This window comes from Marmota monax, unplaced genomic scaffold, assembly GCF_021218885.2.
Source record: "Marmota monax isolate L192 unplaced genomic scaffold, Marmota_monax_Labrador192_F-V1.1 WCK01_AAM20220418_F8-fsc00052, whole genome shotgun sequence".
NCBI lineage: Eukaryota > Metazoa > Chordata > Mammalia > Rodentia > Sciuridae > Marmota > Marmota monax.
Window position 1 is genome coordinate 1,835,305 of NW_026693473.1, and position 136,012 is coordinate 1,971,316.

The window sequence follows — 136,012 nt, forward strand, 5'->3', positions numbered from 1 at the left end:
AAGTGAACAGAGAACCGTTAATAAAGAGCAGGGGTGCCAACCAGAAAGGGAGATAGATGTGTCATTTCCTAACAGAGGTCTGGTCAGGCATAGACAGGCTTATCTTCCCCTGTGCCACCTAAAATGGGAAAAAGAGTTGGGAAAAGGGAAAGCATTAGTCAAGTCGAGGACAGTCGACTGTTGAAAGAGTGGAGAGGATCCTGCAGGTGCTCTGGGCTGGATTTACTTGCACTATTTATTCAAGAAGGTCACCCATGTGTGCAGCAACAGTTGTCAAGTGGCCCCTAGTGGTCCAGTGGGGGAAAAGATAGGGTAGAAGGGACTGAGCTGGAGCCAGATCAGGTGACTATGCAATACAGAGTAGCCCTAACCAGACCCTTCCAAAGAATTCAAAATCTTGGTGCCTGCCACACAAATCACTTCATCACCTCTTTGCGTTGGCCTGAGAAGCAGCATAGCCAACAAAAGGTATTTAAGTTCAAGAGGTATTTGCCTCCCCTCCACCTCCATTCCCTGTTTTTGTCATCTCTAAGGGAAGGGAATAGCTTTAAGGCTGCTTTGAAGTTTTTAATGCACTCGAAAGTTATGGAATTTGCTCAAGATTCCTTTAAGAGCCTGAAGGGTGTTCACTATAACATAGTTGAAAGCAATGATTACAAAACAAAACCACATCACATTTATGCTCCACCAAGAAGAGAGTCTTTAAAATAAACCAGTTATGTGCACATACCCTTTAATTCTGCAGTTCCGCAGTTAGGAATTGAGACTACAGGTAGAGTAGCTAATGTGTGACAAATTAGATGGAAAAGAATGGTATTTGAAATAGCAAAAGCCTAAGTAAAAACAGTAAGAAATTAAAAAAAAAAAACTGGAAAAAATGTAATTCCATCAGGAGGATACTGGTTAAATAAATTGTTTCATAATCACATATTTAAAAACAATAAAGATAATGAGGTAGAACTGTGTGTGTTGACAGCTCCAAGATTTTTTATTAAAAAAATTTTTTATTGAAAAAAGGTACGGGGTAACACAATGCACACAAATCTTTAAAAATAGAAACTGCTCATACAACAGAAATATTCAAGAGTACACATATATATTAATATATAAATTTAGAACATTGCTGGAAGGATCCCTAAGAAACTTGAGAGTAGTTTTCATTAGAAAGCATGACAGTAAAATTTTTCACTTTGCACTTACACCTTAGGTGCTGTTTAAATTTGTTACTAAGGGAAGGTGTTTTTTTTAATATTTATTTTTTTAGGTGTAGTTGGACACAATGCCTTTATTTTATTTACTTATTTTTATGTGGTGCTGAGGATCCAACCCAGGGCTTCGCATGTGGTAGGTGAGCCCTCTACTGCTGAGCTATAACCCCAGCCCCGGAAAGTGGGGTTTTATAAAAATAAAAAGAAAGTAAATAGGTTGCATACATCAATTGATGTTACTGAATCCTGTGTTTAAAAATGATTAAAATGGTAAGTGTTATGTGTGCCTATTCATAATAAGAAAGTAAATAAATGCACACATATTTTATTTTTTTAAAGTTTTTTTTTAGGAGCTGGGATTGTGGCTCAGAGGTACAGCATTCTCCTGGCATGTGTGAGGCACTGGGTTTGATCCTCAACACCACATAAACATAAAATAAAGACATTGTGTCCACCTAAAACTAAAAAATAAATATTAAAAAAAACAATTTTTTTTTTTAGTTGTAGATGGACCTTTATTTTATTTATTTATTTTTATGTGGTGCTGAGGATCCAATCCAGTGCCTCACGCATGCTAGGCAAATGCTCTATTACTGAGCTACAGCCCAGGTCCTGTACATGTATTTTAAATAGAAGAAATGTCAAAAGGAGAAGGAATTGCAGGAAGAGTGAGTGGCTCAGAGTGGGAGCAGCTCCTGGATGGCAGTAAAAACATGCTCAACACCTTGTCCTGTGACTCTCACCAAAGGCTACTGCGGAGGAGGACTACCTAGGCTTTTATGGGGGATCCAGAAAGGAGCCAGGACATGCATATTTGTCTGGAATAAGTTGGGAAGGGAAACCTGGCAATTATTTATTTCCATCTGAGTTGGGATTAGACTCTGTACTGTTGTGTGAAATTAAAGAGCAGGAAGATTTATTGGGCAGTGTGACCAGTTTTCTTCCTGAGTAACCAAGGATTTGATTTGTACAAGATCCTAGGTAAAACCTGGGCTGGATTATTGGTGGTTGAGAAACTGTCCCAGACTCATGAACTTCTAGAATACCAGCGCTGAAAATGACCTGGAGTATGTCCTTCTTTTACTTGGAAATACTAGAACCAGGGAATTTCTTGGATTGATCCACATCACATGAATGCTAAGTGACTAAACCAGGATTATAATTGAGGTATCCAGGCCCCTGGAAAAAAACACTGTTTTTCTTTTGAAAACAGATGTTGAGCACTCATAACTTAACTATCTTCATGCATTTTTTTCCTCTATGTTAGTGGCCCACCTGTTCTTCAGAAGTGAGGGTCTGGTTATAGGTCAGTATTCTTTATACATTGTACAATTTTAATTGGTGATATGGTATCTAGAATATTCATGCCTGTATTGCATTTGTGAGATTAACCTAAATAAGGTTTAGTACTACCATATTTCACCAACTCCATGACACATATTTTTTCATGTTTCAACATCTCTAAACACAGGGTGTAGCTGACAGTTGCTGCTGGCCTGGCTGAGGTCACAGCACACTCGTCATTGCCTGTACCTATGTAAACCCATCTGAAACTGTCCATTGACACCTGCTGGCAACAGCAAGAAAGTACGGTATCAAAACTTGCCAAGGCAATATCAGCAGTTTTGGAAAAAAAAAAATCTCAGAGACAATAATGAAACTTTCTTTTAGAAAAGGTCATATTACCAGTGCTTTTGATGATACAGAGAGCAATATTGTATGGAAAAATACTGACATTACCAGCTTTGACCCGAAAAGTGATTCAGGAGAGCTTGTCTCTGAGTATAAAGATATTTTCTTTCATTATTTTAAAAAAAGGAATGCATGAGAATGATAGATGATTGGAACAAATTTTTAAAAATAAGCCCAAAACAGTGCCTTCAATAAATTTAGAATAAAAATAAAATCTAACTGCTAGCTGGGTGCGGTGGCGCACACCTGTAATCCCAGCAGTTTGGGAGGCTGAGGCAAAGGGATTGTGAGTTCCAAGCCAGCATCAGCAATTCAGCAAGGCCCTAAGCAACTTGGCAAGACCCTGTCTGTAAATAACATATAAAAAGGGTCAAGGATATGGCTTAGTGATCAAGCGCCCTTGGATTCAATACCCAATACCTAAAAAAAAAAAAAAAAAAAAAAAAATCTAACTGCTAGAAAGTTACTTTAGTAATAGTACATTTTAAAAAATAAAATAAAGTTTTCATGTTAAATCAAGGGAGATTACAGAGAGTCCCACTTTTTTTCTTGTCCTTGACCATTTGAAATAACATTAAGAGTTTATTAAAGGTCCGCCTAACATTCATCTGTGAACCCATGTAGTTCTGGGATCTTTTCCAATGCAAGATTTTAAAGAACCATTCCACATTTTTCTATGGCAATAGGTTTATTTTTATTTTCTTTACTCCAGGGTCCATTTTAATAGTTTTTATTTTTACTAGGAAATTACCACTTTTCTTTAGGATTCCAGTTTGTTGACAGGTTTCTCTTTAATCACTCCTCTGTTGTGGTCTTCTAAAAAATTCTTCGTTTTGTCTATTTTTTCTTATTTTTTTTTTCCTTCATCCTGCCAGATCTCATACTCTTTTGCAAAGGGCTTTTGTATTTACTCGCGCTTTTTTCCCTTAGAGTTTCAGAATCTTATCAGGATATTGCTAGGGGTCTGAGTGTTCATTGATCTGGCCTCACAACTTGGAAAGCCCTTTTCAGTGTAGACTCACGTATTTCTTCGTACAAGAAAATTTCTCCTTTTACATGTTTAATTTTTGCCTTTCCTTCATATATGCTTTTTCTCCGCCCAAATGTCTTAATATAGTATGCTAAGCCTATTGCATCTACCCTTGAGTCTTCTGTCTTTTCTCTTATTATCTTTGCTTCTGTGCTTTGAAATATTTTCTCCATTTGATCTTTTAGCCCACTGATATGGGTCTCAACAGTGATTATCCTCTTCTTTCATTCATATACAAAATTAAGTGGCAAAATCTTTTCCTTTCCTTTTCTCTTGCTCTCCCTTAAGAAATATTGTTATTTCCTTTGTCGGCTTGGAAGGGCTGGGGGCTTGTTGTGGATCCCAGAACTCATAAATGTGGAGGATGGCAGCATAATCTCCGCTCCTCAGTCCATTGTGTGGAGATAAGCTGCCCACAAGTCTTCTGAAGCAGCGAGGAAGCCACCTGCTCACTGGTCTTTTTGATTTCTCAGCTTCAGAGGAAGGGAGGACATTTTGCCCCATTCAGTTCCTTCTTGTCCTTTTGTGACCCACAGAGAAGCCACATATTCATGTGAGGGGACTGAAATTGACTTTTATCCTTAGGATTCACAAGATCTCTGAGAGCCCAGTTTTTCCTGGTTTAGTGGCTTGTTCTTGCTTTGTAGGGGTGTGTGTAGGGGGGAGGGTGCAGGGGATATCCTGTTATCCTTTCTCTCCTCTGTGACTCATAGAGCCCACAGACTCATTTGCTTTCACTCATCCATAGGCCTGAGCTACCATTTGACTACAGATTGGAGTCACTATTTGTAGGGAAACCAATTTTACTCAAATTGTCATCTTGGTATTTAAGTTCTCAACTACTTGCTAACCATTGGAAGACAGGACTACCTCTGTGCCCTCCATATCCAATTCTGTGACCCCATACATCATTATCATAACAAAGAAGGAAGGAAAGAAGTGGAAGAGGTGGGAGAATAGAATGAGAAATAAAAGAAGGCAAGCAAGATAACAGTGCTAAAAATCTTCAGTGTGTTGCTGTCTTTTTTTTTTTCGTGTTTTATTCATTTTTTATTAATTGATTAGTTTTTAAATACATGACAGCAGAATGCATTACAATTCTTATTACACATATAGAGCACAATTTTTCATATCTCTGGTTGTATACAAAAATATGTTCACACCAATTCATGTCTTCATAAATGTACTTGGGTAATAATGTTTATCACATTCCACCATCATTGCTAACCCCCTGCACCCTCCCTTCTCTTCCCACCCCTCTGCCCTATCTAGAGATGTTGCTGTCTTTTGACGATGGGTTTCAGTATCAAGGGATTTCCTGAAATCAGCATCTTCATCTAGCATGACCTTCTCACCTTCCTCCCTGCTCAATTTTATGAGGGTGTTTACTTATGAGGCCTGTACCTCTGGATCTGTTGGTACATGAGTGATTGCCTAATCCTGTCTCAGGAGAGAGGGAGAGAGAGAGAGGGAGGGAGAGAGAGAGAGGGAGAGGGAGAGGGAGAGGGGGAAATGCTTTTAGATGCTTGGCTACCTGGAACTAAAGGGTACATACAGGAAAATCACTCTTACCAGGGTGATAAGCTTATTAATGACAAGCAGATACCTTCAAACCTTGATATAAGAGACATCTGCTTATGTCAGATCAACGACATGGCTTTTGTTCTGAGATGGCTTTGTCCCTATATCTCTCAAAGGAGAAAAAAAGCAATCCTATAACACAGTGGGCCCAGTGTCACCATTTACTCCTTTGTGAGTCATGCCATCAGATGAAAGCGCATTCTGCTTTCTGTGTCCAATGACTGAACTTCAGTCTTAGTTGTGTATATGTGTATATTTATTTACATGCATATGTGAGACCACATAAGGGTTTTTGTTTATTTGAATGTAAGTATTGATTTGCCCCAATCAATTCCTCTCTTTAATATAACCTTAAAGATATTATATTATTTGAGAGTTCTTATATTTGAGAGGATGAGTAAGAGAGTTGAATCTTCTCTTTGGGATACATTTATAATTAATGTGTACATATATTTATATGGCAATTGACATGTCAGATGCATACAAAAACCTCACTGTGGCTCAGGTATTAATCAGCAATCTTCCTCACTGAAGCAATTAGAAAGAATTTAGCCAACAGTGTCTGAAAAGTAGTTTATCCTTCTTCCTTCCTCCTGAATATGTCAAGTTCTTTGTCTACACTAGTCTGGCTGCTTCTTAGTGTCAAGGTTTAAAGCTTCAGTCAAGAACTCTCTTTTTTCAATTTTTCACAGTTTGATGTCCAATCCTTGTATTATTGTATATGTGTCTCAATGGCATAGAGCTATGATTCTGTTTTCCCTTCCTAATAGGTGTTGCACAAACACTTACAAGGTGGGAAATGTGGGAAGTGTGACTCCTGGGCGCATTAATTTTGTAGATGTGGGAAGAGTTTTGGATTGGGAAGAAATAAGGAAAGGAAGGAAGAATAAACATTCTGGAGCCAGAAAAAGGTAGAAAAACAATATAATAGGTGGCACAAATATACATGTGTGCACATGGACATTTACATACATACTCACAGGACAATATACTTTCTCTTATTAGTTCCTTTGTGCCTCACTGCTGGCATAAGTAATTTAAAAGTTGCCAGCCTATTTTATCTGGCTGGCATAAATGACAAGAACACTGGGGAATGCTTCCTCCAGTGACAACTGTTAAACTTCAGATTTGCAAGAGAAATAAAATCTTCTCTGGAGTATTTAAATACAGATGCAAACTCTGATGGGTGGGTTTCATGAAGTGGTGTGATGATGTCTTCCCAAAATTTCACAGCTAAACCTTTGATTCTGTGATTACTTGAAACTAGAGAAATTACTATAACATCCCAGGGTCAAAAATGTAATTATAATTATGCCACATCTTTAAGCCATAGGCATCTATTAATCATCTGATTCATTCTTATCCATTGGTCAACTACTCACATGCCTTTCTTTTATGAGACGCTGCCCTCAGCAGAAATGAAAAACTAAGATTATTTGTTTCAAAGCTGTTCATTGACATCTGTCATCCATTACACCAACCCCTTGGAAGTGATATAAAGGGTAGAATTTTAATTGCGCATCAGGGGGAAAGTTCTCATTATCCTACTAACTGCCCCTGGCTGTGTGTGTATTGGTTTAGCAGGAAAGATTAAAAGACCTAAAAAGAGATGACTAAAAAGGGTGTGATGAGTGATACAAGAGTTTACAGATATTTGAGAGTTACAAAAATAGAAAGGAGATACTGAGCATAGACAATTGTAGACTAGTAAAATTTGAAAGAACCTTGGAGATCATTTTTCAAGGTTGCAAAGAGGTTAAAATTAACAATAAATCCTAACATTGCAAAAGCTATCCAACTGTAAAATAAGTTTAAGTTCCAAGAAGTTAAACTTATTTCACATACCTTTATTTATTTTAAAACTTCCAAAGCAACATTTTAAACTCAGTCTTTATTTGAAGGGAAAATATGTCCATAATCACATTTAAGAATATTTTATTTTCCATAGAGTCCCCTTGATGGCAGAACAAATTTTCTTTTCCACTTAACCTTTCACATATTTATAAATATCTCAAGATTGCATTATTATTCAGTTTTCAATAGAAAAAGAATTATAGTCTCATAGTGTTATGGATTGGATATGAGATGTCTTCCAAAAGTTCCTGTGCTAATGAAGGAAAATTCAGAAGAAATATGATTAGATTATGAGAGCTGTAACCTAATCAGGGCATCCTAGCTTGAGTGGACTAACATAGTGGTAACTGTAGGCAGGTGGGGTGAGGCTGGAGGAGGTAGGTCACTGGGGGAATTCCCTGGAAGGGTTTAACTATCCTGTAGCCCCCTCTTCTCTGTCTCTATTTCCTGGCCTTCATGAACAGGGTGGCACACCTCTATCATGTTCTTTCCCCATCATAGCCCCTGAATAATGGAGTCTTCCAACAGTGAACTAAACCTCTGAAACCATGAGCCAAATAAATTTTTCCTCCTCTAAGTTGTTCTTCTTAGATAATTTGGTCACAGTGATGAAAAGCTAACTAACACAGAAATTGGTACTGAGAGTAGGTTTGTTGCTGTGACTAATCTGACCATGTGCTTCAGAAGCCTTTGGAACTAGATTCCAAGAGGAGTTTTGTAAAAGTTTGAATTTTCAAGGTGAAGACTTAGAATGTTGTAAGCAGAGTTTAATATGTAATTCTGGTGGGAGCTCAGAGAACCAGAATGCCCACAGGAATGTGGAGAGTAAAGACTCATGAGGTTTCAGAGGGAAATGAGGACTCTATTGGGGATTGAACAGAGAACACATGTGTTACACATTGCAAAAAACACAAAACAACAACAACAAAAAAACTTGTCTACATTTGCCCATGTCCTGAGACATTGTGTGAAGCTGAATTTAAAAGTGATATACTAATTTATCTGGAGGAGGAAATTTCAAGACAACACAGCATTCAGGAGGTAGCATGGATATTGTTATCAGCATTTAGCTAGGTTTACTATGGAGCAGAAAAGAGAAGGATTTCCAATTTTAGTTTGTTTAAATTTTAATAAAACTAAAAGAAGACTTAAGGAAGGAATTAAGAGAAAAGATATAGGAAATGAAAAAACATTTCAATAAAGAGAGATTCTGAAAAAGAACCAAATAGAAACCCTACAAATGAAAGACACAATAAACTAAATTAAAAATTCAGTTGAAGTATCACTAATAGATTAGAACACATAGAAGAGATGTTTTGTTTTGGGGTCTAAAAGAGAAAGTATATAATCTTTAAAAGAAAGTTAACTTTAAAGGAAAGATGATAAGAGACCATGACCAGAATATACAAGAATTTCGGATAACAGTAAGAGACCAAATATAAGAATCATTGGCATAAAAGAAGGCATTGAAATGTTTAAAGGAATGCTCAAACTTTTTGATGAAATAAGATAGGAGAATACCTTAGGAACAAGAAAGAAATACAAATAAAAGTTGCATTTAGACTTCCAAATAGGAAAAATAAAAAAAATATCCTTACCAAAATACATCATAACTAAATCTCTAAGATACAGAATGAGGATAGAATTTTAAAAGCTGTAAGAGAAAAACAGCAGGTCACATTTACAGGTAAGCAATTAGAATTTCTCTGATCTCTCATCCCAGACTCTAAAGGCTAGGAGGACTTGGAATAATATTTATCAAGACCTGAAAGATAACAGATGCCAAACAATATTGCTATATCCAACAAAGCTATCCTTTCAAACTGAACATGAGTTGACCTTCCATGATAAGCAGAAACTAGAAGAATTTATAACCACTAAGCCAGCACTACAGAACATAAGGCATATTATATGCAGAAGAAATGAAAAACAAACATCAGAACCAGAAAATATATAAATCTCACTAGAAGAAAAGAGGAAATCAAGTCTAAGTAAACATTAGAAATAAATCAAAATGGCAGGAAACAAAGATCAACTTCCATAATAATACTGAATATAAATGATCTCAACTCTTCAATCAGAAGACAGAGATTGGCAGAGTGGATTTAAAAAGACCCAATCCTGTTGTTTACAAGAGACTCACCTTACAGGCAAAAGCATACACAGGTTGAAGGTGAAAAAGATATACCATGCAAATGGAGAGTAGCTATTCTCATGTCTGACAAAGTAGTCTTCAAGACAAAATTAACTAGAAGAGACAAGGAATGTCACTTCGTACTGGTTAAGGTAATCATCCAACAGTAAGATATAATGACTATAAATATTTATTCCCCAAATGTTGGTGCACCTATGTATATAAACAAACCCTCCTCAATAAAAAGACTCTAATAGGCCCCAATACAATAGTGGTGGGGCTCCCCAAGCCCCTTGAAAAGAACATTTTGCTGCATTGTGCCTCAGATACTGAACATGGAGTTACAGACCTGTTTGCCCAGCTGAGTTTTGGTCCCATTTCCTCCTTTTTATGTTCCTATTCCTTCCTTTTGGAATGGGACTCTATATTCTGTGCTATTGTATATTGGATACATGTAACTTGCTTTTGATTTGTATATGGGTTCACAAATGAGAGTTTGCCTTGAGTCTCAAAGGAGACTTTGAACTTGGACTTTGGGGCAATGTTGAAACTGTTAACACCATGGGGACCCTTGGAAATGAACTAAATGCAGTTTTCATTGTGAGATGGACATGAGCTTTTAGGGGCCAAAGGCAGAATATTATGGTTTGGATATGAGGTATCCCCAAAAGCTCCTGTGTTAATGCACGAATCTTCAAAAGTGAAATGATTAGGTTGGTAGTTGTAACCTAATCAGAACAAATCCTAGTTTGATGAAATTATTAAGTGTTAACTGTAGGGAGATAGGGTATGGCTGAAGCAGGTAGGCACTGGGGTTTGCCCTGGAAGAGTTTATCTGTCCTGCAGCTCCTCCCTACCCCACTTCCTGGCTGCCATGAACAGAATGGGGCTCCCCAACTATGCCCTTCCTCCATGATGTTTTGCCTCACCTTGGGCCCAGAACAATGGAATTAGTAGTCTATGGACTAAACCTCTGAAACCAAGAGTCCATACTAAACTCTTCCTCCTCTGTTTTGTTCTTCTCAAGTATTCTGTTCACAGCAATGAAAAGCTGACTAACACACATAGCTAGATCTAAAACAAAACAGAACAACAACAACCAAAAAAAAAAAAAAAACTAAGGTAGAAATTAGGCATAGTACTTCAAAAAATTTGCAGTTGAAGTTTTCTTACTGTCTCTTTTCATGGGAATTGTCATCCTCAAAGCAGATATCTATTTTTTTCCCCTGGGAATGTCAGTGTTAGTCACTTTTGCTTATGTTGGCCTGTGTTCACCTGCAGTCAAAATAACTAGTGCATGACTTGAGAAGATTTTCCTCATCCATGGCAAGTTTCCTGGCTTGTGGCTGTATCCTGAAATACTTGACCAAGATGTCTTTTCATGAATGTTTCTGGCCAGACTGATCTGTTTGCAGCTTTTGTTTTTTCACTTTGCCTTAGTTGCTGTGGCTTCAATATGGCCAACCCACTTGAAATGTACTACCTTACACCTTCAAAACATTTTGTTCATTAAAAAAGTGGCTAACAGGGAATCCCAGGATACTGGATTTGTAATAAGTGCCTGGTCTAAAGTAGGCATTAAATAAAAAAATAAAAAAAAAGATAGATGAATGGATTCTAGCCCCAGCTGTCAGTATTAATCTAAGAAAATTTTAGCAAGTCACTTCCATCATTTCTGAATATATAAGAAGTATCTTAGTCCACCAACTTCAAGTTTCTTTAAGGGGCATTTCACTAAAGCACTGATTATCACCCTCTCTGGGCAACTAAGTCACCCAGGAGAGTGCCTTCAACTAGGGATACCAAGAATTCACCGTTAGAGATGAGGTTTAAATTTGTCCAGGGATAGGACCCATGAACCTGCATATTTTGAAAGTTCCTTGGTTGATTGTAAGCAAGTTGATTGCATCAAGTTTGAGAACTGTCCAAAGGAAATCTTTTTCCTCCCTGTGGGAGAAAAGATCAATCCACCTGTCTAGGTAGCCAAAGTATGAACTGGTCCAAGGTTTCTCCACTGTGCAGCACTAGGGGTTTAAGTAGTGACCTGTTTTCCTTTGGATTGGCCTATCTAAAGTGGTATGTTCCAATCAGCCTTGGGAATATGATCTATGGGTTAGCTCAGTCTGTGCAGAAACATGTGAGTTTGGTTACATTCAGTTTAAGAGGAGGAATATGAGCTCAATTCTGATTTGATAAGTGGATACCTTGATCCCTACCTCAATGTTAATTTCTTATCTGATTTCAGATTCAGGGAGTAAGGGGAAAAAGAGAGAAAACTTTGATTAAGCACACCAACAAATGTCACCAAATCTGTTCCTACCTCAGTGTCACAGAATTAAATAATGTAAATTATTAAATATGCTTCATAAATGTAGATAACTACCCAGACGTTTACTCTTATCTGAAGCCTCCCATCAGATCTAAAACTGATTACACCGAGGAGATACACTGCTGACAACATCATTTCAAAGCTGGCAGACCAGTTATAGTGCAATACTAATACTGTTTCTGATTTCCAGTCAGGGCACATTAAATAAAAGAAGCAGCATTCTATAGTGCAAAGTATTGAAGTAGAAGTCCAGAAGCTTGGATTGAGACTTGGCCACATCTCTCAACTAATTTCAGACTTCTAAGTCTTCTTCTAGCTCTGATCTGGGAAATGCTGATGTATTGCTCATGAAACTAGAAGCAAGTGGTAGGATGGATGGATACATCCAAGTCAAACACACCTCCTGAAAAGTGTTGATTTCTATTTGGTATCTAGAAAGTTATATTAAGTCATTGAAGAATAAAATTTCCTTCTAATATTAGTTCTAAGAACTGGGTGGGTCAGATAATAGCTTTATGCTCAGGAAAGCTAAGAGATCAGAGTTCATTCTGTGTTTATTCTCATCTCTCCAATTTCTGGATCGTTTTTTGCCAAGAAGCCTTCCTATACCCTAACCAGGGACGGGCTGAGCTTTCTTCATCTCATCAAATTTGAAATATTAGTAGTTTGGTAAAGAATGTGTACTTCCTATCCACTGTTTACCCCAACTCATAATCAACCACAATATTTTCCCATATTCTAGAAAAATGTCAAATATTCTAAGGTCACCATAATAATGGTACTAAAGAACCACCAATATGAATTGTTATAATATCATTGTTACTACTGTATTACTCTGTGTGCAGATTGTGTGATTCCGGACCAATGCAAGATGTAACTGACCCTAGTAAGCAAGATGATCTTGCCAATTTCTTATTCAAGCATATATTCCTATCTACTAAGACTGTGAAGGCAGACAGAACTCTAGTAGATAGGACCTGGCCTAATTCATCTTTTATCCCTTGCATAAAGAATAAGTGCTAACAGATGTTTAATTTATGAATTCATGTATTGAATAAATTCAAAAAACAGATAAGCAATGATATAACAACAGGCAAATACAAACATTATTAGGATTTTAGATTTTTTTAAAAAGGTAAATGTTTGTTAATTATTACATTTTTTAAATACAGAACTGGATTCCAACAAAACAATTTAATAAAATAAGGCACAATGTTTAGTAAGGCAAAATTCATACAGAAGATCGAATACATACATTTTTTTATATGTCCTGGGGGGAAAGGGTAGTAGGTAATAGAGTTGAAGTAGATTAGATATTCTTTTTAGAGCATTTTCCATTATAAGGTTACATATAAATCTGATAAAATAAACTATAGCTTATGTTGAGAATAAAACTTGTTAAATCATATTGCTAAATTACACTTATTTTACCATTAAGCTTTCATTATCTATATATCTATAAAGATATTCCTAATTCACAAGATTTCAATTACAGAAAATTTAAAAATCAGATCAAAAATAGTAATTTGACAAAGTAAAAGTCAATACATTTTAGTATCCTCCATTGATACTTGAAGGACCAAACTTTTTATTTATAAAAAGTTAAAAATACTGTTTATTCTATAATTTTGTCCCATTATGTTTTTGTTTCTCATAAATTATGAAGAGGGCTCAAAATGCAACAAACCTCAACGCAAGTCCACACGATTGTTGTAAAGTGACTTTGAAGGTTAATATTCTTCCTCAACACCACCTCAATGTCAACCATTTCAATTAGTGAAAGAACTCTCTTAATATAAATAGTAAGCAGAATCAACCAATTTAGTAATGTTTTTGCAATACCAGCAATAGCACTAATTTTACATCCCGGTTTCTTCCCTTAGATGGAATTCTGAATAAAAAATGTTAACCAATTTATTCACAGCTGAAGAAAGAAGTTCTGGTAAATGCAGATGGTCTTTCTGCCACGGCTTTCTGTATGACAGTATATAAATAACCTTCATTAAACTAATAGATTTTAATATATACTAGATTGAATACTGTCCTTTACATGAATTCTTGAGATTGACAAATGCTAGCTAAAAGTCTAGTAGCACCCAAATCAGTATTACCCTGTGAGTGTTCAATGATGTGTAATGGTTGTTAATGAATTGTTATTTTTTACATTAATTCTTAGTAAATATGAACCAAAAAATAAAAAAATAAAAAGCGAATGGAGGTATTTACATGCATAATATTAAAACATACCCCCTTTAAACCTACATAACAACAACAACAAAACAGTGGCAAAATATGCTAGGCCTCACAATAACAATATTTTTATATATTGCTATAAATATGAAGTTGGTTAGAAACCACTGTTACCCTTTGGTGGTACCAGATATATTTTTAAATTAAAATAATATGTAAGAAAATACACTTTTTCACTGATTTTATTTCAGACAACCCTGATGCTTATGGCTTTGACCTCAATAACAGTATACATGATTTCAGTTCTCTCCCCTGAAGTCCTAGCACTCATACCTGGGCATTATTTTAGGTGAAGAAATCTCTCAGAATCAGTCCTTATCTCTCAAGTGAAATACAAATAATCATGAGGCTGTCATAACTTATTAAATGATTAGTTTCCCAAACTTTGGGTCTAGAGTGGAGGATTTAAGGCACATGCTTTCTGACCATAAATCAAGACACTGCTACCTATAAAATTATGATGTTTATAATGAAAATACAAAACAGCATGCTATTAAATTCATTACTATTATATTGTGTTTAGTGCTTTGAACAGAGATGCAATGAGGAATCAGAATTCTGCATTACAGGGCATGTTGCCTAAAAACCTATACAGCAGCCTTTACCACAGGGTTAAACATTCCATACAACTTAAAATCTCACTATTTTGGACTAAATGGAGAGTGATATACAGATATACATGTATATGTATATTTTTATTTTATTTTTTTCAGGGCTGAGGACTGAACTCAGGGCCTCGTATGGGGAATGGTATTTATGACATAATCATATTTACTTTTAGATAAGAAAGAGCTCATTTAGGTTAAAATTAGGTATTTCTAACTAAATGCTGCTAAACTAATTCTATATACATCTCTAACTAATATAGTTTTATCTACAGGGGTTATATGAGGTTTAGAAATAATAACCATTGTTTAAATACATAAATAGCTGCTGCTAAAATGCTTTAGAAGATCAAACTTTATTTGCACTATTTACTTAGTGTTTTTTTTTTTTTTTTAAACACATAGTGAAAAGGTAAATATCAACCAGGGCTACCTGCCGTACCACAAATTTCAGGCTAATGAGGTACTACCTTCTTCTCTTTGTGAAGAGCCAGGTTGGCTGGAAGAAAATCCTATTACTTGTGGGCCCTCAGTTATGGCGGGATGTGAACAATCTCCCAAATCCAAGACATTAAATAAATTTAGTAATAAAGGCTTTTAGATGGTAGTCAATAAGCTACTTAGTGACTTAATTTAAAAACAATTCACTATTACTCTAAAGAGCTTTCTTGGCTCAGAGATATTCCTGGGTGTCTGGTGACTTCTCTGTCCCTATACTTTGTTGCTTTTAAAGATTTCTATACCACTTCAGTAATAAACTTGATATTTACAATGTCTGGTAAAATTAGTCTGCTGTATTATGCTGCACCATTATGAGCTGCCTTTTACTCTTATTGACATAAACACAAAACTTTCTCACATTTGAGGTACAATTTACAATGCAAATCTTTAGAATTCTGTTAACTTAAAATTCTAGTATCAAGAATTTTAGGACAAGAGATTCCTTCGGCACACATTTAGAAATAAAATATGAACAGTCACCTCTAGATCTATCTCTACTACTCATATACAGGGAATATTGAGAATTCTGACCACAGGTCCTTATGTCAGTCAATCCCTGGCATCATGGAATCAATATCATATTAGTGAATCTTCCTATTTCCTAAAGTCCTAGTCTGCCTCAGTTTGGTGAGGCTGATACACTGGATTCTAGGAATAAGTTGAGAATGTATAATGTACCCAATTCCAATTTTGAATATTAGCACTGAAGAATTCCACTCAACATATATTAATGTTCTGCTTAAGTAGTTTTGTTTACTAAAATCATCCAAGTGGAGCAATATCTAAACCTAATTTGATTACGAAAACTACTTTGTTGTTTTTTCACATCGTTTAAAAAAATCCTCAAAATTCATTAACAGTAGTTAAACAGAAACATGGATCTTAGCAACTAACAAGTTAAGACTACCATTTTAAATATATGACTTGGGAGCTGTTTATATTGTTTTAGATGATCAACTCCCTGTATCTCATCTTCTGGTTAATTTCTATAGTCACCAGTTATTTAAAAAGGAAAGGAAAAATAGTGAAAAAGAAGAAAATCTTAGAAACTATCAGCAGCTCTTATAAAGGCTAAGGTCAAAGATTTGGGAGAAAAAAAAAAAAACAACAACAAAAGGAAAACTAATGCTAAAATGTAGATTTACTTAAAAGTTACCAAAGACAGTAGCACACCGATCATAGATTTTTCAACAGTATATGTAAAGAACCCTAACAATGATTTTATTGAAAGAACACTGTGGTATACATCTCCATTATATGGCACAGGCTAGAAACTGTCTCTGGTTGGAATAGTTTATATCTGTAAAAGATCAAGCAATGTACCTTTATTCTAGGAAGCCTGGGAAGGTTAAATGCTATATTTACATGCTTATTTAATTCTTAGAAGATCAACTAAGCTGTTAACTTAGGTCAAAGCTAATAGTCAATTAAGAAGTAAACAGAGGCATTAAGCCAGAAAAATTTGGTCCTACCAATCTAAATCAGTTAGTTACAAAACATTTTAGGTTTGTCATTTAGGCACAGCCTAAGTCACTTTTACTTTTCATAATCTTGCTGTCTTCAGCTCGCTGTGGCTCATTTTAGAAGTAAGCAAAGACTTTATATTTTATAATTACTCACATACTACTTCAATAGACAGTAGAAACATTAAATCACTTCTATACACATGAAAAAATTCTGAGTTAAAAAGAAAATAAGAATCTTACTACATTTTAACAGGGTAAAGGTAAAGGGATCTCTATAGCAGCGTTTCACAACTGCAGTCATGAAACTTTCATGACATTTCATGAATAAACACACAAATAAACACACAAACCCTGAATTATCCTATACTATTCTTTCTTCTAAAGTAAAAAATAATACATATGAAAAAAAAATCTAACATACATATATATTATACAATAATCAGCTTTTAAGAAATGATGTGCCCAGTCATGAATGCTAGAAGTCAGAAAAGAGATCAGGAGGCTCTAATGTAATCTGCCTGTGTATCACTGTATATTTAATGTTTGCCAACTAGCCAACATTTTACCATAGATTGGTTAGCTAATTATGATGAAAGTGTTGTGTATTCTGTAATATCAATTTATAATATTAGTTTATAAACAGTTAATAAAAATTTGGTAATTTTGAAACTATTTTTCTCCTATACTTCAAGGATACATTTTAAATGTATCATCAACTCCCTGTATCTCATCTTCTGTCCCCCGCCCCCTCTATTCTATCAGTACTTTATTTTCAAAAAATATTCCATGGATAACTAGTTTTGGTATTCTATTGTGTATGAACACAATGACTCCTAACTTTATTTGCCTTATTGCCATGTTTTTCTAGTTTTATTCATTTTTCTTTAAAATGCAGAGAAAGTTGCAGCTTAGTACACTACACAAAGGAGTCACATTTGACTGTTAAAATTTCCCCCCTATTCATTCAAGATACCAAGAAGCTTTCTTGGCTTACATCTTTTCTAGGTTTTTATTAAAAGTATTATTCTGTCTGATAAGGAATAAACTGATCAAGATGGTAGCTTCCCATTAACTATAAAAAGTGATTTGCTTACAAGGGACCACTGCACACTGAAAAAAATTATAAATAAAAAAAAAAAAAAAAAAAAAGTTAAGGTGGCCATGAGCTCAGCTGTTAGTTATACAGTTTTTACATAGTTCTGTAAAGCATATTTTAAAGTGTCTTGCATAGTACGTTAGGTTATAGGCTGCTCTGGCATTATTTCTTGAGTAAGTTTCCATATTCTTGCTAGGATTAAGGCACTATAACAAGTCATTGAAACTATATAAAGTTAATAACAATCATACAACACAAAGAAGAAGAAATGAAAAGTTATCCCACTTACAAGTTATACCCCTTATTTTTCAGTTAGTTGGTCAGAAAAGTTTAGGTCCTATGTAACCATCTGTGAGCTTATATGAATAGGTCTGTAATCTACACAGACAGACAAAATAAGCAAAGAGCTAACCTTGTTTGTTGTATGGTGTTCAGCCTAAATCCAAGGATAACCCTGGTAATAATTATAGCTTTGAAAATTTCTTACTTTTTTTCATCTCACCTGCCACAAGTTTCACTACTCATGGCCTTATTATACCACTGCTCTTCAAAATATACCATTCTGCTATGTGATTCATGCAAAACTTGTGAAATTGCACAACAATCAGCCAAATTTGAATATGCCATTCAGATTATATTCAAATTATATTCAAAGATTCCAAACATGGTATTGAACTTATTCCTGCTGAATGGGTAGACGAACATAAAATCTTTCACATCATCTCAGATTCTTTCATGGACATTCAAGATGAAGATAGTAAGGTTTCTAGTCAACTTCTAGCTCTATTTTCTTTTCTAATCATCTTTGCTCATTTTTTTTTTTAAAGAATTTCACAACATCCTGTATTTCTGTTCAGCTCAGCCAAGAAGAACTTTCTGCATTCTGTGTGCAGCAACACTAGCTTCGTCTTCTGAGTCAGATTCACTCTGGGAAGTGGAGCTGTGAGAGGCAGAACTGCAGGGTGAAGAGCATTCTGGCGAACATAAGTAGTGCATCAGTGGGAGGCGATACTTCCCACAGAAATCCACAAATTTAATTTGTCTGACACAGCAGTCAAAGTAGACTCCTAGAGAAAAGGAATACACAGTAATCATTACAAATCAAAGAGCCACAGTTTGATATTTTTTCCCCAGAATTCTGAAGAACTGTCACATACTTTTCTCTTTTATGAACTGGTGCTGAGGATTGAACCCAGTACCTCACACATGCTAGGCAAGTACTGTACCACTGAGCTACAACCCCAGGCCTCTCTTATGAATCTTAAACAGAATTAGTAGTCACTTTTATAGCACTACATATAGAAATACTGGAGGGTCTTAGGGGTGGAAATTTGGCTGCAAGAGGCCAGGAAATTTATCTTCAGGAAGTGGGTCATTAAGGACATTTAGCATCTTTTCTGTGAGTGACTTGGTGTCAGTGGCTGATGGAGATTACAGGATACCTTAAGTGCCCTTTTTCCATCCCCCAAGCCACCCCTTTGGCTTTGTCCCACAGGCAGGAGACTAAAGCAAAACAAAAGTCCCCTTTTATAATTCTCTTAAGAATTAGATATGCACAAAATATGCAGTAAGGAGATGGTGTTTGGTACTCCTGTTCTTACAATCTGAAAAAGCGAAAGCAAAAGAAACAAAATACCATCTTACATTTACGTGGGCTCTAAATCTATAGGCTGCAAAGCTGATTGACTGATGATTTCACTTGATTCTCACACAATTACTAGCAGGCAGCTCTTCTGGTTCCTAATTTAGTGCTCCTGAACTATAGTTCTTCAATAGGCAGAAATGCGGCCAGTGCAGAAGAAAAAAGGTTTACATGCCTCTGGGTTTCAGTTGATCCTTAAAAAGATACTGCACATCTCTGACATACCAAGGCTGTCCAACAATTGCAGTAAAACCAGAATATCTAGAAATTTGGGTTCACTGCCTTTCTGGAGAGGAATTTCAACTTTTACACTCTAACTTAAGTTTCCCAGCTACTGTGTGTTTGTCACAGAAGAGATCAAAATAAAAACATGTATCCAAGAAACAACAATGATTTCTAAATACCACTCTGCTAACCTTGCATAGGTTAGCAGAGTGGTATTTAGAAACGATTTAGAAAAATAGAAACATTCAATAACTGGTTTGTCAGTAAACTAATAATAAATCCCTAAAAATGTGTTTGCAGCCCAACAAGAATAAAATAAAGCATTATTGAGTTACTATAAGCTAAAAAAATACAATACTTTGTTATTTGTCAGTCACATACAAAAGGAAAATCTCTCACAGAATATAAAAATATAAAATTATTTTTAATTCATAATTCAATAATGAGAATCTGAGGGGGGAAATATCTAATAGTTCATTTTACATATTATCTCAAATTTTAAAATGGTAATTTTTAAAGCATTCCTAAAATAAATAGCACTTCAGTGTACTAAAAAAGTTAAAAGAAACCATTTAAGAGAGAAAAGAAGTTCATTTCCAGAAAAGGATGATTCAAAGCAGACTAGATTTAGACCATGAGGCATGGAGGCCTTTTGTGAATTCTGTCCTGTGTCCTCAGCCATTGTAAAGCCAATTCATGAAAGAGAAGCCAGAGAGGTTTATGCACTTTTCACAAGACACAGAACTGCAACCTCTACTTCTAAGAGTGAATAGCCAGAAATGGCCTAACGTGTGGTCTGTCTTATCTTTTTTAAACCCAATGTATCTTTTTTTCTTTTTTATTTTATAGCAATCTTTGAGTAACTTAATAATTTTCTCATTTTTTAAAATATTATAACAGTTTTAAGACAAGAGGAGACTTTCAGGGAAAATCTCACCTGATTTTTGACCATTGTTATGCAACATTTCTCCAGTACTTATATTTACACTACAAATATTTCTATGACCCTATTAAAAAGGATTTTTTAAAAAAAGAACTTTTATAAGGAAGCCAAAATAAAATGATCCACTATCAGTCACCAATTTCTACCCACACAGTCTGGCATTTCAGGTCCTTTTCAATCTGGTCTTAATGAATCTTTTCATTCTTGTTTCTCATTACTGCCCTAACTGAACATGTGAGCCAACTGCCATTCATCTAACACTCTGCCCCATACTGTTCTGTCTCCACTTCACTTTCTCCATATGAAAATTTCCTATCCTCAATCTTACCCTATTACAATCTAACTACTGTCAGGAATTATCTTCTCATTCCCACTAATCAAATACACCCCCCCTCCTTTAATTCCTAGTGGCATTCTGAATTCTTTGAGATACCTTAGACTGCTCTGCATTTTATTATTTGTTTAATTCCCTCCAAATCCTCTATGAATTTGAAAGAATAAATTTTAAAGAATTAAAATTCATAATATAAAGTTCTATGGTACTATCTTGAAACTGACATGCATTTGGCCATTTCACACATCCTGAATCACACTCTTTTTAAGGTGATCTGATACAAAGAATGGTAAGCCTAAGAAAGTGTCCTTCAAATAACATAAATGATGTACAAACATTCTAGAAACACTTTTTAAACAATAAGGACTATTTACACTTCCTTTGTGTTTCCTTTCCTTTTACCATCATACTTTTTATTATCTTATGATAATAAAGCCTCATAAGACTGAGACTGCCTGGGTATTTTACTTATGGTAAATCCAAAAATATTATGGAAAGAATTCAGAAAAGAAAGAGCTGGACATAGTGGCACATGCCTGTAGTCCCAGAGATTTGGGAGGGAGTACAAGTTCAAGGCCAGCCTAAACAACTTGGTGAGATCCTGTTTTAAAATAAAAAAATAAAAAGGACTAGGATGTAGCTCAGTGGTAACATGCCCTGGGTTTAATGCCCAATACTAAAACAAGAAAAAAAAAAAAGGGGCAGGAGGAGAGAGAAAGAGAAAGAGAGAGAGAGAGAGAGAGAGAAAGAGAGAGAGAGAGAGAAAGAGAGATCCTCAGAAGGTGAAATGTCTTAACTTTAAAAGGATGAAAGAAAAAAAAAAACTATCTTTCTCTGAAAAAAGTCTTAGCTAATTAAAACAACATTTAGATCAAATTTTTAAAATAGCTAAATGAGTAGGAAACACTAACACTACTTTACTTACCTCCACACTTTGGGTTTGGGCAATTGCTGGCTAAACTTAAGTATCTAAGAAGATTTCCCGGAAGATCATAAGGAGTGTAGGAAATGTTCCGGATCTTAATGGTCCGTGCAGCTAATTCCAGGAGAGTTGGAGGGTCATATGTTAAATCTCTGACAAAACGAACAACCAATGGATTTCCTCGTAAACTCAACTCTTCCAAATGAATAAGGTTGAGGATCTCTCGAGGCAGGTATGTCAGCAAGTTATTGTGGAGACTGAGGGAACGAAGTGAATGCAGCCTAGAATGAATGCAGTACAAAATCAATGGCAGTGGGTAACATAAGCTGAGTTTATATATGTGTGTGATTATATGTGCATGCATGTATATATGTATTTATGTATATAGAACCTGACTTCCCGAAAAAATGAACAACTGAGGTTAATGGAAATAAAATTAAAAGATGCTGAAACTAGATGGAGTACAGCCTTATAAATGTCATGATAGACTTTTGCCCCTAGAATCTTATCTTAGAATACTTAAGAGTATTTTATGTGTAATATTATTTTTAAAGATTCCAATACCTAAAAAAGGAAAGATTTCAGATGCAATAAAAATGAAGATCCCCTACATTATAAAGCCTCATAAGAAGTGTAGGATAAGAATGTTTCATATCAAATATAAATTCACTAGAAATCCCATAAAACCTAGGGAAACCTATGTCAAATTAATATACTATTTTTTGATTACATAAAACAAGCTGAACAAATACTGTGAGGAATAAACTAGAGCATTTAAAAGTAAAATTAAAAATAACCCAACTCACAGTAAATCCCAGAGCCATAATTATCATATCAGTTGCTTTGAGAATATCTAATTCTTATCTGTCTATAAAACATGTGAGTTAATGCAAGACAACAATTTCTATGCATGGATGTATGTGTATATACATAAATTGCCTGAAACTACTCACTGTGAAAGCTGAGGAGGCACACTTTGGATTTTGTTGTCACATAATACCAAGTAAGTCAGAGAAGGCAAATTTGCTAATTCTGGTGGGATTTCTTTGATGAAGTTTCCTCCAAGATATAAACACTCTAAACTGCAAAAGAAAATGAACAAAAACAAAAAAGTAAATAAATATAACTTAGACGAAGCACTCCATTGTCTCTACTACAATGAGCCCATTTGATCTGTTCAGCAAATGTTTTACTTAGGATTTGTTACATGCTACCCATACTCTAGAGAAATAATGCAAGCTTCAGGGAGCTTATATCATAACTAAGGAGACATGACACACCAATGTTAGACAATAGTATAATCAAACACAAAACCGGTCCAAAAATAGGGATCACACAATTAAAATATCAAAATAAGGAGAACAACTCACAAATTAGAGAGGAGCTGAAAAGAGGAAGAATAAAATAAAACCACAATAGTACTAATTAGAAAAACTTCCCAAAAGTACTACAATGTAGGATGGGCTATGAATTTAGTCCATTTAGATGGGAAGAAAGAGGAAGTTTCAAGGTGAAGAAGAGAACTTTTAAAGTTCAATGAGTACACTGTTTTAGGGAAGAAGAAAATTCTTCTTAAGAAATCCACAGACAAGATCGAATCCATGGTAGTATGCTTGGGTTTAATATAGTAGCAAGCAAGAGGAAAACCATTAGCCTTTTTTTTTTTTAAATAGAAAAATATATCTGAAGCTTCTATATTTCTTCTTTGCTCTTATTATAACAAGTACATTCTCAGAGGCTGACCAAATAATATATAAAGCTGACCATTACCATGAAGTTAAAGTTCAATATAATTATCCTATTTACTAGAAAATAAATTAGTATTTTGAACAGAGCATGTATTGCACCACAATACAATACTATTCTCTAATGACTATAGAAAGCCTGCAAAATCCAAAAGATTTTCTGCAAGGGGTGGCAGAATTAGTTCTTAAAATATATATGGAAATAAACAAACATATACACATCCTTTCTATTACTGTTACTTTTGTCTTCTGTTAAATCTGTTAACTCAGAAGAACTAACATTCTTTCAAAATATCTTTAAAATGGGAGAAAATAGCTAGCTTAGCAATTACTCAAACTTCTATGTTAAGAATTACCTGGAGGGGCTGGGATTGTGGCTCAGTGGTAGAGTGCTTGCTTGGCATGCATGAGGCACTGGGTTTGATCCTCAGCACCACATAAACGTAAAATAAAGATACTGTGTCTACCTAAAACTAAAAAATAAATATTAAAAAAAAAGAATTACCTGGAATACTTTCAAAGCTACAAAATCCTGGCCCCATCCAGATGCACTGAATTTGAGTTCTAGGGGAGGGGCCTGAAAAAGGGAAGGTTTTAGAATATAAGGTATAATTTTAACAGATAAAGCCAACTTGCCTTGCCCTCTAGAGCTATCGTTCTCTACATATCCACAATCAGCATTTGAGAGTACTCCTTACTTAACCCATTACTTTGCCAACACTTAGGATCATCACTGACTTTAATTTTTAAAACAGGTATCTGACGGTGTGGAAAATGGCATCATTCTGTGCTTTTAATTTGCAGATCTGCTGTTCCCTAATTATTAGTGAAGTTTAGTATCTTTTTTATGTTTTGGGCCAAATGTGATTCTTTGGAGAATTTCCTGTTCATTTCATTTTCCCATTTTTCTCATGGGTTAGATGACTTTCACTCATTAATTTGTTGGGAGCTTTGTTGTTGTCAAATATATGTTCTACGCAACTTTGTTCCTTTATGGCCTATAGCATGGTCTATTTTTATTCATGTTTTATATGTACTAAAAGAATGTGTGCCAATCTTATACACTGAGAAACTCAAATTTCTTTTAGTTTATCTTACTACTTTGCCTTCTTACTGGTTTTCTCTCCTACCCTAACTATGGTTTTTCTTCTTTCCTTCAAAATTGTCAATTTTTGCTCTTTTCCTTCAATATAGAAGTTATATTGCAGATAAATTCAAGTTCCTGCCTTCCAAAACTTCTGTTGAAGTTCTTTAATTCACATGAAACATTTCTCTTTGTTCCTTTAAATTCACTAGGAGAAGTGGTTCGGGAGGAGCACTGTGGGAATGGAAGCAGAGGTGTGACTGGAGTCTGATGCAGCAGTTTGGAGAAGCTACATTGCCTGGAATCTTTTTCTATCCTTTGAACTGACTGGCGAATCTGTATTTTAAATGTAATTCTAAAAACAGGGCATGATTTGATTGTTCTACGTGTTTTTTTCCCCTTCACTCTGCCCTTTGCTGTGGACATGATTTCCTTTGTTCACTGCTCCCTGCTGTTTTACCCTGCAGTAGGTGCTACTTCTATTTTAATATCCCCAATTTTGTTACCCCTTCAATTTCCTTTGCATGCTCTCATTCCTAAACACATCCTTGCGCCATTCTTTGACCTTCTCTTTGTATCATTTTCTAGACTTAGTTTTACCTTGATTTTCTACCGTTTTACTGATTTTAAATAAATTTATTATGAATCAATATACAGATTTATCAACATCTTTTACCAATTTCTTTGTTCATCATTATTTTTGGTACATCTTTTAAAATTCAATTTTCCTTCAGAAATTCCTTCAGCAAAGACTCATGGTTTAGACTTTGAATATTCTGATTTATTTATTTTTGGTACCAGGAATTAAACCCAGGGACACTTAAAAATTAAGGTACATCCCAAGCCCTTTTTATTTTGAAATAGTGTCTCACTAAGTTGCTAAGTTGTTGAAGCTGGCTTTTGAACTTGAGACCCTCCTGCCTCAGCCTCCTGAGCTTCTGGGATTACAGGCATGTGCCATTGCTCCTGACTCTGATGTCTTTATTCTGCCCTTCACTCTTGAGTAATAAGTTAGTTGGACATAAAATTCTAGGTTAGCGGTTACTTCTTAGCATTTGGAAGATACTGCTCCATTATCTAATTACAGTCAATATCACTAGTGTTCCTTTGTAGGGGGTCTGCTTCACCCCTCCCTCAGTGCTCTTGAGTATTTTTTCCACTATCTTAAGTTTTATTATAAGGTGTCAAAATATCAGTTTAGAGAGTTAGCTTTATTTAATTGTGGGAAACTTCAGTCACTATTTCAACCCTCATTGTCTTTCATTCTTTTTTTTCTTCCCCCTAGAATTGCTCTTGGTAGTATGAACTTCAGGATCTATCCTTCATCCCATTTCGTTTAAGCCTTTCATTTTTTATCTTACTGTGCTGCATTTCAGAAGAATGCCTTAGCAAGCTCTTGGCTTTTGGACTCATTCTTTGGTGGAATTCACGCCATGTAGCCCATTTAGTAAGTTCATACATAGTCAAGTCCCCTTTATCCTTGAGGAATATATTCCAAGACTCTCAGTGGATGCCTGAAACCAGGGATAGTACTGAACCCTATAATTTATTGCCTTTTCCTTCTTAACTGAGCACTTATAGTGCTCTCTGGTTTGATATTTGACACAAAACTACCACGAATTTTTTTCCTTCTTTATAACTGCACAACTAGATTTGTTCTTACCACAGATTTTAGCAACTGAAGCATACAATGTTTTTCTCTTCTAAGTAAAGAACTTAAACCTTTTAATTTAAAGAAAGCACTTTATGGATTTTCTTTAACGTATTTGAATTTCCTGCATCATTATTCTTATACTTTGTGGCCATTATTAAATAAGGGCCATTGAACATATAAGCATGTGCTACTTCGACAGTTGATCTGATAACCAAGGCAGTTACTAAGTGCCTAAGAGGCAGGGTATAGAGTATATAAGTGTGACAAAGGGATAAGTCACATATAGGGTAGGACTCTACAAGATTTCATCATGCTACTCAGAATGCAGTACAATTTAAAACTTATAAAACTGTTTATTTCTGGAATTTCCCATTTAATATTTTGACTGCAGTTAACCAGGAAAGCAAAATCACAAATGGGGCGGGGGGGGGGGATTATATATTTTTTTTCATTTCTAGGAACTGGAGCTTTTGTAATTGTCAGTTTTAAAACTTCGTATTCTTTTGTTTCACTGATGAAGTTATTTTTCTTGATCTCTCTAAACTTAGAAAACTATTTTTAAATCCTTTACTGACAGCCTTATTAGATACTTTGTCAGGTATAATTCCTTCCATTCATTGAATTTCTTTTCTGTCTTTCATAATCTCAGCCTTCTGTGATGTGTGGTGATTCAGACAACCAACTTGAATCTGAAGTTTTTTTTTTCTCAAATAAATGAATCATCCCCCGCCCCCAATTTCTGATAATGTAAAACTTTTCAAGACTACATTCCTCTCTAGACTCATAATACTAAGAAAAAGTAAGCAGACAAGTAATTTTGATATGCTACTTTTTTTCTGTTTCAAAGATTACCTTGGGGGGTTGGGGATGTGGCTCAAGCGGTAGCGCGCTCACCTGGCATGCGCGGGGCACTGGGTTCGATCCTCAGCACCACATAAAAATAAATAAATAAAAGATGTTGTGTCCACCAAAAACTAAAAATAATATTAAAAAAAAAAAGATTACCTTGTAGCAAAAATCAACTATCTGGTTACAAGACTGGATTTTACCTCATATAAGTCCTAAATACTGGTGGTGGGGGGGGAGGATCTTGGGCAGAGTATTTTGATCCTGTCCCATATGGTATAAGTTAATATTCAAATACTCAGAAATCCCTATTTTTCAATGAGGAGAACTACTTAAGTAGAATAGAATATTTGGAATTCAAATAAATGAAACTACCCTAGAAAAGAAACTATTTTAATGAGAGGACTACTGGGGAAAAAGTTTGGCAAACTTGATCTAGTAGGGGGAAAAAAGTGAAGAAAAAGAAGAGTGAGTCCGAGGGCAAGTACAAACACTGTTCTATTTGCTTAGCTTAGTGTTATGTACAGAATGCCTGCATCCTCTCATAATTCACAATGAAACAAACCCTAACCCTTAATGCAATGTTATTTGAAAGTGATGTTTTCTGGAGGTAATTAGGATTAGATGAAGTCATTAAGGTACAGCCCACATGAACTGGACTAATGCCCACATAAGAGTCCTTAGAGAACATGCTTCCTTTCTCTGTCTTATGAAGACACAGCAAGAAATCTGACATTTATGAACCAGGAAGAAGGCCTTGAACAGACAATCTGCCACCAGCTCTATACTGGACTTCCTAGCCTCCAAAACTGTGAGAAATAAATTTCTGTTATTTATAAGTCACTCTGTTTATGGTATTTTATTATAGCAGCCTGAAGTTACTAAAATAGTCAATAACTAAGAGAAATTAGTCTTTAGTGGTCAGTAACTACTCAATGTCTTCTCTCAATGGGAGATATTCATTGAGAGAAGACATGTCTCACTGGGAGTGGGCAGGGCATGTACTCAGACAGAATGGATGCCAAACACTAGTAGTTACTGTGACTTTTTGGCAGGGAAAGATCTGAAGTTCTAAAATATAACCAAACCCATGATTTTGAAATGATGTACTGTAAATTCTCTTTTACAATTCATGAGTATCATTAATCAGATTACACAACCAGTATAGTAAACTTATGGGCTTCTCACTTTCAAATTCAAATAATTTCCAAAGTTCTATGGACTTGAAATCTTTCAATAATTTATAGGAACTAAATTTCTAAAGCATGTTTCCCTAATATACCTTTTCATAGTTAGAAAGTAAATTATTACTGAATTTAAAGCAAAATTATAGTGTTATGTTCATAATACTGTGCTTCTGGTTAATTAGAGTTAGCATAAATTTATTCGTTTATTGTCTGACAGAAAATAGGAAAAAATTATTCACTAAATTTATGAAATGAATTCTTCTTTTCCTTTCTGTTTAGCATTAACAGATCAATCTTAAATTTAGTTCTTGAAAAGTTTATTACCTTTCCAATCCTTAAAAACGGGTGCCTTTTCTCTTATCAAGGACCAATGACCCACTGAAAAAATAATAGGCTCCACAGCACCAATCAACTTTAACCACAAGTATAAGAAGAAAATGCTTTTTGCTTCTCCACCCCCCCAAAAAATGACGTTAAGTACAATAAAAATGTACATTAGTTCCACAGTTGGTTAAAGGAAGATGAGACAGGGATATACCAAGAGGCAAAAGACAAGTAACAGAAGTACAGAAAGGTAAGAATCATACAATTTCTTAAATACTTTTCTTGAAATAGCATCCCTATATTAAATAATTAATTTTCAAATACGATCACTTCCCACAGGATTTTAAAGTTCATTGTACATTCAAAAGTAGACACAGGCATAGAGGTATCATTTCTTAGTGCTTGCTCCAAACTAAGAAAGAAGTCAGAGGGAAACAAAGTCACAAATTCAATATGTGAGACTAAACTTTACCAGGTTCTATTTATCATCTAATCAAGTCACTTGTCTCTTTTCTTAGACATATGCCTGTTGTACACTAGCTTCAAAACATTCCATGGCATTAATTTCTAGCTTTTGTTTTGTCACAATTATCTTCTAAAACCACATCAAACAAATGGTGAAAGAAGGGTCACAAACAGAAAAATATATTACTTAAGAAAAGACTAGGGGAAAGTTCCAATGAAACTCACTTGGCTCAAACCTTCTCTCCAAATATCTAGCATCCTGGATGCCAAAAGCCCTGAAGCTTTCATTTACTTAAATGAAGTCTATTGCCCAGTAAGTGATAAATTATTAAGCCTTTCCTCTGTCAATGCCTAAGCTGAAAGGAATAAAAGGTAAGAGTTCAGAAGAAGAAATAGATTAAAACACAAATTATACCTATTTTGTCAGCATTATAAAACAAAAAAAGTTTGCCCACATAAAAGCAAACAAGTTATACTTATTTGCTGAATCTACATTTTGATAGAATCTGTATCTGTAACCTTATAGTTCACACTGATAGCCAAATTTATTCCAGGAAAATGAAGTTAATCATAAAAATCAATAAGATTTTTAATACCTACTTATGTTATACTTTGAAAGTGATCTTTCAGAAATCTTTTTTCCCCCTAAAATTTTGCCACTTGGGAAAAGGATCATCAAGGTATAAAAATACATACCTCTGAAGAGGTCAATGACACCAGCTAAACCAATAATATTTGTTACTCCTTCGTGGAATAATTAAGGGTGGGGAAAGGTAAAGTTTTGAAGGATTTTATAGTTCTATAACTTTTAAACTGTTCTTAGAGAGGACAGAATCTTCTTAATGTGCCAAAATACTAGATTTGGCTCAAAGGCAGCATGGCATAGTATACAATAATCAGGGTTACCAATGAGGCCTAGAGAATCCATACATATTCTGAAAGAAGATGGTGTTCCTGGATAACCACCTTAGTTTAAGTGACTGAACCTGTACCTCTACATTTCTGAAGCTTTAATGCATTATTTTAATAGTGGTAGTTAGTTTTTGAGGGTTGAATCATGAACTTTCACTGTCACTATCTGGCTTCAAACAAGTCACTAATGGGGGTTTTCAAGATGGCCGAATAGAGGAAATTGCTTTCCTGGATACTCTGTGGTGTGAAACCAAGAAAGCAGACACCTTCTCAGCAAAGTGGGTGAACAACAACAACAAAAAGTAGGGGCCGGCATTACTGGAATTTAAAACTGGGCATTCAAAGCAGATTGGGGACTCTGGAGGTTGGATATAATAAAATAAAGAAGAAATCCTCAGCACTACAGCTGCTACTGCAGCCTCAGCCACGAGCACCAGCCAGAGTGGTCCTTCTGGGAGCAAAGAGGAGGGATAAAGGAATTAGAGAAACAAGCATTTTTAGAGGGCCTGAGGCTGTCTGGGTACAGAGCATTTAGAGATCAAAAACACTGACGAACTAAACTGAAAGGCACACTGCACAACATCCTTCCTTGTGTGGGAAAGAAGCCGCCATCTCTCCAGGCAGTGTGCAGAGGACAAAGAAAGGAACCATTTTGTAGCTGCCGCGAGGGGTCCTGCAGTTGAGGGAGCTGATTCCTGGCAAATCCACGTCTGACGGGAAATACAGGCCCAGTAAACACACAGTGCATGAAACAGAGTATGCTAATGTGACCAGGAGAAAATGAAACATGGAGAGAGGTTTACACAGGGGACAACTGCTCCTGGAAACCCACCCTGCTCTACCCCTCCCCCTCCAATCCAGCTGCTTATAGGACCTGCTGGCAAAGACTCCTCTAGTGGGGGTTTTTGGAAGAGTGGGAGAGATTGAATTTGGAGAAAGAACCCAAGACCCAGGAAATGTGGGGCCCACAGGTAACACATAGGGGATAAGAATTGGCTCCTCCACCACACAAGTGGTCAGCAAAGAGCCTGGAGCCCACCTAAGCCTAAACCCTGCTTGTAGGACTACCTCTCTCACTGCAGCAATCCAGAGTGTGGAGTTTCACACTACACAGGACCCCTAAAAATGCTGAGAAGAGAAACAGAATCTTTTGGACTCCACCAGAAATTCTTTAACTTTTCATGGAGATATTTTTTCCTCTTTTTTTCTTTCTTTTTTCTTTTCTCTGCTTAATTGTGACCTTATTGATGCATGGATATTTATACATACTCATATTTGTTGTTTTTCCCCTCATTTCTAGCATTTTTGAAGCCAGCTATTTTTCATGGATGAGTTTCTTGAGGACTAGGATGTTCGATTTGCATGTTTTAGTTGTTTTGTGTTATTTTATTTTTATTTTAAATTTTTTAAAATTTTTACTTATTTTTCTCTTACCTGTTTCCCGATTCTTTCTCTTCTGCTAATAGCCAATCTCTATTCTCTTGTACTCTTCCTTCAATTTTTTTTACTTCTACTTCTGTCCTCCTTCCTCATAATCACCACATCTATCACTTCTGATTTCTCCCTGTCCACCATTTGAAACTGTAAACCCTTTTACAAACTTGCTGTTTTATTGCAGGCAATAACTGATCATATCATTTATTTATTGTGATAATTAACATTGTAGACATCATAACAGGAACTACTTGATTTTGTGCTGTTTATTGTTTGCATTGGTTGTTGTTATTATTTGTTTCCACCTAAACAGTAAGGTACTAAAAACCTTTGGGGACATTGTAAGTCCACAGGGTATAACCTACTGCCTCAGATCCATGCTGTTAGATGTGTAGACACACAAATAACATGAAAAAGCAAGGGAACAAATCGTCCCAAACAAACCAAGATACTCCAATAACAGAATCCATTGATACCACAGTGGAAAAAATGTCAGAGAAGGGGTTTAGAAAAAGTAGTTCAAGGACCTAGGCATTAGACCAGAGACTGTGTGCCTACTAGAAGAAAAAGCTGACCCAAATCTCCATCATGTGGGCTTAGGAACCGAAGTCCTCAACAAGTCTCCAAAAGTGCAATCAATGGGATGGTATCAAACTAAAAAGTTTCTTCACAGCAAAGGAAACAATCAAGAACATGAAGAGAGAGCCTAGAGAATGGGAGAAACTCTTTGCCACTGCACCTCAAATAGAGTATTCATCTCCAAGACATATACAGAACTCAAAAAACTTAACACCAAAAAAATAAATAACCCCCAATCAATAAGTGGGCAAAGGAACTGAACAGACACTTCACAGAAGAACTATGATCTGTCAGGTCAACAGATATATGAAAAAATGCTCAACATCTTAGCAATTAGAGAAATGCAAATTAAAACTACACTGAGATTTCATCTCACTTCAGTCAAAATGACAATTATCCAAAATACAAGTAATGAGGGCTGGGGTTGTGGCTCAGTGGTAGACCACCTGCCTAACGTGTGAGGCAGCAGGCTTGATCCTCAGCACCAGATAAAAATGAAGATATATAAAAAAAAATACAAGTAATGATAAATGTTGGTGAGGATGTGGGGAAAAGGTACACTTATACATTGCTGGTGGGAATGCAAATTAGTACAACCACTCTGGAAAGCAGTATGGAGATTCCTCAGAAAACTTGGAATAGAACCACCATTTGACCCAGTTATCCCACTCCTCAGCATATACTAAAAGGACTTAAAATTAGGACACTATAGTGACACAGCCACATCAATGCTCATAGCAGCTCTATTCACAACAGCTAAGCTATGGAACCAATCTAGGTGCCCTTCAATAGATGAATGGATAAAAAAAATGTGGTACATATACATAATAAAATATTACTCAGCCATAAAGAAGAATAAAATTATGGCATTTGCCAGTAAATGGATGGAACTTGAGGCTATCATGCTAAGTGAAATAAGCAATCCCCCCAAAATCAAAGGCCTAATGTTCTGATATGCAGATGCTGACTCATAATAGGTGGGGGTGAAGAGTTGGGGAGGTGGGGAGTGGAGGTTCACCAGATTGAACAGGGGGAATGAGAGAAAGGGAGGATGGCAAAGACAGCAGAATAAATTAGACATAACTTTCCTATGTTTATATATGAATACATGACCAGTATAACTCCACATCATGTACAACCACAAGAATGGGAACTCCATGTATGTATGCTATGTCAAAATATATTCTACTGGTGTAACTAAAAAGAATTAAGAAAAAAACAAGTAACTACTGTGAAATCTCAGTTTCCTCATCTGTAAAAAGGAAGAAGTGAATCAGATCACTGTCAAGGCTGTTTCTACCTCTAGAGTATATAATTCTACATGCTCTTTTAGCCTATATTCATCCAGAGTTCACATTTAGAACATGGCCTACACTTTTGCTGATTTCTGTCAATAAAGAGAAATAGAGCAAACATCTTAAAAATAAAAACACTGACATAAAAAATTCCACACATTTGAGCCAAAGACACAATGACCTAGAGCCACGCATGACACAGTTGTCAGCCCAGAAAATCAGGTCAACCAGGAGAACAACTTGGACCAATTCTCCTTAGTACAGATGTAACAGAACAGAAGTCCAAAGATTGAGTTTCTAGTCCTACTTCGCCATTGCAAGTTTAGAGTCAGAGCACCCAGAGGTCAAATACAGTTCTACCACTTACTGACCCTGAGTCTTAATTTTTCTGGGATTCAGTTTCTTCCTCAGTTTCTTTATAGGGGGAGTATGTCATCTCATAGAATCACTGTAAGAATTAAAAACGTATATTTAAAGCATTTATGACAGGGATTTTTTGCCTATTTCTTTTACTCTGTGATGGAAATAATGCTTGCCCTGGGTTCCTCATAGTATACTGAGAAAATTCAAATGAGAAAGTTGGAATTACCCAACACGAAAATTAAAAGGAACCACATCCTATAAATTTTAACCTTTAATTATTTTTCCTCCCCTTCTATTTCTTACCTTCTCTCCTAGCAAACCCTGGTATAGGTTACTTCTCATCCTACTACAATGATCTCCTAACCAGCCCTCTAAATCTCCTCTTACCTTTTCAGCCTCTCCCTACTCCACTCTTACACAGCAACAAGACATATGTGCACTCAGAATAAAATCCAAACTTAACATGGCCTTCGAGATAAAAAATGGCTTGAGAGACTTAAATTTATATTTGCCACTTTCTCTTTTGCTTATTTTTCATATTTGGTAGTCACCCTCCTTATTGCCTCTGGACTTTCACACGCACTGTGATCCCACCACCCTTGCCCCCTAGTTAATTCTTAACTCTTCATTTCAAAGCTCAATTAAAATATCACTTGTCCAAGGACTAAAATAAGCCAGGTCCCTCTGTTATGTTGTCTCAAGGCACTCTGTGCATCTTCATAAAACTCATAATCACTGTAGTTAAATACTGAGGTTTATAGTTAGTTGTTTAATGTCTGTCTCTTCTATTAGTATGCATATTAGTTCCATAAGGGCAGGATCATGTTCTTCACTGTAATTCACAGCCTGGGATAGTGCCTGACACATGCAAGTACTCAATAAATATCAGCTGAGGAGTAAATGAAGGGTTATCTTATCCAAATGTCACATTTTGCAGATTAGGAAACTATGATTAGTATATGTCGAGTGACTTTTGCCTAAGGCTTAAGAACCAAGAGTTCTTACTCCCAGGCAAATGTTCGTCTCACTACACTTAACTCTGAGGTTCCTTCCAGCTCTAGCATTCTGTTCTCTGAAAATCCAATAAAGGAGGTGAAAACATTTTACAGATGAAAGATAGTTCATTGCTCTATTTTCTGCTTTTGTCCAGGGCACCTTCAGGGCACTTATATTATCGTTTCTCTCCTCCCATTAAATTCAACATACATTTATTAAATAATCTAGCAGGCAAGACAGATAATTTCTGTAAACAAGGAATTACATTTAATAAGGTCAATGCAATGGTGAGATGGATGATCTACAGAGAAAGTACGATTTATCAATAATTACTCTTTTCAGGGAGTAGCAAAGAAAGGTATCACAGAAGCGATCCTTGAGATAAGTTCTGAAACCAAATAAGACTTTTCCAACTTAAGAAAACATTCCAGACAAAAGGAACAGCACATGTACAGAGGTTCTGCATCCGTAAGCACATATTTAGTGTGCGCCTACCAGTGTCGGGACCTACAAGCAACCTTCCCTACATACTGAAAGTGCATGTTTTACTGAACTCTACAAAATCATATTGTTAGGGGTTGCAACAGAAAATAAATAAATAAAAAGGAGCTGGAAATATAGTGACAAGAAGGGTCAGATTGGAGAACTTTGTATGCCACGCTAAAAGGCACGTACTCTGATCTTCAAGCATGGAAAGCCATGGAAGACTTTTGAGCAAGGAAGTGGTAACCTCAGATTTGTATTTGTTTATGAGTATCCACACAGTTGAGATCATTCCCTAGACCCAAGGAAAACATCAGCAAAACTGCCTCCAAAATCTGCACGGGCCAAACCAAACTCTTGTGACTCCTAATCTTATTAGATCCTCACAAGTCGCGGAGATGGCTAAGCAGTACTCACTATTCAACTGTTAAAGAGAGCCTGCAAGACGGTTTTTCCACAAATGCCTGGCGCTCAGGCCTGGCGCCACAGGCTCCCAGACCCCGCCCCAGGCCTCCCACCCTCCGACTGGGGCCCGCTCACCTCTGCAAATTCTCGATTTCGGCTGGGATGCTCTGCAACTGGTTGCCGCCCAGGCTGAGGGTCTGCAGCGCACGCAGCTCCAGCAGAGAGGCGGGCACCTCCTGGAAGCAGTTGCCGCTGAGATTGAGCACTTGGAGGCTGTGGCGGAGTGGCGACTCGGCCAAGCCCTTGGGTAGCGCGCCTGACCCGCCAAGCCTGTTGTTTCTTGCCAGCAGCGTGCGCAGGCCGGTCAGCGCAAGCAGTTCTGATCCCAGCGCGGTCAACGCGTTACCACTCACGTCCAGCAGCTGGAGGTGCTGGAAGCCACTGCCCAGAGCCCGTGGCAGTGACACCAGACGGTTATGGGGCAGCAGCAGCCGCAGCAACGCCTCTCGAGAGCCGCGCCGCTCCTCGCCGCGCGCCTCCAGCTCCGACTCCAGCGTCTCAGCGGACACACTGAGGCGGGACCAGTTCAGTTCCGCTTCTCCGGTAGTGGCCACCACTGCTCCGGCCTCCTCCATCCGGGCCGCCGGACGGCGCCTGTCTGGCGCCGGCTTCCGCAGAGCGCCGCTCGCGACCCACAGGCCAAGAGCTCGGCGGCGCCCCGGAACCTGAACCCAGCGCTGAGTCGGAAGTGGCGCGGCAGGCGCTAACCCTGCGCGCCCCGGAGGAGTCACGCGACGCGAGGCGTCGGGTGCGCGCGCTGCTCGGGGGCGGGCTAAGCCTCACGTGGCGCGCGGCGTGGACCGTCTACGTCCAGCTGCGGGAGGCCTTGGGCCACCTGGGTGTTTTCTGAGCCTGGCGGATTTCGGCAGCCGCGATTTATAACCCCTGGAGTCCAATGACCTATCCAGGACTGCCTCCGTAAACAACCCAAGAACTGCGTATCTGGGCTTGAAGGTTCGCGCGTCACGGTGCGACACCCACTCATTTGTGGGTTTAGAAGTTGGGCACCTAGTCTAGTATTCTGTGAGAATACGGCCTTGACCGCAAACCCCGGGAATTTAAAGTCTGGAGAACAGTAAAGCCCTCTTCAAAGGGTGGAGGCAGCTGGATTAGAATCAGAACCTCTGGATTCTTACTTAGTTTCCATCCTTGGAAAGGAATTTTATTTGATTTCAGTTGTCCCGTCCTTCAAGTATGGAATACTTGCTTGCTCTTCAGTATTTTGTTGCTTGTGATGGTGTTTTCTGTTTTTTGAAAAAGGTATAACAAAAGTATCGTGCACCAAGTAAGGACTTTTGCCCATCGTAATTGGAGAAGCACGTCTGTGGTTTTTGGTCTAAGTTATGGTGACTAGGAATGCATTTAGGAAGTCAATAGAGGAAGTTCCTTGATTTGAGATAGCTCAAAATAATTAGTCGAGAATTCAGAAAGTATTAAGATTTTACTGCAAGTTGAAATTACAGTTTAACTGGGAAAATCCTAACTCTGGCATTAATTTAGTAATTCCAACTAACATATTTTCATCCTTGTCCCAAATTAATTTTTTTCCTGAAATTACATTTTGTAATTTACAGAAATGAGAAAAAAAATACATAGCTTTTTTTTACAAGCCTTATGCAAATGAAAGTTAATAATTATCCATAATCAATGCCAGTAAGCTGCCTTCCTCTTAATAAAGTAACACATACCCTCTTTTTTTGTACCAGAGATTGAACTCAGGGGTGCTTAATCACTAAGCCACATTCCCAGTTCTTTTTTTGAAACAGGGTCTCCCTCAGTTGCTTAGGTCCTCACCAAGTTGCTGAGGCTGGCCTCCAACTTGCAGTTCTCCTGCCTCAACCTACCGAGTTGCTGGGATTGCTGATGTGTAATACCATGCCTGGCGAAAGTAGCTTTTATTCTTGACAGTCATTTGTATGAGAAACTTTAAATCCTCCTACTCTATAGCCAAACTTTTAATTTCCAATTGAGTTGTGGTCATGGGAAATTATACTTTATCAATTTAACACTCCATGGATAGAATGTTTTTAAAAACCAACAAGTGACCTACAAGTATCTTTTTAAAAAGTGTTCTTTAAAGAATGTACCTTATTGGGGTCAGAACCACATTTTAGTACTGACTCTAATATGTGAAATTGAAAGTATTTCAAATAATACAGTTTTGTTCTTAAAAATGTCTTTGTAATAAAAAAAAAAGTAAAATGACAGGAATGTACCATAAACTAAGAAAATAATTTGAATGTAGAAATAAGAGTTAAGATTGCAAATCAATAAAACTAATGGTGCCAAGATAACCTCAATAATAGTGAATGAGGCTACCTGGTAAAAAGTAAGGGAACTCAAGCTTAAAAATTTTGATGTCTTGTATCACACAGAAAGTGACAGGCAAAATAGAAATTCAGCCTTAGTTCTGTGTGACTCCAAAGTTCATGATTTTTCCATTATACCACACTGCTGTCTTGAATCTAGTTTATTCTTTATTCAAAGCAATAATAAGATCTTACAAATGTGTGTAGTCAGTATTACAAATGGCATTTATCCATTTATGATACTTGAGAATATTGTAATTGTTAGAATCATAGGGCACTTGTTTAGGGGATTAGGGATTTTGTGGACTTCAGAACAGAACTGAGGTAGAATCACTTAGTTGAAAGGCACTTGAACAAACAAAATTTGGGATGTCATGCTTGAACCACATGACCCTGGTGGGCATCTGATAAAGGTGAGCCCATCAACAGACTTTCTGGTGGCTTACTACTTGTAAGGCAGTATCCAAATGAAGAGGAGCAATGGTGTGTGTGTTTCTCATTCTTTCCAAGAATGTAATTCAAGGAACTCATAGGGAAATTGCAGTTATTAGCAGACCAGGAAGAAACAGACATGTGTAACATGGCTAATTTTTGTCAATTGTGAAACCTAAATACAAAGATTCATAAAATACAGTTCTTAAGATGGACCTTAGCAGAACCATCTTATATCCAGAATGACCCGGAGGTGCAGCTTCATTGAGGCCAGCTCTGTTAAGATCTGGATTAATGTGATAATCTCCTAATTGTAATAACCCTCTATGTCTGAGCCACCATGTTTGTTTCTCTCTTCAGCCAGATAGGTCTACATTAAGCAGAATCTGCATCCTTACAGTGGACCTTGAAACCATCCAGTCAGCCTAGAGAGTAATAAAAACTCTTCAGGGAGGTGAAGGAACTTTGGTTGCTTTGGGCCCTCACAGTGTTAGGTGTGTGGCTAGCTGAAGGAAATATGAAGGAGGGCAGAGGAAGGATTGGAGAGTGTGAAGGACTAATGGGATAACAATGCATTATCTAGGGTTAAGTTTAACACCCATCACTGCAAATCCTATTTCTCTTAATCTTGATCTTGTCAATCTCTTTAACCCTTTATTTCGCCATCTCATTATTCAGTATATTATGTTTTATAGGATCATTTTAAGGCTTAAATCTAAAGTGCTTAACTTACCACCTAGCGCAAAGTACTCCATAAGTAGTGACAATTATTATTATTATTATTAGCTGTAATAATAATAGTAGTCAGTCACTCTTTGCTACATGTTAGATCATGATCAGGGTAAAGAGAAAGTTGAAATAATCTTTACTTATGATTGGGCAATTTCCTAAATAAACCATAGCTCTCTTCTCCTTACTATTCCATGCTTAAGGGTTAAGGATTTGAGAGGTTGGTCCAAACTCTCCTTGCCCCAGACTTATGCTTATTGTCCTATTTATCTCCAAGTTATATGAAGACCACATGCCTCCAAGTCTAGATTCCTACCTCCCTTCTAGGAATTAGCACTTAGAAAATAACTAATAGATGTTATCTATTACTTTCTGTAATAGTTATACCTTCTGATTCTGATTAGCTTCCTAAAGCACTGCTGCTTTTCTTTTTTTTTTTTTTCAGTTCATATCTTTCCTTTCTGCTTTGACCCCATATCTCTTCACTGCTTATCAGATGAAGGTCAGTTGTTTAGCCTGTGACTCAACATTTTGAATTATTTCTACTGCTGAATCCCTCTCACTCTGGCTTATCCATATTGCCCAAGGACGGTTTAAAATTCTGTGTTCTTACCATAGTAGGAAAAAGAATATTGATTTTTTTATTTCAAATCTCAAAAACAAAACAAAATCAAAGACAATAATTATCTGTTAAGGCAGTATTGAAGGCAGAGGGAGCTCTAGGCTTCCAATCCATCATGAGGAGTCAGTCATCTTTTGTGTTTATAGACGCCTAAATTAAGTTTTCAACCTACCAGTTAAGATCTGCCAGTTTGGTTATCAGCAGTTACTTCCTTCGCTGCAGTTTGCTCCTCAAGAATTGATAGATTAAGATGGCTTCCTGATATGAATTACAGTGGATGGGGTAGAGAGAGAAGATGGGAGGGGAGGGAGGGGGGATGGTAGAGGATAGGAAAGGTAGCAGAATACAACAGTTACTAATAGGGCATTATGTAAAAATGTGGATGTGTAACCGATGTGATTCTGCAATCTGTATTTGGGGTAAAATTGGGAGTTCATAACCAACTTGAATCTAATGTATGAAATATGATATGTCAAGAGCTTTGTAATGTTTTGAACAACCAATAAAAAAAATTAAAAAAAAAAAAAAAGATGGCTTCCTGAATATTTTTACCCAAAACAGGCTTCTTTTGAAGTTTGAGCTCTCTTTATTTTAAAGACTCAAATAACGATGATATTTTTGGATCTGGGTATCTTTGTCTAAGCATATGTTAGAGCTGTGAAACCATCCTCGTGACTACTCCCATTGAGTTCCTTCCATTTAGGGACTTAGAAGACTTAGAAGACCGTAGAAAAGTCTTGTTTGGGGAGTTTGAGCAAAAAAATAGAATTAACCCAAATATCCATCACCTGATAAAGGATGAATAAGAAGTATCTTAATTTTATCCACTTGCTCAGTCTATGTTCCATAATTAGGGTGTTTGAAATTTCCTAGAAAGCTAGTCATAACTTTAGCAATAAATTACTAAATAATTTAGTCTCCAACTTTGTTCACCCTAAATACCTAAATACTATACTAAATATATTTACATTATGAATTATAATCTTATTTTGATTATAATTATAACATATAAATAGAAAATACTAAATACTAAATTCTCACTAAATACCTGTTGTTTAAGAAACTGAACTATTCTATTAGAAAGTATAACTATTATAGAAAGTAATAGATAACATCTACTAGTTATTTTCTAAGTGCTAAATACTGTGCTAGGGGCCTTGGAGTCATTATTTTATCTAATCCTCACATTAATTTTATAAAGTAGGTTTTATTATCCCCATTTTACAGACAAGAAAACAAAGGTATGGAAAAATTAATTGGCCAAGTCATACAGTTATGATGGAGTTGGATACCAACATACTATAAACAGATGGAGTTGGATACCAACATACTATAACAGTGTTCATGGTTTTATACAGATAAAATCACTGCCTTTAAGAGATTCGCTGTGTAAGAACAGAGCAAACATGAAACCATTGAGAAAAAAAAAAAGTTTTAAAAAGGAAAAGGATCTGAATGGACTTTTTTCAAAAGAACATAATACAAATCATCAATGAGCACATAAAAACATAATCAGCATCATTAACCATCAAGAAAATGCAAATAAAAATGCCAGTATGGTACCATTCATACCCACTAAGAGTGCTAAAATAAAATTGATAATGAATGCTTGTGCAGATGTGAAGAAATCACAACCCTCATGGACTGATGGTGAGATGAAAAGTGATATAGTCACTTTGGAAAACAATCTGGCTCATTGTTTTTAAACAATCTGGCTCATTGTTTTTTAAAAAAGGTTTTAAAAATGGAGTTACCATATAACTCAGCAGTTCCATTCCAAGATACAGACCCAAGAAAAATGAAAATTGTCGTCATTAAAATTTGTACATGAATGTTTATAGCATCAGTTTTTCCATAGCAAAAAAATAGAATTAACCCAAATATCCATCACCTGATAAAGGATGAACAAGAAGTAATGTGTTCATACAATGGGACATTATTCAGCAATAAAAATAAAGTACTGATACAACTTGGGTGAATCTTGAATACATTATGCTAACATATAGGTGAAAGGAACCCGTCATTAAAGAACTCATTGTGTGATTTTATTGATATGAAATATCCAAAACAGGCAAATCTGTGGAGACAGAAAGTAGATTAGTGGCAGCCAAGGGCTAGAATGAAGGGAAAAGGGGATTGAGTGCTAGGAGGTACAGGGTTTTTTTGGGGGGTAGTGACATTGTTCTTATACATTTTGATGGTGGTTGTATCACTACACTAAAACCCACTTAACTGTACACTTTAGGTAAATTGTCTAGTATATTAATTATTTTAAAAATTAACCCAAAGTAACTAAAATATAAAGTAGCACTTGTAACTGTCATACAGAGTCAAATATTATCAAAATTCAGAGAAAAAGGATCATTTGGCCTGCTGTAATTAGTGAAAATTTTCTCCCAAAACGCGCGTGCGCCCACACACCCCCCCCAACGCTTCACTCCACCCATTTTCCTCCAAAAACTACATCAGTGAAGGTTTCTCGCCCATGACACACGCAGAGGAGACAACTGGGTTTAAAAGAGCCGGCTGCAACATTAAACTAAGAAAGGGGTGAAAAATCACACAGCACAGAGAGTAGTTTGCAGGAGGCTCTGTGACCTTAAGGGTCAGCTTCCACACTGGAAAGAGAGCGCTGGAAAAGAGAGTTTGAACCCAAGATTTCTTTATTTTATAGCGGGGACATTGAGGCAGAGATAAGGTGTCAAGGGTGGTGTCTTGCTTCGTGATGTCCTGTGGTCAGCAGATTGATTGACATCTTGGCAAGTAACACCCATCTCAGGTGCTGTGTAGGATCTTAGGCAGAGTTGAGGGGGAGGACACGTGCATCATGTAATCACTTCCTGACAGGGAGCTCGAAATGCCAGGCCTATCCCCTCAAGTGGCTACTATGCACAATAGTTCACACCTACAGCCCATGCATAGCTTGTGACAAAGGTCCTTAGTATCTGATCTGTAGTTATATCTTTGAAAAGAAAAGGGAAAGATAAATAAAAATGTTGGAAGTCACATTTGTACTGCAGCAGCAGTGCAAGGGTCAACTCCAACAGCAGTGATGGCGATGGCGGGCCAGCACTACAGCAAGGGCTTGCCCAGTCTATTTTTCCCAAGCCCCTAACCAATGAGAGAAAGGCTATGCAGGAAAGGCATTCCTTGAGAAAGAGTGGCCAAAACAAGGAGAAAATTATATGTCTGAGAAAGAGTTAGTAGTCTGGATTGGCAGCCAAGCTTAGTGCTGGTAGTTACAATCACTAAGTTTTGTCATTCTTGGGAGAATGAAAAAAAAATATTTAAAATTGTAACTTTGTCCCCAAATCTTAAGTATACTGGTATGATGTGGTATAGAAGAGGAACAATAAACTTTGAGGCAATAGGTTTGTCTAGGCCATGGAGAAAGGTATGTGTACCAGGTGAGGGATCATCTCCAATTCTTTTCCTAGGAGGACCAAATCCCATCTCCTTATTAGCTCATGTAAAGATTTGGGGTAGTCTGAAGAATGTGGCACCTATAGAATTAAACTTATATCTAAGTACAAAGTACTCTTCACGGTTTCTCAATACTGAGTTTGAATCAGTATGTTCCTCTTTTGCCTCAGGGTAAAAGTCAAATGTACATGAAGCTTCAAGCCCTGTAGCATGAGTTTGAGAAGTGACATGAATTGATTACAATTATTTCATTCCATTCCATTCCATTCTGCAGTTATTTTGGTAGAAAATGTACTAGATGCTCTAGGGGATAAACAAAAACAATACATCCTGATGCCAGTTCCCATAAGGGGGCCTATTATTCTTGTCTGCATTTTATTCACCCTATTCTAATAAGTTGATTTACCAAAAGAAGTATTCCCTTAAACCCTCATCTACAGTTCACCTGGTCTATGTTAAGTGTCAGAATTATGTCAACCAAGTTAAGATCCAGATAGTAATCTATGTGCTGTGGGAATGGGAGATGGAAGGAAACCCTAATGTAGAACTGCTCACTACTGAACTTGAACCTAAAGGTTAACAGGGCTTCCAACAGGAGACACAAACCATGCTTATCAATAAGAGGAAGAGAATAAAGAACAAATCTTGTTTGCATACTCCTGCCTGTACCCTTCCTCCCTGTCCATTAGGTATATTAGATCTGTATTTTCCATTAGTTCATTTATACAATTGTAAATTATTTATTATAATTAAATACAAAAAATTACTGTACAGAATTTAGAGATATGTAATAAGAACACTAAAATCATACACAATCTCACTTTTCAGAAATAAAAACTATTAACATTTTGGTGTATTTTCTTCCTTTCCTATGCACATATTTTTTTCCACAAAGTTGAAATCATACATATGTGTATATGTGTATTAAATTTTATATTTCAGATTTTTCCAAAATTGTGTAGAAAGCATTTTCACGTGTTATTTAATTATGCCTCAAGAATGTAATTTTAAAAAAATGGTTGCAGAATAATTTCCCAGCATTGAATATTATGTTGTTTGTTTAGTTCCTATCTTCTGAAATTGTAATACCTTTTTTCACCTACAAATATAGCTTTAGACATATGTCTCATGGAGCTCTTTGCTAAGGGTTTGAGGCAATGGTAATAACATTATCTCTAAACCCTTTCCCTAAGGACTGTCACGCAACTATCCCTTCAAAGACATATTGACTCCTGACTCCACCTCACTTGCTTCTCACCTGACTGAATCAGAGGGACAAGCTGTGATATAGGTAAGCTCTTTCCATAAAGGGAATATTTATTTGGGAGATATTATTAGCCATGATTGTGAACAGGAGAGTCAGATGAATGACAGTGTGACAAAAATGTTGAGGTATCTAATTGTGTACCTGGTTCTTTATGCTTATGTCACCACATTAGAGCTAGTATATAGACTGTTCATTGTTTTTCTGCAAGCCAGAGATGAAAAGGGTTTAAGCCCTAAAGGCATGACCCAGGTACAGGGCAGGAATTTTCTGTATTTGCATAATTTATACTTGTCTTGAATAGCATATGAATGTCTTTTATGTTTTTGGCTTTTGTTGTTTTAATTTTTCCTGTTATATAGTGAAACTTTTTAAGAATCTTATGCAAGATTCAATATAATTTAGTTAATTCAAGAAACACTTATTGGACCTACAATGTATGGAACACCATGATGGATACATGAAAGGCGAGGAGGACCTAGCTCTGCCTTAGGAAACTTGTAGCCTCATAGGGGTGATGAGATGTACAAATAAATAACCATAAGACAAAGTAGATCATATTATAACAATATTTACTATGGAGAAATACTCACAAAATACTGCCATGAGGAAAATTAAACTGAACACTAAACTGTATATACAAATTGATTTTTTAAAAAAGATACCCATCAAAAAGCCTGAAAGTATAATCAAAAATGGTAATAGTGGTCTTCTGAATGATGAATTAAAAGTGGGTTTAATATTCTTCTTTATTTTTTCTATTTTTTTAAAAGAACTTATAATAAACCTGTGTTACTATTAGGATCATTACATGTAAACTTTATTAAATGAGTGAGAATATTATATAGCAGTAAAAAATGCAGTAGAAATGCAGAGGAGCAAAGATCATATCTGACTGGGATGGGGGAATCCGAAAGGCCTTTGGATTTTTGTTTTTCATAATGATGAAAAACTTTTATATCTTGGAAAAAGATAATGAGATTTTATTGAGTTGAAAGGCATATTCCTACACCTTTTTTTTTTTACTTTGACTGTAGTCCTTCTCTCAATTAAGTTTCTATAACTCTAGTAGCTGCTAGCTGCCATATTACCTTTAATTTGTATTAGTTTAGATATGTCTTTAAAATAATTTAGTATACCTTCCATGGAGAGGTGTTCTCTAAATAAATAGATTAATTCAAACACTATTCATATTCCTCGTTAGTGTATATAGATTTGCCAAAGAGTCTTTAAACACTTGTACCACTGACCCTAGAAATGCTTTCTTTGGTCATTGGCTGGCAAGCACTGCTGCTTTATCTCCTGTTCTGAGACTGCTGTATTTGTTAATATTCAACCCGCAGATCACATATTTTCCAGGGTCTAACAGGCCCGTAGGAAAGAAACTTATTGTAATATTCCACAAAATCATCTGCTAAATCAGCCCATGAACTTCCTGTTCTTTTGATGGTCACCCTGGGAGATGGGGCTCCCTGGAGTGTGTGCATGAAGTGCAGAGGTTGTTGGGACAGAGCTTAGGGAGAATGTACATGCTTCAGCTAAAGTGTGGGAGTTTTAACTCTGTGTGCCCCTGGGTGAAACTGTTATGTTCTCTTTGCCTTAGTTTCCTCAAATATAAAATGGAGATAATAATAGTACCTATTTATAGTCTTATTTTGAAGATTAAACTTGGCTTTAGTAAGCATTTGACATACAGTTGCTATTATTATGACTAGACTTGGAGGATTGTGGTGGGGTTTCCCCCTGTCCATAATAGATAACAGGAAGAAGAAGAGGCAAGAAAATATGCTGAGAAGGTAAGATGATCTCACCTTTCTTTCTTTGAAATAACAATGGACAAAAGAACATGCAAAAAAAATCGTTGGTGTACAATGTGATTCACGCAATAATAAAAGTATGTTCAAGGTAAAGAAGGAATGATTAACAGGATATGGGATTGGAAGGGCTTTGAGAGGACTACTTGGGCAGAGTTTTTGAATAAGTGAGTAGTAGTGATGCTGATGCAGGATATGCCTGGGTTTGGAGAGCACTGTGACATTGGAATGGTACTGGAGGAGTGTATAGTATGGGAGATGAGGCCATAGAGGGAAGCTGGCTTCAGCTTACAAGTGTCAGTGGCTTTACCTCCATGTAGCTGTGCATTTGGGTTAGAGCTTCTCAAAGGAGGTGAGTGTTCCCTGAGTCCTTTCTCCCACCCCATTCCAGAGCTGTCCTAGGCCCCTTAAAAATCATTCCCATTAAAGTGCAGCTTTGGCTGGGCAGTCTTGTTTAGTGTTGTCACGTTTTGTTTTTTTTTCTGTTTGGGAAATATTGGTCCCTAACTTCCCAGATACACCTGTATCTGTAGTTATCACTCCTCCACCTCCACTTGCCCCAGAAACATCCAGAGAGGCCAGTGAACGTTGCTTGGGATGCTGTCAGTGTTCCCTCAAATATCCTCTTCAGGGCTGACCTTGGATCCAAATAATTTAACTGTGGCACATCTATAGAGACAGATTTACTTATTATAGAAATAAAGTTCCAAGTTCATATGGCAAAACAAACCTGCCCAGGATCAGTGGAGTGAGCTTAGATGACATTCCCACATGAAATACTGAGGTGCTGGAAGTGTCTGTTTGCCAGGTGTGCCCTGGTGGTCATGGGGACTGAAGGTAGTGCCCATGAGGCCCTTCATCCTACCCAGCAGCATGTGACTCTGGTAATGATAGTCCACACTCTTAAGTGAAACAAATGTTCTGCCTCTCTCTCTCTCTCTCTCTCTCTCTCTCTCTCTCTCTTTTCTCACAGAATGTGTTTCTTTTTGGTGTCTGTCAACCTACTTCTGCTTCTTTATGGTAAAGGTAAGTCTTTTTTCAAAAAATGTTGTGGGTATATTTAAATAGCCTTGATGACAATGAGGAAACAGTGGTTTAAAAATTAAAGTCAGACAAATGACTTAATCACTTCAAACCTCCGACTTTGTGAAATGCAAATAACTTGCTATGCAGGAAATGGTGAAGAGCAGATGGGAGAGTAACAGGCACATATTGTAGGGCATTATTGTGGTTCTTCCTTCTTCCTCCGCCTTTTTTTGTAGTATTGGGGATTGAACCCCTGAGCTACATACCCAGTCTACTTTTTTTTTAAACAACTGCCAACCCCCACCCCAATTTAATCTGTCCATTTGAGGCCATATCTGCATGACTATCCTTATTCACACCTATACTGAGAAACTCCCAACATTTCAAGTGACTCTGACAAGTGCCAATTAATACTATAGTATCCAGAGTGTTTGAAATCAGGTCTGATCTGAAAAATCTGAATGAACAGTCAGCACTGGGTTTATGTAACACTTTGTACTTAATTCTTCAAAAATGTTGGTAATGGAACAAGATAGAGATGTTAGAAATGTTAATTTAATTCCACTAGCCAAAAGTCTATAAGCAAAAATTTCTTAACTGTTACTAGGTATTCAAACCTTACAATATAACTACTCTACACAGTGATCAAACATTTACAGGCTTCAGGCATGGGCCTTCTTTCAGGGACCTTCAGCAGTTCTGCCAGTCTTTACAGGTGGCAGCAGCTGGAAGACATCCTCAGGTTTGAGATAATTCAGGAGAAAGTGCAAGGCCTGGCCCACCAGGCTACATTTACTTGCTTTTCTTCTTTTGCTTAATGTGTGTGTGTGTGTGTGTGTAAGGGGGCAGTCAGGCAAGGTGAGTTGGCAATCATTCATCATCAGGAAGAACAAATAAAAGGAATGAGTATATATGTAGATGAGAATGACAAAGGTGTGTTTATTAGTTCTAATAGCATCTTATATTTTATAGCAATATTGTCAACCTAACAATATGTACTTGGTATTATAGCAGGCATTTCAGACACCAACAGTTTTCTTTCTACAATTTTCAAAGTGTTTTCCTGCATTATTAGATTTTGTTGAGCTTTTGCTTCCAACTCTTAGGCCTTGGGAAGCTAAGGACACAATGATCTAGAAATAACAGAATGAAATTAACAAAGGTGATATTTAGATTTAAGTAGGCCCACCTGCAGCCACAGCCTTCAGAAGCTGGCTTTTGTATTGCCTGTTACAGCCTCCATAGATCACATTTCCTGATTCATTGGCTAGCATCTTTGGATTCCTGCATCTGAGACTCTTTCCCCTGGGACCAGAAAGGGTACAGCTGTAGCAAGACCTTCTGGGTAGACCTGAGAAGCTATAATGGAGGACCTCTCATGAATAAACTATATATTCTTGTGAGAGATTGAATACTAAGTGTCCACCCATCTGCTCTCTCCCTTCTCTTCCTCTGGGAACTTGATTGAACCCTGTAATATAAAAACAGTCCCTAAGATCCCAAGGTATTTCATAACCCAGAGGCAGGTTCTATTATTCTAATTTCATATGAGGAAACTAACCTAGAGAGATTAAGTAACTTGCCTGATGCCAAATGATTAGTAAGTGGTTACTTGGAACTAGAGCTTGAATTTGTAATTCTTCAGACCAGGATTTTAATTAAAGTTAAAATAAAATTGAATAAAATTATATTTAAGTTTTTTAATACTGGGGCTGGTACTTGGGGGTACTACCACAGAGCTACATCCCTATCCCTTTTTACTTTTTTAAGAAGACAGGGTCTTGCTAAATTACTGAGGGTGGCCTCAAACTTGCAATCCTCCTGCCTCAGCCTCCAAAGTCAGTGAGATTACAGGTATGTGCCATGATGCCCAGCTAGACCAGAATTTTTAAAACACCATAAAAAATTATGACCACAGCCAAAAAAAATTAATAATTTGAGCAAGAAATCACCTGGTTTTTGAATTTTCAAATTTATCCTTATAAAGGAACATACAACTGTTTCTCTCTGCCTCCTTTTTTCCATCCTGCCTTTCTTTATATTCATTTATTAGTCATTAATTTGTTCATCAGACTTTTTGAGTGCCTACTTTAGGAGATGAAAAAGCATGTTTCAGATGGAAAACTTTGGAGTCAGACTCTAGAGTTTCATTCACAGTCTATTTTTCATAAGTCGTATGCCTTTAAGCAATTTACCTCACCTCAGTATGCCTTGGTTTTCTCAGTAGTAAATTGGGGATGATAATAGTACCTATCTCAATGTAGTATACTGATTAAATGAATAAGCCAGAAAAGCTCTTAGCATATGTTTAACACATTGTAAACCCTAAAAAAACAACAACATAAAAAACCAACAACAACAACAACAACAAAAAACTACCCAATGTAGAATGTAGTCAGGATAAAAGAGAGGTGTGTGTGTGTTGCGGGTGCGGGGGGGGGGGGGTGGGGGATTGTAAGGAACTGGCTTATGGAAGCTGAAAAGTCCCAGTTCTGCCATCAGCTAGAGGCCCAGGAAAGCCAGTGGTACAATTCTAGTCTGAGTCCAATGTCTGGAGACCCAAGAAGAGCTTAAGTTTCACTTCAAGCCTGAAGGCAGCAAAGGATCTAACAGGCATTCAGGTGGGAAGGCTTCCCTCTTATAGGAAGGTCAGGTTTTTTTTTTTTTTTTTTTGGTTCTCTTCCGGAATTGGATTGGATGAGGGCCACCCACAGAGGAAGGGCAACCGCTTTACTCAGTCTATCCATACAATGTTATTGTGATCCCCAAACATTCACAGACACACCCAGAATGATATTTCATTAATTATGTGGGTAATCCCAGCAACAGCCATGTGGCTACTGCTAAGGAACTTGTAGACTGTTATTCAGCTGGAATATCCTTTGCTGTCTGTCTGCCCCCCTACTCTTTGATAGGCTGATGTTTTGGATGCTTCCTTGCCTACTAACTTTGATCATTTGTATTTGCTCTTAGTACTTCACTTATTTTTAATTCTATTTCTTTCACCTTATTGTATTAAACAACATCCTTAGGCTCACATTGACTGATTCTTTCTCCTTTCTACTGTTTGTCACCTGCACAGTATCTCTAGAAGGAAAAAAAAAATACCTTTCTTACTAGAGTGCCTACTTTCATAATGCTTAATTAAGCCTCATTATTCTCTTACTCAAGTTGGTAATTTAATTAGTCATATAGGCTTAAAAGTTTGGTAATGGGCTGGAGATATAGCTCAGTGTAAACACTTGACTAACATTTGTGAGGATCTGGGTTTGATCTTCAGCACTCTTTAAAAAAAGCCTGGTAGCCATAACTCTAAAGGTCTTTCTCTCTCTCTTTCTTTCTCTCTCTCTCTCTCTCTCTCTCTTTTTCACCAGGAATTGAACCCAAAGGTGCTTAACCACTAAGCCACATCTCCAGCCCCTTTTTATTTTTATTTTGAGACAGACTCTTTTGTTAAGTTGCATAGGGTCTCACTAAGTTGCTGAGTGCTGGGCTTGAACTTGCTATCCTCCTGCCTCCCAAGCTGCTGGGATTACAGGCATGTGCCCTAAAGGTCATTTAATTTTTTTTTTAGATGCACACAATGCTTTTATTTTATTTACTTATTCTTATGGTGCAAGGATCGAACCTGTGCCTCACAAGTGCTAGGCAAGTGCTCTGTCACTGAGCTACAGCCCCAGCCCCCTAAAGAACATTTTTAAACCCTGAGAGACCTTATTTTTTTCTTCAGTGCTTCTGATATTTTTTTTCGTTTAGTTATAGATGGACAACTAATTTTTGTTAGTCATAGATGGACACAATATCTTTGTTTTATTTATTTATTTAAATACTTTTAGTTTTGGATGGACACGATATCTTTATTTTAGTTATTTATTTTTGTATGGTGCTTGAACTCAGTGCTCCAGTACCCCACATATGTAAGGCAAGTGCTCCACCACTGAACCACAGCCCCAGCCCTTGTTTTATGTATTTATTTATTTATTTACGTGGTGCTGAGGATCGGCCCAGTGCCCCACAAGTGCTAGGCGAGTGCTCTATCACTGAGCTACAACCAGAGCCCTGCTACTGATATCTTAATATGTGACCTTGACCGACTTTGCTTCCTGGAATCAATTTTGTCTTTTAGTAGCAGAGATATTTGAAAGAATTCTGATTTGAGAGCCCAAATTTATAACTAAATTAAATAGGTATTGTTCTGGTTGAAGAAGTAAGGGATTGGAAATACCACTGATTTAGTTTTTATCTGGCCATTGGTGGCAAATTCCAAGGTGAGTTCTGGGGAAAACAGTTTGAGAACATTGAAGTAGGTAGCCTCTAAACTTTTTTCCAGCTATAACATACCAGGATTCTAATTCATGTTGTGATTCTATGAGTGTACATAGTGTATGGCAGCAATCCCCACAGATTTATTTACTGAATCTCTGTTTCTGCCTTTCCAGTGACTTTTTGGATTACTGAAGCTAGAGGGGGAAAAAAGCAACATTTCCAAGATTGCTTTATGGCAGAGTTTTGGGAGTGACACAGGCTCTGCCAATCAGCTGCATTTGCGCAAGGATTAAACTCACAACTGATCGAAGTGGGGAGAAAGGTTATAGCGCATGAGGCATCCTTTCTTTTGCCAATGTGAGTCTGGTAGGTGCAATTTGGCTCTGAAGCCACCACCTGCAGAGACATCTTTCTCACTCACCAGCTTCCTGATGAGGCAGAGGCAGCTGCAACTCTGGCAGACCAACTGTGCTGTGTCATTCTGAGCCTAGAATGACGCCAGGGAGGACAGAACAAACACATTGCAGGTCTCAACATCCATGCCCCTTTTAGTCTCTTTCCTCCAGCCTTCCAGTTATTTTGTAACCATCTAGTTCCCTGTACTAAATCCTTTTCTGCTTGAAATAGCAGAAGAGGTTTCTTTGATCTGCTTTGGAGCCTTACCTGATGCTGTGGTCATCAGTCTTTACTAACCCCATTTCTTCTTTGACATTCTCAGTGTCCCCAGAAGAGTTGCGGGCCCACCCATTCACTGATGTGACCCTCTCCTGCCATTTCTCCTTTGTGGAAGGCACAGAAAATCTTGAGTTTTCTTGGGAAAGAGAAGATATCACAGAGGAATACGAGGTAGAGAATGATGAGGAATATTACCGCTTTTTCAGACACTATGATTTCTTTGCAATTCACTCCAAGTTGGTTTACCAGTTTCACAATAACACAGAGCAACTAGAAGATCAAAACTCCTTGTATGAGGGAAGAGTCTCTGTAGATCGGACTGAAATTTCTGAGGGGTCTCTATCACTTCTACTAAGAAACGTGGATTTCATGGATGAAGCTATCTACAAGTGCTCTGCCATCACGCCAGATGGAAGAGGCGAAAGTACAATTAAGCTAATAGTAGAAGGTAAAGGAATTTAACAGATGAATTTGATTTCAAGCTCTGTCTCTGTTCGTCTGTAAGTTTTCTCTTCTGATATTCTCCCTTTCCCTCTTCTACTCAAACCACTTAGGGTTCATTTTATTCCTATCACGGGATCTAGGGGCTTGGAATGTCAATTTATCAAAGCTAAAAATATTGCTCTGAACAAAAAGTGCATCATTCATTCATCAGTACAAACAAAACAGCAACAGTAACAACAACACTGGTCTAATCCCAAATTTTCCAAATTTGTGACACTAAAACCCCCAAATTTGATAGGATATAATAGTCCTATATGAGAAGACCCTGAGATCTGATATGTGATTTAGTGAGAATAGGTCTGCATTGGGAGGCAGAAGGCCCAAGTTCTGGAACTTGGTCAACTCTAGTTTGAGCAGCTCCCTTAGCTTCTCTGGGCTTTACTTCTCTTGCTATTAATGTAAATTGGACTGAATCAATGGATCTCCATTGTGCCCCAGGTGTCGGTACCCTTTGCCAGATTACATGGACAGCTGTCTTTTGCTCACCAGAGACCTCATGGGGATTGAGAGTTCTGCATGGCAGAATTCTTCCAGGATAAAAGTAGGAAGAGATGGGAAAGTGGTGGTGGTGATTTGTTATCTTCTGAGGTCAGTGGAGAGCCTGGAATAAACTCACATAAGAAGGGAAGATTCCAAAATTAAAGGCAGCAGTGGTAGGCGAGATCTGGAAGGCAAGAGCATACATGTGTCTTGTTCTTCTCTTCTTATGCTTGAGGTAAAATTTTAGTTACAGTAAACCTTAAGATGAGTTGCCTTCATAGGGGGTTAATGTAAAAACTGAGGGTAAGATTTCTGTCACTTCGAGCCTCTTGGGGATGAAATAACAAGAAACTAATTGTCTTGTTGTTTTTTTCCAACTAGATTCTGAAATGCCCCAGGTGCGGTTTGACAAGATTGATGATGAGGACGTGGCCACCTGCGTCTCTAAGGGGTGGTACCTCACACCCAATGTGACTTGGATGGACAGAGCAGAGCGGGACCTGAGCAACCATAGTACTGTGGAGGTCCTGGAGGAGCAGATAAATGGCTTCTATAGGGTGTTCTCTGTCCTGAGATACCCAGTCAAATTAAATGAGAAATATGTCTGCCAAATAACAGAGACAGATGTGAACAACCAGCCCTTTAGAGTCATCCGCAAGTACCCAAGTAAGTGCAAATTTAAGAAGAGGGAAAGTAGACTGCATTTCACTGTAAAAAAAAAAAATCATAATTCACTAATACTTTCTAAATAACAAATGTATCAGACACTCCTGGCACTTTGGGGATTTAAAGGAGAATCAGGAACATAAGCTGGTAGCCTCGAGCAAAAGAGGGTAGTGCAGAGAAGTCTCTCTAGGTTCAAAAAAAAAAAAAAAAACCACCTTTCAGGGACTGACAGCTTTTACCCTGATAGATGTGGCTGTTACCATTTATAAGGCTTCTGTTCCTCTGCTAAGAGCATCAGTTTTATTATGTGACAGGCTGAGTACTCATGGCAGCCATTTATCAGCCTCTGACCATGTGCCTGTTACTTTACACATCATTTTAAGTCCTTTGCTCAACCCTGCAAGGTAATTATTATCACTGTATCCCTTCTACAGAAGGTAAATGATTTAATTAAGAACATAGCTAAGAAGTACACAATTTGAATTTTAGATAAGCAACAAGTTATATTATATGTATGCTAAATAATTGTTACTTACCAGAAATTCACATTTATCTGGGTGTTCTAAATTTTATCTGACAACCCTGGGGGAGGTGAAGCTCAGGAGCATTTAAACCTCTCTGGAAGAACAGAAAGAAAAAACTGAGAAACTTCTTGCCTGGTTAGGAGGCTACCATTGTGCAGGAGAGTGGTTCTCGACATATTGTCCCCAGACCAGCTCAGGTTCCACCCAAAACCTACTGAATAAGAAACTCCAGATTATGCCTCGAAGTTTCCTTTAACAAGACCTCATTGTGACACATAATCATGTTTGAGAACCACTGATGTAGGACATGAGCCCTAGGTGAAGACACCCAGAGCATTTCTGTCCTATCCCTTCCTGTAGGGTTGGGGTGCCATCTCTTCTGACCATGTCCAGCAGGTGAGGAATACAGAGTTCCCTGCTCGTGCCCTAGTCCAGTAAAACAAGAATAATCAGGAAGACTCATACATTTAAATTTCACACTTCAGTTGCCTTTCCTTCAAAGAGGGGCTTACGTATTCCCGAGACTTTTAAGGCTTTCCCACATACTTAGGAGTTGTTAGAGGTCTTTGAACATTACAGTGGGCCTCAGAATCTCCTGAGAACACCAGAATATGTTATTAATGAATTGATTTCAAAGAAATCCTGTTTTTTATCACCTTAAATTTCAACACCTTGAAAAAAAAAGTCCCAGAAATACTTAAAAGGCCCCTGTATTTTATTTTTCTTCACCTCTTTTCATGTACTTATTTATATAAGGCCTTTGAGATCTGGCATCTGCTTGTTTTTCTAGCCACGTAGCAACTGTTTCTCAGCAGGCTGCCATTGCTCATTGCTCTGAGCTTGCTGATGCCTATGGTTTCTAGGTTAGGATGCGTTTTTCATATTGCCTTTGTACAGACTCCATGTTCTTACAAAGCCTTTGTTTTCTTGGACTGCCTCATGAGTTTCTCCTGCCTTCAAAATTTGGCTCAGACTTTAAACTCTTATTAATTCTTACTCTTATTTCAATTTGTTCAATATTTTATTCATTCATGGGTCAGATATTTGTTAGGCTTCAACTGCATTAAAGATGCAGCATGGAAAAAAACAAATCTCTGCCCTTGTGAAACTTATATACTAGTTGTGAGGAGAAATAGAAAGTAAATAAACAGATTAAAATATAAAGTATGTCACTGTATGAGTCCATTTACATGAAATAAAAAAAGGAAAAAAGAAAAATTAATTGTAACCCTGGAGTATTGGTAACATTCTGTTTCTTGTTCTGGGTGCTGGCTATATGATTGTACTCAGTTTTTGAAAATTAATCGGTCTGGACACTGGCATGCACTTTTATGTATCTGTATTATATTTCAATATAAAGTAAAACATTGATATAGTGTATCAGATGGAGAATAGTCATATAGAGAAAAACTAAGGAGAGAAATCAGATTAAAAAGAGGGGCGAGGGGAGAGTTGTAAAATAGGCTATCCAGAGAAAGTCTCATTGAGATGTTAAATTTAACAAAGACTTGAAGGAAATGAGGGAACCAGGCCCATAGAAGGCTAGGGCTGGTGGATTGGAAGAAAAGCAAGAAGACCAATGATTGGAATAGAGTTCCTGAGAGTGTATGAGTTAAGATCAAAAGATAACAGGAGGGGCTGGGGTTGTAGCTCAGTGATTGAGCACTTGCCTCACATGTGTGAGGCACTGGATTCAATCCTCAGCACTATATAAAAATAAATAAATAAACAAAATAAAACTGTTCCAGAGTTGGATTGTTAAACAACAATAACAACAACAACAAAACAACCAGGAGGCTAGATTGTGTGGTGCCTTATAGGCCATTGTAAGGGTTTTGGTTTTTGTTATTAGTATGGGAAGAGATGCAAGGCTATTGGATCAGGAGTGAAATGATCTAAGTTTTAGAGAGATTTTTTTTCTAGCTACTCCTGAGAATGGACTCAAGAAAGGCAAGGGTGGGGACAGGGTAACCAGCTAGGAGATTATTATAATAATCCTGGTAATAAAAAGATGGTGGTTTAATCCAAGGTGTTAATAATAGAAATGGTGAGAAGAGATTGGGTTATGTATATACATACATACAAATATATATGCATATACATATATATGCATATATATATATATATATATATATATATATATGTTGTAGATGTAAATAAAATAAATACCTTTATTTATTTATTTATTTATTTTTGTGTCCTGCTGATAATCAAACCTAGTACCTCACATGTGCTAGGCAAGTGCTCTACTACTGAGCTACAACCCCAGTGTGCTCTCTCTCTCTCTCTCTCTCTCTCTCTCTCTCTATATATATATATATATATATATATATATATTGTTTTTAGTTGTAGTTGGACACAATACCTTTATTTTAAATTTTTTATGTGGTGCTGAGGATTGAACCCAGGGCCTTGCAGCTGCTAGGCGAGAGCTCTACTGCTGAGCCACAACTCCAGCCCCTATGTATATAATTTTGAAGATAGAACAAATTGGATTCACTGAAAGATTAATGATGGGTGTGAAGGGAAGAGGACTCAATGATGACTAAGCCTTTTGCCCTGAGAAAATGAAAGAGTAGAATCACCACTTATTGTGATTAAGAAATCCTGGAGTTTGTTTTGGAACATCTTAAATATGGAGATGTCCATTTGAGACATTAAAAGGGAAATGCTGAATAGGTGGTTTGAAATGAAATTAGAATTTAGGAGAGAGGTCCAGAGTTGAAACATAAACCTTGGAGTTGTCAACCTATGGATGGTATTTCATATTATGAGGCTCAGATGGACTCTTCAAGGGAGTAGATATAGATAGAGAAGAAGAGGTCCAGGAACTGAGCCCTTGGCCCTCTCAACATTCATAGGTCAGAGAGATGGAGTGAAACCAGCGAAGGAGAATAAAAAGAAGGAGACAGTAAAGTAGACAGGAAACTAGGAGAGCGTCATCACTTGGAAACTGAAGAAAGAGTTTCAGGGAGGAAGGAGTGTTCAATGGTGTTGAAAGCTACTGGTGAGTAGTAAGTAAGATGAGGACTGAGAATAGATCATTGAGAGAAGAAGTATGAATAAAATTTGAAGCCAAGAATAGATCACTGGAGTGCTAACATGGAGGATAGTTTGCTTCACAGAACAGCAGGGGAGAAATGTGTACTTACTGGAAAAGCTCTAGAGTCTCACTTTTAATTTTCTTTTAGATGTCTGAATGTTGATAATGAATAGATGGAAAGGGTAAACTGATGATGCAGAAAAAAGAGGGAAATGACTGAGTAATGTCTTATGTTAGGTAGAGGGATGGAGTTAGATAAGGGTTTGTGTTAGATAAGATTATTTAAAAGGAGGGTTTGTGTTAGATAAGATTATTTATAAGGGAGGGTTTGTGTTAGATAAGATTATTTAAAAGGAGATAAGACAGTATGTGGGACCGGATGCAGATAGGTGGGTAGTATGGTAGTGTGAGGATGTAAAAATTCTCTTATGTTGCTTCAATTTTCTTAGTGAAATAGGGTGCAAGTCATCAGCTAAGCCTGAGACTAGGGATGGCAATGTTGAGGAGAAAGAATGACATATGCATCTAAGAGAGTAATTAAAAACTATAACAGGCTTCTTAGGTAGTATTAAAGGCACTTTTGAGGTCCATGGTCATGAAATTAAACACACACATGGTTGGTGTGGTTTTCTGCAGCCTCACTTAGCTGCTTGAGTGTGGACACATAATGGGAAGTAAGTTGGGTTAAGCAGATGTTGGAATTTTGCCAAGAATGCATGACAAAGGGAGACAGATGAGTGTTAAATAGTGATTATTATGATCAGCCCTGGAATCTAAGCTGGGTTAGGGAAGATGAAGGATGCAAAGTGGATGAAGGACAATGAAACATGGTAGAAGGGCTGGGGGTGTAGTTCAGTGGTGGAGCATTTGCTTAGCATTTGTGAGACACTGAGTTCAGTCTCCAGTACGGGGGTGGGGGATGGTGTAGGGTCATTGGATTTTAGGTGTTCATTACAGTAAAAAAAAATGTTAGAGTGGGGGTACTAGAGAGAGTGAGTTAGAAAGACAGAAGGGGAGGGCAGTGGTTACAGAGCAAGATGCTTACAGTTGAGATAAGGGAGAGGTTGTGATTATTGCTAATGATAAAACGTTAAGTTCTAACCATGGGGAAGGTGGCTATGATATAGAAAAACGTCCCTGGAAAAGAGATCAAGGACCAAAGGAGATCAAGGGGTGGATCATATATTAGATAATGACACCAAGAATTAAGAACTAGTGATAGAGATCCTGCCAGAGCCAGCAGCTAAAATCATGGAATGGTGAGAGAGGGAAGAGGGACAACAGAAGACTGCAACATGGAATGGTAGATTCTAATGACATTCAGTTTTAAGGTAGAGGTTTTGTACAGAGGAAGGAGGGAGAATGAGCTGGAAGCCATAATGAGAAACAAAGTTTCACATATCCCCAGTGTATGAAGGATGTTGGAAAGAAAACCAGCACATTTGAAAAGATTACAGAGAAAGAAGTATCCTTACAAGAGATCCAGGTTTCAGTTAGAGCAAGAAGGTAAGGGAAATGTTAATTAAAGGTAGAATAGAAGGGATTTACTGGTGATTTGTGAGGCAGATTCCAGCTGGTGCAGTAGAAGGGTTTCATAAGTTAGGAATATTTCAGGTTGGGGTCAGAAAAGGAAAATTCAGAGTCATATGTGACTCAGGGTCCATGAGATAAAGAGTAAACAAGGGGGCTTAGGGCTGTTTGTGGTTAAATGTATATAAGGAAAAGGATGCAATAGAAGACGTGGATGTTTGGAGACAGACCGTGATGGCAAAGCTGTCAACGTTGTAGGGGAAAGAGATGAGAGTATGAATAGAGTCACACAGAGTTCTAAGGTTCCTCTTCACTTTTGGTGATAGAGGTGTAGAGGTCAGGGTGAAGTGGAATTATCTGTAGTAAGAGGTCTCTGGGACTCCCTTTTGATTCTTGTGGGTATGACATGGAAACTGGAGAATAAGAAGCAGGTCAGCCAAATAGAGCAGCTCAGATTGTATTACAATTCAGGGGTGCTCTATTCATGTAGCTCGCATAAGACTGGCATCCTGGAGGAGAGCAATGTGACTACCCTGGAAAAACACACTCTTCATAGCACCTTGAACACATCTTCAAATTTGTTGCACTGCTAGAATTCATTATTCATCTTGTCACAAAACTGTGACTCTCTCACTACCAAGAATTAAGTTTTCCTATTTCTCTTTTATGGCTCCTCACATACAGTAGGCTTCTGGAATAGGTGTTAATTCTTAACTCCTGAGTCTTATCATTATGGACCCAGAGATACAACATGACTTAGAACCTTGACATGGAAATGTCCAATCTCTTGATTTCTTTTCTTAAGGAACATCAGAAATATTCTCCTAACTTCCACCCTACTGGGCTCACAAGCTAACAAGCAGACTCGGTGGTCTTTCCTTGCTGGAGATGATTTTCTTCCCACACTGAAAGGATTTGCTTACCTGAAGTCAGCTCCTCTTTTGAGTGGCCCAGCCCCTTGGGCCTAATAGACACATGCTAAGATCCTGGACCTATATTGCTTCTGTTTTCCTTTCCTCTCTCTAAGTTTGTCAGTTCCTTTCCTTTTCTATTCTTTAATTGTTCTCCAAACAACATTTGTAGAATGAATAAATCAGAATTTCCTTATACAAGTGAAGAAGAATTGTACATTGATGAGTAAGTTCCCCCTAAGGAAACTACCCTTAGAGGGTTCTTAGCCTTAGAGGGCTACCATTCTTAGGGAGAACAAAGAACTCATTGTTTACAACTATCTTTCTTGTGTGACTTTAAGAAATACATTTACAGCTGACTACAGAGTTGCCTTTAACACAAAACTCCTATCTTTAATGTTTCCTTTATATCTTCTTTTTTTCTTTGCAGAGCGAAAATATCCTCAAGGATATGACTTCTATTTAGAGATTTGAACAACATCTGCCCAAGGATTCATCTTGCCTTTTAGCCACTGAGACACCTATGATATTCTTTTTGTCTCAGATACCTACCTATCGTAAATAGAAAAAAGTAAGAAGGTAGCAAGTCCAGAGGTTGCATATTGAGTAAACCTATAGGAGCTCCCATATTTTACCTCTCTTATGTCTGTATGTTGAAATCTTGTTTATCTCAATTTCTCTGTTTTGTTAAGATTTACTTTTATTTGATCTCATGCCTGTCATGTGTTAACACATGAGTAAAATTAAACATCTTAAGTGCAAAATGAAGAGGATTAAAAGCTTGATGAACTGTCTACTTTGTGTATATTTCATGGTGTGTGCTTCAGTGACAGATGACTTATTGGGGAGTGCAGAGCAGAGAAAATCTGCTCTGTGTTTTCTCTAAGCCAGATTTTGTTTTGTTTTTGCTGATGATGTTACATGGCACTTTGCTGACACAAAGGGGAACCTGAGAAAGAGGCATCTTCCTAAAAATTACTATGGATAAAGATTATTATATTTGTTAATATATTTGTTAAATATTTGTGCATTATTGGAGAAAGGACATAGAAATCTTGGAAATTCAAGAAGATGAAACTAGCCTTTAAAATTTTTTGATTTGTCCAGTTGATTTTAGAGTCTATATTATTATTATATCTCATCTTCCACATTGTTCCTTCCTATCTCTATGCCTTGTATCCACCTATTTTGTGTCTCTCCAAATTCATTTGTTGAAATCCTATCCTTCACATTGATGGTATTAGGAGGTGGAGCTTTGGGAGGTGATTAGGCTATTAGGTTAGAGTTCTTGTGAATGAAATTAATACTCTCATAAAAGAGGCTCAAGGAAGATCCCTCTTCCCTTCCATTATGTGAAGATGCAATGAGAAGATGCATCTATAAACCAGAAGTGGGGCTCTTACCAGATACCAAGTTCATCAGCATCTTAATCCTGGACTTTCTGTCCTCCAGAACTGTAAGCAATACATTTCTGCTATTTATAAGCCACCTAGTCTATGGCATTTTATTACAACAGCACAAACAGGCTAGGGCATCCTGCTTTGTTCCTTTTTTGGGGTAAGGGATTGGGATGTCTTTCCAATGGTTTGGCATGTAGGAATTGAGCTTGGGTTATGGAAAAGAGGAGAAAAAGGTCATGGGATAATAAGGGAAATGAAAACTATCTAGGAACCAGAAGTTTTGTTTTTTAATTATTTTTTAGTTTTAGGTGGACACAATATTTTTGTTTTATATTATGTGGTGCTGAGGATTGAACGCAGTGCCTCGTGTATACTAGGTGAGCACTCTACCACTGAGCCACAACCTCAGCCCCAGAACCAGAAGTTTTAATTGGCTTAAAACTCAAGATTTTTGAAACTTTGGATTCAGTGATGAAATAATTTCACCAGGGCAAAGCATATGACTGCTTCTAAAACCTTCACATAGGATGCCACAGGAAGGAGGCACACCAGAGAGATCTGTGTAGCTGTACATATCTGATGTCTACATTCTGAAGGTAAATTTTCACAATGAGAAACCTTTGAGGTATGCACCAAAGATCACAGGGGAATCCAAACCAGCTGGTATGACTCCCACATACAGCATCACTGGGGAGACCAAGTTGAGTTGGGGATCCCTTTGTAGGGGACTTCAGAGTCCTGGCCTGAGTTTCACTCACATATTTGCTTAAACCAAAGTGAGAGGAGGGGCAGTTGTTAGAACTACATGAAGAAATGTGTAAATTAATTATATATGCTAAGCAATTACATTATGAAGAACAGTGATTAGAAATTAATAGTTCATGTTAATGTGACAATCTTTAAAGGAAAATATTGTGATAAGGTAGAATGGGCATACTTGGAATTGAATCCTTTGTTCTTTGCTAGTTGTGAAGCCTTGGACAAGTTCCTAAACTTTATGGACTGCATGTTCCTTATCTGTAAAGTATCTTTTCACAGGGTCATTGTGAGAATTCATAGAATACATAATCAGTGAAAACAACTGGTAAAAATAATGATATTTGACACTTACGTAGTACTTTCCATGTGTCAGAAACTACTTAAAAATTAACACACATTAGCTTATTTCATCCTCAGAAAAAGAAACAAATGAGGTAGTTACTATTATGCCATTTTGAAGAGGAAACTGAAGCATAGGGAGGCTAAATAACTTTGAGAAACATAAAAGGTAAGAGAAGAGCCAGGGTTTAAGCCCAGGAAGCCAGGTTGTTAAGTACTACATTATATTGCCTCTCAGTGTAGTAACAATCACAGTTAGAACCATGTTCTAATGTAGGTCCATTATGAAGATGTTGAAACATGAAATTCAGAATGACTGGCATTCATGAAAGACAAAGAATATATAAAGATATAAAAATTACTTGAGCAATTACTGGATATGTTAGTTTATTTAAATAATGAAGCTTTCATCAGCAGCCAGGGCCATTACATATTCATTTTATTTAACATGTATGGCAGCATCATGATGCATTATTGTTATCTTCAGTTTGTAGAAAAGGATAGCAACAAAAACAAAGGCTTTGTGCTTAGCCTATCAGGCACTTTGAAAACTTTTAAAATACTTTATTTAATCCAATTTATATATTTATTTCATTTAATTCTCATAATAGCCCTCTGAAATACTTTCTGTGTTTTGAGATGGGGGTTTGTCTATGTTGCCTAGGCTGGCCTTGAACCCCTAGGCTTAAGTAATCTTCCTCTCTCAGTCTCTCAAGTAGCTGGGACAACAGGCATGTGCTGCAGTACCTGGTTCCAAATTACTATCATCTCCATTTTTATAAATGAGGAAACAATCACAGAGAATCTAATTTTCCCAAAGTGGTACAACCATAAATAACAGAGTGGGATTCAGACCGAGGTCTGGATTTCAAGCTCTTATTTACTCTTCTACATCTTTGGATCGCTGCATTTGCTGCTCCTACTAAATAGACTTTAGGGAAATTCTACTTGTTCAGATTTCAGGTTAGAAATTTCTCCCATGGTTTCTGATTCCAGAGCACTGGTCTTTTCTCATAATATGTGCTTTGTTCTTATAATATGATTACAAGCTCCCACATAGACTACTGACCTATTTCCCTGAGAGAAGATATTGAGTTTGACTACAGTTGTAATCCTAGTCCCCTTCCCAGGGCCTGGCACATAGAACACACACACAAAAAAATCTGTTCAATCCTACATGTTCCCTTCATCTATTTAGGCTTCCCAAGTCTCACCTGTTAACAGTGTATGTATCCATATTTCTTTTTAACAGATATAAAATTACTTGACAAAATAGAGAAGTTATTTACATACCCAAAGCTCTCTACAATATAAATTAAATAATGCTTGGTTTTGCTCATTATGAATCAGAATCTTGATAGGACCCACCTGGTAGATAGCTAAGTGAGCCATCACACAAGGAATGGTATAATCAGGTTTTCATAAGGTATCAGTTTTTGAGAATGTTTAGGCACACATGCAGAATAGAACTACCGATGGTTTACCCCACTTATTCTCATATAATAACCCATAAAGGCTTTTATTTCACTCAGTAAAAGCTAAAGTCCCTACATAGCCTTTTAGGACCTCTCCTCGAAATCCCTAACCATGCTCCGTCTTTGTCCTTTGTCCTCCACTTCTTTGTCCTTATTTCTACCTCTCACCATCTTCACTTCAGCCCCCAAGTGATATTCCGGCACCACATCACCTAGCTAATTCCTTCTGCTTAAAGTCTCTGTTGACCTTTTCAATGGGGCCTGTACTGACCACCATTTTTGAAAAAATATTTATTTTTTAGTTGTAATTGGACACAATACATTTATTTATTTATTTTTATGTGGTGCTGAGGATTGAACCCAGGGCCTCGCATATGCTAGGTGAGCGCTCTGTCACTGAGCCACAACCCCAGCCCCTGACCACCCTTTTTAAAATTGCAAACTGAGGCACTTTCTCATCTGCACTCTCTCAATCTTCCTTATCTGCTGAATGTGCTCCTTATCACCTTCTAACATACCACCATAAATTTTACCTACTTATTATGTCTATTATCTATCTGTCCCTGCTAGCACATAAACTCCACAAGGCAGAAATCATCATCTCTTTTCACTGGTCACTGATGAGTCCAAGCACTCACAATAAACTCTTAGAAAATACTTGGAACAGGGCTGGGGTTGTGGCTCAGTAGTACAGAGCTTGCCTAGCACACGTGAGGCACTGGGTTTGATCCTCAGCACCACATAAAAATAAATAAATAAAATAAAGGTATTGTGTCTATCTACAACTAAAAAAAAAATTAAAAAAGAAATAAAATGCCTGGAAAATAGTAGAGACACAAAATAATTTGCTAAATGAACATAAATGGTGTTGATTTCAGTCTCCATTTTGCCTTTACTGTAGAAATAGAAATCACCCTTAATAGATAATAGAATAATTGTAGTTCAGTTTGGATCCACCTCTGTACTGTGCTTATTCCAGTTGGAATACTCTGTTCTGGAATATTCCCTGGGTTGTAATGGTAGATTTAGTTTATGCACTCCCTAACGCTGGCAATGACTACATCACGCCACTCTTATCCCCGTGAGTGGACATTTTCTGTTCTTTTTGAGGACTTCAAAGTTCTGCTCTGGCTGTTTTCTGTCCTTAGGCTTCAATAATGGCACAGAGTTTAAAGTTTTTTTGTCTTAAAGCTAGAGAGGAAAAGATGGATGAATTAGTTTATATAAATAGTGAAGCTTTCAACAAGACAAAGAATACTATAAATAAATTCAAAAGGGGGAAAATAATTGCCACACTTATAACAAAAGGCTACTGACATGAATCATAAATCAATAAAATAAAGGCCAACAACAAACAGAGCAAAGGAAATGAAATAATTAATGGAAGGATGCTCAATCTTACAAAATAAATAATATAATCAACCAATTAAAAATAAAGCAACAAGGAATTTCATTTTTCTTCTATTAGTAGCCAAAAAAAAAAAAAAAAAAAACTGTTTGCAAAAAATGTAGGGAAATAGAAACACTTAATGTATGTCCTTTTGGTGGAACTGTCTATTGATACAACCTCTTTGAAGGACAACTGGCAATTATAAGTATATTTATGAATGTATATGTCCCCTAAGAAGATGATTTTGTTATATTTTCTTCAATACAACTTGGGATTTTTTATTTCTAGGTGTGCATACTACTTTTTCAAGTATAACATATTAAATAATTAGAAAAAAAATTCCTTTTAATTGACAGGGAGACTACACGGCAACATTTTCTTCCTACCCCATGCCATTAAACAATCCCCAGCCCAGCAGCAGTAGCCCATGCATGTCTTCATATCCCACATCCATGTTAGATGTGCTTCAGGACTGAGAGCATCTGCTTACATCTTATCCACTCATTCATATTCTATTTTTCTCTCCCCTCCCCCTCATTTTAGAAATAATTGGAGGACTTATAGAACTTGATACAGCTACTCAAAAAACTAATGCTAATTAAAGCAATTTATGCTTATATATTATTTATTCTTGTCTAATTCATAATATTAAATTTTAATTATAGGAAACTTATCTTCTGAAGTATGTTGTTCTATTTTAATAATTTTTTACTTTCTCAACCTACATATGCTGTAACAGTAGGAAAAATGTTTCAGAGCCTGATGGGAGGTTGGGCGAAGACAGCCAGGATTTAACATGATTATGACCAGGCATGGTGGCACCCACTCATTTGAACAATTCCCAAATCCAATCAAGGTTACCTGGCTATAATTTTAGGGAAGCAAGGTTTATACAGATATAAGTGATATTAAGAAACTTTAAAACTTATCAAATGTGTTCTTTTAGAAAGATAGAATTAGTGGTTCTGGGGAGTGCATCATAGTTATGAAAATGGGAAGTTGGAAAGCAAGTATTGCTCATGTGTCTTGAAGGAGGAGCAGAAAGAAGTCTTAACCACTTATGATTTAACCAACCAGCATTTGGTCTACTTGGAAATATTGATCCCAAAGGGAGTATGCATAAAGGAAGTCATTAAGGTATTGCAACCCGTTTCCAACAACGATTCCTTGTTTCACCTTCCCAAGTTTTCTTGGTTTCTTATACAGTTTTATCTGTAGTCAGCCTCATTAGATGCCATCCAGTCTCAGAAGACTCACTAGGGCCTTTAAGAGTCATTTTAGTTTAATCTCTTCCCAATATAGGAATGTTTCCTGCCATGTTCTGAATGTTTGTGTCCCCACCACCAACTTTCACAGGTGGCAAACTAATGCCCAATACAATAGCATTAGGAGACGGGATCTTTGGGAACTGATTAGGTCACAGGAGCTCCACCATCAGGAATGGGATTAATGCCCTTATAAAAAGGGGCTGAATAGTTTGCTCAAAAGAGCTTGCTCACCTCTTCTGCCATGTGCAACAAGAAGGTCCCGTCTAAAGCAGAGAACAAGCTATCATCAGACACCTAAACTGCTATGCCTTTAGACTTATCAGCCTCCAGACTGAACAATGAATTGTTTACATATTACCCAGTCTAAGCTATTTTGTTATAGCAGTCTGAATGGACCAAGTCACTCCCTGACTTCTCATCACTCTCTATCCACATCCACCATCCTACTAGCCCAAGTAAACTTTCCCTCCCAGCTGCATTCCCAAAATGTCTTTTCTCAATTTATTTATTTAATTGGCACATCATAGTTATATATAAAATTGGAATAAATTGTGATATATTCATATATGCACACAGCATAATTTGGTCAACTTCATTCCCCAATTTTTTCTCTTTCTTCCCCCTTTGCCCTTACCCTTGGTCCTACGCTTCTATTCTACTGATTTTCCCCCTCTTTTTCTGAGATCCCCCTTTTAATTCCTTTTTTCTCTCTAGCTTCTACATAATAGAAAATATTTGACCCTTGATTTTCGAGTATGGCTTATTTCACTAAACACCCAAGATGCCTTTAGGACAGACTCTTTAGTACCTTTTTTAAAAAAGGTTCCTGAAACTCAAGTTTACTTTTATGAGGAAAGTGGTTATTGTTTGTTTGCACAATTTTATTTGGCCTTGACTGAAGGGAAGGAAACCAATAAAACTATTATTTTATTTGTTTTATTTATCAATAGTAACCAAAAAAAATCAGGAGTTACAAAAACAAGTTAAATGCAATATGGAAGCATACTAAATACAAATACATTTTCACAAACACACAGGCAACAAACCTGTTAATTGTTTCCTGAAGTTTGACTATTTAAATCATAGGCTAAAGGAAAGACATTCAGACTGGTTCACATGGGCTTGTTAGCTGGTGGAAGAGCCCTGCTTTCCCAAAACAGTGATAGTCCAGAGTCACAGCATGTGGGAAGGTTTCCATGGACACTGGATCTTAGCAGACACTGCTTATAAAACCACACACACACAGAAAGCTCAAAAAGCTTGCAGCTATGCCTTAAATGCTTTCAGAGGGCTGAAAGAACTGAACCTGATTTGATCCTGCATGTTCGTTCCATGCAAAGCTCCCCAAACTAGGCTATTTAGCAGCTTTTCCATGAATGGTCCTCAGATCATGTGATCTCATGGTGCAGACAACAGCTGCCCCATTTACACAGAGCAGCAGAACTCAAGAGGAATGTGGATTTGCTCTTGGGAATTCAATGTTGCAGGGTTGGGTAGAGTCTTGGATGGTAATCATTGTTCTAAATGTGACCAGTGAACAGACACTGTGGCTTCTTGCTTTAAACCAACTAGGACTCCTGCCCTCTCTCATTGTGTCCAAGAACTGGCAAAACTTCTTTTAATTAAGGCATGCTGCTGTGAGTTTTCCAAGGCACTTGGACAGGGAGCTGCATTTCAGACTGCACAAGGGGGTGGGGAGGTTCAAAGTATTTTTTAAATGGGATGGTACATGAAAGAATTTTTTTGCAGAATTAGAAGTGAAGTGGAATTTTCCCCTTTCAAAGAGAACAAGGAAAACTACTTAGAAGGAATTCTGGCAGACTTTCTCACAATTGCCTGTGCATACAAACTACATAATATGTAATTTAATTTTTGCAAATGAATTCTTCAAATGTTTGACCTTGTTATGACAAACACATCTAAAACAGGGTAATGAGCGGGTATAATAATCCAAGGCCACAGACACAGGACTGACTGTGAACAACTGACTTCTCCCCAAGGTTCAGTTTGAAAATTCCATCTCTGTTTTTCACCCCCTCAAATGTCAAACTTTCTTTTGTTCTCTTCTCTAAAGGGAAAGCTCTTTCTGACTCCAACAAGAGATTGCCCGTGCCATGCACAGCCGAAGACAGAGGGGTGGTTCTCTCTCTTGCACTCTCCTCCTGGGCACACTTTCCCATGGAGGTCTGGCAAGGGTCATTCAGGCTGAGGTCAAACTTGGACATCTTATTTTTGGCTATCTGACTCTTCTTGTTGATAAGGTTTATCATAAGAAGGAAAATCACAGGAACCTACCTGGCTCTGGACTAATTACCAGAACCACAAAATCTGTCAGATCAAAAGGTTAATGCATTCTTATCAGCTCACTGAGGAAACTGAGGCCCAGTAACAGGAGATTGGGGCCATATCACTGTGCTAGCTAATGGTAGATCAATGAGCATGTTGGAGGCACTGTAAGCCTCTAGCCTTTCAAACAGTGATTTGCCTGAACTTCTCAGAATAAATGAAAACAAATTAACTTTTTGGATCTTGAAAGCTTTATATGAAGACGCTTCATCCCCTGGCTTCTGTCTGAGGAAACTTCTGCCCTTTGTGGTACACAGCTGATCTGCTAGAAGCCAGAGGTGCTGACACTGTAGGGTATATCTACTCTAGTATGTGGTGGGGTTGGGGGGTCTGGGTTACAGAAGTTCCTGTACCAGGAAGAATCCCAAACTCCTTCCACCTCTGAAATGGTAGTACTGGAAAATAATTACAAAAGCTTAATATCTAGTCAAGAAAATAAAATATTATAAAACAACAACAATAATATAATGATAATAATTGAAGAATGAAGTCAACTTACCAAAAAAAAAAAAAAAAGTGTTTGACAGAGATATAGCACCTTTGGTAAAAAGTATTTAAAAAATTTGGTTAAGTCTCTACGGGGCTTGAAGTATACAAGTATCTGCATCATTTGGGCATACCCTCCCAGAAACTCCATCCAAGCCTGCGGGACACAGGTAACTAACAGGGTGGTTGTGTATCTAAAGGCAATGGAGAAGCAGAGATGCTGGAGGTCTGTCATGCTGACAGTAGCAACAGCATGGGCTGAAAGCAGAATGAGTTCCTCTCCACTGTCCTCCTGCAGGGACGGCCTGCTCAGTCTTCTCTGGCACTGCGTGTCTCTCCCTGCAGTCTGCACACAGCTGTGGTGGACTCAGAAAGGCTTCAGATCTGGGTCTGCTCCCTCCCCACCCTGATGCAGTTTCTTTACTTGCCTCTAACCCCAGAGCACAGTTTCTCTGGAAGTACTCCTAGAAATGAAGGCTATGGCCCTTCCCCTACTAGCCAGCCACCCCCACTTCCTTTATTGCAAAACAAATAAACAAAATAAAATTCATTGCTATATAAGCAAATACTGGTGATTTGGCGATTGTAGCAGACACTTGCGTATACTGGACTCAGCGCTGGAGTGGAAGAGAAGGTGCTGGGTTCCAGACACTGTGTCTAAGTGCCTCTTCTTAGATCTCTTTAGTGCTCACCTTCTTGGTTTTTTCAGCTGTTTCCTTTGAGATGTAAGAGAAAATAATCATCAGGGAAATATTAAAAAAATCACTGGCATTTATCTGGGTCTCAAGACTTTATACAGCTGTTATTGACAGATGCATTCTTTTTTTAAAAAAATATTTTTTTTCTAAATTTTTAATTGTAGGTGGACACAATACCTTTATTTTATTTATTTATGTAGTCCTGAGAATTGAACCCAGTGCCCCACGCATGTGAGGCAAGCACTCTACTACTGAGCCACAACCCCAGCCCAACAGATACATTCTTTTTTTTTTTAATGTTTTTAATTGTCAGTGGACCTTTACTTTATTTATTTGTATGTGGTTCTGAGAATCGAACCCAGTGCCTCACACAGGCTAGGCAAGCACGCTACCATTGAGCCACAACCTTAGCCCCCAACAGATACATTCTTATGCTGAATTTGAATTCTGGTAAGTAGGAGTTCTTTACTGAATTCAAAGCTGACTCCATCTGTACTCCTACGAAACAAGATCAGATCTTATTATTTCCATTTTAAGGATAAATAAAAGGATACTGATATTCTGAATCCCACAAGTCCCAGAGAAGTGTTAAGAGCAACAACAGTTTCTGGAAGTAGACAGTCTGAACTTGAATTCAACTGTGCTACTTTCTTGGGCATACTGTGAAACCTGTATCTCAATGTCTTCCAACAGTAAAATGAGAATAAGAAAGTACTGGCTTTTACAACACTGCCTGGCATTTTTCTCAAAGAAGATACACACAGTTAATGAGGACTTAAGAAGATGTCCAACATCACTAGTCATTAGGGAAATACAAATCAGAATCACAATGAGATACCACTTCACTTCCACTAACGAAGCTAAAATAAAAACAATAACAGCTATGTGTGGTGGTGCACATCTCTATCCACAGCTGCTCAGAAGGCTGAGACAGGAGGAGTATAAGTGTGAGACCAGCCTAGGCAATTTAGTAAGACCCTGTGTCAAAATAAAAGAAAAAGACTGGTGATATAGCTTAGTGGTAGAGAACTTGTCTAGTGTGTCCAAGGCCCTGAGTTTGATCCCTAGTAACAATAAAACAAAACAAAACAAACAAACAATAAAAAAACCACAAAAAACAACCAAATTAAACAAACAAGAAAAAAAAAACCAGAAAATACTGACAAGGATGTGAGGAAGTTAGGACACTGTTGATGAGAATGTACAGAGGTGTGGCCACTTTGGAAAATAGTCCTAAATATGGAGTTACCATATGACTCAACAATTGCACTTTCAGGTATATAAGAGAATTAAAAAAATATTATTATGGTTTGGATGTGAGTTGTTGGGTATCCTGATGATGGCAAATGCCTTCATTTATTTGATTGGGGAAGTCTCCAAAAGCAGGAGCCAAGAAAAAAAAAACCTCACCTGTGAGTCAATGCAAGACAGTTCAGAGGAAAGATGATTGGGTTGTGAGAGTCTTAACCCAATCAGTGAATTAATCCCCTGATAGGGATTCACTGAGTGGTGGGGTGTGGCTGGAGGCAGTGGAAATTAGGGCGTGGCTTTGGTGTATATATTTGTATCTGGAAAGTGGAGTCTCTCTCTCTGCTTCTTGATCACCATGATGTGAGCTGCTTCCCTCTGCCACACATCCCGAGAAATGGAGCCAGCCTTCTAGAGAGTATGACCTCTGAAACTATGAGCCCTCAAATAAACTTTTCCTCTTCTATAGTTGTTCTGATCAGATCCTTTTAATCATAGAAGTGAAAAAACAGACTAAAACATACATGTTCATAAAAAAATTTGAAAACATATACCGACACAAAAGCTTGTACAATTAATATTCACAGCAGCATCATTCATCAGGGCTCAAAATTAAAATGATTTAAACGTCCATCAACTGATGAATGGATATACAAAATGTGGTATATGTGCAATGGTATTCAGCCACAAAGAGGAATGAAGGACTGATTCATGCTGTAAGGATGAACTTTGAAAACACTATCCCAAGTTAAAGAATTAGACCCCCCATAAAATAAATAAATAAATAAAAGACCATGTAGTGAATGATTTTATTTTTATGAAATATCTAGAATAGGCAAATCAAATCTATAGAGTCAGAAAGTAGATTTGTGGTTGCCAAGGGCAGAGGGAGAAGAGAATGTGGAATGACTTCTAATAGTTATAGGATTTCTTTTTGGATACTGAAAACTTCCTAGAATTAGTGGTGAGAACTGAATAGACTAAAACCCACTAAATTGCATATTTTTTAGCACTGAATTTTATGACATGTGAATTATACCTCAATTTAAAAAAAAATAATTAGAAAAAAACCATTGGCCACATTGACTGGCCACAGTCAGTTTCCATCCCCAGCCCCTTGCTTCAACTGTTTTGGTGGAAACTGGCATGGCTTCTTACTGCCACACCAGCACCTCTGCCTGAGGGCTTTCTCTAGCTTTGGAAGCCTAACACTGCCTGCATGTTCTGTAGCCAGATATGCCAGGGAATTAATGAACCCAGGTAGCCCTCAGCCAATGGCTGATGTGAGTTTTTGTAGAAATACTCCAGTTCCTCCCATCTCAGGCACAGTAACTCAGTTCCCAGAGTTCCCCAATAGGATTAAGTTCCTAGTGCCCCTGTAGTGCCTTGCCTGGATATTCTTCTTTTTATTATTATTATTTTGGTCTCCCTAAGTTGTTCAGGCTGGCCTCAAACTTGCAGTCCTCCTGCCAAGTAGCAGGGATTATACGTGAGCGTCTTCATGCCTGATCTGAATACACTCTTTATTGCTTCCTTCCTGAGTGCATTTCCCTACATCTCTTCTGCTGTTTTACGGGATTGCCTCCCACATAAATGCTCTACTTGAGTCCTTGTCTCAGTGTCTGCTTCTGAAGAAATTCCCATAAGACAGAGAAAATTAAAAATGTTAGCTACTGTAATTCACTCCCCACCATCTGTTACTCCACTGTAACTTCTCCACACTAGATGAAAGGAATTCCTGTGAAGTTTTTCCTTCCCTTTTAATTGGTTGAACTCACGTACTCACTCAAGACTTGTGAAATTAGGAAAAGAAAGACTAGAAGCTTCTGCTTAAACAATGGACAAGAGATTTTGACACAATCGGTGATAATAATGTCAAAATGCACGTAAAGAATGATCAATAAGGGGCTGGGGTTGTGGCTCAGTGGTAGAGCGCTTGCCTCGCATGTGAGAGACCCTGGGTTTGATCTTCAGCACCACATAAAAATAAATAAACAAAATAAAGGTATTGTGTTCATGTACATTTGAAAAAATATTAAAAAAAGAATGATCAATAAATATGAACAATTACTATCAATAGTAATTTTTTTTTTTTTACTCATGTTAAACATTTCATCTCAGTGGTTTAGTAGCTTTTGTGACTGTGATATTCCTTAAAAACTCAAACGTCAGGGAGAAGGCTTCTATTATTAGATCTAGTCAACAGATAGATAATGCAAGGAGCAGTATCCTGTTAAGACTACACAGCATAGTGGTAGAAGGACAGGCCCAGGACCCAATATTGCCACAGTGCCTCAGTGGACCTCTACTCTGCTAAGAGCGCTTTCCTTAAAGAGGCTTTCAACACACTGACATACAGTCTGAGCAGACCTCTGATTTACTACCTTTTGAATCTTCAGGAAGGAGAATTTTTGTCAATCACAGGTTCTTCTCTGACCATATGGTATTGAACTTAGATCCTTTCTATTGAGGTATGAATCCACTCATTTCTCACTGAGTGTCTACTGCATACCAGGCCCAGTGCCAGATGTAAGGGCACAACGATGAGCAAGTTATGGAGCCTGCTCTCCAAGAGCAGTTTTCAAACTGGGTCTGGGCACGCCATGATAGGAAACACTAATACTGCTTCAGATCATGCTCACTTGCCAATAGCAATTCTTACTTACATAGTCACTCACCAAGTTGTAACTTACATCTGTTGGATCTTGCTGGGCTCTTAGAGGACTTCATCAAAAACTGTATCCCAGTTTGATAATGCATGTGAAATGATATCATGCAGGATCTACTGTATTGAACAAAGTGTGTCTCCTTGGTCTCCTGGGGCAGTGGGCAGTGACTAAGTGGTAGAAGGGCCTGGAGGCAGCAGCAATACCTGAACCAACACAGTGGCCACCACTCACCTGGTGCTTTTGGAGCTCCTGGACATATCTGGTCACCTCCTCCTCTGTCTGGGTCTGGGTCCCCTTCTGATTCTTTCCTGCAAAAATAATCAAAGCTCAGACATTGGCAGCTGTGGTAAGCCTGTGAGGAATTCACTAAGATCCACCTTATGGGTTCTCATTGACCATTTAACCTATGGAGGGAGAGTAGATTGCTCACATTTCTCTTGAGTATGAAGCCATGCAGGGTCTCATACAACTGACATCTCCAAGGTAACACACTACAAACAAGAAATCTACCAACTATTCTCTGGCCTCTGTTCCCAGCGTCTTTCAACTGATGGCACATCATGCCAGGGGCTGGTCTAGCAGAAAAGCTATGTCGAGAACCTGGGTCCTGGCTCAGGAAATTCCTCTGGGGCAGTGATTCTTAATCACTTACATATCCTCAAAATGCCCCGATGAACACTTACATATATCATTGCTGGATGAGGGAGAGCTCACTGGTAGAGCACTTACCTAGTATGAACAAGGACCCACATTTGCTTTTGATCCCTAGCACCACAAAAGGAAAAAAAAAAAGCCTAGCTTTCATCTTCAGAGATTCAAATTTAATTTATGTAAGGTTGGGCCTTTGCACCAGTATTTTTTTTAAAGAGGCTCTTGTGGTGTGCAGACAGGGTTATAAACACTACATTTAGTAATGTTTCCCAATTTTGTGTAGGAACAAACAAAACAACAACAACAAAAAAAAACTACACAGGTTCCCAAGCTCTTCTTTTTGCAGATTCTAATTCAGTACATTTGGGATGGGACTCAGGAATTTCTGGGTATCAATCACAATGTTTACCATCAGGAAACACCAGGCAGTGGCATTGACCTGCCCCTCCCAGCAGTTTCACTTGGCCCTAGCTTCATGGGTCTACAACATCTTGATGTCCCTGCTTGCTTTCTCTTTGGGATTTGTGACCTAATACCAGTTTAATAACTTTCAGGCACTACCCCAGAAATGCCTCTGAACACTGCCTCTATAATTTCCTCTTAGATCCCAGGCCTCCATATCAAGACATGCTAAGATCCCTGCGGTACCACCATTGGGACTGCTCTTTAGTTTTTGTGGTGCTGGGGAGTGAACATGTGCTGGGCCTCAAACACTCTAGGCAAAAGCCCTACCACGGAATTACACTCCCAGTCCCTGAATTATATTTTTATACCCAAACAGAGATCTGAATTGGGCCTTCCTGGGAGGGAGAACAAGCAGTCTAGAGCTGTGTGCCTATGGAAATAAGCAAATGATGGAGGGGATGATTTGAATTTTATCTGATACACGTGATGGGGCTTATCCAGACAATGATGCTTAGGGTTCTATAAACCAGCTGCATGCTGACTCCTGCATCTTAGAAATGGAAGACTAACTTTCAAAATCCAGAATGAAAGCAGTTATGTACTGAAGGTGTTGAGGGAAGACAAGCAAAGGGTGCTTCCTGGTTGAGGCAGGCCCAGCTGCTGTTTTAAGATGTTCTCTGCTGGCTTTAATAGCTACTGTGTGTGTATTCTGGCTATTGCAGCTTGGTCTTGACTTCCAGCAACTTCTAGAAATTGCTAATATCTGTATTCTCCCTGCTCTCTGATCCTACCTAGAATTAGGCTGGTCTCCTGCCCACAGTGAAAATGGACTTGGTCGTGGGCAGTGGTAGGCTAGTGATCCCATGGACAGCGTGAGCCTCTGTTTATTATACTGTTGGTGCTCCTCAGCTCCTTGTCCAGGAGAAGCTCTTCCTAGTTCCTTGGGCTCCTCCTCCCAGTCACCATTTTACCTAATCTTCCTGATACAATTTTAGGTACCAGTCCACTTCTTCTTGCCTCAGCTAACTTTTTAAAATATAATTTTAGGTTCACGCCCTCCAGTGTAACTTTTGGGTCTGGTTCCAACTGACCTTTCTACTCAAACTTAAGGTGATTCAATTCCATTCCAGACCTGGCTTCAACACCCTTCTCTGCCTTGCCTCCAAATTGAATAGTCCCCGGTTCTTTGGTAGGGCTTGATTTCTGCCATCACTGTACCCCAGGACTGTGATGGGACCCTATTGGTTCTAACACAACCTTTACTCTCTGCTCTGTCCCCCTAATTTTTTCTGACATCTTTATCTCCCCATCCCTCCCTGCCCATGTCTCAACTACTTCAACATTATTTCAAAAAAATTTTTTTAGATTACGTAATTCTATAGTTCAATGAGGGTCTACAGATATTTTCATTTTCCCCCCCTGCTAGGTATTTGCAATACTAGGAGTTAAAATGAGGAGTTATTTTGACTTCCAATCACCTCAGTCTTATATACAGTATTCCCTAAAGTGTCACAAGGATTAAGTGCTTAGAAGAATGCCTGGCACATAGTCCTAAATTGGCGTTTGCTTTCATTATGATCATTCCAGCTCATATCAACATTTACACGTGGCCTTGGTCTCAGTCATCACTTGTTTGAAGGCTCAGCTGTGATTTTCAAACTTAATGCATCTGGGCCAAGTACTTCACCTATAGTGCTGCCCCTGGGAGCCCCGACATTACAAGTTTGGGTCTGTTACTCGCTGCTTGGGCTCCTTGTTCCCAGTCACTGTCCTCTTTCCCATGCCCCCAGCTGCTCCTTATTTCTGCCAGGGGCACAGCTCACCATCACAGGTCATGGCTGTGCAGACCCAGTTCCCACAGGCACAGACACAGCGGTTACAATCCACCTCGGTCTCGGCTCCATCTGCATACCTTTCATCCTCCAGGGCGCACTCTGTTGGACCAGAAATAAGACAATAGTTTGGTTGTGAAGGTTTTGCTGTAGTCTGCACCTTGCCCTTTTCCCTGACAAGGGCTGCCTGTCCCTCAGAGGCACCATGGCTGAGCAGATACCCTCACTCAACAGAGACCCTTTTGGACCTTTACAGCACCATGGAGATGATGGGCTGGGGCCCAGTCTAGAACTGTGGAAAGGGATTTTCTCAGCCAGCTCTAGAGAATTCCACCGACCCTCTCTATCTTGGCTCCCCCAAAATGCCTCCAAAACCCTCTCAATTTCTATGTTAGGCATACTCTTCTCAGGAGGGTTGAAAGATGGGTTGAGGCATTTGAGGAACTCTTGGAAGCTGAGTTTCCAGTCGGCATTTTCATCGGACAGTTCAATGAGCGCATCGACACAGAGTCCTCTGCAACAAAACACAGGAGAAACACATCAGCAAGGCTTCCGCCTCACACCCAAGACAGCGAAGAACCAGGCTCACATACAACCGGGGCCTCCAGGAGGCCAGGGAGAGGAGTGTTCATTGACCAGTTTTCTTTCTACACTGACCTGTCTCAAGCACCACCCAGACTGACTCCTATAAGCACCTAACCTTCAGTTTATTAAACTGGATGCCGGATCACTGAAACTTGTTCTAATGTTCTCAAGATGACTCAAGTTTTGTGAATGGTTTTGTCCACTTTGATTGATGTTTTCCCTACCTGCACACCCTCCACCAGCAACTGCCTTCCCACTGGTGTAACTGTCAAGTCAATCGGACCAAAAAAGAAATCAAAACAGAAGAGATGACAGATGACATGAGAAGAATATGGGATTTGAAAGAATATGGCATTCAAGCAAGAATCACACTATCACCATTCTAGAAATAGATCTTTCAGAAGAGTTTTATAGAACTGCAATTCATTCATACCACCCCTGGCTTGGATTTAAGCATTGACTTAATTTACTACCCAAATGGTCTTGAGCTAGTTATTTGACATTTCTGAACCTGGTTTTTCACCTAAAAAGGAAAGACAGCTCTCTTGCTGGGATGTTTTAAGTTTCAAACATTGAAACTGTAAAACCTTATCTGACTTCAGGTTACCAAAATATGAAGGATTTGCAGATTCTATACCTTAAGGTCATAGACTATTTTTAGGAAGAATCCTAGAAGATGGGCTTTGCACTTCTTTTTGAACACAAGAGAGGAGCTTTTACTATTTTTAATTCTTACTGATGTACTGGAACCACACTAGAAGTTTCATGGATATTGATTTTTCTTAATATTTATTTTAGGATAATACCAGAAAAGGAGAGGGATATACATTTATAATAATTAGAGCAATCACGTGAAACAGCACTGACTGTCTAATCAATAGTGAAGCTATTTTAGATTGAATCAATGTAATTCCTTCAGAAAATTAACCAATATAGTATCACCTAAATCATTCAGAAACAACTGTGCTCTGATGCAACCTTGATAATTTAAAATTCCAGTCTTTTTTCCTTGTAAGTTCTGGCCTAAAACTAACTATTTGATCAAATATCAACATATCTGATCAGTATATTAGTTCTTAATATATTAGTTCATAATGTTCACAGAGTAGAACAGGAGAGAGTTCCTATTTTTTCTTCATGTTGCATGGGTGGCTCTTTACAGGTAGGAAGGGCCTCGAGTCCCCTCTTGTAGGCAGCGTTCTGCTTCATCTCACCTGAGCAGCTTGTTGTTCTCCTGGTCTGCATAGGTGGTGATGTTAATGGCAGTTTCATTCTGCTCCACAAATTTCAGGAACTCACTGGAATCCAGGCGAGAGTCGCCATTATCAAAATTCTAGAAGGGTATGAAGAGATTTTCAGGAAGGTTTGTAGAGCCCCAATCCCATCATTGCCTCCCCTGGACTGACCCATCTCTGGTTCATGTCATTCTTGACATCTTTCAGTCCTTCCTGGCCTGGTCCCAAAGAGCGATGGCAATAAAGGCTGGATCACTGTATACCCAGAGAAGGAAGCAAGTGACAGACCTGGATAAAAGCTACCAGGAGGCCTTTCAGTCCAGACCCTCCTCAGGAAGGCAGACTGGCCAGAAGTCCTGAGCTGCCCCCAAAGCCTGGGGTGCCTGAGTGTGCTCTGTGCCAGCCCTAACACTACCTACCCTGCAGACATTCTCAACTTGGGGACAGACCAGCCACCACACCACATTCTCAAACCTGGATGCACACACAACCGCAGGGTGTGAAGTCGCACGCGGTAAATCAGCAGCTGTGAAACCTCAGTGCTTTTAACTCACTGCTCTGGAGCAGCAACACAAGTGACCCTCCAAGTTCCCTTGGGAATCACACAACTCTGTCTTGCTGTATGATTCTAGCCTCCCTGCCATGATCTCAGGGTCTAACTTTCACACTCATACCTATAACTGACCACAGCAGGGTGGTGCAAAGACCCCAATCCCTGAGGGCCCACTGCAGATGTGTGCACAGGTCCAGAGACTACTCCACGCAGGCTGTCCAGACCACCCAGATGATATCCCATGAGTGCAAGGAGAGGGTGTGGTGAGCTCAGGCATTGTCCCTTCATGGTAAAATGCTAAACTGAGACCTCAAGAGGCCCAGGCCATAGCTGCATGAAGGAGTCTATTTCAAGGTTCTGATCAAATTCCACAATGGATGCTGCTGCTCTTCTAACTAGTTCCAATGTCACTCCCTTCCTAACTCTCAAATTCTTTCCCTGGGCTGCCTCATACTGCTACCCTGGGAAATAATCAGCATCCCATGTTACTTTCAAGGTGGCTCCTCAGATGGTACAAGGAATTCTGGAAGGAAAGTTTGTCCAGGTTTCTAGGCAGAAGGGACAAATGTAGCTACTGACTGTATGACTGCCATGTGCCACATGGGCTCCAATCTAAAGTTATAAATCTATCCATGGCATGTGCGATGACAGGTGTATATAAAACAACTATGAGGCCCTTGCTTAGACCTCGTTATCACTCTTGTCCTGATTTCCAGGAGCAGATCTCAGATACTCTTATTCACTATATGTTCTCCCTGAGGAAATTTCCCTGCAGTTCACCTGTGAGGTCTTAATTAATTAAGGGAGCATAATTAAATAAGCTTAGCCAGGAATATTCTTAAGAGCAAAGGACTTTCTGGAGTCCGAATGTTGCATGTGCTGGGTAGACAGAGAATATGTATAGGGAGGGGAAGAATCCCACATTGGCTGCACACTCACTATTAGAGGGACCCAGTGGACACCTTGAACCTGGCAACTGCAGGCCAGAGGCTCTCAAAAGGCAGTGCTGTATACACACATTTCAGTATCACTGGGATCAGGAGGCAGGCTTGAGGCTGAGGGGACATTCCATTCTGTATGTAGTCTTAATAAGGGCCCTGATGGGCCTCCACAGGCCAGATCAGTATGTGGAATCCATAGGAACACAGGTGTGGTATCTGCCCCAGAAATAGCATGAAAGGCCTGTGGGATCTTGATCTGGAACCACAATTCAACATAATTCACTTGGCCTCTGTTCAGTCAACCAGTTACAAAGACATAGACCCTCTGTATGCCTGTACTTCATGGCTCTATATTCGAGACAACAACACTTTCCCTCTGTGGGACTGCTGGATTGTAGAAAGGCAGGAAGATGAATGTTTGGAGACTCATGCTTGGGGCTCATGGTTTTAAGTTTGGAGACTATTCAGAGCAGATGGGCTGAGGCAGATGTTGACTCACTCACAGCAGCTGGGGCAATGGGTACATGACCCCAGGGTAAGGGAGACAAGAAGCCTGGCTCTAGTTTCAGCCCTGGCCTCCAGGAGTCAATCTGGAGTCACAGGGTATGGGTGACATGGGCAAGAAAGACACTTCCTGCTGGTCTTCCCTTCTCCATTCTGTAATTCTTTCACCTAAGAAACAATGAGTGAACCACTGGTTGAGGTGAAAGGCAGATTTTAGCTTTATTCAAATTCTGATTATATTTGCTTTTCCACTATTTTGATGTAAGGGATACCAGTGAGACTTGAGAGCAATTCAGTCTCTGGGAGGAGTCAGATCTGTCAGCAAGCAGCTGTTGACCTAGTAAAGGAGGGAGTCTCCCTGAGAAGACCACATAGGCCTCTGATAATCATTAAAAAACAACAACAACAACAACAACCCAACACTGCCAGTGTGTCTGGGAAGAGGAACGTTGTGTTTGGCAGTAGCAGTCAAACTCAATTGGGAGAACACCCTAGAGAAAAGCTGTTTTCTCAAGGGGCCTTGCGGTTTTCAGCTGGGAGCCTGCAAGAGTATTACTGCTGGGGATGTGAGGAGGTGGAGCAGTGTGGCCTGGATTCTTGGGAATCAAATCGAATAACAGATGTCAGAGATGCCTGAGGCAGGGTGCCACCAAAGGGCAACTGCAAACAGTTACAAGGTCCCAGGAGGCCCCCTGGAAGGAGCTTGCTGGGCCCCACAGCTCCAGCTGCAATGACAGGGCAAAGACACTGTGCACAACAGGCCCTGCAGGAACCACTCCCTCGGCTTTGGAAAAAGCATTTTCTTTTAGTGACTTTTTGCTCCTGTCCAACTCTCCTGCTCAGCAATGTGACATGTTTGTCTATGGGAGAGGAAACACGCCTGCCAAGGGTTCTGTCCTGTGGGAGTAGCTGAGAGAGAGGACAAAGTGAGAAGAGCTAAGCTTTTTCATCTTGGTGAGATCTCCAAAACTTGGAATCCAGAGAGATTTAATCTCTGCCATAGAGAAGCTTCTATCTAAAAACAGTAACACAAGAGAAGTCTTAAATGATCAAATACCTCTTTTAAATCAACTCAAAATTTCTCTATCTGTAGGCTCCAAAATAATAGTTAAAAAATAAGAATCCATAGACTATACTGGTGTTGAGTGGGCTGGGTGCCCTCAGAGCTGCCATGTAGTCCCTCAAGCATCTGAATCTTCTCCCAAGTCATGGCTTATTAGCTCCAGGAACAGCAGGCTTGGGAAGCAAGTGAAGCACCCACCTAGAGATCTGTGTCATAAAGTGAAGGGGGCTTTGGTGCTTCTGTGAGAATGTGGGTACTGGAATGTGGGTGTCTGTGTGTACCTGTCACTGTGATGTGTGCATTTCTGAGGGTGGTATGTGTATCTGATCTATTGTTGCACATGTGTGTATGTGTCTGTGCTTCTAAGTGTGATGTTCTTATGTGTGTCTGTGTTCCTGTCAATCACCTGGAAGAGTGCCCTTTACTGCTTTCTATCAACCTTCAGGCTCTCTGAGAGAGCTCAGGTAGTCCAACATATTGCCAAATACTATTTCCTCCTTCATTTTCCCCTTTGAAACCAGCATCTTTCCCAACCCTAATTAGAATTCAGTTGCTTCAGGTAAATCTGATGGGCGATGTTACTTCCGAGGTTCATGAGGAATCTCTGACCCATGAGATGCCAGTCCATTAACTCTTCTTAGATGAGGAAACTCAGGGCTATGGATGATGAAGTCAGTGACAGAGGAATGTTAATCTGGGCAGGTAAAAGGTTGAAGTGGTTCAGGTCTGGGTGAGATCAGAAGGTACCATGTATCAGCAGCTAGCTCTGTGGGTGTCTTACAGGGTAGGGGACAGAGCTTGGGCATATTTCTCACTGACAGCCTCTCTAAGAACTTTGGTTTAACTGCCCCAAGGGGGCGACACGTGTGTGCTTGATCCTGAAGGTTGACTGCTGGACTCCCATTTATCCAGGGGGTCACAGGGCAACTCCACGGCTTTGTGGGATGGTCGACAACATGAAAACACCCAGGAACTCTAAGCAGCTGCATATTTCCTCCTGGGCAGGCAATGGGAGAAGGAAGCTTCCCCTTCTCTGGGCCTGAACAGTCCTGACTACAACACTGATTACCTTAAAGTACTTGTCTAGGATTTCACTGTAGTTGCTGCCTTTAGAGAACCAGCCGTCTGGAATGATCTCAGCTTCCAGCCACTGGATAATGCGACGCCGAAGCTCATCTCGATTGGCCTGATAGCAAACGACTGCAGGAAAGAGGAGAGAGATAAGCCAGGTGGTGAGGGAGAACCCCAGGGTCATCTGACACCCGCTCCCTGGGGAGCACAATGCCCAGACTCTGAGTCATCCCATCCAATCCCCACAGCACCTGGTGGGACAGGATTATCACACAAGGGTTCACAACCAGAAAGTGTCTAACCAGGAGTCAGGCTAATCTCACTAAAGCATTTATTAAGATTGAGATTGAAAATGTTGAAACAGAGCTGCTTAAGTGAGGAAAAATAGAGCAGAAAAATACAGAACATTTTCATTAGCTTTAGGAAGAAAAAGGGGGAAAACTCAATGAGCAGAGCAGCTCTTCTGGCTCAAAGATAAGCTAAAGTAACACATGAATACATGAAAGCATAATTATTTGTTATGCTACAAGTTTTCTGATTTTCTTTTCCTTTTTTTTCCTGATTTTTCTCTGTTTTTATCAACCAGGTCTATCAAAACTTTCTCCCATTTAAAATTTTATACCACCTTGCTGAGTGCAGTGGTACATACCTGTAATCCCAGTGACTCAGGAAGCTGAGTCAGGAGGATCACAAGTTCAAGGTTAGCCTGTGCTAACCTTATCTCAAAATAAAAAGGGCAGGGGATTAGCTCAGAGGTAGAGTGCTTGCCTAGCATGTGGCAAGCATGTGCCAAGCTCTAGGTTCTGGGTTCAATTCCCAGTAACACACACACAAATACTCTCTCTCTCACACACACACACACACACACACACAGAGGCACACACCACACCATCTGTATCATCCTCTTTTATGAACAACAGAAAACTAGGGCCAAGGAAGGGCCATGTCAAAGCTCTGCTCTGGACAGCTGTTGTAAGCCATGTGGAAGCAACAGGTGGGATCCAGAGTTGGGTGGATGAGGAAACAAAGTAGAGAAAGCCTTGGCAGAAGGAAATTCCTGGAAGACAACATATGTTGGGATGTGAAGGGGGCACGGAGCCAGGGATGTGAACAAGTGGGCATTCTTCTTCACCCTGCCCTTCCTATGCCCTTCATATTCTGTGTGAAGTGCAGAAACTCAATCTCTCAGCCTCAATTTCTTCTTTTGTGAGGTCATTACAGTAAGATCTACCTCTCAAGGATATTATGAGGACCTGGAGAAAGCATGGGCTAAAGCAGTCTGGAACTACAATTCAAGATAAGATTTTAATCTGTACAGACAGAAAAAAACCACAGAAGTCTTACTGGCATTTTCAGTTATCAACTTTCGAAGGGCCTGTCCCTCAAAAGGCCTGTGACATGAGCATGCTTACAGAGTGTTGGAAAGAGGACTTGGTGGCCTTCCTGTCCATGCAGTGTCACTATGAAGTGAAAATGGAAAATAGCTAACACCCCCCACCTCCAACAGCTGCTTTAATCGGCAAGCACTCCCCCAAAATGCAGTGTTTTGCAGCTTTTGTGAGCTGTGTTCTGGGTCACAGGTTCTGAAAACCGAAGAGCTTGTGTGCTCAGCAGGATCAGGCAACACAAGATTTCCTCAGAGATGCCTGCACACGGCAGGAAAAAAGCAGGCACTCACCTGGGCTGGCAGATGGACTTACAGATTTCTTCTCTGCAAGACAAAGGGAAAAATATGTTAACATAAAGTGAAGAAAATTTCTGCGTATTTCTAGGATTAAAACTGCCCCACTCAAGGAGGGCTGTTTGTAGCCTTTCTATCAGTTTGTCTTAAATTATTATCTTTTCCTTCTTCCAGGGTCCAAGGATGGGATCTTTTCTTTTCTGCTTTGTTTGACATTTTGGGTCCACTGGGTTGCCCTCCTGATCTCACACCTCCTCCTGTTGGGTTGAAGGCTTCCTGGGATTTTGAGAATTCACGTGGAGAAACATTCTGGTCAGGGACTACATTGGGTACTTAACACCTGAGAAACAGTTTCTTGTTACTCCAGGGGAGGTCAAGACTGGGAGGGCTGGGCAGGGCGATAGCTTGGCAGGGGGCTGGTGTCTAATTAGCAACAACCACAGGATGCCTTCCCTTTTGCTCTAATGGTAATGGTTTGAGTGCAAAAAAGAAGAAACATAATAGTACCAGGGCTGGGAAGTGCCTAAATTTAATTTATACATTCTGAAAAGTTGTGGAATTCCTTTAAGGACTTTCTTCTTATTATTATATTTATGTGATCACCTTAACTACTCTCTAGCTGCAGGTAGATGCTGGAAGGCCCCTGGGGCCTAATCCATAAAACCCAGCAGGCTCCTGAATGTTAGGAGGGTGCATCTCCAACCAATTGGATGGTCTTCTCAGCTTTGGGTGGCAGTGACCTTGGTAGAAAGGTCATATGGTCAGCCAGGCCATACACCACCCTTCCCTGTCTCTCCACAGGTAGAGTTACCATGTAGTGGTGACAGCATGCTTACCCTTGCAGTGTCCATCATAATCAACCTGGATTTTGGATCCAGTAAGGCAGGCATCGCGATGCAGCTCACAGTGGTTGAGGTAGGTCTTGCCGTTACTGCCACATACAGGCCTCTTGTGAGGTTTGCATTGCTGAAATAGACCCGCGGGAGGATGCTTGTGTGGTTACGGGCACTAACATGCACTTACACACACACAAAGTCATCTTGTGAGGGAACTCCCCACCAGCATAGATGGAACCTCGATGCCGCCGTAGGACAGAGAGCCTCAGGCATGGCCATCAGTGACCCTACCCAACTTGATGCTGGAGGCACTCCAATGCTCAGTCCCTCATGGCCCTCTGTGTCCATCCTGATCCAGAGTCATCTCTTCAATTCAGTGAAGAAATGGATGTGCTTCTATGGCTCAAATATTTGTGTCCTCTCCGAAATTCATGTTGAAACATAATCCCCAATGCAACCACAGTTTTAAAGGCAAGGCCTTCAGGAGGTGATTAGGTCATGGGTTCTTTCCTCATGAATGAGATTAAAGCCCTAATAAAAAGAGACTTCACACAGCATTAGGCCCTTTTGCCCTTCTGCCTTTTGCTAGGTGAGGATGTTCAAGATGAGGATGTTCAAAGTGCCACCTTGGAAGTAGAGACCAGGTCCTCACTGACTTCAAACCAACTTGTGATTTGTAACTGGACTTCACAGCCTCCAGAACTGTTAGAATTAAATTCCCATTATTTATAAATTACCCAGTCTCAGATTAATTAATGAATTAATAGAAAGGACATTTTATTGGGAGTCAGGAATCTGGATTTTTTTGTTACTTTGGAAAAAGTCATTCAATATCTTTGGAAGATCTAAGATCTCTCAAAATTCCAAAAATTTATGACCCAAAACAGCCGGAGCTGGGAATATGGAGATTGATGGGTAGGGAAACACACACACACACATATTTCAGTTCTTTTAGGGACTAATCATAGGGATCTCTTGTTTCGTTAGTATTTGGGGACCACTTTGTTTTCCTCCTAGTTTCACAACCTCTGTTGTGAGGCTGGGGTTGGGACTACAGTAAATCCTTATGGACAGGAATATGGAATAAGGTTCATCTGGCAACGAGGTTCAGCTTTGCCTACTGACAAAGATCACAGTCAAGCTTTGCCAAGACCACAGTCAAGCTTGGTTTCTTTAGACTTTTGTGTTTCTTGAAGGGAAAAAGGAAGAAGGGGAAAGCAAATTCAGCCTAGACCTGATAAAGGGACCGTAACAAGAAAGAGTCGATGAAAACAAACATATAAACTATCTTTATGGCATCTGGTGGGAATTAGTTCACTCAAAACCACACAACTATATGTGGCTAAGCCGAGACTAGACGTGAGGCTTCCAGATCCTAAGTCAGGGCTTATGCCATCACTTTGTAGTCAGTATACTTCTATTGAGGACCTCTCACAGCAAAAGGATCCTCAGTAGGATCAGGTTTTTAGGTTTCCAAGTTGGGAAACTTGCTTTTCTGCAGCAATGGATCAGGGTCCTGAATCTGGGGACTAAGTTGATATAGTTATTTGAGAAAAGACCTGGTTGCCAGGTTTTAGGTTGGTTTGACAGAGGGAGGAAAAAAAGAGCACATATCCAAGGTATTTATGTCTACCTTGGAAGTGAGAATTTACTAGAATCTTGACTAGCTTTCAAAGGCTCACTTTGCTTTTTAGATGTCATCTAAAAACAAAATTGCAAAACCTGCATTTCTGTTCACTATTTTAAAAACCTTGGCACATCTTTTGACCTAGAGCCTTGGAGGCTTGATCCTACAGAAACAAAGGGAGAAGCATGAAAGGAAATTTGTCAAGAATGTTATTGTTTGTGGTGATAAGCAACTCAAAGAACCACTTACGTGGCCATCTATGAAAAAATAATTTAATAAACCTAGTTCTTTTATATTAATAAATATTATGCATCAGTTTTAAAAGGAGTTAAAACTGTTCTGTTCTGGAATGCTGTCCATGATATATTGATGAATGCAACATATAAATTACATATCTTTTTATCTATAAGGATTGTAATTTCATTTTTGCATAAAATAGGGGGAAACACAGGTTTATATTAGCACACACACAAAAAAACCCCCTGGAACAATAAATACAAAACTGATAATAGCAGTTATCTCAGACTAATGGGATTGGACAGTTTTGAGGAAAGATTATTAATTTTATGTCTTATAAATGTTTATACTATTTGGCTTAAATAAAACAATTGCTTTTTGTTTGTTTGTTTCCAGGGTTGAACCCAAAGTTGCTTAACCACTAAGCCCTAAGACACATTCCTAGCTTGTTTTCTTTATTGTTTGTTTTGAGACAGGGTCTCCCTAAGTTGCTCAGGGATTTGCTAAGTTACTGAGGCTGGCTTTGAACTTGCAAGACTCCTGCCTCAGCTTCCCCAGCTGCTGGGATTACAGGTATGTGCCATTGCACCCAGCAATTGCCAATTTTTTAATTAAAAAGCTCTTATATAACTAAACATATTTTTTATAAGAAAAACTTCTACATTAAAAACTATGCATTAGATTTTTAACCCTGGGGAAAAATACTACATGCCTTTTACGTAGACAAGGTGTACTTTTATAAAGATAATGAAATTGTTGGCACTGCTCTGCTTATTGGCAGCTCCAGCAAGGCAGCCACACGGGTCTTGGCCACCATCATTCTGCTCCTGACATAAGCACCTACCTCAATGCAGAGGCACGTGGGCTCTCCCTTCTCTGTGACGGCACATTCCCTGCCGGCTCCACAGAACACATTGGCACAGATTTTGGATTTGCTTCTTAGTTCTTCCTAAAAGACAAATAAAGGAAACCATGTTACTGAGATAAGCCTATCACAGGATCAGCCAATGGTGGTGATTATCTTTCAAGCTTGGACTTTGGTCTGGAGTTGCAACTCATGGTGCTAAAGGGTTTTGATCAGCCAAAAGTTGATCCTCCACAGTCAGCACCATACTCCCTGGCACTGCTTGGGCCTAGGCTCAGGTATCTCTGAGTCCTTAAGATTATTTCTCCATGAGTAAGAATTACTTTCTTTCTTTAGAAAATGATTATCCAGCATCTATTGTATGCCAACACTACATTTAGGGCTGGAGATACAAAGGACAATCCTTTTTCTCAAGAAGCTCTATGACTCTCATGGAAAGAGACATTTAGGAATGAATATATATATATATATACACACACACATTCATATATATATTAATGAAAGTACAATAATAGGGGTTCCAGGGAGCTGGAGGGTAGCAGAGGAATGCAAGAATCAAATAGGACTTTCTGAAGATTTGACGTCTCAAGTGATTCTTAAAGGATGAAAAGACTATGCCAGGTAGTGATAGGAACACTGAAAAGAAATATGAACACCTCATAGTCTAAAACATCATCAGGTGGTGTCAAATACAACATCATCTCAAAGACAAAGAAAGATGGCTAAACCATGGAAATATGGAGTTATTTGATATTTGTCCCCTATACGTGTCTGCTTTGGCTTCAGGAATATGAGGGCCAAATCACCCGAAAGAGAGAACTCCCCTCAAGTCCCTTGCTGGTCAGGAGTCCTGATCAGATGGGTACTGACAGGAGCTAATCTGTTGGTGGCACATTCCTTCCCTCCCATTCATTGGTGGCAGAAAGCCAACTCCACCTCACTCACTACTGAGCCCAGCAGTAGAGGTGATTAAACTAAAGAGAATGAAATTTCTTCAGCCCTTCTTCCTGACTGGCTAGTTTGGCAGTCACCAAAGGCCAAAGGGTTGGCACTGATTGTGACAATAAAGATGGCAGGTGGCATGCTGGGGTCACAGGGCTAGCTGTGGTAAAGGCAAGAGTCCATATTGCAGGCCACAGTAAGGCTTTTATAGCTGGTAAATATGTTATATTTATGAATAAAAAAAAGCAAGAAAACAAAGTAGAGGCTTGAAAGCTGGGGACCCATGGCCAATCCAGTTGGTTTGCTGCCACCCTGAGGCTGTTCTACAAACTCCAGGTTGTTCTCCCCCACCCCACCCCCCACTTGGGGGCTTGACAGTCTTGGAGAGGTCTCCTATTGGTCTAGAAGTAATTTGCATGCTCACATTTCATTGGTTCACATGCTGTTGCTAAACCAATTCCTTTTTGGATGTTGCTAAGGCAAATTCAATAAAGCTGGCAAGCAAGGAAGAAAAGAGGAAGTAATTCCCAGAGGAGTAGGTGGACCAGGGAGCTGTTGTTTCTAAACATGGAATGCTGATAAAATCAAGCCTATTCTCCTGACAGGGCCCCTCTTCTGAGAACTCTGCCTGGGAATGTAATGCAATATCGAAAAGGAATAGGAAAAAGCTATTGCTGATCAGTGTTAAAAAACCACCACCAATAAAAAAACAATCTCAGGATACCCTTCTCCCCACCCGCTCCCTTTCATTAGATGTACCAATCCCTGTGGGTGTGTCCCATCTGCTTCAGACACACAAAAAGCATGCTCAGACACATTGCCTGCACTCAAGGACACACCTGCACATAGTTCCACAAGCAAACACCCACAAACCTCTTCTGGCTTGCTGCACATCCCTAACTAGTCACTTTAATTGTTTGAGCTTCATGTGTAAAATAGGAGTAAATACTATGAAGATGAAACGAGATAATATATTTGGAAGTGCATCACAGTAAAGCAAGCTGCCCATGCAAAGTGTGATTAATGGGAATATCTGACAGAGGACTGCAGAATAGCAGATGACCCTTACAGGGCCTCCTTTTATCATATATTGTTTTTAGTGAGGATTAAAAATAAAAGTTTTTCCTTATAAACTGAATTCAGTACAAGTCATTTTTCAAAAATAGTTTCAAAAATCCATTTGGAGACAATATCTTTGACTCACCCTTGAATAGTACAGTTAAAATTTACAAAGAGTTTTTTTTTTATAAAACTTCATCTTACTGTGTGGACAACCCTGCAAGAACATGTATATTATTATTATCCATTTTATACATGAGGACATTGAAGATCAGAATGGTCAAATAACTTGCCCAAGGTCCCAAAGTTAGAAATGAGAGGAGCTAGGATTCAAACCAGATCTCCAGATAATAGATAACCAAGCTTCTATTTATACATAGCTTCTCTTTATAAAATACCTGCTAAATGATTTATTCTATATTAGACTTATTTCATGTCCAGATGACTTAAGGTTAAGGAAACTAAATGGGCATATAAACTGTGTAATTAATAGGTGTAAGGAGAAAGTGTCGAGGAGCTCGACATCCCACCTCTGTTCCTTCCTTGCCATGGTCATGGACAAGGTACTCTCTTTAAACCTCAGTTTCCTCATGTATAAAATGGAAATACAGATCCTCACAGGGTTGTTGTGAGGACTGAATAAGACATATTGCAGGCTGCAGAGTGTCTGCCGCACAACAGAAAATGGCTGTTACTACAGTGGGTAATTTATTTTCAGTTTTCCCACTGAGACGCTGTCATTGTCACCTTCAGCTGTCATGACCCCATTCTTCCTTGTCCTTGCTTACAGTGGAATAGTAATACTGAAAGAGGAGGGCTGATGGAATGGAAAAAAGCAATGGGCCTAACAACCCCGGAGTCCTGTTTGCAGCGATGAGGGAGGCCACCAGTTATACAACCATTCCTCTTTGCAGGTGACACGTCTGTCAATAGGTGGCAATCTCTCTCTTTGTCTTCCACAGCCCAGAGCCGCAATGCAGAAGTAGTCTTGGCTCCTGCAGCTCTGCCCAGCTGTTTTCCCAGTGAAAAGTGGTGCAGGAGATGAGGAAACAGGACAGACACCCTACAAGAATAGGCAGGAGAATCTGCCAATTTGGGAAGGAATGTCTTCCCTGCAGCCCTCAAAGCCCTCCACAGTTCACAGGCAGGCTTCAATGCAGAAAAAAAAAAAAAAATCAAGAACAAAGAAATTTTTCTCCAGAGTGGTCACATCTTCTTGCCACTGAAAACCCTTCTCCAAGCACCATCTTCTATGGGAGCAAAAGTGTCAGGTGCATCCCTAAGATTCCCAGAATGTTTCTTAAGGTGGAAGGTGGCCTTACTAATCTGTTGAGTGACCAATTCTGAGTCAGAGAGAAAAACACCCTGAGTTGGGAAAAACACTGAATGAAAAGGCTCATGGGCAGTGATGGCTGCATGGTGAGGAGTGTCACGGTGAGAGAGACAGAAAAGAAGTGAGGAAGACAGCAATGATGAAGCGGGGCAGCAGGGGAGGTGGTGAGTGGTGTGGGTTTCAACAGCTGATCTGAGGATCTCTCTGTGGATCTCATGCAATGGCCTTTAGAAGGTTTGGGTCTAGCAGGTGACATGATGAATGTGATGTTTTGGAATGTGAATTTGTATCGAGTCCTTTCCGATTCTGAAATTCTAGTTTAAAGGGCAAGGCAGCCTGGATGGAGAGAAGCTGGAATCAGAGCAACCTGGTAGGTCTAAGGCAATAGTCTAGTCAGGAACGACAAGCTCATAAGACCCCACCTGATGTTAACCACAGCACCTACAACTGAGCGGTATTCTGTCCTTACCACCTGAGTCCCATGTAACAGATGTAGAAAATCTGTGACATATGGAGGCCACATAACTAGTGAAAGAGCTCAGAAACAGAACACAGATTGACCTGACCTAAACCTCGATGTTCCTGTATGAAGTATGGTGGAGGCAGGGAACCATGGGGGCAGGGGATAGCTACAAAGGCTGGCACAGGGTGCAATGCACTTCTTATGAATGAAACAGAACTATCTGGTTTATCGCCATAATAATTTTTGGAATTAGGTCCCAATACTGGAGAAGAATATCACCTATGTATAGATAATCACTTGGGCACATGCATGTTCTCTACGGGCATGAGGCTATAGGCAGATCCATTTATATAACAGCATTAACAGGTACCTAAGTCTGAATTTATCCATGAATTCAATGGGTTACATGGGAGCAGGGGTTATATTCTGTAAGTGTGGGCACCCAGATATAGTGATAAAAATCAACAAAATATTTGCCTCCAAAACAGAGAACTCTCAGGTTGTTCTAGCTTTATGCTTTCATTTCTGACTTGCATCCCTGTTGTTTTCATGGTATGTGTTAAAACTGGGCTCTGAGGATTTGGTTAAGGTTAATTTCACATTGCAGATTCCCTTTGGTAAAAGATTGATCAGGAATATTTCTTTTACCAGAAAAATACTCTCTCTGAGCAACTGTCAGCTATTACATGGAAATAATAATACTTTATAATTATTCATCAATTTTGATGAATATGTGTTTGTTACTACCATTTTTGACTCTCAAGCCCTTTTAATATAGGCAGGCAGGAGGCTCTTCCAGATTTAAGATCCTGTGATGTAAACAAAGCTGAGGTTCACAGTCATAAGTGACTGGTCCAAGATCTCACAGCTGCAGAGTGCAGAGCCAGGTCCTAGTCCTAGGCCTCCAGACTTTAACACCAGTTTCTTTCTACTAAACTGCTTTTGATTCAAAACCAGGAAAGGTATCATCTTGAATCCAAAGTCTTACAAAAAGGAAATTATTTTTGCAAGCAAATGGAAAAGCAAATTATTTGCAAAATCACCAGTGGAGGTGATCATGTGTCTGAGACTCTGGACCAACCAGCATTAGGTCTGAGCATAAAATATACTTTGAATGTTCAAAAGAAAGTATTCTGAAGTCAAACAATTTCTAGAAGAACAGTATGTTTTGGCAGGGGAGGAAGCTTATAAAAGCAAAGCCATAAAACTGTCAGCTTAATATACTGTCATTTCACTAACATGAACTGGGTCGGCTCTGCCCCCTCCAACCTCTTCCTCCTTTCCACTTTATTTAAAAGGAAAAAAAAAAAAAAGGCCCTGATTTTGTCAAGGTGGAATGGTGGAATTCTGGCTCCACTTGCCACTATACTGTGACAGAGTGGCTTTGTTGCAGTGAGAAAAGCTCTCCTTGCTTTGCCAGAATTAGTCATGGAAACTTCACAGGAACATCAGGGCCCCTCAGAAACACAGAGTACTGTGGAGCTGGGGACAAAGGAATTCACAGAACTGGAGAGAGTGGGGGCAGGGGCCCTGGGGTGTGGTGCTTAGGGTGGGATGCTGGCTGCTTCCAGAGAGCTGGTCTGGAGTGGAACTCTGTAATAAAGCTGAGAAAGCCAAGAAGAAAGAGTAAAATTGCTTCAGACCCTGGGAATCTAGCTGGAGCGCCACGTGACTTGCTCAATCTCTCTCTTTTTCTTGAAAAAGGAATGTGTTCGTGCATCCTGCATAAGCTAAGGAAAGAGGCGGAAAGAGGTGTGATGATTTTAGCAGTAGTTCTGATGCACTTGGCAGTAGACATTGCATTTGTGCCAACCCTACCATAAGGGCCCCTCTCTTAAATGTATTCACAACCAATCCCTCAGCTCAAGGTCCAGGTTTTGTGAGGCCTGAAGCTTAAACAATTTGGGGGCCCTCTGTAAGGAAAAAAAAAAAGCACACAACTTTGAATGCAAAATTGGGCACAAGGCCCTGCAACAGGCCTTGCAAGTAAAAGAACTAAAACTGATGCTTAATTAGCTTCATGGTAAATCTAAGTCTCCACTTGCCCTATTATTTTATTCATAAACAAGATCTTTCTAACAACGGCTTTTGGGCCTTCAGTGTGTTTCAGCCTTACTGAATATTTTATCACAGATAGTTTACCTTAAGAAGATTCTAAAGGCCTTCCATCCTTGGCTTTCCCACAGACCCACTATGGGTCCTGTCTGAGAAAATGCTCAATTAACAGTTTTTACATTAAACGTCGTTTGGGGGATACAAAGTTTCAATTATGCAAAATAAGAAATTCTATTTTCTTACAAATCGGAAGTATCTATGATGGTACAGTTAACATGGGTACTTCTAATCTGCTAAGAGAATAGTAACATCTTCTACACATACAATGGTAAGTATGTAGAGGTAATAAATTGTGTCAATTAGTTCGATTAGAGTAATAGTTTCACAATGGACACAAATACCAAAACATCAAGTTGTGTATTTTCAATGTATAAAAATTTCATTGATAACGATATTTTTAATAAATCTGTTTAAAAATAAAAAGAAACTAGAGGCTGGCTTGGAAGGCTTCACAAAGATGTGGTCTTTGAGCTGCCAAAGGCCTCATCCCCACCCCTAAACCCTGTCCGATCTACTCCAGTAATTTTATAAAATACAGATTCCCTGGTTCCTCCTCCAGAGACTGATTTTGTAGGTCTAGGGTGGGGCCCTGGATTCTAGCAAGAAAACAAACTGTCAGGTGGTTCTGACGGTCAGTCAGGTTTGTAGCTCACTGGGACACTGCAGGCACAAGCCCAAATAATCTGTGGCATCACAGAGTTGAGTGATGAGGTGCTGGTGCTGTGGGAAGGAAGCCTCTACAGGCTGAGCGGTTTACCAGATGGAGCCGCAGGAGCAGGGCGAGAGTGCAGTAATGTGGATGCAGAGGCCCAGAACCAGGAAAGCCCAGGTCTTGCTCAAGGAGCCAAGGATGGCTCAGATTTGAAGAACATTGGGGAAAGGGTGGGACAAAGACTGTTGTAAAGGGCTCACCTGGAATAACATGCTAAGAATCTGGACTTGTTGACGGAAGTGAAGTACTAGTAAGCCAGTGAAGAGTTTTGTTTTGTAGTGTTGGGGATCGAACTCAAGGCCTCCTGCATGCTAAGCAATCTCCTCTAACACTGAGCTACAGCCATGGCTCGTATTTATTTAGTTAGTTAGTTTTGAGACAAGTTAAGTTACCTGTCACTAAGTTACCCAGGCTAGCCTTGAACTTGTAATCCTCCTGCCTCAGTCTCCCAAATCTCTGGGATAACAGAGGTATTCACCAAACCCAGCAGCCCTGTGTATTTCTTAAGGATTCTCTAACTGCCAGGTGCTACTTGAACCCAGAGGAGACAGCAGTAAATAAAACAGACACACATACCCATCCTCAAAAAACTTCAATTTTAGTGAGAGAAACAGATAAGTAAAACGTGTGCTATGCGAGGTGGTGATATGTGATATGAAGAACAATAAAACAGGAGAGGATGGTCTGGAGTGTTGGGGAGTTAATGGCAGCAGTTACAATTTTGAATAGAATGCATGGAAGAGAAGTAAGGGTAGAGGCATGAGTCTGTAGCCCCTGTAGGAATCAGCTATACCTTTCTTTCTTCTTTGTATAAATGAATGAATAAATCAGAACTCAAGCAGATCTGACCTAATCAGCAAGTATATAGAAAAACATGAAGAAGCTTGCCTAAATCTTTCTCTCAATTGGATATTTAAAAAGCATTTTAAAACCGGACTCTTTGCATCAGTCTTGCCTTTCTCCGTTTGTCCTCCTTGCTGATTCTGTGAGGTCACACACTGGCTTAAAATATTTCAGCAGCTTCCGGTGGTCTCCACACATTAAAGTGTCATTTTAGCCTGGCATGCACAGGGTTCTTGATTTGGCATCTTAGCCATATAAATTTGGAGTCTTGTTTGTTTATGTAAAGTAACTGAAGTTAACCTAAGCAAAAACATTTAAAAATTAAAAATGTCATTTGGGGTCCATTCAAGTTAGTCTGTCAGTGGCCAGTGACAGCAACACTCAAGGTGCTTCTGGGAAAGCATGGCTGGGCTCCACAACATCAAAATAAGGGGTGCATCACACCAGAAGGATTAGCTTTGAGGTACAAATCACCCATTGTGGACTTGCCAACTAAGAATTATTTAAGTCTGCTTGGTGTAATGGTGCATGCCTGTAATCCCAGCAACTTAGGAGGCTGAGGCAGGAGGATGGCAAATTTGGGGACAGTCTGGGCAACTTAACAAGGCCCTGTCTCAAAAGAAAATTTATAAAAATTCTCCTTTGTATTAATTTCCAGGTCCAGCTCTATCACATCTTATGGGATACGACATGCTCCTGATTATCTACTCATTATATGATAATGTACTATGTGCCTACTACAGATTGCTGTGTTCAAATTTCAAAAGGGACAATGCTGTTTACCTTAACTATCTTCTTATTTTACAGAATCTGTCACATGGACTCTGTGTTTGCCTTTCCAGACTGAAAAATCCAAATTGGCTCAAGATCTTTGATTCCTTCCCTGGGGGTTTAGAGGAGTGTTTGTAAGAGATGGAGTCTTGGGAAGGGTCAAGTGAGGGAGGGGCAGGCGGGAATGAGTCAAGTCTGAATGAGTCTATGGATACACATCCCAACCACAGTTGAAAATAAAGGCCAAAGATGCACATCCAGATATCATCTGTATAGGAATGAGAAATGGGGACGAAGGAACAAATGAGCTTAGAAGCAAATGGTGGATAGAAGGCTGAGGGAAGCTGGTCAGAGGAATGGAAAGGATGAGCAGACAGCACAGAGAGAGCAGGAATTGGGCATTTACCCCTGTATACCCAGCAACTTAGGAGGCTGTGGTAGGAGGATCACAAGTTCAAGGCCAGCCTGGTCAACTTAGTGAGACTCAGCAACTTAATGAGATCCTGTCCCAAAATAAAAAAGAAAAAGGGCCGGGGATGTAGCTCAGTGATAGAGCACCACTGGGTTCAATTCCAAGTTAAAAATACCCCCCCCCCCAATAGAGAGAGAGAGAGAGAGAATGAATGTGTGTGTGTGTGTGTGTGTGTGCAGGAGAACAGACTGCCTGTAGTTCACAGGTTTGGTAAGCAGAGTGCTGGTTGGATTTCAGGCACTTACCTCCTTGGGCAGTTAACAGCTTGCATAACTGAATGAGGGCTCAAGGCACAGAAGCCAAGAAAGGAGAGGAGGAATACTCAGAAACCTAGAAGACTAGTTAGTCTAGAGAGCTCTAAGGAATGAATGACTTGATGATGAATACCATTGCACTACTGCATGAGAAATAAACTGGTGAACATTGGGATGAAACAGCCAAAAAAAAAAAAAAGATAGTTAGAAAAAAAGCTCTTAGACCTCCACTGAAGTCTGAGACAGTAATGCAGAGGCTCGACCAGAGACAGGCACTTAGAAAGACTAATGCAGGAGGCTGGAGAGGGGTCCTGGACATGTCTCTGCCTCAAGTGCAGTGTGACTTATGGAAAGTTGGAGCCTCAGTTTTCCCATCTCTAAAATGCAGAGTTTGTAGATGTTAACTAAGTTCCTCACACTGAATTCATGGGGCAGGAGATGTAGTTCAGTGATAGAGTTGCTTGCCTAGCATGAGTGAGACTCTTGTGTTCAATCCCCAGCGCTGCAAAAACAAAGACTGGTTACCTACAGAGCTCTTGACGGTGTTTCAGGGGCTTTGCTGGGGGAATTAAAGTTGGCTCTTATAGTCCACGGACATTCATAAACAATGCCTTTTTATTCCCTCCTGGATCCCGGCAGAGGAAATCAGGGAAGCAGTAACTGGACCCCAATTGAGTGGTCTGATTTCACTCGTGGTGAGCTAAAGTTTTATTCGACTTGTGTTTGCCTTGCATGAAAAAAGGGAAGAAAAGAAAGGAGAGAATCCCTAAAGGAAATTCACAGGAGATTCACAAGTCTCCATTCCTGCCAAGAACCTGTCACTGAAGTATGTCTGGGGCTGCCAGAGCTCACATTTACTCAGCATTCATGCTCTAATTATTTCCACATGTAGTTCAAGGAAAATGGCTGATCAAAAGTTAAAAAAAAAAAAAATCCCAACACCTACATCCCCATACCCTCAACTCAGAGGGGGAGAAGGCTCTAGGGCAGCTGTGGGAGAGTTCCAGACAGCCAGTTTTAGAAGTGCCCCCTGCAGCCTGACACATCTGGACCAACATCCCTGCATGTTCCAAGCACTCCATCCCATGCAAGTCAACCCTCCACCTCCCCATTCTTCCCATGCCCGGAAACAATTAGGATTCATTCTTTAGAATTCTGAGTGGAATGCAGGAATTAGGGCCTTCATGTGGTGGAAGGCAGATGAGAAATGGACAGATCTCAGAGGAATCTAGTTCTCTGTTCCATCCACTTTGCCCTGCTAGGAAAGGAGTCCACTGTTTCAGAGAACTTAGGCAGCTTCCCCTCCACCACATCTGTGGCTCCTTTCCATTACTGCAATTTGCACATGGCTCCTACCTTGAAAGCAAAGCTACTGTCCTCCATTGACCTAGCACTGAGTTGGCTGCCTGACACTGTCATCTACCAGCATCTCCTTGGGTGCACTCAACAAGTTGTTCAACATATGGCTCCGAGTCTTTTGCCTCTCTCCTGGGTGACTTCATTGTTTATGTGACCTCAAAGTCCTTGGCCTCATCTTCAAAAACTCTCTACTTCTCAGGGCCTCTGGCTATGGAGAACTGTGGGAGGTGTCTGCAAGCTGAGCAGGTAGCCACGGCAGACTTCAGTTGCAAGCAGAAAATAAGTAAAGGGTATAGGGCTCCTGAGTTTCTAGATTTTGAAATGAGAACTCATTACCCTTTGAAAATGTCACCACTATGAGGTATTGTTAGATGCTTCTTTAACCTTCATATGGGCAGAGAATGTCCCACAAGATCAAATAAAAAAACTAATGTTACCATCTGGGAAGTCTGATTTATAGTCTGGCTTGCCTGAATTCTCCCCGTCCTTCAAGGCTTAGTTACAGTTATACCATTCCATCCTGGCTATTTTTTCTTTTTTTAGGTTGGTATGAATTCCTCCTTTGTTTTCTGACCTTTGATTTTCTTTATATGAACTCATTTTGATCACTTAAAAAATTTAATTGATTGTCACATTCTGTCTTTCCAGCTAACCTATAAGGACAAAGACTATTATTTTAAGAGTCCTTTTGTAGGTCCTAGTGCAGCATCCTGTGCCACTCAACCAGCCTTTGTTGAAAGCACAAAAGAACAAACTGAGCCACACTTCCCTGGGACTGGGGGTGGGGACAGGAAGGCAAGATGCCCCTGCCTGCTGTTCTCCTAAGGCTGCTTCCTCCCAGTACGGGCCTTTCTGGAGAGCTTAAGGACCCCACCCTTCCCTGTCAGATCATAAATATTCAGCCTGGAATTCACTAATTTGAGACTGTCTTAGACCCACAGAAAGATATATTGGGGTGTGTGTGTGGGGGGATGTTGATGAGGTGAACAGGGGGCAATAGGGGACTGAAATGGCTTTCAAGCATTTTCTTTGTCCACAGTTAATATATAATCTAGCTGAGACATGTTGAAAGAATGTGAATTTGATGGAAGGAAAGAAAGTGAAAAAGATAAGGTAATGTGGGATGTGAGGTAACTCAGAATAAGACAAAAATTGGGTGGGACTTTTGGGGTATAGGCTAGAAAGCCAAAGAGCAGCCTGTCTCCTTGGTGACCTACACATGGGGAAAGCAGAGATGAAGAGAAGTGAGAAAAGGGCAAGAGAAACAGTGAAAATGGGGTTATTATCCAAGGCAGCTATTTTCTGTGAACTCTACTCAGGACCCAGAGCCTACATTGTCCTATGAGACTGAGGGTGGCAGGCTGGTCAGTCTCCTCAGACCAGAAAAGAAGCTTCTTGCCTTGCTCCACTCACCTCCACTCCCAGAACCTTCGGGGCCAAGCCCTTCCCTATCCATTAGGCTGACCTTGCGAGGAGCTGGAATACACTGAAAAGTGGATGTGAGGGCAAGGCAAGGCCTTAGCTGTGCCCGGGTAAGGTATTTCCCCAGGGATCCACACATTCAAGGAACCGTGATGCCCAAACAAGATTGAAGCCCTCTGACAGAATGTCAGGAGCTTGGCAGGGGGTGGGGGGTGTGGGGGTGTAGTCAGGATTACTGGAACAAAATGGAGCTGGGAGACCCAGTAGAGCAGAGTGACTCTCCGAAGTTCCAGGAATCTTTGGGGGCAATATGGCTGCAAAGCAGCTGTCAAGTTTCCAGAATCCTGGCAATTATTCTCTAGCTCAAGGATGCAGAAGGGGTTAAAACTCAACAAGAAACTACAGGCTAAATGAAGTCTCCATATGTGTGGCTCCGTAGGGTTCTAGGAGAAGCAGACAGATGTAATTAGAAGTTCTCAGACACTGTGTTGCCATGGCAACAGCTGGCCAGGAGAAAAGAGGGGAGGAAACCTGCAGCCCCAGGAACAGTCCTCCAAGGAAACGCCAGGGGCAGGTGGTACCCCTCACACTCAGGCTTCATGGCTGGTTCCTCCAGCTTGCCCATTTCCAGGCTCTCCGGGGCCCTCTCTGTCTAGTTCCTCCTCATTCCCCATTCTACACCTGGAGCAATTCCAAATGCAGATCAAGGGCTCCCTTCTGCAGCATCCAGAGGAAGAAATTCAGGAACTCCTGGGAGGAGAGTTTGTGCAGATGATCTCATTATCTGGGCCGTGCCTGCTTCCAGGGGCTTTCTGAATCTGAGTCTGAAGGTTTGGGAGGCTGCAAGCATTATTTCTGTATCACCATGGAGCCCAGCTCTTCTGCAAGGATGGTACTACAGAGGAGGTAGAGATGTGTGATTGTTGCCTTCAGCCATATATTTTATCATCCAAACTTGGGCATTTGGAAGTAAAAGGGAAACTTTTAAATAGATACACTTGGAAAAAAAGGCATAAACAGACACCTGGTCACCTTATTAATTAGGAATAATTGTTATTTTGTTATTTTTATTTTATAGAGTAGAATTCTAACCTAATGAATATGGGCTCCCAGAAACCAGCCATAGATTTTGGGACTGATTTTTCAGTGGGAAATACATGTTTAGATACCCACAAACCAAAACCCAAAACCAAAATGCTAGAAATGAGAAACCCAAAGAAATTACTACTTGCAGCATGGGCTACCTCCTATAACCTTAATCTCTTTTGATTCAACAGTCACATGAGAATTTTCAGGGCATCTGCTGCTGGGAAGCTAGGGAATCTGGGCACACGGGAGCACCTTTGCATCTAGATTTTGATCATTATAAATCCTTTTGATTATTCCTCTAAAGAGAAAAACATTCATTTCACACATTGTCACTAAAGGGACATGGTTCTCTGTGAGTCATTTATGGTGGTAAAGTGGTCAGTGGAGTGAGGTCATTCCCAGCAGTGACACTTAATAAATCTGCCTCTGAATACAGAGGTGCCATTTTTGCACATTCCTTAACAAAGGAACCAAAACCAGTGGATCAGGGATCCTGTGGTCAGGAAAGGCAGAGGAAGGTCAGACACTCCCAGGAGACCAGCAGAAATGACTGTATTTTAGGCATAATAGAGCCAGCCTAGGTATTATGAACATATGGTTCACCCACAAAATTGTAGGATGTTTAAAGGGTCAGGCCCACCCAGGGTGCATCGTCTAGTGTTTTCTTGGAGACTTCAGGAATCCTAGTCATCAAATGGGAGTTCCTGACAGTTACTACTGGCAGCCATGGCTGGTGGTGGCCACTTCTGTGCCTTGGTTTACGGTTGGAAGCCACTGAGCAACATGACTTATTTACCTCACCTACACCCACATGGGTCCTGGAAAGGGGGGTGCAAATCTTCACTGAATTTGGAACTTCCCCAAGCTTTCTAGGGGAACAGAAAGAAGTTCCTTGAGATCTGTAGGCATCAATTTTAAGACCTGTGCTCTTTGCTGGGCTCTTTACTGGTTGTCAGGAAGTTCTGGCACCCTCTGCAAGCCCCCTGGATGTTAATAGCGCAATTAGAGAAACAGTAATCTTCCGGAACAAATTAGCAACTAAATAAAATCAGTTACTTTGGAAAAAAGCAACACTCCAAACAGAAATTAATCTACATTTCCTTATCACTTAAACTCATTTCTGAACAAGTAAGCAATAGACAGAACAATCAAACAATAAAATACCAAACATGCCATAAGCTGGGGGCTCAAGGACAAATAACAAGGACAAATAAGCTGTGTCTCTAACAGCTTATAGTTTAGGTGAGGAGATGGGGATATAAATACATGAATTTTCAAGTAACAGAACACCATGATCTAACAGAGACAATGCAAGACAAAATGTGGCTAACTGCAATGCATGGTTAAATGACAACAGTCTAGCACTGCTCAATCCATCAGAAACAGAATGCCAATTTCATAAAGAAGTTAAAATTTCCTAGTAGCCATGTTTTTAAAAATCAAAATAAATAGGTTAATTTTAATAATTTAAGCAAATATGTCCAAAATATTACTATTCAACATGCAATCAGTATTATTGAGAGAGTTTATACATTTTTTCATACCTAGTTTTTGGAATCCAATTACACTTAGGGCACATCTTAATTGGACTGCTCAACAGCTCTAAACAGTGAGTCCTGTTCTGATGTGAATCAGAGGAGGAGAGGTTGCATAGAAAGAGTAAGACTTTCTTTCACTTGGAATGACATAGAAGTGGTGTACATAACTGAAGGAACAGGTATTATCAGAAACTATAGGCAGGGCAGCATTCTGGGTTATATCTGGGACCGGAATATTGAAGTAAGAAATATCTAGTACTTGGTGATTTATTTAATTACTAGGGTCTTGCTATGTTGCCCAGGCTGGCCAATTGTGATACTACTATCTTAGCCTCCACAGTAACTGGGTTGAGAAGCATGTGCCACCACACCTGGCTTATCTAACACCTTGTAAACGGGCAGATGACATGGGCATGTAAGCCTCATTCTAGCTCTGCTTTCAATGCCCACAAACAAGACACTTCAACCTTCTGGTCTCTATAAGATAAAAGTGTTTGCCATTTCCTGCCTTTACAACTTTTCATGGGTTAACTCAGAAACAAGGACAAAGGGTTAATTAAACCGAACATATTTGTGCTGCCTCTTAACTTTATTTATTTATTTATTTGGCACAAATATCCATGGATTAATTTGGCAATGAGGTGGCTATATTTTCTCAAAAACTTGGGGTTTTTTCCCCCCATTTTCTTGGTTCAACTACTTTAACTCTCTTGCTGCTGCCAACTTTCAACATTACACATTCACATTTAGTGCCTTGAGATTCAAGTCAATGAAAACATGCACATTCTATTCTTCCTGAGACATTCCTGCCATGCATTCTTTGCTTAGAGCCCTTGGGATGTTATGTTATAGCTGGGGGCGGGGGTGTTGGGAAAGAAGCTATAAAACCTAGTTGTACAGGCCAATCAGGCTTTAGCTGACAGGAAGCCCACCAATAAGCAACTGCCAAGTATTCTGTTCCACAGCAGCAAAACCCCCTATTTTTGAAGAGATTAAAATCACATGAGACCCTCAAGCTGCACCAACAATGCACAAAGACCTCCTTTTCTGTTCAAAAAGGTAACAGAAAACTCTATTCCCAAATCTACTAGTTTAGTTGCTATGAACAGATTATCATTTGTGGCAAAAATACTCCCAAGTACTATGTGACAGAGTTCTCAAACTGCTATCCTTTTTTTAAAACTAACTAAACACTGGAGAAGTGCCACATATTTAATTACTTTTATCCATGGGGACCCCCAACTCCACTGAAAAGTAGAGCAATGTGCTGTAGTAAGTAAATCTTGGTCTATGGGTCAAGTGTAAGAAAGTTTGGAGAGTTAATGTGGCAGGTGAGTGGGGTGGTATGCTCTCAGGGACTCTACCGAAAACTGATCACTGTTTTATACTGTGGAACTTACCTAGGAATAAGTTATTTCTCTGAGATTTGATTGAATGAATTCAGCAACATTAAATGTCTTTTTATTTTTTTCCTTACCCTCATTGGAGACACCATAGTTGCTATTAAAATGACACGGGAAAGACAGCAAGAACAGGAAGGATCCAAAAAAAATAAGGTTCTCAGCAAATGGAAAGGTCATTAGACAAAGTGAGTTGTGGCTCTGGGCAAAGAATCACCATCGACAAAATTTAATGCTTTACTTTGTATTCCTTAGGACATTTTCCCTCTGGGAATGGTGCCCAGTTTTATCAGAATTGCTGATCATGGAAGGGAAGAATAAAAATATTTACCATTCAACTTGCCTTTTCTGTCTGTCTGTCTGTCTCTCTTTTTTTTTTTTTTTTGTATGGGGGATATGACCCAGGAGTGTTTTATCACTGAGCTATAACCCCAGTCCTTTTTATTTTGAGGCAGGTCTCACTAAATTGCTGAGGGCCTTGTTAAGTTGCTGAGGCTGGCCTTGAACTTGCTATCCTCCAGCTTCCTGAGTCACTGGGATTACAGGCATGCACCATTGTCCCTGGCTCCGTTAACCCTATCTTAAATTCAATTTCACCCAGACCTGAAAGAATTAAGATTCAGGCGTCTGATTAAGCAATCCCAGCATTACTACCATATCCAAGGTTAAGCAAAATGTTGACAGTCTAGTGTTGTCACCCATCTTCCCAAGTATACATTATAATTGCAGAATCTGGCATACAGACTGATGACTAGGATACATGGACTGCAGGCATAGGGCACTACACATCTTCTCATATGAGACATCTGACTTCATTATTAATCCATTTAGCCTGTGAATTGATTCAACAGATATTTACTAAGCACAGTTCTAGGTTCTAGACGCTGGGGACCTATGGGTGAAGAAGACAGACAAGGTCTTTTTTTTGAAGGAGTATATATTCTAGAGAGAAAACAGTGAAAAACAAACAAAAAACCAAGTTCACTGCAGACTATGCAAAGTTTGGAGGGAAACAGTACAAATGGAAGAAATCTTGGAGCAAGGCATCTTTATAGGTTGAGTAGTCAGGGAATGCTCTTGAGCTGAACCCCAGTGCATGACAGCAGTCAGAGAGAAGAAAAGTGCAAAGATTCTGAAGCAGGGTAAAATTTGTTATGTTCCAAGAACAGGGAAAACACCAGTGTGGCTGTGGCTTGAGGTCTGCTGGGGAGAGAGGTGTGGGGTTAGCTGGGAGAAGCGGGCAAGGACCAGAGCGTGCAGGGCCTCATCGGTACCGAGAAGGTGGTACTTCATCCTTAGTGCAACAGGGAACATGAGAGGGTTTTACCCAGGGAACAGATGTGTTTTACAAGACTACCCAGGCCACTGTGTAGAGAAACAGAGAGCAGACAGACAAGAGGGAAAAAGGAAACACAGCTAGGGTGCTACCGCAACAGCCTGACACGATGGTGGCTTGGACTAGAGTATTTTGGTAATGGAGACAGACAGCAATCAATGGAGAGATGACATATCTAAGATTAATGCCCACAAGACTTGCTGAGGGACTGGGGTATGGGAAGGGAAAGTGAAATGTCAAAGAAGAAATCCTGGATACTTGAGTTTGATACTCAACAGCCTGTAGGCAGGTATGGACAGAGTCATGCTGATGGCCCAAACTGGAGTCAGGCCCAGAAGGCTCTCCTCTCAGGATGGCCTTGGGCTCTGGATGAACTGCATGCCTGATGAAATGATGAAATGGGATTAGTTCAGGAAGTGAGCTCAGCAAGGCCTAGGATCAGATGTAAATAGACTCTGCTTATGGAATCTGTCCTTACTGGTACACAGAAGATCAGAATTGAAATATTTATATTTTTAAATGTGTTCCATGGTGAAATGGTTGGGAAACATTGCTTACTGAACTTTCCTCCCAGAGAGTCAAAAATAATGTACATGAATATTATAAGGCTCTGAAAAGTCCTGCAGAAAAAAACATTTAACCCAGCATGTACATGAATACCACTCAATACACAACACCAGTCCAGGTTCTTTATTCTCTCCTGTAGTTCTACTGTTGCCTGGAACTCAAGCAGTAACAAGAAGAATAGTAACTACCATTAACTGAGCTCTTTGTATACATCATCTTCCTGGTGACAGACTATATATTGGTGCTATTCTAATTTACAGCCTTTACATTATCATTTCTCTTGTGAGTTTACTTATAAATCATATATTATTCACTTTGCAAACAGTTATATAATCTTTTTAGCTCATACCCTTCAGCAGTGTTCACTCAAGTATATCCTCAAGAAGCATTTAAGATAAAGATCAATCGTTCTTAACTTTATCATCTCATCTGCATTTGCTTAACTTGCTACAATTAACAGTGAGTTTCCTACCTGCATTAGGGCCTCCCTCCTACAAGTCCTCATCAGCGCTATTTTCCTGCCTCCTATTAATTTCACCCATTTCTAGGGCAAGAACCACTTTGTGATCACTCATGTTTTGAATACTCTCAGCCTTAGAAATCCCTAATTTATGCTTTTCCTTTAAAGAGAACAGCATGATGTTCTGAATGTGTCTACTTTCGCATCTGAACCCATAGACTGGCAGTCTAGAGCCTAAAACAGCACTCAGCTAGCTAACAGCCAAACACACACGCACATACACACAGAGGCACAGACACACTCATTTCACCACTCTTACTAGCACAGGCAGAGAGAAGACTTTTTCCTGGGGTTAAACAAGTCACCAGGGAATGAGAAGGTCTTTACATCCTTGGACAGTGTAACGAGTAATTATGGTCAATGACAATGTCATGTATACTGGGCAAAATGATAGCATTACCTGGAAAAATAACCCAATCAGCCAACTGACACAGCCACTGGGGAGGAAGCTGGCTTCTCTCTAAGCCACACTGTAATTCAGTAGGCAGGAAATAAAGAGCTTTCTGTTTGATCAAATGTCTAAGGGGAATTTCAAGGGAAAATGAGATGTTCTAAGCTGTAAAATGACCAACACAGTAGGGTTAAGAACCTCAAGCATTGGTTGTTCCTAGAGGATTTTATATCACATCATGGTTTCTTTATTTTTGTATTTTAAAAAATTACCAAAACCAAATTATAAAGTTATGTTATGTATCGTGTAGATGTACAAGTATGGAACAACAAATCCTGTCAGTATGTACAACGATAATGTACCAGCAAAAATGGGGGAAAAATGTAATTGAGATAATGGGGGGAAAGCACCTAAAATAGGGCATAAACAAAACAACAACCCTCAACTTTGGATACTTGAGTTTGATACCCAACAGCCTATAGGTGGGATGGTAATTCAACTTTTGTATACCTTATCCAGATGAAGTTATGGTAGAAAATGAACATGAAAACTTTTTCAATTGTTCTGCTATGAGAAAGCTGCTAACTTTGTAACTGTCCTTTAAACAACATGGCCCATGAGTAGTTTAGGGAATTTTATTAAGAAACAAGTCTGCAGTGACTACTGGATGTATTATACTCAACCTTTAGCAAAGGCTTGACTGGCCTCTATTCAACACTTCCCAGTCTCACTCCTCTCCTAGGCCTATCCTCCAAGAAAGGAAACTGAGAAACCCAAAGCGAGCTCACACCTGGAGTGTTCCTCATGCTCGGGTTTTCTTTGATCATTATCCAGTTTTTGATGCCAAGTAGAAAATTACTCTTCTGTTTAATACTCAGAAAATTACTCTTCTTGCAGACACCAAGTAATGCACAAAATGAAGGCTTTACCCTTAAATACCTAAACCAGGAAATCTGCTTTTCTGTATGCAGCTGTGGGCAAGGTCAAGGCCGTGGCCGCACAGGATAAAAAAGGAAAGAAAACAGAAAACACCAAGGAGGAAAGACTAGAGGAGAGAGGAGCAAAGCACAAATGGACACATTCCCGAAAGGTTCTTAGAACCAGGCAAATTTTCTGCTTCTGTTTGCAGCCAACATCCCACCAATTAGAATATCATAATTATAGCATATAGCAAAGATTCAGGGTGAAGATGCCCTCAGAGAAGAGAGCCAGTATTCTGACCATTTGTGAATGAATGATATGCATACACTTGCCTCTGTCTCAAAGTAGCTTTTGTGAATTGGGCTGAGCTACCAAGAAGCCACAGGAAGCTACCCTAGGCCCTCCAGACTGGGGCTCTGGCAGTAAAGTGCACTTGGGTATGTCTGAGTCTGTGCTCCGAGGGGCATCTATCTGTATTTCTGTTTTATTAGATTAGATTAGATTATTTCTGCTCCTATAGAAGTTCCATATGTATCAATTTCACACTAAAGTTTCAATGAGCCAAGTACCCTGTGAGAGCAATCAGGAATTCTTTAGGACTGTCTTGGAGTTCCTCATCCATTTCCTTTTTCTCTGTCACAAATGTTATGCCACAAACTTTGGTCCTTCTTCCTGAAAATATACTTAATTAGCCTGATCCTTACAGGACTAATAAGAGAGTCTGACCATGGGATTTAAGAGGGAAAACATAGTTTTTATTTTTGGAATGAGGTAGAAAATAAATGAATAATATACATTTTAAGTTCACTAACAGTCAAACTTTAAAAATCATAAAAACAAGCACTGGTCTGTGTGTCTAAACTTAGGAAGATATCCAGGCAGTCTAAGAGAATTCACACATAAACAAAACTAAATTAAAATAGAACAGTTAAAAGAAATTTAATAATACACACGCTTCTCCTCACTAGTGTCCTTAAGAATTTGTTTTGAAGGACAACCCACTAGAGAAGAGATAGGTAGATGGCCCAGTTCTCCAAGCAGTGAAGATTAAGTCAGTGTGGGTGCGTGCATGTGTACGTTCCCTTGTATGTAATCACACACACACATGCACACACAGGTAGAGTCTACTCTGGGACACAGCCAATTTGAATCAATTCTAATCTGTACAAATACCCTTATTAGGAAAGACATATGCAAAACTGGGTTCCCCCCACTCCCATTCAGGAACAATGGTTGGCATGCACCCTGGGATTATCTAGTGGAATTTGGGAACAGGAGCATAGGCAACTACCAAACAGTTCAACAAGACTAAAACATCTGTATTGGTTTCTGCTTCCTTACTGAGTTCACCCCAGCAAGTCACTTGATTTAAACTGTGGATATCAGAAGCCAAGACCAGTTCTCATGGATAGTAATTAGAGCTTATAACTGATTTGGAAATCAGGGCCAGGGGAGGACCAAGACAGGAACTTTATCAACACCTGTTCAGAAGACCATGTAGGAGACCCTGTGGTTAGGCAACATGGTAAGAAGCCAGGAGGATTCCAGAAAACAAAATTACAGTTCATCCACTATTTTCAGACAGCTATTTTTGTAAGGTATTTGCAATAATGCATCATTATTTTTAAAACAAAACGTGAACATTTGAAGTTGGAAGGAATTTTTGTTTTTTGAATAAGTTCAATAAATCTTGAATTGCACACTTTGGATTTTGGGTTGTCTTTCACTCAACCCAGGGGGACCCAGCATCCCTCACGTCTTGCCCAGTGTTGTGCAGCTGGCTTTTGAAGTGGAAAATCAAGTGATTCCTTTCTGTAGTGTAAACAGCATTTGGGATTCCTGGTGTTCAGGTGCCACATGCTGTACTGTTTATACTGCACTCAGTACACGCAGAGGAAGTAAGGGACCCGAAGGGCCGCCTGCTTTCATTCATTCTGTTTTCTCATTCCTGGGCCAGCCTCTCTTTCCAACTATTACATCCTAGGCTGTAATTTAAGACAAGAGCTAATCAAATATCCTAATTCCATTAAGTAGAATATTCTGACAATATAGCCTAGAATGTCTGCCTTCTTTCAGATGGGCAGGATTTCTAAGCTGTGTTTCAGACCCACTCTAACCCTTTATTCTGAGATAGGATCAGGTGACTTGCCCAAGTCGGCATGGCATGAGGCTTGTAGCTGGGGGTGCTGCTGCCTGCCCTGGGTTATTTGCCCCAGTCCTTCTCTGGCCAATAAGTAGTAACGGTCTGAAGCCAGCTCCCATCAGGGATCTAATCTCAGCCCTGGCATCAGCCAACACTGCTCTTGCTTCTTGACTCTAAACATCTCAAGGCAGCTGAATCCTGGCAGGCTCATCAATTCCCTCTCCTACTTCCTCATGCCAGTCCTCTGAGACAGTTGAAGGTTGACCAAGAAAACTAGGAAAATGAGTGAGGAGAAGCAATCAAAGTCAGAGCAGCAGAGGCAAAGTCAGAGCAGCAGCTCTGTGCAGATTGTGCTAGAAAGGCACAGTGCCAAGTAGACACTGTCTAGACGTTAACCGGCCTCTCCCAGCAGAGAGGCGAGCAGGGAGGAGGGGAGGCCAGGGCGGAAAGCTTGCTCACTTTTTGTTCAACTAATGCAAACACATGACACAACCTCCGACAGGCTCCAGGCTGGGGGTTCACTCTGTCTAAGACATTTCTTCCCAGGGGCTGGAATTCAGTTATGTGCTAAGGGAAGTTCTGCTAATCCAGAAATCAGAGGGGAGCTGGAAACTCTTTTCTTCATTCCTGGGGAATCACAGTTCTCAAACTAGACTGAGCTGGGCAACAGCCAAGAGTAGCACACTGTGGGGCTAAAAGAACACAATTTTAAAATTTCCATTTGTATCATCCTGGCTTATCCACAAAGAAGAGTCACAAATACCAAGAGAAGCCTTTTTCTTTTTTCTTTCTTTTTTTAAAATATTTTTTAGTTATCAATGGATTTATCTTATTTATTTATATGTGGTGCTGAGAATCGAACCTAGTGCCTCACACAGGCTAGGCAAGCGCTCTACCACTGAGCCACAACCCCAGCCCCAAGAATAGGCTTTTGATGGAAGCCCCAACACTATGAATGATATCAATTTATAAAATACACAGTTGTAGAAAGGGTCATTAGAGTCCAGCAAGCATCACATGACTCAATGTTTGAGGAGCTATGCACATCAGTTAGAAAAAGGGGCTCCTTTCCTCTGATTGGACAGATAAGCCCTGTACTAGGGCATGTGGCTTGCTGAGCCCAGTGCAGGACAGAGTTAGCCCCACTCACCCCCTCCACTGGTGAGTGGGGCTGACTGTACACATGTGCAGTAAACAATGTCTACAATCACACTTTAAATAATTAGGCTGGAGTTTTAGAGCCATTTTGCAATTTGGCCTTATTTAATGTGAAACAGTTGTAAATACATCTGAAGAACAAAGAAACTGCCTTAAAACATCCTCTGAGTCACTGACCATTAGCTGCAAATGCTCTGACATAACAACTACTCTCCAGTATACATCAGAGAAGTAGCTAAAGGTGAGTCCAAATGGAGAGAACCAACATCCATGTGGCCAGAATGACCAGGCCTGACTCTCAATCACGGCACTCAAGCCATTTAACAACTGATGTAACTTGAAGGCCAGAGTCCATGTTACTAGCAAGAGTTTTTGGTTTATTTTCAAAGTCACTTTCAGAAATAAGGTACAGTGGCCCTAAATCACTGAGCTTTTATCTTGGAATTTTAAGTAGGCCACTTACTAGGCAGTTGATTTGGGGTAACTAATTGAATTCTCTGAGCCACGATTTATTTCCTCATGGATAAAATTAAGATTGCAATAACTACTTAATGGGATGTAAGAAGGAAATAAGATATGGCTTTTTCTCTCTACCTGCTGTCTGGCTAAGTACTAGTCATTTTTCAGAGCTCAGTTTGATAGCCAATTCCTCTGGGAGGACTTTCTGTGCTCAGCTCTGTGCTCTCACACTGTTCACTTAGACCACTCTGAGCCTGTGTCCCTATCTGGCATCCCACTGAATTGAAAGCTCCTTGGGGACAGGCTCAGGACTTAGTCACTGGCATAAATTCAGTGATAGAGAACAGATCTGTGAGACCTTCCACTTTGCTCTTCTGAGCAGATCTTGAGAAAATATACTTTGTCCCAGATGATTAATGCAAACTAGAGTATCAAGGCTTTGTGCAATTCTGTCTCTATATAAATGTGAACATGGTGGTTCATAGGTATTTTGGCAGCTCCTAATGCAGCCCAGACACTTCAGGATGACCTCTCTATAAAGGCAGGAAGAGGAAGATGAGAAAGAAAAGGGCAGCCAAGGAAAAGGAGAAAGATGAAGAGGAGAACAAAGAGAATCACCCAGGGCCTGGGGATGAGAGGTGTGGGCACCAGAGGCTGGAGACAGGACTGGCTGCACCCTGGCAGGGCCTTTCCATTAGGATTCCAGGTTTGTATGCAAAGCACTAGAAGGTACAGTCTTGATTCTTAAAGGAACAAATCCCAGCCTGCTCCGGAATACTTTCCACTCTGTCTTTAAGAGTAGCTGGTATTTATTTTGAGACAGTTAAAACAAGGGGTCCTGTTTCTTTGTGTGATCATATTTTCCAAAACCAAAATTTAAGACTTATCACCAGCTAACAGGCCATGCTGTGGGGATTACAGCAAGACTATATGAAAACGGCCATCTACAACATCTGGTGGTCACCTCCACACATAAGGAGAAACCCAGGAGAGAGAACTCTATGTGGAAAAATCCCAGAGGAGTTTTATGCCTCTCCTTTCGCCTTTCTCCCTCTTCTCATTCTGGTTCCTTCCCTTCATTTACTGCCTCAGGGAGAACCTATGCTGGGTCTTGTCCCATGGCCTATAGGAGATGCTCAATGGAGGTGAAATCCTCTCCTTAGAGGAAGGACAGAGTTGTGGTCTTACAGAGGAAACACTACATAGAAGTTTCAGTAAAAGACTGTCTCAGTAGAAGCAACATTTCTTATATGAATATTGAACATCAAAATGTCCCCTGAAATAAATACCCCATTTTCTATTTATTTTTTATTTATTTATTTTTGTGGTGCTGGGGATCACATCCAGGGCCTGAACCATACTAGGCAAGCACTCTACCATGAACAACAAGATCAGTATTTTTAAATCTTATTTTGAGACAGGGGCTTACTAAATTACCCAGGCTGGCTTTGAACTTGTGATTCTCCTGCCTCAAATTCGTGAGCTGCTGGGATTTCACGTATGTGCCACCATGCCTGATGGCCCAGTTTTCTTTTTAACCCATTTTGTCCCATTGTCCCAGATGTGGAAAACGTATGAAAACTTAAATTGAGCAACAAATATGCCATTTGTGATAACTTTGACATAATTATATCTGCAGAGTTGAAAACTTTGATTAACAAAGAAGGAGACAGATACTTAAACTCCTGGAGAGAGCAAATCAAAGAGGCAGGAGAATTCCTTATACTATGGCTCGCTCTCTCATACACCCACATCCAATGGCTTTTGGAGTTCTTATTAGTAGAGATGCTACAGAATGGGAGTAGCTAACAGGCTATGGGCCAAACTCACTTTTAACTGCTTTATATGTAGCAGCTATTTGATTCTCATGACTAATCTGTGGGGTAGATACTTTGTATTAATCCCATTTTATAGACTGTGAAACAGGCCAGAGATTTTAAGTAACTTCCCCAATACTGCATGGACAGTGAGGGCAGCACTAGGATTTAAACCCAAGGATTCTCTAGCTTCAAGGTCTGAGTGCTGAACCATCACATGTTACATCTTCTCAAGGATAAGTAGGTAAGTGGAGTAATAACCTGAGCCAGTGCATACTCTGTACAATAAGAGGTAATGACTCATGGATATTTCTGTGTAAAGTGAGAATTTTCTTGTTGACATTATAGAGCCAAAAAATACTCTTCCTTGATGCCTAGTAGGGAATGGCAACAGGCACTTTGTCTCTCTAGCAGGACTTTGTTTTTGGTGTTGATTTATGTACCATCAGTCAAGGAGCCCTTTCCATTACCTAACTGAAGAGACAGGCAGAGAACAGCACCATTCCCATTTTATAGATGAGGAATGTGAGCTCATGGAAGATAAGTCACTTTGCACAAGGTCTCACGTCCGGACAAGTCTGAGAGACATCAGGTAATTTTAAAATGGTGACATCAGAAAGGGTAAGAGCAGGACTTCTAAGTCAAGAACTTTTTCATTCTTTACAATTAATTGCAGTTAATAACAGAAATTTTCAGTAACAAAGTTCATATAAAAGACTTGGGGCTGGGGTTTAGCTCAGTGGTAGAGCACTTGCCTAGCATGTGCAAAACCTTGGGTTCAAACACTGGCACAGAAAAAAAAAATTTTTTTTTTTGAGACATCCAGAAGTGAGAACGAGATAATGAAGGTAGGAACTCAGAGGAAGGTTTGAGTGTCATGAAAATGGGAAGCAAGGGAAAAACATCAGAGCCTAGGGACAGATAAAATTTCAGGTAAAGTCCCATGCAAAAAGCTGCCACCTACTGGATATACTGATGGGGTGAACAAAGTGGAGGTTGAAAATGGCCCCAGCTGCCCAAGTGGAGCCTCAGAAATTTTGAGAAGTCAGGGATCACCCATCCCACCGCTGCATTTCAGGATTTCCTGAACCAGTAGAAAGAGGAGGAAAATGGAGTAGTAATTTCTACCAAAGCCATAGATTTGGTTCCTTAATGGCTGGAACCATTTGAGCTGTACAGTAGCTATAGTGGTGGCAGCTCCTGCAGTACAGGGACCATAAGTTATTGCCCTTTAATCCCACAATATTCCAGTGGTAGGATATGTGCAAAGCGACTTGCATAACATCAGATGCTTCTGTAGGAGATTAACAAATTATACTTAATAACGACTGTTGTGGGTAGAATAAAAGACTGGGGAAAAGACAGATATTGCTTTAGACACAGGATTTAAATCTGGAAAAAAACAAGGAGTAGAGAAAGACAGACTCTCTCCCTACATCAACTCAAGCCAATAACCCATGAAAACACACACACACATCTGGGCCTGAAACAGACCACAGCTTCTTCCATGTATCTTATGACTTGTCTGGCAACAGCTTGACTGGTCACAAATAGTGTCTGGGATTATTCAGGGGACACATTAGGGGTCATAAATTTAGTCGTAATCCTGGGAATAGCTTAATGGTGATGGCTTCCAAATGAGGATATAGAAAGTCTATTAAGAAATTACATGAAAATCCTTCAACCACAGCAAAAAAATGCAAATTTATGGGATATATTTTGTATTTCAACTACCCCAAAAGCATCCTATTAGCAAGTTAATGCCAGACTCTGCTAATGCAGAGCTGTTATCTATGACAGCAGCAGCTCTTACAAAGCCTTAGCAACAGCGACTGTTCAAACCTTCACTGGAACGGCCAAGAAAATTATCATTATCCTATTTTTGTTGATGGCCAATATTAGAAGTTTTGGCTTAATTCAAAGTGTTCAGATTCATCTAAAGAACTCAGAAGCTTGGACCAGAAACTGGCAAGCAGAGTTTTCCTGGGATTTTCATCCATTTCCAATCTGCTTTCTGTCACCTATTACCCCATGTTGTCTTTGTCAGTTTCACACAGACCTGAATTCTGCCTTCTAATTATCCTAATTTTGGCTAAATATTTGTCAATGTTTGTCCAATGGACTGATTTTTTTCCAGCAGGAATGGCAAAAAAACTTTTATTTCACAGACAGACTCTGATTGCTTATAACTACCTCGAACATTACTGAGTATGATTTTCAAACCTGTTCCAGGTTCAGTAGGAAAGAACTTCATGATTGATTAGAACCGTCTGTCATGGATAAGGGAGAGGTAATGTTGATGTGTATGTTATGTTTATGCCATGTCATAGAATTCGGAGATATTTATTTTTATTTTCTACAGTATCCAATAAGTTCATTGAATACTTCTGTTGATGGACTTGATCCATTTCTCTAGAAGGTCCCCCTTCTAGAACCAATAGTGGCTAATTATGAAACCTCACTCCCTCCCTTCTCCTAAAACGATCCTTAGAAGTTTTATTCTTTGGATATTTCATTCAGTGTCTTGACAATACGGGAATTTCTGTGAATCCCTTTCTTTTTAAGAGGAATTTATCCCTCTAATCTTTTATTTAAATAAAAAGTTGTCTCATAGTGGCTCAGTGCATAGATTCCAGAACCACATGGCCTGGGTTAAAATGCATAGAGGTAATTTGCTGTCCCCAACTGAATGATCTCATCTGTACCTCAGTTTCCTCATCTGTAAAATGGGAATGTGGTATATGTCTTACGATTTATCATGAAAATTAAATGAGTTACATATATAAAATGCACAGAGAGCACCTGGCATAGAGAAAGCACTATATGGTAGTGGTGATTTGAGTACTTCTGTGTTCCAGAGACTGCGCCATTAGCATAGATGCTTGGCATATTATTAAATATATTTTACAGACAAGAAATTTTGAGCCATGGAGAGCATAGCAATTTGACTAAGATTTCAGTACCTGTCAGAGGAGGCATATGAACCTAGGCTACCTTTCTCCAAATCCCACATTAACCACCGTGCTGGGGGCTGAAACTCACCATTGGCTGGTTCTCCTAATGAAAAAAGAAAAACTCTTTGGGATTCCTTCTGCAGCAGGTACAGAACTCTGTAACAAGGCTACTTTCCCCCCAAAACCTCCTTTAATTCTCTGTGGCCTCTGGAAGGTGGTCCTACAGTGGGCCACATCATCCTTAATTCTGAACAATCCAGATTAGCTAGCATCCTGCTCCAGAATTCAGGAAGCTTGAAATTACTAGGGGGACTCAAAAAGACAATGGAGCCTATAATACCAACAGCTCAGGAAGTTGAGGCAGGAGGATCACAAGTTCAAAGCCAGCCTCAGCAACCTACTGAGGCCTTAAGCGACTCACTGAGACCCTGTCTCTAAATTAAAAAATAAATAAATAAATAAATAAAAAGTTGTTATTTTCTGATAAAACATGAAAATAAAGTATACCCATAAAAAGAGAACATAGAAAAGATGAGAGCAAAGAATAATCCCAACCCTACAGATACTATTTTGTAAACACAACTTTTAGTGGCACGCATGGCTATGCCATGGTTTATTTCACCCTCTCCCAGTGGATATTTAGTCAGTACTAAGTTTTTTGCTGTCATACATCACATCACTAATATCTTATGTACAGTCTCCTTAAATGTAATAATGACCAGGGCAAACCGGTCAAATAGAAAGATTTGACTTTCTTTCCTTAACTTAGTTTCTAAGTGTAGATTATAGTAGCCCTAGCATATCCATTCACAAATCAGTCAAGTAAGCTCCCCCAGAGCTGACCTAAGGTTTACTAAATCAAATTCATATCAATGAAGACTGCATTTAACTATTTGCTGTCTGTCCTGGTACTTAACAAAGAAAACAATTTTCTACTATAAGCACGGTTAACTACAAGTTAAATGCTTAAAATAAAATGCAAATTGCAAGTCACATAGAAAGGGTTAAGTTACCTTTTCATCAATTATTAAAGGATCACTATTGCTAAAGCATGGATTAAAAACTTGCCAAGTGTGACTAAGTGTTGAGACATTAAGAGTCTGGGCTGATAAAGATAATGCTACCTCTGTCTTGATTGGGTGATGGCTACCACCTGGGTATATGCAGATGTAGAAGTTCATCCAACTACACCCTAAAGATTTGTGTCCGTTTTACAACTGTAAAAGAATTTCCAATATCAAGGGAAGTTCTACATTAATGTAACAACAAGAATTACAAGGATATTTATTCACCATATCCTTGTAATAGACACAGTAGCTGCCACCATTTAAAGAACCTGGCCCACTGCTAGACTGTAAGCAACATGCAGGTAGAGACCATGTGTGCATAGCATGCTCAGCCTGTGGCAGGAAACGCTAACTGATGGGCAAAGTGAAGGGACGATCGGTGCTGTTCATGGCTCACTCTTGGAGAAGGCACAGTTGCCAAAGCCAGGGTCAGAAACACGTACACTGGGAAAAAGTATTCATTTGACCTCCAAGGATAATAATCATCTGGCTTACAAAATGAGCTATATTAATTTCATTTTTTAAAGTCTTATAATATCTGGTATTAGTTTGAGACAGAAGCTAATTGTGTTGTCCAGGTTGGTATCGCTCAAATGATCCTCCCCCCTCAGTCTCCTAAGTAGCTGGGAGTACAGGAGTGTGTCACTATGTCTGCTAGGAATGCTCTGTTGGATGTCCAGTTATTTGAAGACAATTAAGAAAAAGAAACCATTCTCATATGTGACCACTGTTATTCGTCCTTTACTTTTTGTTCTTTTGCAAGCATGTGTTGTTCTGCCTAACAGACTTCTTTGGGACATTTCCTCTGGAGTCATTATGTCCACCGCAGCCCATACCCTCTAATTTCTCCCCCTTACAATTCTTCCCCAACTTGCTCCTGGGAGACTGGGAACTGGAGCCTGCTTTCTGTTACCAGATCCAGAAATGTTTACAGGAATTGTAACACGTCCACTTTTGGAGGGTGGAGGTACTGGGGATTTAACCCAGGGGTGCTTTACCATTGAGCTATATCCCCAGCCTTTTTAAAAAATTTGAGCTAGGGTTTCACTAAATTGCTGAGGCTAGCCTCAAACTTGCAATCCTGCCTCAGCTCTTGAGTCACTGGGATTACAGACCTGCACCACCATGCCTGGCAATATGTCCACCTTTTAAAGACATTCTCAATGGCCAGGGCCTTGATTTGCTGGGCACTTCCCTTCTGTTTTTGCTTTTTAGTTGTATACCTGTTCTGTTTTTAACATTCCAATTTCCAATGATGGTCTTCAGCATTACAACAACTTTATTTGCCAAAGGTAAAGAAGAGATCATTTTAGTAGCAAATACACTGGCTGAAGCTTCAAGAAGTAGCAGTCAGTAGATGGAGGTTACACTCTAGGTCTACCTGAGACTACCTAAGAATGTAGAGGAGCTCCCACATCAACCAACAAAAAACCCTAGTGGTTAGCTATATGCAAATAGGGTATAAATGAAAGTTAAGTGAGGCTTCTGAGGGACAGTACCCTAATGGTATTGTAATGGGGTCAGTCAAGAACTAAGTGAAGTTAATCTGTCTGTAGAATTGTTATTGCATCTCCTTACTGTTCTCTTAGGTAATATACTCACAGTTCCCAGGTCAAATGTGGATCTCTCACTGGAATTAGCAATCTGATTTGTAAATCTATTCTCTTGATGCATGGTTCACAATAAAGAATTTCTAGACCTGAAATGTTGGGAATCAATGCTAGCAGAGGCCACCTCTAACAGCAAGTGGGGGAACACCTGGGCACTTGCCAAGGCTGTCCTCCTTATGGTCCTGTTGGGCCACAGAGTCTCCTTCAACTTGCCATGCTAGAGTGACAGAGATCATCAACTCATGGAGCAGGCAAACCAATATCCGGATTCTCCCTACCATGCCTGCATCTCCAACACTTCTCAAGGAACTGTAGTCACACCCAGTGGAAGGGAATAGAAGAGAGAAAATGAACAGGCTTTGTGTAGTTGCTAATAGAAGCCCTCACTCTGCCATGGCCTCCACCCCATGTCCTGCCCTGGCCAGATGGCAATATTATATACATCTAGAGATATGTGCCATACTCAACACTGTCTTTTTTGCAGGGACTCTATAGAGTACATTGGTGTTTGCTCATGTGAATGGGGCAGAATTCAGATGGCAGCTGGCTGAAGGAATATGCTGGTGATAGAGTAGGTAAGAAAGGAAGCAATCAAAAAGCAACTTGGAAATGCCAAGTAAAAGACAATGGAAGGGGCTGGGATGGTGGCTCAGTGGTAGAGCGCCTGCCTAGCACGCACGGGGCCCTGGGTTCAGTCCTCAGTACTACATAAAAATAAATAATAAACGGAATAAAGGTATTGTGTCCAACTACAACTAAAATAAATAAATAAATAATTTTAAAAAGACAATGGAAAACACTGGGAAGAATGTAACTCTTTCCTTAAAGTGCTCTGTTAATAGTTTCTCAAATCTAACCAAATGGAATTTACATAGCCAGATATTAACAACGATGACAGTCACCTTTTCCCAAGCTTGGAACACCTCCAATTTTGAAGGATTACTCCAACAACTTTGGCTTCTTCAAATAGAAACATTATTTGTAGATAAATATATTATTTTTTCAAAGGCTGAATTAAATCTTTGTATTAAATCCTGGTGCAAAAAGCAATGAGAAACCTCACTTTATTTTCTAAATTTCATTTTTAAAAAGTTGAACAATATTTGCACAATTTTAACTAATCTAAAGTTTACCAAAATGGATTCTTGCCAATAAGTCTATAAATCCCATACTTGAGTGTGTTTGCTGAATGTCCTTAAAGGGAAAAAAATTCTACTGTAAGCACATTAACTACAAGACATAATTCTTAAAATATATTTGAGGTAAAAGTCTTCTATGGAGAGGGTTAATTTACCTTTTCATTAATAATTAAAGGTACATTATGAACACATGGATTAAAAATTTGCCATATATAGCTTTTAGGGCCATGCACCAAAGGTTGACTCGATTAAAAGGTAATGATCCTTAAAAAACTGGAGTCATGAAATGTAACCCCTCATTCTTCACTGTAACTTTCTGTACCAACTCCTTCGATTTCCATGCCTCAGCACTTCTCATTTTGCTTCTTTCCCTGTAGATTTTGCCCAGGAATTCTGAGAATACTGGATGTTCTTCTACTTCCAGCAGGAAATTGCTGCTGGGGGAACTTCCTACCAGGGCTAAGCTTTTCTCTGCATTGCAGAGGGGTGGGGAGGCGGGTGTACAGTACAGGCTGCCTAGAATAGATCCCAGACCTTGGGCCTCACAGCCTTGTGGTGACTGAACTCAGAGCTTCCTCACATCTCATATTTGCATTCCAGTTCACAGAGCCATTTCACACACTAGCTGGCAATTCTTAAGCCTGCTGGAAAACTAACCCAGGATTCACCTCATCCATCACGGAACTATGGCTGTCCTTTGAGGGCTACAGCAAGGGATGGAGGAGTGTTTTTTAATCAGGACTAAATCTACCAGTGAAGAGGGATAATTCCTCAAATTTAAACTCTGGAAAATGAAATGGAAGAGAAGCAGGCCAGGAGTTGAAGGTGGGCTCCAGAGGCAGAGGGAACTGGGTTCAGATCCTTCTTCTTTATTACTCAGTTATATGACCCTGGGCAAGTCTCCTTAAATATGTTCCCTCCTCTGTAAAATGGGAATAACAAAACCTATCTTACAGGGTTTGGGGAACTAAAAGAAATGATGCAGTAATACACACAGCCAATGTCTGGTATACAAAATACTTGGTAAATGCTAAGACTTCATGTTTGGAAGTGGGTCTGGAGCTTGGGTTCAAATCCTATTGCTAGCATTAATAGTCAAGGGCATCTGATGCATTAGGTAAACTTCCCTGAATCACTTTCTATACCATGAAAATGGAATTTTATTACAACTCATAGTAGATATCTAATAATTATTAGCTACTCTTGTTTCATTGGGAGTAAAAACAGCTTGTATTTCTACATCAACCAATAATGTAGTGAATTAAGTGAGACTTCAGTGTAATGTGTATTTTTTTTTAAATCGTGAAGATTTTGTACGCATTTATGAATTCTGCAGTAGAGTCAGGCTGTGATGCTAAGGGTGGGGTTAAACTGTAATATGAAGAAAAAAAACTAAAAGGGAGTATAAACCACCCACCAGGGAGCTATTTCTTTTGTAATGTGCATTCCATTTCTTCTCCCTCATGCTTTTTAATTCCTTCCACATTTCCTGCCATAATTATCAAATGTTTAGTTTCTGACCTCACTTTTCTGGAGACTAGAGCCCAGGGAATTTAGAATTGTTTATTTTCTGTCCATAAACCTTTGAGTTAATGGAGGGGCTTGTGAGCGAAGCGTTGTTGGTTTGTTTGTAGTGTCTCAGGAAGGTCACTGGAGTTGAAAAGAAAACATTACCAGGAAAAAAAAAAAAAGAAAGCTGAAATGCCTTAACTGGAAACGCAGAGCCCCCAAAGGGCAGAGCCATGGATCTCTCACACTTGCGCAATGTGAGTTTAAAGAATAATTTAGATTTTTTAAATGCCCTTACATGGCCTAGATAACAACAACAACAACAACAAAATCCCAGGGCATTTTGAAAAGAAAAAAAATAAATTTTCAGGGAATCATAATCTCACTTTATAAAGAAGAAAGGGAAATTTATTTTGCCCCGAAAGAGGAATCTTTTGATTCCCCAACCCCCACCCCCCGGGGAAGACAGACTTGGAAAGGAGAAGTCCTGAACTATTCTTAATTTCCTCTAAAGTGAAGGGAAGAACTCAGGGCGCCTTTTTGAACTCGACTGCTGCTGTCGCCGCGTCGGTCCCAGTCCGCCCAGTCGTGCTCTCTCTCCCCCACCCCACCCTCCCTCCATATTAGGCGCGGTGGGGCTCTCGCTTATGGCCCAAACTTATCCTGATTTTGAGACTGAAGTTTGGCGAGTAGCATTTCTGCTCCGAGCGCCCCCGGAGCCTCGCCCCACCCCACTCCACCGCAAGTGTGGAAACTCCCAGCCCCACCCCGCGAGCATCCTAGGACTCACGCCGGCCGCCAGGCGCGCAGAGCCCCTTGGCCTGAGGCCCGCGTTCCGACCTCCTGGACCCCTCACCTACCTCGGCGTGGACCCAGGCGACGGCCACGAACGCGAGCGCAAGCCAGTGTTTCCACATCTGAGGAAGAGAGAAGAGAGCGAGACTGAAGGCGCCGGGCCCCGCGCCGACCCGGGAAACTTCTTCAGGTCCCGCAGGCTCGTCCCCTCCGCCCGGGCACCCCAGGCCGCCCGGAGGGGTCGAGCCACCGCACTCCGTGCTCACCATGGTCCGGTCCGGGGCTCCGGAGGGCGCGGGACAGAACGGCTGCAACGAGCTCAAAGCGAAGGTGGGAGCTTCGCGGATCAGCAGCCTCCGAGGAAATTCGACCTGGGCTCGCCGCCCCTTAAGACCCCTCCTTCCCCGACTGCCTGCCCCCCAGCTCCTCCCATTCTCCTCCCACTTCTGCTGCAGCGGGCCCCGCGGCTCCAGCTCCCCTCCCTTCCCTCGTCCCCGGCTGCGGGGAGCCCTCGTGCGTCCGGGCTCAGCCTAAACCCTTCTCACCGCACGGCCCTTCGCCAGGCATCCCTCCGACCCCCAGGACGCTGAAGCGAAGGCAGTGGGAGCTGTCCCGAGGGACGCTGCAACAAAGGCCGAGAGGGGAAAAGGGTGGGGGGTGGAGGGGGGGCGAGGAGAGCCAAAACCCCTCCCCCGGGAGGGGCGGCTGGCCTGCAGCAGTCCCGGCCGCAGCCAGCGGCGTGAGCTGCAGAGGTGGCCAGGTGGGCGGTACCGTTGGGGGCCCCGGTCTAGGCCCGGACTGGACCCCGAGGAGAAGATGCCCTGCAGCCTAGGCAGTCTGAGCCTCCCTACTGCTGAAAGGGAGAGGATTGGGGTACAAAGGAGCCCCCTCAGCCCAGGGACTAGGGTGCCGCTGTAGCCAGAGCATCAGGAAGTGAGTACAGAGGCCAAAGACCAGCCGGCGCAGGGAAGGCTGGTCTGGGTTCAATCGCAGGGTGAGGGTGCAGTCCCCTGCTTTGCTGAAAAGATCCTGAGTCCAGCATCTGCTGAGAGTCTTTTCCTGCCCTTCCCTCAGGTCCAAGAGCCGTGTCTGCTTCCTCTTCCCAGCCCATGCCTCACCTGTGTCCCTGTCCTTCTGTCATTACAGATAACTGTCCTGCTCATGCCTTGGATATCCACCAATTTCTTCCTAGCAGCCTTCAAAGGTGTCTTACCTCTTTGAAGGTGCTCCCCACTCGCTTAAATCTGCTTCTTTTCCTGCCATGAGTCCCCGTGGCTAGTGCGGAGAACTAATCTACTTGGCATCTCAGATTTAACTTGCCCAAGGCTGAATCCCTCTTCCCACCAGCTCTGGAGCCTGCTCATCTACCTCCTTCAGTGGTTGCCTTCTAAACATATCTCCTTATTCCAGAGCTTGGTTGTCACCATAGCCTGGCAATTTTCCCATTGAGATCGCATATGCATCCCTCCACTCCCTATTTCCACATGCCCACTTTCCTAGGCCAGACCTTCATCTTCCCTCATTGAGAAATTCTAGAAACCACTTCTGGTTGCCCTCTGGCTCCAGCTGCTCCCCAACAACCCACTCTTCTAGTTCCATTGCAACACATTGCCATAGTTTCTCATTACTTGGCTTAAATTCTCTTTCTCATGTTTTTCCTTTACTAAAAACCTACAGCAAGCACTCTTACCCTACATCAGATCCAAACTTCTTCTTTCCTTGTGAACCCCCCATTACCTGGTATACCCTAACCCTCTCTTCATCTACTTCAACATGTTCCCTCTTCTCAAATTAGTCTAGTCTTTACATTGTCCTCTGAATTTATATTCTTTGACCCAGGTTTGCTGAGTACCTACTGTTGAGGATTTAGGAGGCTTCAAAATAATGCCCAGATTCCCAGTGCAAATTCAAAATCCATCAATGGCTATAGGAGTCACACTGACTGGAGAGCAAATATCAGCTTTGTTCCTGGTGAAAGCTGGAATGGTGGCTTTAGAGCTTCAGGGACAACAGGCCTACTAGTACTTCACCCCAGAGTTACAAGCAGAGTTGGAAAGCCTACTTGTATTAAACCCACAGCATGAAAAAAACAGAAAACACTGCTTCCTGGGGCAGGCCTGCTTCCTAAACTTAGAGTATAGAGGATGCATGACTACTTTGGATTTCACCAGTCAGAAAACTTCTTCCTGCTCACTCCTCATGGAAATAAGAGGAGCAAGAAATAGATGTATCCCCACTAGATATACTGTCCTAATCCTTGTGCTAGGATCAAAGGAGGGAAGTATGGTATATAAAGTTTTGTTTCTGTCCTCTGTCAATCACAATACTTTGCACCCTTCATTTAGCACTGTTCCCCCTCAAAATTGGCATTCTTGGTTTGGGGTTATAGCTCAGTGGTAGAGTACTTGCCCAGAATGTATGAGGCACTGGATTCAATCCTCAGTACCACATTAAAATAAAAGTATTGTGTTCATCTATAACTAAAAATTTAAGAAAAAAACTGGCATTCTTCTTTCTGTATATTAAAATTCTCTTTTGTTATTGTTATTTTCAGAGCCCAAGTCAAATTCTTTGCTCTCTAGCACCTTTTTCGACAAAACTTGGCAAAGTGTAAAGTATGTAAGGTTTGAAGTCAAACTAACCTGACTTTCAGTCCTATCACTGCCATTTGCTAGCTGGGTGACCTTCATCAAATTCCTTAAGAACCTAGCTTTCTGCATGTGACAAATGGCAGTGATAACGCCCTTCAGGGATTGTGAAATTTAAATAGACACATTATAAAAAATGCCAGGCAGGTAGCAGGCCTCTGTAAATGATGACCATTATTTTTTCATTGTTCTTTTGCATCTAAATAGCAGTTTGTATATGTGCCAGGTACTTGAGAATCATTCAACAAGTCTTATTTTATTTGTCACAATAAACTAAAAGGTTTTTTTTGTTAGTTCCATTTTCAAATAAGAGAACTGAAGCTCTGAAAAATTTAGATACTTTTGCAAGGTTATACATTTGGTTATCCAGCTTTTCAGCTTGGCATTTTTATTGCATACTGTTGTACAATGTTTAACACTTGTTTACATAGTTCTTGATTCAGAGTATGGTTATCAGTGGGAAGCTTTGGTTGCAAGTGACAGACAGAGAAGCCAATTTCAATAAATGGCTCTGAGATCAAATAGAATTTATTGACCCATGTAGCTGAGCAGTCCAGAGATAAGACTGGATTTAGGTAAGCCTTTATCTGGGAGTTCAAATAAGGTCACCAGAGATCTCTTTCTTGCCATCTCTTGCTTCCACCTTTCAGCAGTGTTATTGCATTCCTGAGTTCTACAGGGTGGTTCCTGCAATCCCAAGTCTATTCTCTCATTGTGGTAACTGACAGCAAGACTAGTCTCATCTGGGTGAGAGAAAGAGCCTTTTTCTGGAGCTGCTACAAATGTCATAAGACACACTTTTTTTTTTTCCTTTTGCCCTATTGGGGACTGAACACCATTGAGCTATATCCCTAACCCTTTTTATTTTGTATTTTGAAACAGGGTCTGAATAAATTGCCCAGACTGGCTTCCAACTAGCTATCCTCCTGTTTCAACCTCTGAGTCCCTGGGATTCCAAGCATGTGTCAGTGCTAGCCAAGGTATGCATTTTAAAAGGCCAAATTGAGTTTCTTGACATCTCCAAACTGATCACTGTGGTGGAGCAATTGGCTGGCTTAAGCCAATGAGGACCCACCCTTGGAACATCCAAAAGAAGTTCAGTCTGATGTTGGCAGGAGAAGCAGGGAATGGATGCTGAAAGAAGCCAATGTCCACTACAACCTCTACTGTGAATTCATTCTTCTCCAAAGATGGGTAAAGGGCCCCCAGAAGCCATGGGAAAAGAAAGTTAGAACTTCTGTTTTTACTTATTTCCTATCTAAAAGTAGAAATTGGCTTTGCAAATATGAGTTGACTCCGGTGTTCATATTTGGTTTCTATGTCAGCCATGAGTTAAACCTCATTCTCCTAACACCATGAGGAGAGAGTGGGTATTCTTCCATACAAAGTGAATGACAGCAGCTAGTCCTTTTAACAGACTGTGGTGTGGTGTGCTGTAGTGTGCCCATTTCAGTGGATTTACACATGATACTATCTATTTTAAACTAGATTTAAAATAGTTCAGATATAAAACCATAACTGAAGATAAAGCTTTTTTCTAATAGTAAGGAAAGGGCTAACTAACACATTTCCTACTTCAGAAAAGAGTTTACCATCTGCTCCATTAACATGATAAAAGCAATTGACAATTAAATCTGACCATAGTCAATTAAAAAATTCAAAAGTAACATTATGACTATTTAAAACATAGATTCACAGTCATTGTTATGGCTTAATCCCTTGTATGCCTTGAAATACTGGTTAAAACCACAACCTTTAAAAACCAGGTATCTGAACATAAAGACAAATCCTGATTTTTTTTTTTTTCTTTTTGGTGAGTATATGTAATACTCAGTTTAGTACTTTAGAAAATTTCACTTAGTTTAATACTAAATGTTTAGAGACTTTATTTTAGGTTTCTTAATGACAAAAGACATTCTGTTGAGGAAATATTTGTTTTCCTGCTTTAATAGGAAACAGTATATGAAGAACAATATGATGGCAAAATGTGGGTACACATTTTGTGTTTTGTATCCATGGATTCAGCTAAGCACAAATAGAAAATATTCAGGAAAAAATTATGTGTTTTATAAGCATGTACAGACTTTTCCCCTTGCCATTGTTCCCTAAGTAATACAGCATAACAACTATTTACATAGCATTTGCATTGTATTGGGTATTATAAGTAATCTAGATATAATTTGAAGTGTTTGGGGGGAGTATAATAACAATAGGTTATATGCAAATATTGCACTATTTTACACATGGGAGTTGAGCATCTTTGGATTTTGTTACCTTCAGGGGTGTCCTGGAAACGATCACTGAGGATTTCAAGGGATGACTATATATATTGCTGTAGATTAGCAGAAAATGAAATAAAACAAGTACCAGAGCAAATGACACCATGTGGGAGATTGCTGTATAGAGAATAAATATATAGATGTCTCAAATGTTCCTTAGATTATTATATTGGCTAAATTCTGTTTCAATAATGAAATGCACAAAGAATTGCTTTGTGTGTGTGTGTGTGTGTGTGTGTGCAACCTAGGAAGGGTATACTGAGAGAGAAACATTCTTAATAATACATTGCATCTTTAATGAAAACAATATTTTCTGGAAGAACGGTGCAAGTAAAGCCACGTAGGAGTGGAAGGATTTGGGCAGGGTTCCACAGTGAGGCTCACATGTGAAATCTTCACTGCACCATCCATGGAGGAACTGCTGCAGCAAAGGCACTGGAGTCAGAGGGCACATAATGTTACAGAAAGTCATTGATGTGGTTAATAAGTTTTATAAGTTAAAATATAGCAGAATATTTGTAATACTTAATAATGATGTGGGCATGACAATCAAAATATTTTATATTTCATTAAGACTCAAAGATGATTTTGAGACAGAGGTCTTAAATGTTGCTAAACTTGAAAATATGCATCATTGTTTGACCTAAAGACAGCTGTCCCCAATTTGTTATCTTTTTTATGTGACAACAAGCAGAATGCTTCCTATCAGATTAAAATAAATTCACGCACAATCTGTCACTTCAAGATGAAATGTGATGAAACTAAGGAGTAATAAAATAATTGCTCGTTAAGACAAGAATGTTGTGGATAAAATATTTTGAAATTGGATAATTTGGAATGTTTTATCATTAAGTGATTTTATTATTCAAAATAATAAAAGCGTAGCACCTATAAACCTTTCATATATGCTCATTTGAAAAACAGCACAATATTCTAACCTGTTTAAAAATCTTCCAACTAAGAGTTCTAATGGTTTATTTACTCGTTTTTTAAAATATAAAAATGCAACAACTTTAAATTGATGAATAAGTGATTTGCAAGGCAGATGTAAATTTACGAGTCAGATTTCAACAAAACCTTTGCAAAACTGGTTTCTAGGACCAAAAAATGAGACTGAAAAATGAGGTCATAATTTTCTGAGTGAACCCATAGCACACATCTTCCAGCAAGACCTGTGTGCGCTTGTGAGTGCATTCATCTTCCAGAGCTGCCTAACAGAATACCCTAGACTGGTGGTTTAAACAACATATTTATTAGTTCACAGTTCTGGAGACCAAGGTGCCAGCAAGAGACTAAGTTTCTTGAGACCTCTCTCCTCGGCTCACATGACTCTCTTCTGGGTCATCATGTGGCTTTTTCTTGGATGTCTCTTCCTCTTCTTATAAGAACACAGGTCTTACCTGATAAGGACCCTATCCTTACAACTTAATTTAGCTTTAATTACCTCCTGTCCTCAAATACAGTAACATTGGGAGTTAGGGCTTCAAAGTACGAATTTTTGAGGCATGCAATGAAGTCTCTAACAATTAGTTATTTTTATTAAGCTCTTAAATATATAAAACCAAGGGCTGGGGATGTGGCTCAAGTGATTGCGTGCTCGCCTGGCATGCGTGTGGCCCGGGTTCCATCCTCAGCACCACATACAAACAAAATGTTGTGTCCGCCGAAAACTAAAAAATAAATATTAAAAAAACCCAAATATCAAAATGAACTGGACCTAGAATGAGACTGTCAATATTCTATCACAAATTTTAAGCAAATAATTTCTAAATGAAGTAATGCCATCACACTCACTAAATTTATCTTTCCTATGAGATAAACAAGTTTTTGGACCATTAATAAGTAAAATAAAGAAGTATTTTAAAAACATTGATTATTTTATCTTTAATTCATCTTTTGTAGGGGGCGGGCAGGGGTGCTGGGGCTTGATCCCAGGGCCTTGTGCATGCGAGGCAAGCACTCTACCAACTGAGCCATATCCCCAGCCCTCATTTTCTTTTTAAAAAATTTTGTAATTTAAAAAATTTTGCATCCTGGAGATTGAATGCCTCTGGAGGCATTCTACCACTGAGTTACATTCTCAGTGCTTTTTAGTTTTTATTTTGAGCAGGGTCTTACTAAGTTGTCCAGGCTAGTCTTGAACTTGTGATCCTCCTGCCTCAGCCTTCATAGTCACTGGACTTACAGGCATGAGGCACCACATCCTGTTTATTTCATGTTTTGTAATGGATATATTAGTCTATTGTTCTTAGTGGAAGTTACCGTGAAAATTACTGTGGCAGAAAACGATGTCTACAGTATTTATTATGGCTAATTAATCATTCATTATGACATATTGACTAATCATTGAGAAGATCTGTGGCAAGATGCTTTCATCAGCTACTTGGGGAAATATTTACTAAATATTTATTAATTGATTGATGTAGCTAGAGCAACTTAATGTAGCCTATTCTGTTAGCTAAAGGTCCTAGACCCACACAATATCCTAAAAGTTAATTTTAGAAAATTCTGTAAATTGATAGTATAAACTTTCACATTGTATTCATACACTATGATTTATGTTACTCTCTCTACTTATCATGAGCTTGTTAGAAAAAGGACTTTATAGGTTTGTTGTTGTTATTGTTGTTTTTGTGTTGGAATTGAACCCAGGGCTTTGCACATGCAAAGCATGCATCTTTGCCATTGACTGATAACACTCCCAGCCCGGACTTCATAGCACTTTTTAATGTAATGATATGCAGTACACCAATTCCTTTTTCGTCCAGCATTCTTTCCTGCATTTCAGGTAATGACACTAGTTTCCTTTGAGAATACCATTCCTCTTCTACTCTTTGTCCATGTATTTTACCCTATTCTAGAGGTAAAGAAGTGACTCGGGATAAATCAATCAGTGCATTTCATCCCTTGGCACAGTGATTCTTAGTTCAGAGGAGGCATTTGATTGAAGTCAGCCCAAAAGGGCTAATAAAATACACTTCCAAGACTTTTGTCCTACCCATCAGGGAAGCTGACCCTCTCTGGTACTGGGTGCTAGATGACATAAATCTGAAGCTGCAAGGGGCCTCCTCCCAGGGACTGAATTATGCCACACTGGAAGAGGCAGAGCCAGAAGATGGTGACCAGGATTATTATTAGAGCCTCAACTCATGCTGAACCTGATCTAGCCCTAGTTTTTTTAGTTCTCTTAGTTTTTGTTTTTTTTTTGACACAATCTCAATGGATCATCAGGCAATAAATATTGTTATGCAGTGTTTAAAACAAGAAGTATAAACAAATGCACTAATCCCTTAAACTTAATATTTGTAAAGGTGGGGCTGGGATTGTGGCTCAGCAGTAGGGCATGGGCGGGGCCCCGGGTTCGATCCTCAGCACCACATAAAAATAAAAGGCATTGCGTTGTGTCCATCTACACTTAAAATAAATAAATAAATAAATATTTAAAAAAATATTTGTAAAGGTTCTGAAAAAGCAGAGCTGGAAAGGGGAAGTGATTTTCTCAAACAGTTGCAGAAGAGGAGATGTTCTGTCCATGTTCTTTCTTCCATTGCCCAGCCTGCTGCAGACATGGGAACATGTAATATTTAAGACATCTTTAATATGCATCCCTGAGTCAATGCATGCTAGCCTACGCCAGGAGGAAATTTATTGACTAGTGAGGAGACTGGGGCAGCTCCTGGGGCTGAAGGAGGAGCTGCAGGAGCTCAGTAAAACTCGAATGGGATTGGTAGTAGACTTAAAAAAATGCCCACCAAGCCAGGCATGGTGGCGCACGCCTGTAATCCAGTGGCTTGGGAGGCTGAGGAGGAGGACTGCAAGTTCAAAGCCAGCCTCAACAACTTAGTGAGGCCCTCAGCAACCCAGTGAGACCCTGTCTCTAAATAAAATATATAAAGAAATAGGGCTGGGGATGAGTTCAATCCCTGATGCCAAAAACAAACAAAGAAACAACCCCCCCCACAAACAAACAAACCCCCCAAACCACCCACCAAGATATACTCACTTCCTGGAGCTTATAAATATATTAACTTATATGGAAAAAGAGTAAATACAGCCAAGGTGTGATTAATTAAAGATTCTTCAGTGGAGGAGCTTCTCCTGGATTATCCAGGTGGGCCCTAAAAGCAAAAGAGGCAAAGTGGGGTTATATGCAGACAGAACTGGAGAGGAGACACCCAGAGGAGAAGGGGCTGTGAAGATGGAGTTGGAGATTTGATGACACAGCCACAAGCCAAGGAAAGCTCTGGAATTTGGGCAGCTACCAGAAACTGGAACAGACAAGGAAGGAATTCTCCCTGGAGCTTCCAGAGGGAGTGCTGCCCTGCTGAAACCTTGGTATCTGGCTTCTGGCCTCCGGCACAATGAGAAAATGAATTTCTGTTGTTTTAAGCCATCAAGGTCGTGGCAACCCTAGGAAACTAATGCAGGGTAATGCTGTCTGTCTGTCTGTCAGTCTGTCAGTGTTTCTTTGACGTGCATGTGCGCGCACGCACACACACACACACACACACACACACGCGACTCTCAAGCTTATTCTGCTGTTTTGTTTCTCCATATGACTGAGAAGATGACTGGTGCAAGTCTCAAATTACATCCTCTAGACTTGGGAACTCCAGCAAGAAGAGAGATTCTATTCTCCTGAGGCCCATGGATCCATTCCAGGGAAGGGTTCTAATTGGTCCTGCTTGTGTTGTGTGCCCACCCTTGGACAAAGCATATTGTCCTGTGGTTAGCTGTGTTTGGGTCATAACACCATCCCATAGCAAGCTGCATACTCATCAGTAGTTTTGAAATTCTCCAAGAAGGGACACTGGGTAGACGGACACTACCAATGTCCACAGCAAGGCAGTAGGCCAGAGTCTTGGGCTTTTTTCCAGATTTGGAACACCATGAGAACATGTAAGATTGTGGGCAAAAGAATAACAGACTTGTCCCTGAACATAGGACATTGACTATTGCCTCCTCTAGACTCAGATGTAAGAGTAAACAATTGCCTTTGGAATTTATGTGGGGGTTGCAAAAGCTGCTTGTTTGATCACAAGGATGGAGCTTCTATAAGTTCCTGCCAGAGTGGGCCTGGCCCTGGTCAGCTGAGAGGGTGGCCTCAGTGGCACCCTGAAGTATAACTGGCTGCATTAGGTTGTGGCTCTTGAGAAGACCCCTGGGGACAGGGTTTCCATGGTGAGAGGCCCACAGCTGAAGGAAGATTTGCCTCATTCTCTGGCAGTTTTGTTTCCCTCTCTTTCCCCCATGTAGTCTTCCTCCCTCCAAAACCTTTCTTCTTTTGCCCGGCTCCTACTCTGCAGAGAAGAAGCAGGACGCTGATGTACCAGCATTGGGCTTTGTCGAAAGCAGTTGATGCTCTTTTTCTCCACTGAAAAGAACATGCTTCCCCTTGCCTACTTTCGGGGGAACACTCCATTATCAGTATAATCGCTGACATTTATCATAAATCCTCACTGGCTGAGATTCTTTCGGGGTCTGAGATAACTCCCTGGGAGTAAATCAGGCACTTTTGAGCAATGACAGGGCTTCTTTCAAATCCTCAGGTATTATTTTTAATTCATCAGTGAAACCTAAAAATGGATGAGAATAAATGCAGCTGCTCCAAGGAACTGACCTGCACACAAAGGTCATACAGTAGGAGGATTTGGTTCATTAAATGTGTGGATGTGGCAGAAAAGGCTCATTTTTACCGGCTTTTCATGATATATAGAAAGCCTGCCACTAAGCTGCTGAATCACCACTCAGAGTACGCCCTTCAGATGGCAGCCTCCTCCCCCTGGCTCTGCCCTCTCCCCTGTCTCTTCTTTGTCCTCATTACATTTTTAGTCACTTTTAGCTACTTCCAAGGAAAGCTGGCTCTTTCACCTTACTGACTTAAATAGCTATAATGATGTATAGCTATAAAAAATGTATGCAAAAGGTGGGGTAATATCTCTGCAGGGGAGAGACCCATAGCTTTTTAATTTGAGGAAATATGCTACCCTAATGTGAGTGAAAAAATCTATGGATCTGATAGGCTCTGTGTTGGGGGTCCCCCAGACCACTTCTACAAGTGGTTCACTATCAGGATTCATAGGATTCAGAATATAGGTGTGCTCTTGGCTATAACTTATTATAGTGCAAGAACACAAAGCAAAATCTATGAGGGATAAATGCAGTGGGAGGAAGACCAGAGGAAACCAAATGCAAGCTTCTGGAGTCTTCTCCCGTTGCAGGCTCTCAGGATGCTCTTCACTCCTCTAGCAACAAGTTGGCCATGTATGAAGTGTCAACTATCTGGAAAGCTTGTGAGAGACTCAGGGCTCAAGGCACCTTCACCATGGACCAGAAATTCCAGACTCCCCAAGGCAAAGCAAGTGTTAGCATAACTATAGCATTTGCACAAACAGTTCTTGGGATTATGGGAACCCTCTTGAAATCCAATTTTCCTGAGCCTAACCATAAGCTAACAATGCAATCAGGGCTTTCTAAGCATAGCAGTCTTGAGCCTGCTATGTCAACTCTTTTCTGCACACTGTGACAGTGGAACTTTTCGAATTTTTATCTTCACAATTTACCAGTGGCCATGGCATTCTTTTTAACAGAAACTCTGAAATTTTAGAACAGAATTTACAACATATTAATTAGGAGATGGACTCTGAAGACTTAAACGTCTCTTGTGCCTCCAGCTGTCTTCTGAGTGGAATTCATATACTGTGTGCTTATCTTGCCATAGGTGAGGACCAAGGAATTTCTTCTTGAGTCAAAAACTGATAGGTGTAGGAGATGGAGATCAAGAGTCACCAAGTCAGACCAATAAGGGGAGTGCCACAGGATGGTGATAAGCTGACCCATTCCACTGTTTTGGAAGAATAAACTGCAATATAATAAAATTAAAGTTGAAGACCAGAGATAGGCTGAATGAGAACAGTATTTCATCATTGTCCCTGTGAAAACCATTGTGAGCTTTAATTTTGGAAGGCTATGGTTAAGACAGAAATGATGCCACCTGGTTCACATTTTCAGGATTCCTTGAAATGAATGCATTTCCTGCACTAATATGGGAGTGTGTTTTCCAAGTAGCCTGAAAGAGCCTTCTAATATAGGGGTAGATGTTCCCTTCACAAAGAGACTCGGCAACCAAAATGAGAATAGGTGTACTAGAGGACGTCCAAGGAAACTTGAAAGAACATAGTTGAGAAGGATCAGAGGAAGTGACATCTTACACTGCAAAAAGAAAGTTTGGAACACATTCTCTCCTGTAAGGAATAGAAAACATAAGCAGGTATAAGAAAAGCCTTAAAAATCACACAGATGTGTGATTGGATGTTAGGAGTGGCAATGGGAAAAGCTCAATATGTTGGAACCATTTCCCTTCCTATGAAGTGGATATCAGGAAAAAGAGTAATGCTCTCCTCCCATGTGGCTCTGGCATCCTTTCCATATACAACCCTGAGGAGGGATGAACCCAGCATGGTCTGGAACAAAAGTTCCTCTTAAAGAAGCTGCCAGCAGGGACTGTGAAATTGAGAGACCCTTTGAGAATTTGAATCCCAAAAGCCCTGAACCAGACTCAAGCACTGAGCTGAAGTATCCTGCAGGGCTCGCTGGGAACCAAGATTCAAATCCTGTCTCTGTGCAAGAACACAAAGCAAAATCTGAGTTTGGCTATATATAAATTTATAGAGTAAAAGATTAAATATAACTCAAGAGCCAATATTCTGTGACTCTGCAGGGGTGAGGATAATTAAAAGTGTATTTGATGGGTACTGCTTAGCTCAGGGTGTCACTGTAAAAGGACCCTCAGGACACACAATGGGTGTGTGAGAACATCCCTCCTGGACTCTGACACCCACAGGAAAGGAGAGCTTTTTTTTTTTTTTTTAATCTGGCCTGTGACCTTTTAGTTGAACCTGCAGTATCTTGGGACTGTTTAGAGATAGTGCTCAATGGCACAAGAGTACTTACTCTGTGATGATTAGTCTCCAGTGAGCTTCCTGTGGTAAGAGATAAGGGTTTTCTGAGACTATTCAGTTATAGTATTGGAGCCATTTCCATCCTTTGTTGTTCTGAGCTCAGGTTTTCTTCCCTAGTGTAGCCGCAAAGGAAAGCAAACCTTCCTTACGTATCAGGGCATGTTTATGCTTTTGAATACTGGATCTTGCTTAAGATTGCTAGAGCCTCGCAATGTGCTAAGTGCTTAGGTCATCAACCTAAGCTCTTTGCTCCTTAGTTTCTTCTGCACAATGTAAACAACAAGAATAATAATAGCACACAGGAGTTTTTGTGAGAATCGGATAATGTATGAAAATAATTAGTATAGTGCTCAGCATAAACTGAATACTCAATTACTACTATCTATTTAATCATTTTAGTTGTTCAAGGGTATTGAATTATTCATGTGCTTATTTTATTCCTGAACTTTCCAAGATCAGAACACCACCACTCAAAGTGGTCAAGAGCAGAAAGTTTCACAAATGTTCAGCAGGAATAGATTTGGATCATTTTAAAAATATAGTAAGCTTTTGACATTTGTGGGTTTCAATTTTGCAATTTTAGTTATTTATAGACAACCTCAAGTGTCCCTGACACGGTACAATATATATCTTTTTAATCTAAAAGGGATAAAAAAATAGTCAGGGAGTAGTAGCATCATTTCAAGAACCTGGGAGGCTATGCTATTCTCTGAAAACTGCCCTCTGCTCAGAGAGATTGACCGCCCTCATTGGACCAGGGATACCTGACCCAGGGAGAGTCATTTTGGTATTTGAGGCAGTCCAATTTTCTCTCCTGGATTTTTCTTGCTTTCAGGAGATATAGGAAGAAGAAATTGGAGATAACATATCATGATATCTATACTTTATTTTAAAGTGGTTTAGAAAAAATGTCTATGTCTCTCCATATAGTAGATAGAGA

The 136,012-nt window shown here is 39.7% G+C and overlaps 3 protein-coding genes across 8 annotated transcripts; 1 reads left to right on the plus strand and 2 right to left on the minus strand.

Moving 5' to 3' along the window:
• Positions 1–12,857: 12,857 nt before the first annotated feature.
• On the minus strand, positions 12,858–36,463 carry Lrrc58 (leucine rich repeat containing 58). Its single transcript, XM_046457860.2, has 4 exons — positions 35,720–36,463; positions 22,766–22,894; positions 21,816–22,093; positions 12,858–18,813 (listed from the first exon to the last, which is right to left on the minus strand). The coding sequence occupies exons 1-4, from the start codon at positions 36,217–36,219 to the stop codon at positions 18,605–18,607; spliced, it is 1,116 nt and encodes a 371-aa protein (XP_046313816.1). The 5' UTR covers positions 36,220–36,463; the 3' UTR covers positions 12,858–18,604.
• Positions 36,409–60,656, plus strand: LOC124101748 (butyrophilin-like protein 10). 6 transcript variants are annotated; one of them, XM_046457866.2, is made up of 7 exons: positions 36,409–36,929; positions 44,353–44,450; positions 47,211–47,263; positions 52,248–52,375; positions 52,454–52,652; positions 53,570–53,854; positions 60,293–60,656. In XM_046457866.2, the coding sequence occupies exons 3-7, from the start codon at positions 47,212–47,214 to the stop codon at positions 60,334–60,336; spliced, it is 708 nt and encodes a 235-aa protein (XP_046313822.1). In that variant the 5' UTR covers positions 36,409–36,929; positions 44,353–44,450; position 47,211; the 3' UTR covers positions 60,337–60,656. The 6 variants fall into 6 exon arrangements, with proteins under 6 accessions (XP_046313822.1, XP_046313817.1, XP_046313819.1 ...); XM_046457861.2 differs by having other exon boundaries at positions 36,410–36,929; positions 52,248–52,652; XM_046457863.2 differs by having other exon boundaries at positions 36,410–36,836; positions 52,248–52,652.
• Positions 60,657–67,413: 6,757 nt separating this feature from the next.
• On the minus strand, positions 67,414–122,699 carry Fstl1 (follistatin like 1). Its single transcript, XM_046457978.1, has 11 exons — positions 122,451–122,699; positions 122,250–122,306; positions 88,006–88,110; positions 85,298–85,427; positions 84,459–84,491; positions 82,779–82,909; positions 78,628–78,746; positions 77,230–77,342; positions 76,820–76,930; positions 74,172–74,248; positions 67,414–70,041 (listed from the first exon to the last, which is right to left on the minus strand). Exons 1-11 carry the CDS (start codon positions 122,451–122,453, stop codon positions 69,997–69,999), a joined length of 924 nt encoding a protein of 307 aa, XP_046313934.1. The 5' UTR covers positions 122,454–122,699; the 3' UTR covers positions 67,414–69,996.
• Between the last annotated feature and the right edge of the window lie 13,313 nt (positions 122,700–136,012).

Bases quoted from the DNA above. Each gene is read 5' to 3' on its own strand.
- Lrrc58 (XM_046457860.2), bottom strand. From the start codon at position 36,219: ATGGAGGAGGCCGGAGCAGTGGTGGCCACTACCGGAGAAGCGGAACTG. The intron at 22,895-35,719 runs GTGAGCGGGCCC...TTTCTTTTGCAG, and splicing joins GAAATCGAGAATTTGCAGAG to TTTAGAGTGTTTATATCTTG. The intron at 18,814-21,815 runs GTAAGTAAAGTA...CCTTTTCTCTAG, and splicing joins CCCAAACCCAAAGTGTGGAG to GAGTCTACTTTGACTGCTGT.
- LOC124101748 (XM_046457861.2), top strand. From the start codon at position 47,212: ATGTGTTTCTTTTTGGTGTCTGTCAACCTACTTCTGCTTCTTTATGGT. The intron at 52,653-53,569 runs GTAAAGGAATTT...TTTTCCAACTAG, and splicing joins AATTAAGCTAATAGTAGAAG to ATTCTGAAATGCCCCAGGTG. The intron at 53,855-60,292 runs GTAAGTGCAAAT...TTTTCTTTGCAG, and splicing joins AGTCATCCGCAAGTACCCAA to AGCGAAAATATCCTCAAGGA.
- Fstl1 (XM_046457978.1), bottom strand. The intron at 84,492-85,297 runs GTAAGCATGCTG...TTTGTCTTGCAG, and splicing joins TTATGATGGACACTGCAAGG to AGAAGAAATCTGTAAGTCCA. The intron at 77,343-78,627 runs GTGAGATGAAGC...GTTTTGTTGCAG, and splicing joins GAGAACAACAAGCTGCTCAG to AGGACTCTGTGTCGATGCGC.